The sequence below is a fragment of the Bos indicus genome, chromosome 19 (assembly GCF_029378745.1).
Source record: "Bos indicus isolate NIAB-ARS_2022 breed Sahiwal x Tharparkar chromosome 19, NIAB-ARS_B.indTharparkar_mat_pri_1.0, whole genome shotgun sequence".
In the NCBI taxonomy this organism is placed as follows: Eukaryota; Metazoa; Chordata; class Mammalia; order Artiodactyla; family Bovidae; genus Bos; species Bos indicus.
In genome coordinates this window covers 38,902,567-39,031,295 of record NC_091778.1, presented here as the reverse complement: position 1 = coordinate 39,031,295, position 128,729 = coordinate 38,902,567, and the positions used below count along the sequence as shown (strand labels likewise).

The 128,729-nt window shown below is 45.3% G+C and overlaps 4 protein-coding genes across 8 annotated transcripts; 2 read left to right on the top strand and 2 right to left on the bottom strand.

Annotated features, from left to right (window-relative positions):
- Positions 1 to 8,862: 8,862 nt before the first annotated feature.
- On the top strand, positions 8,863 to 10,224 carry PRAC2 (PRAC2 small nuclear protein). The gene is made up of 3 exons (XM_070774443.1): positions 8,863 to 8,898; positions 9,134 to 9,212; positions 9,869 to 10,224. Exons 1-3 carry the CDS (start codon positions 8,863 to 8,865, stop codon positions 10,222 to 10,224), a joined length of 471 nt encoding a protein of 156 aa, XP_070630544.1.
- Positions 10,225 to 12,634: 2,410 nt separating this feature from the next.
- Positions 12,635 to 14,369, bottom strand: HOXB13 (homeobox B13). Its single transcript, XM_019980445.2, has 2 exons — positions 13,766 to 14,369; positions 12,635 to 12,888 (listed from the first exon to the last, which is right to left on the bottom strand). Exons 1-2 carry the CDS (start codon positions 14,367 to 14,369, stop codon positions 12,635 to 12,637), a joined length of 858 nt encoding a protein of 285 aa, XP_019836004.2.
- A 26,168-nt stretch (positions 14,370 to 40,537) lies between these two features.
- On the bottom strand, positions 40,538 to 86,926 carry TTLL6 (tubulin tyrosine ligase like 6). Of its 4 annotated transcripts, XM_019982640.2 has the most exons (15): positions 78,455 to 86,926; positions 77,554 to 77,594; positions 76,513 to 76,631; positions 76,246 to 76,376; positions 74,505 to 74,661; positions 73,587 to 73,730; positions 72,880 to 72,965; positions 67,360 to 67,585; positions 65,858 to 66,033; positions 64,380 to 64,568; positions 63,406 to 63,583; positions 62,182 to 62,463; positions 49,278 to 49,647; positions 48,525 to 48,793; positions 40,538 to 41,883 (listed from the first exon to the last, which is right to left on the bottom strand). In XM_019982640.2, exons 3-14 carry the CDS (start codon positions 76,531 to 76,533, stop codon positions 48,525 to 48,527), a joined length of 2,229 nt encoding a protein of 742 aa, XP_019838199.2. In that variant the 5' UTR covers positions 76,534 to 76,631; positions 77,554 to 77,594; positions 78,455 to 86,926; the 3' UTR covers positions 40,538 to 41,883. The 4 variants fall into 4 exon arrangements, with proteins under 4 accessions (XP_019838199.2, XP_070629412.1, XP_070629413.1 ...); XM_070773311.1 differs by lacking the exon at positions 78,455 to 86,926 and having other exon boundaries at positions 77,554 to 78,415; XM_070773310.1 differs by lacking the exons at positions 40,538 to 41,883; positions 78,455 to 86,926 and having other exon boundaries at positions 41,907 to 48,793.
- Positions 86,927 to 104,203: 17,277 nt separating this feature from the next.
- CALCOCO2 (calcium binding and coiled-coil domain 2) lies at positions 104,204 to 127,925 on the top strand. Of its 2 annotated transcripts, none has more exons than XM_019981602.2 (13): positions 104,204 to 104,321; positions 111,761 to 111,950; positions 116,340 to 116,442; positions 117,001 to 117,134; positions 117,908 to 118,033; positions 119,182 to 119,270; positions 119,663 to 119,732; positions 120,380 to 120,502; positions 120,787 to 120,873; positions 123,370 to 123,465; positions 125,220 to 125,355; positions 126,381 to 126,409; positions 126,900 to 127,925. In XM_019981602.2, the coding sequence occupies exons 2-13, from the start codon at positions 111,771 to 111,773 to the stop codon at positions 127,077 to 127,079; spliced, it is 1,353 nt and encodes a 450-aa protein (XP_019837161.2). In that variant the 5' UTR covers positions 104,204 to 104,321; positions 111,761 to 111,770; the 3' UTR covers positions 127,080 to 127,925. The 2 variants fall into 2 exon arrangements, with proteins under 2 accessions (XP_019837161.2, XP_070629410.1); XM_070773309.1 differs by lacking the exon at positions 104,204 to 104,321 and adding an exon at positions 104,602 to 104,749.
- The last annotated feature ends 804 nt before the right edge of the window (positions 127,926 to 128,729 follow it).

Sequence of the window (128,729 nt, the reverse complement as noted above, 5' to 3'; positions counted from 1 at the left end):
GAGTTGTTCTCAAAGCTGCACAGGAGAGGGACTTCCCTGGGGTCCAGTAATAAGATTCTGTGCTTCCACGGCAGGGAAGCCTGAGTTTGATCTCTGGTTGGAGAACTAAGATCCCATATGTGTGGTCAGGCAAAAATTAAAAAAAAAAAAAAAAAAGCTGCACAAGAGAGAATTAGAGGAAAAAGCCAATGAGTAGAGGCTCCTCTCACCTCCAAAAACAAGTGCTGCCTCCAGGGTATTCATTTACTGCCTCTATAAAATGGGCAGATTTTTTCCCTCTCCTTGTACATCACTGAACCACATGAGATAAAAGATGTGAATGCACACAAGTACTTGGAAGAATTAAAAAGCACCTTATAAACGTAAGAGGCCTTGTTCCTCTACCACAGCTGGGACTTGAATCCAGCTCACCGACTGGAAATCCAGTGCTCACTCCACTCTACCACAGCCGCTGAGCACCAAGGTAAGCTCTGTCTCAGGGATACAACAGGGCCATCCCAAGGCAGTAGGTGAGAGCCTATGAGCTGTGTCGACCTGCTGGGATGGGGCATGTGACCCAGGAAATACAGGCAGATCCTCATGCTCTCAGGTCCTGGGCTCAGGTGTTGCTGCAGAAATACACTGGGTTTCTGTTCTCTTTAATATGAATATGTCTTATAGTGTTCTCTCCATGCCCCAGATCAGGATGTGGAGCTGGAAATTAGCTTTCCATTCCAACACACTGCGGCACGTTCACTTTGGGGGTTGAAAGGATGGTTTTTAATAAGCTGGCTCTGGGCACCTGTCACCAGTAATAGAAGTTCTGCCTGGGAAGATAGATTGCTTCTTGTTAAAAGACCACAGGGCTGTAAATTCCCCAAGTCATAACTCAGCATCCAAATCAGGACTCAAGAGAATCACTTCCATCTTCTAGCACTAAGCCCTGGGCCCTGCTGATCCTGACCATTGACCTCAGTCATAGTTTTCTTTGCCCTGACTCACTGCACTTGCATTTGGGGGGAGTTTGTTGACATCCACGTAGGCATAACTTGCAGATGTGACTGGATCAGTGGAGGGAGGCTACAGGAAGAAACAGAGCCGTGAGTTTTGATGCTCTGCTGTCAGCAAACTCAAATCTCTGCTGTCCCAAGGATCCAGGTCATCAAGACTTCAAAATAAGCTCTTTCTAGAAATTCAAGCAAAAGTAATCATATCCACTCCATTAATGTTAGATTTTCTTGCTCTTAAATCTGACCACTTATACTTGTTGTTCAGTCGCTAAGTCCTACTCTTTTGCAACCCATAGTTCACCAGGACCCTCTGTCCATGGAATTTTCCAGGCAAGAATAATGGAGTGGGTCGCCATTTCCTTCTCCAGGGGATCTTCCTGACCCAGGGATCAAATCCGGGTCTCCTGCACTGGCAGCTGGATTCTTTACCACTGAGCTACCTGGGAAGCCCCACTACTTGTATTAGTTGTGGGGAATTGGGACTGGTCCATGGAAGAAGTGACATGAAGTGAAAGTCGCTCAGTTGTGTCCGACTCTTTGCGACCCCATGGACTGTACAGTCTGTGGAATTCTCCAGGCCAGAATACTGGAGTGGGTAGCCTTTCCCTTCTTCAGGGGATCTTCCCAACCCAGGGATGGAACCCAGGTCTCCTGCATTGCAGGCGGATTCTTTACCAGCTGAGCCACAAGGGAAGTCTGGTCCATGGATAATTTAATTTTATTCATTTATTTGGCTGCACTGTGTGGCTTGTAGGATCTTAGTTCCCACACCTTCACCCTCGGCAATGAAAGCACAGAGTCCTAATTGCTGGACCACCAGGGAATTCCCAATAATTTGATTTTTTAAAATACCACATAGCTGGTAAATTTAAACGTATACTTACCCTCTAATCCAGAAATTCTATAGGAAATGAATCAATTTATCCACCAAAAGATCTGTTCAAGAATATTCATAATAGCCCAAAATAGAAACAACTCAAATGTCCATCAAGAGGTGAATGAAATGGAATAGCATAGAGCAATGTAAAAGAATAAACTGCTGATACACACTATAACACAGATTAATTGCACATTTTGTTGAGTGACATAAACCAGACACAAAAGAGGTCTGTACTCTGTACTGTATGCCTCTTTATGCAAAGTTCAAGAACAGGCAAAACTAATCCATAGCAACAAAAACCAGAATGGCAACTATCTCTGGAATATTATACTGGAAAGGGGCAGGAGAGAACCCACAGAGGTGCCAAAAATGTTCTATATCTTGTTCTAAACAGTGGTTACTTGGGTAATTACTCCTTGAGCAACACACTTAAGATTAAGGCACTTTACTGAATTATGCTATACCTCAAAAAATCAGGGAAAGCCAAAACACCCACACTATATTCCTCTAACATGAAAAAATATCTGTGATGTCTTTCTTCATCAGATATTAAAAATCCAACTTTATCCCAAGTGAAAAAACAATTTAAAAAATTAAAATCACTGCTGAACAGTATGCAGTGATTGTAGCAGTCTTCTAGCTGAAGCACATCAGGAAGCAACTGTGGTGACAAATCGTTTGAAGGGGTTTTTTCTTCTCCTCTAGCATCCCAAGGATGAAGCATATGTTCTGGCCAGCACACAGCATCACACAAGATCGTGCCAATAAAACCAGACCAGACACCACTCCACTCCCTCTCAGATCCTCCTTGGGGGAGCAGTTGTCCCTGCTGCCTCCAAGTTCAGCTTGGTATCTTTCTTTTAAAGTGAAAATGTGAGTTACAAAATAGATCCAAAATGAATCTTTCTGAAATTCTACTTTTTATTTCATTATATGTAAAGCATTCCACTTCTGTTTCACATGACCATGCTAGCCAGGTTGGTTATTTACACATTAATTTTAACTGCCTTTATAAACCTTTTCTAGCCTATTTTTATTAGTACTTTCTATTTGCAAGGAAAATTCAAAGCCACGTGAGATAAGTGTAACTGAAAAGTCTTTACCTAACATGGGGTTGGGGGAAGGGCCAAGTTCTTTGTTTGTTTTCTCCCCATCACTAGCTTTTCAATATTGACTTCATGTTTCTATGAACTAAAGAAAATATCCCAGCACAGGGTGAACAGCCCCAGTTTGGGTTGGTCCCCACTCCTTTCTCACTTCCTCCACCTACCTATTTTCTGCACTGTTCCTTTTCTATGTAAATAGATATAGACTCTCAGGAATGGGGGAAAATGTTAAAAAGTAAATTGCACAAATCTTAAATGTTCAGCCAAATGATTTTTTCACATGAATACACACCAGTGGAACCACCATCTTAATCAAAACAATATTTCCAGCACTCTAGCAGGCCCAGTTTCATTCCCTCTCACCTGATACCTAGGAGGGGGAAATTTTAACCTAAAATTTTTGAAACACTCTATTTGAGGGAGATTCAACTCTTATCTTCCTACCAAACACACGTAGGGTCGTAACAGTGTTCTCTTTCTTATGAATTATTTTAAACAGTAAATATGGAAATGATCAATAATTAGAGAAATGCTTATCTAAATGATGGTGCACTGGATACTATGCGATCATTAAAATGATGTTTTTGAAAAATGGTTAATGACACTGGGAAATGTTCTTCTAATATTAAGTTAAAAGGCAAAGTTCAAAAATGTTCACAAGGAATCTGAATTTTGAAATTATACATATTTGCAAGGAAAAAAATACAAAGAAAATACAACAAAAGATTCACTTTGGTAAATTTTGGATGGTAGGATATGAGGTGGTTTTATTTTCTTTATACTATTTTTAAATATTTTAAAGATTCTTGACAATGAAAATGTGTTACTTTTCTAACCAGGAAAAAAAAAAAAGTTTTCTTTTTAAATGTGGGGACAACCTAAATGACCAACACTAGGGAAACGCTAAATGATGACAACTCATTTCGTTTCATATTATGTATTTTAAGTGGCATTTAGAAGACTGCAATAAGTTGGGAAATTGCTTGTAACATAGTAAATGTATAGTGTGTTTTTAGACTCAAGATAGAATACATATATATATATATATATCTAAGTTGGGGAGTGGAAAGACAAAAGTAACAAATCACAGTGGTTGCAAATTATAAAACATGAGATCTGGAATGCAGAATGAGGAAACATTCAGAGGGTTTTTTATTAAAAGTTTTTAGAGTTTGTGTGTATTTAAAGCCCCATGTTCTATTTTCTGCTACCCGAATAAGGTTTATTTTCCACTTCGAGATTTTTTTCCTTTTTTTTTTTTTAAGGGCTGGAATGTTGGGGGTAATTATTTCAATGTGTTTAATCTGAAGCTTTGGGGGCACAGTGTAGATGCGGCTTCTTTTACTCTAAATCAGATTCCGAAGAAAAGGTTGTACCAAATAAACACTGCAAACCCTTAACTTTCATAAATGCCAGAACAGAACTAACGAAAAACTACCCAAGTGCCAAAGACTTAAGACCATTCTGAGAAGCACACTTGCATGAGGCCTTCGCATTTATTTTTGCAAATAAACGGCTTCCTTTCAGATGGGAGTTGTTTTTCCTCTACAGAGCTGAGGGGATGGGCGGGCAGGCATGTGAGAACCGAACAGCAGACTAAAGACCAAGCTTTCTGGAAGTTTCGCCCGCCGCAACCCCACCCCCAATCCCGACTGCTTAGGACCCTCCTGATCCGGATGACAGCGGTGGCCCCACTTGCCCTAAGAGACGCCGGCCAGATCCGTGAACTTGACCGAGGCGCCCACGCCTCTTTCTCCCAAAGATCAGACAAAGGGAGAGGGGTTGGCTGAGTTCCCTTCAGGGCCCCGGAGACCTGGGGATCGAAGGCTGGGAAGAATAAGACAAAAACCCTCCGCGGTCCGAGTCCTCCGACAGGTTAAAGCCAAGTGGGGGTGGGGAGGGAGCTGCGGTTGAACGCGGAGAGCAGTGTTCTGACAGCTCTCTCAGGCCCCTTTTCCGGTTTGCCGTTGAGGACCTGCCTCCGAGCACTTTATCTGGCCTCAGGTTCGGAGGCCCGGAGCTTGTCTCAGGCTCGCCCGGGTTTGGTGCCTTCTCAGCCGCTCGCCGAGCTGCCCTGGCTCCTCGCGGGAAGCCCAGAGCTGCCCCGCCTCTTCTGCCCGTCCAGCGCGCCCAGTACCCCTTATAAGTGGGTTTTTCTGAGCCAGGAAAAGACCCCGGGATCGCGTCTTTTATCCCCCCTCGTTTAGGGATGCTGGATTCTTTTGAAAAAGAAGAAACAAAAACACTAACACGGTTTCAGCAGGCCGCTCTGCGCAGCCTCCGCCGGCGCCAGGGAAGCACGCGCCAGGAGTCCTGGGTCCCTCGGAGCGCTCCCCAGGCCAAGGATGGGGGGTGCCCCATTTACCAAGGCTAAGCTTCCGGATCGTGGGAGGTTACAGGGCCCAGCAGGGCTCGTCGGCCGCCGGCTGGAGTTGTGCTGCCCAAGGAGGGGCGCTTTTAAAATATAGAGGGGACGGCTTAGGGATGACCTACTTCAATCTCCTCTAACAATTCCTCTGCTGTAGCTATTCGTTTGCTCTTAAGGCATTTGCCTTTCCAGGTCATTTTTTTTAAAGTGTGGGGAATTTTACTGTCAAAAATAGGGCGCATGAATTATGCATGAGTTAAAATGAAAATTACCATTACGTTGATTTTGACTAAAGTACTGGTCTAACTTGCCATAAGGCCTCAATAATTGGATTTTTATTTTTATTTTTTTTAATAATTGGATTTTTAAAATGCAGATCTGGCGAAGTTTCCGCGGAACACAAAAAGCCGAAACCCGTGGCTAAAGCAATGCAGGCTTGGGTGGGAGAAGGCCGGGTCTCCGGCGTACCGGATCCTTCCACAATCCTCTTCCGCCACCTTTCCCTCCACCCCTCCCCGTCTCGGTCCTGCTCCCAGGGGTCTGAAGGAATGTTTATGGCCTGGCTCAAGTTCAACGACAGAACTCTGCCTGGAGGGGGAAGGGCGACGAACTTAACCAGACAAAGACCGAGGTCAGGTCTCAGGCGGGGGAGACAGGCTGAACCCATTTAAGATGGGGCGCTGAGAGTCCACTCCGGGTACCTATTTCTCTCTTCAAGAGCTGGCTCGGTCTGGGGCCTGAGCTGTGCGGTCCGTAGCTCTGGCGCCAACACTCGATGCGCCGTCCGTAGCTCTGGCGCCAACACTCGATGCGTGCGCGCCTGGGTGAGAGCCGGGCGCTCACAGTCTGAATGGGCACTGCAAAGGCTTCGCCTAGCGTCCAGGACCCAATGAGGACGCCCTTGCTTTCTTCCTTCCCCGCTCTACCCTAACCAGAGCCGAGGTCCAGACCTCTCTCCCTCAGAGACCTGCCTCTTCTGCCCCCTCTCCCGAGTTTTGCTCACATCTTCCCACCCGGATTTGGTGTTCTAAGCATCTTTCAGGTCCTTCTCCAGCATAGGTTGTTCCGGAAAGCCTCTCCATATGCCGTGAAAGTGAATCGTTCTCGGTCTCCGTTCCCCCTGAGTGGGCGTTTGACCCACCTTACAATGTCAGAGATCACAGAATACAGTCCTCCGGCTTCAGGTCACATATGAAGAAACTACAGACCCAAGATCTGCCAGCGACTGAGAGAGAGGCAAAGCGCCAGAGAGCGATCGGTAGAAAGGGAGATAGTATTTCCACTGTATCTCCTCCAGTCTTCCACTTCAAGGGATGGTTTTGAGTGCAGCAGGCACTCGATAAAATGAGTGATGGATTGAACTAAATTTCCACTTGTGTTTAATTCCCTGTGGTTGCACTTATCCAAATCGGGGGGTTCCAGTGGAGCAAGGTGACCTCAAAGGATGGCTCCAGATAGAAAGTTTGTGTCTAGAGAGACCTTGTGAGAAGAGGTATGTTGAGAGTGGGGGAGAGGCTTGGCTTCCTGTTCTCTTGCGCTGATGACCACAGAGCTTAGCCCTTAGAACTCCTGCTTTGGGGGCTCTGCTTAGACTGTGATGCTGATCAAGTAACTAAGGCTTAGCCTCAACGTCCTCATTTTATAAAGTGGGTTTTGTCTTTGTGGGGGCAGTAGCTCTGAGAGGGCATGGGCAGGAACGAGCGGGGGCAGGGAGGGTTGGGTGAGTCCCGAGTGGGTCTGTAGATTACCTTGTTCCCTGCTCCCCGCCACCCCCCCCCCCAAGACCAACAAGCTAGCAGTGTCAGTGGCCCCCCGCTGCTTGTGTGCAAGTTCTGAGTCCCTGGGCAGATATGCCAGCCATGGGCAACCCCTCTAGTTGCTCCTCAGATCCCAGAACTCAAAGAGCTCAACAGGGCATAGGAATGGCAGAAGGAAAGCAGCCATGCGAGACTAAGCTGCACTGATTTAAAGGGCCAGAGCCTCTCCCTTAAGGGTGTATTAATAAATCATTATAATCAGGGTTAATTTTCACCCAGTTTTCAAAGTAAATGTTTTGTAAAGTATCACAGTTTAAATAAGAACAACATTAACAATAATATTAATTTCGTCTGTACCAAGATTCCATCCAGTCGGAGACAAACACAAGGTCCTATGGGCGGGCCTTGCTCTCCCAAGCCAGACTCTCCCTGGCTGAGGCCGCGCTCGCGTCTCGCGTGCTGCGAAGCAGTTTCTTGGTCCCTTTTTGCCCAGGCGGCTGCCAGCCTTTTTAGGAAACAACGAGGAGGCGCCCGGCTGAATGGCCTCTTCGAGAGCCTGACACCCACCCTTCCCTATCCGCTGTGACCGCGGAGTCCCCCAGAGTCCGGGGACGAACCCCCTTCCCCGACGGCTCCCTCAGCGGATCCCCAGAACAAAAGAGCTTAAGGTCCTTGGCCCACGAATCAGCGGGTTTACCTTTTTAGAGAGAAGCGCATTTTTGAAAGTAGCAAAATGAGTGGGTCTTGCTCTGAGAAACGGGAGCATAACACTCTTGCTCTCTCTGCCAAGGCCAGGGCTGGAATTCGGTGGGCTCCAAGGCTCGGAGCTGGGCCGGCGCCGGCCTCCGAGTGGCGCAGGGCTCTGCTCTCGCGCACCTCGGGCTAGAGAAGTAAGGATCGCAGCGCCGCATAAGGGTCCCCCTCCCAGCAGAGCCTGGGGCGGGGCTCAAGGAGAGGGCGCACAGCCCCCGGCTCCCCACCTCGTGGCTGGAGCGCCCGCTCTCCGCTGCAGCCTCTCGCCTCCCCAACCCGGTGTCTCGCGACAGTCTTCCGGTCGCTCTGGCTCTGCCAGCGCCGCTTGGCCTCCTCCCTCCTTCAAAGTCCAGAAATGGGACCCCTTCCCTCACTTTCCTCCATCTTCCCACGAAGAGTTGAGGAGAGACGGGGTAGGGGCGGCGGGAACGGCCATGTCCGCCGGCAGACGCGGCCTTTCCCTCCCCATCGTCCCGAGGGTGATTGAACGCTGGCCTCTCCGTCATTTTGAAGGCATTTAGGGAAGAGGGAGCCGTGGTGGAACTCCTTCTCCGTTTGCTCCGACCACCCCCACCCGCTTTCTACACAAAAGTAACTGGTAGCGGAGAAAGAAAGGCTGCCATCAGTTCCGCATTGGATGTTTTCAAATCTCTCCCCGGGCCCAGGCCAGCGCCTGGAGGGAGGGCCTGGCCGGCCCAGCCGGGTGAGGGGCCGAGGGCGGCCCCTCTGCTTTTCCCTTTCCCCGAGAGGGAGTATTCAGGTGGGTGAGAATGTACTATAAATTTCTTTCAAAAACAACGGAACCTCTCCCTTTGCCCCCTCCGCAGCAGTTGCCTCTGCGCTTTATTGCCAGTTTACGGTAACAGGTTCGTGTAAATCACGTTTGAAGCTCTGGTGTTTCTATTAGACCGGAAGGGGGGACGGGCACAGAGGGTTCTCCCGGAAGGAAACCTAATACAAGTGCAGCACTTAGGACCTTGAGTAAAACTTACTTTAATAAAGGGGAGCAATGGGGGCTGGAGGAGCGGAGGGCCGTCAGCTCCGCGTTGGCGGAGGGGGGCCGCGCCGTTCGGAGAACTGGGGTGTCTTGATTTGGGCCTTTCTTCTGCCGCAGGGCAGCTACTGGTCCTCGAACCACTCAGAGCTGGGGTGGCTAGCTGGGGAAGGAGGGGGAACTGGGGGCGGGCGGCTGGGACGGGGGTCACGGCGGTGCCAACAGTCGCCGGCTGCGGCCTCGCGAGTTCTAGGGTGGCGGCGAGCGTTTGCCCGCTTGCCAGTAGGGGACCCCGGAGCTGGGGCCCCGGGTTCGTTGTCTGCGGGGCTGCTTCGAGAACCTAGATTCGAAAAGAGCTTCCCGAGGTACTATCAACGCTCTTTTCCACCATTACCGCCCAATCCGTCCTCTCGAGGCCTAATAAAATCCGCTGCGATTCATGGGGTCGCAAAGAGTCGGACAAGACTGAGCGACTGAACTGATTTGGAATTGGAAGTGATTTCGGTCCGGAGCAGCGTAGACGCCACCTTCCAACCCTGTTTCGACGTTTGCTGAGACTGAGCCGGAGAAGTTCCGCTCAGAGAAAGGGAGTGGGCGCAGAGGGCGGCCCGGAGTAAAATCGCGCCTCGTTGGTGAAAAGACACCCGGTCTGTTTCCCGGTGTGTGTCTGTGCGCCTCTGCGTTTATTTGTCCATGAAAATGTCTGAATTTACCTATTTGAGAACATTGTATTCACGCATTTCAATCTAAATGTTAGCGAAACACTCTTGTATTAATAGCTTAAAGTGGCCCTATTTAAAAAGCTAATAGCTGCAGGCAAGTAAATGTAGATATATGGATTTTGTTGTAGTTTAGACACAAATTACTGAAAGATTTTTAAATGGTCTCGGTGGAAAGGGATATAATTCGCCTCGGTAGTAACATTGGTGTTTGGAAAGAAGTTCCATAAAAGGATTTAACACAAAGCAAAATTGGATGATTTTTTTTTTTTTTGCACAGATTCCATACAAGTAAATGACTTGGGGCGGGGGGAAGCGCAAGAGAGGTTCGCAGCGAATTGTTCTGGCGAGGAAGATAAATAAAATACTCCAGTGGAATGAAGACCTGGACCGAGGGCTTACGGCGCCGCAGCCTTGCTCCGGGTGCCTTGGCCACCCTGTTTTTTCTCTATTAGAGATCTCTTTTGCTGCCCTCCTAGCCTTCCTCCTGGGTCTCTCCGCCGCAGGGTTGATACATTTGCCAGTACCCTGGCCCAGTTTCAGGCGACTCCGGGTCCAAGCGCTCTCACACGCGGCTACGAATTCCCCAACCCCGGAGGCCCGAGTCCCCAGGCTTTCGGAAGCCAGAGGCTCAGTTGAGGGATTGTTAAAAAGCTGAGCCGACTGGCAAATTTCTCTGAAATGGCGAGATTCTGCCGGAAGGGGGCGCCCTTGACTTTTTAATAGGCCAAACTCACGTTGGTAGAGGGAGAAATCTAAAATCCCCCATCTTTTGTTTGTTCTAAAATTGTTGCGAGAGCATTAACAGAGGAGCCCGGAAACTTTAAGTCCTTGATAACGGAATGGAGGCATTAGAGCCCCGGGAATTCAGAGTCTCGAGGCCCCTGACTGCAGGCCTCCCAAAGTCACCTCGGGAAGTCCGAGTGGTAACCTAAAGCCTTTCCCCTCCCTCTGTAGGGAGCAAGCACCACGCGCGGTCTCCCCCATCTGTCCCACACGCCACCTACCCATAGGCCTATCTGTCCTGAAGTCTCTCAATTTCTGAAGCGGCAAGGGAGGGGGGGCTGCACCCACTAATCTTCGGAGTTCGCGGTATTAAAAATTACTAAAGATTGGGACTTCGCTTGAAGAACGTAGAAAGCAGAAAGTAACTTTTCTCTGGGCGAGGCGCGATACCAGGGAGCTTAAACTGGACCACGGGGCTTAAACTGGACCACGGGGCTTGGAAAGACTGTAAATCACGAAATTGACACCTTCCCCTTCCCCAAGCACACCCACTATCTAAGAAGACCCAGGGAGGGAGGGTCACTGCCAGTCGGGGCTTTTTCTCCCCCTCAGCTTTAGAATCCTCTTTGGTTGAAAAAAAAAAAAAAAAAAGGTGGGGGGCAGGGAGGGATTTGGAACACTTAGAAGAGTCTTCCGAGAAGAGCCAGGACTGGGATGCCACCCGACTCGAATTGCTCGGCTGCGGCGGCCAACTCAGGGTTTCCTGGAAAAGGAGTCCGCTCTGAGATGGAGCGGCCTTCGAGACGTGGCCGGGGACCCTTCCGGATGCTCGCCTCCCGACTGCCCGCTGCGAGGAGGCTCGGAACATGGGTCTGGCGGCCCGTCTTCTCCACTTCATTCCTGTGCGTTCGATCGCCGGAAGGCTGACAGAACCCGCCAGCACGGGCTGCGGGAAGATCCAGCTTAGCCCCGCTGATGTTCCGCGCAGACAAGGTCCCGGCCTAGGTACACGACTTCAGGTTCCCCGGCTCTGCGAACAGCCGGTCTGCCCCAGGTTTCTGGAACTCCGCACTATTCGCATATTGTCTACGTGGTTGTGGAAAACAGGGTTGTGCCAAACTGTCCTCCACTCCCCCAGAATCAGTGTATGTGGACGGAACCAGCACAAAGGAAAGGAAAAAGTCTGTGCCTGCTATTGTCCCAGCGGCCTGCGGTTCCCCATTCTGACACCGGCTTTTGGGGGCTTCTGCCACCCCTGGTTCTTTCACTCGGCAAAGAGCCTGCCTGAGACTCCAAGGCCTGAGACTCGGAAGCTCCTTGGTGTCACCGGCAGGCAAGCAGAGGAGAAATGGGTAGTGAACAGCCATATTCATTTTTTCTCCTTCTAGGCTATACAAGTGTGTTTGGGATGTGCCTGCCATGGATAGGCTACTTATTCCCCTCATTCTGCAATCATTTGTGCGTAAGGGGCTGTTTACAGGGCCACAAATGTCTATTTCATGCAGCTCCCAAATGCCCAATGAACCACGACCTACCTCCTTTGGCCAGAACCACCAGAAACATTAAGGGAAGGCTTGGAAAGTTTTGGAGAGGAACTGGTGAATTATCCAGGCACTTTCTCAAACCCCATTTCTCTGGAAGAAAGAACACACCCTAAGTCCACTGGCTTCATTTTCACACAGGGCCGAAACTGAAGAGTTAGGCACATGGACTTCTGAGACCAGTGGGTACAGTCTAGAGGATGGGCAGGGAGGGAGGGAGAGGTACCCCCCAGCATTGGCCATCCTGCCTAGCTGTCATCTTAGAAAAAATGCTAAAGGGGCAACGGTAGTTACAGGGGTAAATCTACCATTTCTTGTCTCCCCTGCCTTCACTGCAATGGGGACAGGCTTTGGAAATGGAAGAGGTTCCAGAGGAAGCTGTCCTGTCACTGGTCTCCTTCCAAGTTTATTCATGATCAGCTCAATCCATGAAAGCAGTTTCTAAAAGTGCTCTACAGAGCTCTAGATAGAAAATATGATACTAATTATCATGGCAACTGGTACTGGTTATGGTGATTATTGCAACTGCCAGAATGAATGATTATGACTGGGACAAAGTCACTTAGGTAGTGTTACCTGGCGGACTGGGCTGTAACTCTGGGCCTTGCTGGCTCTTTGGGATCCATGGCATATCCAGACTGTCTCTGAAGAACAGCCCAGGAACATTGGCCTGGGAAGAGTGTCACTTCTGGGAGCCTCTCAAGCAGAGTCTGGGGCCCCAGCTTGGCCGAGGCAGGCTCCTGGTCTCACCAGGATACCCCAACTTCCCCTCCCCCTCCCAGCCAGAGCCAGGGAGCTCCCTCACGGAGGAGCGCTGGTTTTGACCTTGGCGAGGACCTTCTTCTCCTTGACCCGGCGATTCTGAAACCAGATGGTGATCTGGCGCTCTGAGAGGCTGGTGGCAGCAGAGATCTTGCGCCTCTTGTCCTTGGTGATGAATTTGTTAGCCGAATACTCACGCTCCAGTTCCCGCAACTGTCCCTTGCTGTAGGGAATGCGCTTCTTGCGGCCTCGACGGAAGGTGCAGCCCTCAGGCGGATGCTGCGAGCTTGAGTCTATGCAGGAGAGGGAGGGAGAGAGAGACATGCTCAAACCACAGCCTGGCGCAAGCCCAGGGTCTGACCCAGGCCCCACAACCTAGGTTATCCTACAAGAGCATTCAGGTTACCCAAAGCACAAGAGGACACCTCCGCTTCCAGCTGGTTGGTTTCCTGATCCACCCAGCCTTGGAAAGAGGAGATTTCTGCAGGCCACCCTCACTCATCACTGCCTTCACGCCTGCAGTCTGCAAACACACCCAGCCCACCTAGACTGCATATGTTCACCCTCACATGCATTTTCCAACTCTTGACCACTCTTACAGATACTACAAACAAATTCTGTACAGGAGGGAACACATTTCTGCCCCTACTCCCAACACATACACACACACACACACATGCACCAATGCACACACCTAAGTCATGGCTGCAGGAAATCTACACTTCTCTTTGGAAACTGAAAAACTCATCTGAGAGAAAGTAAGGGGTTGTATTCTTTACAGAACAACTAATTCCTCTGTTCCCACCCAGCTGCACCCCCACACTCAATGAATTGAGAAGAATTAAACTGGGGTCCTACTGGGCAGGAACACCCTAAGTCCCAAACAACAGCAAAGAGAGTCAAGCACTCCGACATATTGAAAGGCTGGTCCCAAGGCCCCCGGGGGAGATCAGGGACCTGGTGGGCCTCAGGATTCAAATAGCACCCAGCTCAGGCCCCTCACAATGACCCTCTGGGGCCTTCACCCAGTCTCTCTAACTGCCTGGACCCTCCTTCAGAGCCCTAATAGCCAACCAAGGAGAACCGAGCTCCTCCTGACCAGCCCCAAGACCCATCCAGGCAGGGTCTACAATGCCACACTCAGCACCAAGGGCATCCAGAGCAGCTTACCTGCAAATGCTGCCTTCCAGAAAGGACCTGGGGGGTTCTGTTCTCCCTGGCAACACATCTGGCTGTTCCAGCCACCGGTAAGGGCCCAGGGCTGGTAACTGTCCACAGGCAGCAGGGAGTCATGACGAGGCTCACCCGGGGCGCCCAAAGTCTGCACTACGGACACATCCAGGTAACTGGCCATAGGCTGGTAGGGTCCCGGGTATCCCGGGTAGAAGGCAAACTCGGTGGGGCGGCTGGGGTACTCCTCCCCGGACGTGGGAGTCTCCGCAGGGTAGGCAGCCAGGGTGGCCGCCTGGGCACAGGGCTTCAGCGAGCTTCGGGACACTCGGCAGGAGTAGTACCCGCCTCCAAAGTAGCCGTAAGGCACCGGAGCTGGGGACGCCCCCTGGGGCACCCCGGGGCATGGGTGGCACTGCTTTGGCGGTTCCGCAGAGCCTGGCAGATCCAGGGGGGCGTAGTTGACAGCAGGCATCAGCGTAGGCGCCGACGTTGGATGGCTGGTCAGTGGGGAGTGGGTGACTAGGTTCCGACTCCCTCCGGCTCCCAGCAAGCCTTCGATCTCCTTGGCGCCGTCCAAAGTGGTATAATTGCTGGGCTCCATGGGGCCGAGGATCGGCTCATGAGGCGCTGGGGGTGGGGAATACAGGGGGGACCAGCTCGCTCTCCCCACCCAGGCCCGGGGAATCCAAAGCGTTTTAAATCGCTGGCAGCTCGCTGGGCGCCTGCATTCGCTCAGCCCGGCCGTCGTGACGCAGGAGCCGCAGGTGCCCGGGCACGCGGGCTGATTGGCTGCGGCCTGGCGGAGAGAGGCTCATAAAATCTTCACTGCAGAAATTGCGAAAATACTTTACCCCCGCTTTCTCTCTTTTCCCTCCTCACCCTCCCTCGCTCCCTTGCTCACTCCCTCCTCCCTTTCTTCTCTCCCCGCCTTCCTCCTTCTCCCTCTCCTCCCTCCTCTCTTTCTCTCTCGGCTTTTTTTTTTAATTGCATTTGAAAACGAGAGAAAAGAGACGGGGTGTCTTCCCGCCGCTTTCCAGTTTGGAACAACCCAGCTACGTCGGGGGTGGGGAGGCGGGAGAGGAGAGACGGAGCCAGCCCCACCTCGGTCGCCTCCTCTCTCTCCCTGGCTGTCTCCTGTGCTTTGGCAGGTTTAACGAGAGAATAAAAAGCTCTCCCTATAAAGTGTCCATCTCGTAGGGGGAAGGGGAGTTGAGGGTGGGGCCTGGAGGCCGCTCTGAGCCTGAAAGGAAAAACCCGGGAATGCGCCTGAGCCAGAAGGGGCTAGAAAATGGGAGTTAAGGGATATTTCTGGAAGCTCCTTGCTTTGGGGTCCCAGTCCTAACATCCCAGTTCACTCCAGGTGCCCCTCCCATTCTGGATGCGCAGTAATAAGCTACTCCTGGACCTCGGGAAGTGCCTAGGACGCCTCTTCCCCAGAGACCCTAGCTAGCGCCCTTAGCCTATAAAGATCCGGATTCGAAGAGGGGTGGAAAGGAAAGGGAGCGAGACACGGACTCCGAAGGAGACATGAGAATTGGAGACGCTAAAGGTTCAGACCTGAAGCGGAAATGGAGCTTCTGGTCCTGGCCTGTAAAAGGGTATCTGGATTTCCGTTTTAGGATGGCTAAAGAAATATGGAAAGATGTCACATACGACCTGTATATTCAGAGAGAGGCAGAGAAAGAGCAGGAAAATGAGATTCAGAGACACACAGTAAGGGGGAGAAGTTGAAGGAAGGGTTTGAGAGAGAATGTTATAAAATCCTGAAGTACCAGTCAGAAAAGATAAACCCTTTCCCCCCTTTTCTGGAATTTAAGATTATTTCCAGAAAACCAGGCCTGGCTAACTGGTAAATAACTAGTTTCAGGGGAATCTGGATCCCAAGAATACAGAAGCCTGGCCTTTATGAAGTACCCAGTCTCTCTGTCCTCTCCTACACTCCACGGGGCCCAGAAAACTCACCCTGGTCTTGGCACACTCCCACCCAAGCCTAGGACCAGAAAACCCAGGACGCCTATCTGCTTCCTCCAGGCTTTCCCTTTCCTAAGAAGGAAGAGGGCATGGGAGAGGGAATCTCAACCACTGGAGGAATTATCTGAGGCCCATCTGTCGGGAACTATTGTGCAGTGCAAGGCAGAAGCCCCAAACCATTTTTCCCCCCCATAGATCTGTCTTCAGAGATTTTGTTTCCATCACTACCCCTCCCAAATCAAATCTTCTGGGTTCACTTTTTCTAGAACTCACAGGTTTTTTTGAGAAGACAGGAACTTTTGCATTCTACACGAAGGTCATGGCAATTTTATAGAACAGACTACTCTGCACTCTAGGTGGGATTGGCCATACCCGCTCAGTAACCTGTCTGAACTTGAGCTATCTTTCAGGAAAGGGCCCATGCAACCGGATTTGCTCCAAGTTGCAGGGCTGTAGGGAAGAGTATAGCTCACTTTCAGTGACCACTGCTGATAATTGAAGACACCAAGCATGAAATCCTCACTGGATTTTGTTGTATTTGAAAACAACAGGAGAGAAAAGGGAGGCGATGTCTCTTTGATGCTTTCCAGTTTCTTGCTATAGCTTCTTGCTTGTCTGATTATGAAAGGCAGAAATACCAGGATTTTTACCTAACGACTAAGAATTTTTTACTGCTTTTTGCTTAGTAGATGACAACACAGGCATGAATAGATCCCTAAATTTTATAAATAGATAAATCAATTCCATTCCTGGGAATATACCCAACAGAAATGAATGTTTATTTCCATCAATAGACAAGTACTAAAATATCTAAAGCAGCTTTATTTATTATAGCTCAAAAATACAAACAACCCAAATGTTCATCAATAGTGCTACACAGCAATTTTAAAAAACACTGCTACACACAACATAGATAAATTGCACAGATAGGTGGGTAAAAGAAGCTACACAAAAGAGCAAATTTTGTATGCTTCTATTTCTATGCAGTTCAATCAAGAATAGCCAAAATCAAATCTATGGTGATAGAGGTCCGAATAGATTGTCCTGGGAAGGGGAGCTTCTGACTAGGAGGTGACATAAGGCTGGAAATGTTCTGGATCTCAGATCTCTATCTATGTGCTAGTTACATGGGTATGTTCACCATAAGAATTCAAGATGTACATGGGGTTATTTCTTCACATTACATCAGCTTATCTCTATTTTTTAGAAGGAACATAATTAAATACAAAAATTTCAAGATTCATAGCAATGTTGCCTGCCATTGTGCTTTTTGGATATTAATGTTCTTATCTATGTCTTATGGAAATAAGCAGCTGAATGCATGCAATTCTGCATCATTGTAGAATGCAGAGAAGACCAACTCAAACCTTGCCCTGGAGAAGCTCACCAACTGTGCTGGAGACCTCTATGGAAACAGACACAATTCAATACAAATAAATACTATGGGCGGGGGTGTTTCTGTTTTGCTCTACAATTTATTTAGCATCTAGTAGATTCTAGGGAACAGTTTCAAATATCATATTAACATATGTGCATGTGCTCCCATTTTCTGTATATGTTTATGTATTTGCAAACACGCATGACCTGTCATAGACCTCAACTGGAGTCAACTAAGGCAGAGTAAGTCTCCTTATCTGTAAAATTATGTATTCTCAAAGGCACAGTAATTTCTACCCCTCAGGAATGCTGTGAAGAGTTTTTGCACATGAAAGCATTTCACAAACTGAATAAATGGGTTCTATTTGTGTTTCTTTATGTGTCTCCGTTTCCAATGAACTACAAGCCACCTGTTTTTATTTGAAAAGAAAAGAACAGTTTCCCTAACGAGTATTGGTCCCTTCTTACTTGCCTCTTTCAGCCTTGAGTAAGCCTGCAGTTCCCACGTACAGAACCTGAGGCTCAGCACCTCAGTATCCTTCCTGAGCGCTAGAGTTGAGGGCGGAATTTAGAACAGCCAAGGCACCCCGACCTCCCCACCCGCCTGGGCTGAGCCAGCCCTTCCCCCAGCCCCACAGATTCCTTTTTGTCCTGCTGGGAGCCTCCAGACAGACCCCCAGGACCCCTGAGCCTCCCCGATCCCCAACCCCGTTTACTGACCCAGCCAAACTCGCAGAAAAGCCTCAGCGGCTCCTTTACATACCGGCCAGACACCTCCTGGAAGGTCAAGGCCAAGTTGAAAGTTAAGAGTCTGTTTACCTCCGGGAGCCCTTTCAGAGCGGCCCCACAGACCGCCTATGACCTTTACAGCCAGGCCTTTGAGCGCGGCCGCAGGGGTTCCGGCCATCGGGACTTGGCACCTCCTTGTCAGCGCCCGCGGAGCCGGGGCTCCGGGCAGCCGACTAGGGGGAGGGGGGCGAGAGAAGCCCACCCGCCCCGCTTGGGCCATTTGTTAAATTATGGTTTATTTTTGTAAAACTAAGTGAGCTCTCGGTGTCTTCGTTCTCCCACCTGGAGGAATGTACGCGGTTCCGCGGCTTTCAGGTCGGTAGTGATGAAAAATGAGAATTCGCAGCGTCTCTAGAAAGGTCCGGGCTCCGCTGGCCGGCTAGACTGCGCGGGCCTGGCCAAACTGCTTGAGGAGGTTGATTACTTGATTTCACAAAAATGGGCTAACAGGGTGCACGCCTTTCTTTGGGCTTTTCTTCCATCCTTTCTTTCTGTCTCTATGTTCTTTCATCCGTCTTTAGTCTTTCGGTATCTTTCTTTCCTTTTTATATTTGTGTTCTTCTTTCTGCCTTTCTCTCCTTCAATTTTGGTTATATTGCTTTGGGGACATTCTTATTTTCTTTCTTTACGTCTTTACTGCTTACTTTCTCCCCACCCCCACCGCCGATTACCTTTATTTTTCCCTTGGTTCCTTTCTTGCTCTCCGACTCGCATACACCTTTTTTCTTTTGTTTGCTTCTTCATCCTCTCACTTTTCTTTCTTTCATTTTCTCCTTTTTCCTTCCCTCCTCCTTTTCTGTCTTTCCCTCTCATCTATTTTATTGTTTCTATTTCTTTCCCTCTTATTTCCCTTTTCACTTTTCTCTACCCCTTTCCTGGCCCTCCCAATTTTCCATTGTTCTCGGAGGTCGGCATAGAGCCTGCCGGGGGCTCCCCACCGCCAGAGTCTGACCTTAGCGGGTACCTTGCAGAGTGGTCCTGGAGCCCAGTCGCCAGCCAGCCTGAACAACTGGGCCTGTTTGGGGCTAACAGGCCACTGGGGTCCTTCTCTGTGACATCAGTCAGGCTCCGGCCAGGCCTCACAGGAAAATGTTTTGGACAAAATGACGGCAGAGTCTGGGAGCTACAAGAACAGAGAGTGGAAGCCCAGCTGATCAGGAGGAGGCCACTCTCACTTCCATGTCCCTCTCACCCTGTTAGCCCTGCGACATCCTTGGGATTAGGACCCTCTCAGGACAAACGCAAATGCTTCAGACGCTGAGGCTGAGGATCCAGAAATTAGAGCCTATTAGGCCTTCACCACCCAGCAAGTGGATCTGAGGAGCGATCAAAGACTGTCTGCTAAGGGGAGAAGCTAGTGCCAGCCACGTTGCTGTCATGGTCCTGATGGCGCCCAGAAGCCCAGAAACCAGAGAATCGTTGAGCCAGGAACCGTGAGTGGGGCCAAGAGCCAAGGGAGGGAGGTGGAGAGCGAGAAGGGATGGGAGTAAAGCTGTGGGGAAAGTACGCTTTGCTGGGAGGCCAACCAGGTCACCTGCCCGCAACTCCAACCCGGAGAATCCCAGTGACATCTGGCCCCAACCATTAGGAATGGGGAGCACAAGGCTCAGGCAAGGGTCTAATCTAGCTTGGCGTGGTGGGCAATGTCATCTCCCCTCTCTGCACCTCCATTTTTCTATCTGCCCTGTGTAAGGAGGGAAGGGCAGGATCAGCTTCCCTATAAGTCTGAGTCACTGTTCACTTTGGACACAAGGGTGGTGCGCAGGCAGGAGCAGGGAAGGGATGATTACTGGAGGTTGAGGGCATTAGTTAGGAGGAAAGTCGTGGAGGGAGTCAGCAAGAGGCTTCTAGGCTCACCACTGATTATTCTACACGGGTCTAGGACAGGGCACAGTTATTAGGTCCTTGAGGGAGCCCCAGCCCTACGACCTGGCCTCTGTGAGGCAACCGACATGTACTGACTCAGTTGGGACACTCAGGCCCAGGGTGTAAGCTCCTCAGTAGCCCATTAAATGGGACAAAACTGGTGCTGGAGATCACCTCCTCCACCCCTCATCCTGTAGTTCCCCAGAGCCCTCCAGCCTCCCCACCCTCTACACACACTCTCAAGGGTGGGTTCCTCAAATGGGAGCCCACAGCCAATGCCTTTGGGATTTGTAGATGCTTCTAGGGCCCTCAGAGACTCAGATTCCTCTGTTTCAGCCCCTGGGATCCTGGATGGGCTCAGGAATGGGAAATATATCACGAAACCTACCTGCAAATTCAAGAAAGCAATCTGAGTCTCTTACAACTCCCCTATCTCCATCTCCACCTTGTTTTTTCCCCCCTCAAGGAATGTTGGATGTAAGTGATAATTATTAGGATAAATTCTGGCTACTCATGTATAGACTCTGCTAGAGACAAACACCAAGTTTTCACTCGTTAAATCAAGAGGAATGTCAACATGGAGACCCTGGCCCCTCCAGTCCCAAACCCGCCTATAAGGCTTGAAAATAACCCTCCTGCATCCCAGAGTGCCTGGCTACACACACACAAACACACACACACACACATCTCATCTGCCTTTCTGAATCCCAGCCTGAGATGAATATGGGGTAGTTCCTGGTTACCACCTAAGGACTCTTCCCTGGTTACTACCTAAGGACTCCCATCTCAGCCAGGCCCCCAAGGTTCTGATCTGGCCATTTAACTCAGACCCTGATACCTTATGAGGCGGGAGGAATCTGTTCAATTGTCTACAGTGTGACCCTAGATGTCCAAAGCTGATATTTGGCCACACATGAGGAACTCCATCAAAGTGAGGTTAGGGATTGGAGCAGAGCTCTGGGTTCATAATCTGCTCACTTCTTGATCCACTTGGGCTTAAACTAGGACTTCTTCCCCTTTAGCCTCTACCAGAGATTTTCTAAGAGTTCTGAAAGGCTATACGAAATGCCTTTCACTTTAAATGAGAAAATCACCCACTAGGAAAAAAAATTTTTTTTATTATTTGGTCTCCATTGAGTCCACAGATTTATCCATGATTTGAAAGGATTGTGGCTGTTATTGTCCCCAGATGTCAAAAATCTTTTCCCTAGAGACATGAAGATCTTTACTTTCCCCTCACATTGCTTATGTGGCCAGGGTAGGGCTTGGGAGGAGATTCCAATCTTTGAAGCTCTAGATATAGAAGCTAAATTGGGAGCTAAGGATCTAGAAGGTTAGAATAGGAAGCCTCAAATTCCCTACTTACCAAACTAGTAACTTGGCATTTGGAATTGGGAGGATCCTTAGAAATCATTCAGTTCCAGTCAGCTATGTGTTTGAGTGGCTGGGTGGCAGATGCTGAGGAAAAGAAGCTGTCTTGCCCAAGTCAAAATGACTTGACCTCAGGAAATCCACAGCCAATTCTGTGACTCCAGGCAGCTCTGTGCTGCCATAGTGGGAGCAGGAGAGGGATGCCTACCTTCAGTAGTCAGTTATGGTGGCTGGATGGAACGTTGGAACTTCCAGTGATACCTATCCATCTCCATGACTCTCCCAGGGAGTCCCAAAGTCAGACAGGGACTTTTGAGTGACTATGTAGAAGCTTCACAAGTTCAGAGTGGTTTTCAAGTCTCAGCTCCTTATCTACCAGGTCCTATGGGGTCAAAGCTTGATCACAAGGGCACCCCCTCCCAGGCTGAAGCACTGCTTGTCTGGCTGTTCCAGCTACTCTAGACAAGACCAGGATTCCAGTTACTTATTCCTGAGATCAGCCTGGAAACTTTCATATGAATAGAACTTGGCCCCAGAGGCCCAGATGGGGGCCTGGGGAAGTCATGGGAAGCAGACTGAATATTTCCATCCTCTCCAGTCCCTCAATATCCTCCAAGATCTACTGCAGGCCCAACCCAGCTCTGTAGTTGTGTGTGTGTGGTGTGTATTTAGGGGTGATGCAGACAGATCGGGGGTGCTCTCTGTCCTTGGATTGGAATCCCTCACATTAGCCTACCTTTGGGTTCATTTACCCCCTGCTTGCCCCCATCGACATGGTTTTTCTAGCCTCAGGAATCGTCTGACCCAGAGATGCAGGCCAAGCCTTAAACCAGGGGAGGTGCAAATGAACCGTGGACCTTGTCCTGAGGGGCCCTTCCTGGCCTGAGATCAGTGCATGTTAAGCGGGCCAGGAGGCTCCCAAGGAACCCAGTCAAGACGAGGGGGGCCTAAGGACTTCCCACTTTTGTCCAAGAGCCTTCATTCCCTTCCTTGCTCTTGTGTAAACACCTGGTAGGGCAGATTTTTCAGTAATGCAACGGCAGACACCGCCCCCAGCGAGGTCTGTGCGCCCGCTGGCGTGTGGCAAAGCGGCCCCGCCGGCGGGTGAGGTCTCTAACCTGAAAGGCACAGCTGGAAAGCATGGGAGTCCTATCTTTCTCCTACCCACGGGAGACCTCCTCTACCTCGCTAGGTGCACCTTGCCCTCCAGGGATCCCCCATCCTCAGGAGGAGATTGACCTCAGGGCGGAAGTTCCCGCTGGACCAAAACCCGCTTAGAGCATCGGAGGAGGAGCGCTGGCGTCTGCCCTCGCGGATTTGCTTCGCAGCCTCTCGGACACCGCTTTGGCCAGCTTCTCACGCCCCTACGTCCCTGCGCGCTGCTCCTCCGGCTTCCTGGGGCGGCCCTTGAGAAATGTCGACGTCGTCGTAACCCGTGTGTGGGTGTGCGGGGGCCTGTAAGCGCCCCGCATGTGCCTTTCATTTAATCCTCACAGCAACAGACCTGCGTTAAGGGCAATTGTTACTCCCGTTTTATAGATAAGAAAACTGAGGTTTAGGAGATTAATTTGCTCAACTTCTGGAGACTGATGAATAATGAGGTCCGAACTCCAACACTGGTCTTTATGGCACCAAATCCAGGCTCTGACCATTTCTCTTTCTCTTCCTATTCAAACACCAAGTCGTTTCCAACTTTTAAAATGGAAATGAATCCCATTAAAAAGTACTACCTGATACAAATAGACTTGAGATATTTGGGAAGTTACTAAAGGGAAAAGGAGGAAACAAAGGGATTTGGGAAAAATAAAATATTGACTCCAAAATAAAACGAATCCTTTAACACATAGCATTTAAAAAATCGAGGCATAGTTGATGTAAAACCAAAAAGGTATGGACTGAACTCAGCTCACTTATCCGTACCCCTGCCACCCTGTTTCATCTCCGAGCTTTGTCCATTAGAGCAAGGAGGGAGCTATGCCTGGAAATGTTCACCTGTAGCTGAATCCTCTGAGACTCAAACTCCTTACTGTCTCATGGCCCCATAGCACTGCAGAGAAAGAAAACGATGGGGTCAGTCTGGTGCTAAAATACTTTCCAATCCTGCTCTCTCCCTGGGGAAAAATGGGAGTTTGATGAGCCTAAACATTCTGAACTTGATTCCATGAGGGTTCTCAGAGGCACACTCCTTGATATTGTGTGTGTGGATTTGGGGGATGTGGACCCACAGCCTTATTGATTTGTTTTCTAGTAGCAAATTTCATATACATAGAAAACAGTAAAAATGAAATTTCACACATATAGAAGAGCATGCTGCTGCTGCTGCTGCTAAGTCACTTCAGTCGTGTCCGGCTCTGTGCGACCCCATGGACTGCAGCCTACCAGGCTCCTCCTCTGGGATTTTCCAGGCGAGAGTACTGGAATGGTTTGCCATTGCCTTCTCCACAGAAGAGTATCATAACTCCTTAAACTCATCACTCAGTGTCAACCCTTATCAACTCAAAACCAATCATATTTCAGTTTTTTTTTTTTTTCTGGAGTATTTTAAAGCAAGTCACAGGCAGCATTTCATCCAAGTATACTTTGTTTGAATTCTTAACAGATAAGGACTTCTTTTTCCTTTCTTTTTTTTAGCAGTTCCTTCATGTGATTATCACACGTAACAAAATTAACAATAATCTTTTAATACTATCTGTGTTTCAGTTTCCTCAGTTGTCTCAAAATTATCTTTTTACAATTAGTTTGCTCAAATCATAATTGAAATAAAGTCATACATTACATTTAGTTGATATGTCTGAAGTTTCTTATAGCAGTTTCCTTGTCTCCTTTTTTTCATACAATTTGTTTATTTAAAACCCTGGGTCAACCCAATTCCCAGAGATATTTCATTGTTTAGTCACTAAGTCCTGTCAGACTCTGCGACCCCATGGATTGTAGCCCACCAGTCACCTCTGCACATGGAATTTCCCAGGCAAAAATACTGGAGTGAGTTGCCATTTCCTTCTCCAGGGGATCTTAGGCACTGGCAGGCAGATTCTTTACCTTTGAGCCACCAGGGAAGCCCTATATTTGTCATCTTCAAGAAAGATTGCTGTTCTATGTTAGGCCAAAAGACTTATTTTTACAGGTTTCTGCTCCACTGTCCAGGGCAGCTGGCCATGGACAGGAAAACTGCACAATTTCCTATATCTTCTCCCAAAGAAAGTGGAGCTGGGCCAGGCAATGCCCCTCCCCCCACAGACCACATTCAGCCTTCCTTTGGTTCCCTTATTCCCTCTTTCTTCCCCTCCCAGGCAGTCAAGAATGGGACCCTCTGATGAGTCTTTGAAGTATCCAGGTTTCGAAGAGTGTCAAAGACTGATACTCAGCTTCAGATCTAGAAGCAAGATTACTGCCACTGGGGCATGACTGTCCAGTCCCTTCCTTGGAGGTGCCCCCAGAGGCCACCACGCTTCCCAAGAGAACTAAAGAGCATTGTCTATTTCCAAGGTGGAGTGGCCAGACTAGCTTTACCATCTCTTATTCCTTCCTGCCCTTTGGGCATTATTGACATGGGGAGCTGGAATTTCTCTCCCTGCTCTGACACATGTTGCTAGCTGCATGTCCTGAGAGATCTGGCCATCTCTCTCCAGCCCTCTGTGTCGCCATCTGTAAAGTGGGAGTGATTGTCTCTGCCCAGCCTTCTGTACAGTGCTGCTTGGAGACAATAAAGAGGGAAGTGAAGTTGCTGTATAAAGATTACAACATACGTATAACCAACAAGTTGTAGCTCTGAGTTGGCAGTGCCTAAGATGAATGTGGGATTTCTACTAGGGGAAGAGAAACCAACCTACAAGCTTGTTCTGGTCCTATGTCTATGGAAAAGCACCTCCACACATAGCTTCTTTGGCTGGGTACACAAAAAGCACCTCCCCCAAACTAAGAAGAGATCTGGACTTGGTGGTACCCAGCCAAAGAAGCTATGACCTCCTTGTCATGAAGAATACCACAATGCCCACTCCTCTTTCCCAGGAATTGCCAAGCAGCGTGGCACAAGTCAGGATTTTGTCTCTTCCCTCTTCCCATTGCCCCTTCTCTATTGGCTACACCACTTTCCTCTTTCCAGGGATCCCTCAAGCACCCCAAAGCCCCAACTCATCTCCAAGAGGAAGTCCAGGAAACACTGCCCCAGGCCCTGGTTACAAAAACTGAAGAGAGTCCAACTCAGCTGCAATAACTGGGTTCTACCCTTCCCAACTGAGGTCCCACACCCCCGACTGACTCTGCTTTCTGGGACCCGGAGACAGGGAGTCACCGTGAGCCAATGCAGAATGTAGCACAGACATACTGAAGAGTCCTCAACATTTTTCATTTCCAAACTACACCTAGCTCATAAAAAGCCGGCGGATGTAATAAATTTCTCCACTGCAGAACGTGGTTTTAATTAATTATTGGGTTATTCAAGGTGACTCATGTGTGAAATACAGTTTGCCCTTGTAAAATGAATCTCACATAATGCATTCTGAGTAACAAGCAGCTTGTGATCCTCTCCAGAGGTTTATACAAAACTCATATTTATCCTTTGAAGTTCTTGGGGTGAAATAAAGGTGTGACTTTGGCTTAAAAAGAGCTTCCTCAGCCAGCCAGCAGTACTAAGAGATTTAGTCTTGTTTTCCCAACTGCTTATTTGACAGGGTTTTTTCCCCTAGAAAATCTGGTGTTTCGTGCACGCATGTACATTTATGTATATTAATCACTTGTTGTGCAATGTCTGCAAAGGATATGGGAAGCCATCTCTTTGCAAACTAGAAATGCTGCTAAATTTTGCTTCAGCCAACCTGGCAGCTGCAGGTCTTCCCGCTGCTGGGGCCTCTGAAATTCGATGTTTATCTTCCAAGATTCATGTTTGCTGCACATCACAAGATCTGTGCTGTGCAAGCACGGAATTGCTCCTGTCTAGGATTTACTCTCTTTTCTGTTTAACTTAAAAGTCCTTAATGCCAAGCACCACACCTACAAAGCAGGCTCCTTCCAAGAAGGAGTGTGGGATCTCTATAGAGCCATTAGCACTGCAGGGCAGGTCCATACCATTAGGGAGTCTACATTGTTTAGACCTTTTTGAGGGATTAGGTTGAATGTGTGCATTTGAAGGGAGTCTGGAGGTACTGTGGGTCCGGGAGCAGTCTGGCTACTCTGAGCAGTGATACCCGATGGCTAGGCTCCTCCCCCTGGTGGCCCAGACGGTAAAGAATCTGCCTGTAAAGCAGGAGACCCAGGGTTAGATCCCTAGGTCAGGAAGAAGCCCCAGAGGAAGTAACGCACCCCCCCACTCCAGTATACTTGCCTGGAAAATGCCATGGACAGAGGAGCCTGGAGGGCTACAGTCCACGGGGTTGCAAAGAGTTGGCAGGCCTAAGAGACTAACACTTTAACACTTTTCCCAGATCAAGGCAGTACTAGTGGGAGGCGGGGAGAAGGGTAGAGGGGCAGGAGTCCAGGGTGACTTTAAGCATCCCCACCCACAGAGAAGAGGTGGGAAATTCTGGCATTGTGTCTGGATTCCTGCCCTAGAGAAGGGTGGGAGACTTTTAAAAGAAGAGCAGGATGAAGTGTTTTCTCTTAGTCTTGGTCTGGCCCCTGAGTTGGGTATGGAGGCTCTGCCAGGGGACCTGGACTGAGCCAGATCTGAGTCAAGAGAGGCCTCCTCCAGTTTGTTTTCTTTCTGGTTTTCTTTTCCTTTTTGCCTCCTTTAATTTTCCTCCTTGGTTTGGATGCCAGAATTTATTTTTTTAGGAAAAGAGAGGCTCGGCTTCAAACACTGCTCAGTTCCTTCTGGACCCCAGAAAGCTGTCCTGGCTGACCCCTTAAGTGGGGTCCTTTCAAATAGTGAGGAAAATCTGTTTCGGCTGGAATCTTGGCCTGGAATTTTTTTCCACACATGACCAAGAGAAGGAGACTCCGAACTGAAACAAAATTGTCTTCCCTCTCTGCCTTAGTCAAATTGTCGGTTTCAGGAGGAAAAAAAATTTGATATCATGTTGAAGTATGTGGGATTATAATAAACCTAGGTAGGGGAGTCACCCTCCCCATGAAGACAACGTGTCCAGTCCATGAAGGGTATCCTAGACGGTACCCACAAGCTCTGCCTGCGAAAAGCCAGAGTGACAGAACCACAGACAGCAGTTGTGCCATCACTCAAATGCTCTGACCCAACATTTGAGCCAGTTAACCAGTGACCTGCTAATTTTTTCACCAGGCATGAATGACTGAATTAGCAAAAGCCCCCTAGAGAAATGAATGTAGTCTATGACAGAGACGGACAGAGGGCCAGATGGGAGCACATACAAAGAAAAGAATAAGGATAGAAATTGGAGTGAAATTAGGACATTTCAGTGCATCAGAACAGAGGCGAGGTCCTAGACAGTTGGATAGGAGAGCAGCGGAGGCTGGGACCTTCCAGAACCTGTACTGACACAGATACTGATCTCGCAGTTCAGCACCTGCTGGTTGGCCTTCTAAAGACCAGTCAGCTCAGACAATTCCGGAAGAATCAGCCAGAGCCATTGTTTGGCTTTTCTCCAACCAAACAATCGTTGATTGGCTGGATTTTTCACTTTCTCTGAGCTGTTAACTCCTGAAGGGAGGTGATTCGGCTCCTTCTGCTCTAATCTAAGAGCAGACTCCCCCACTCCCCAGGGGGGAAATCTGTCACCTTTCCTGGTTCAGTATTGGAAAGGACATGCTTTGGTTGTGTATAAACAAAACAATCTCCAGTGATCCTGAAGTTGTATCAGTTCCAATTGTATTTATTTCTTGATCAGGTTACAAGTCAGAAGCAGGACCAAACAGGACCAAAGACCCACCAATGATTTTCAAGACCCCCAAAGCCAGTAAGTTTTTGCTTTTAGTTTTAGTCTTATTCGTGGTCATCTCTTGCCTGGTGTGACAGAGTCACAGCCATATTTACACAAAGAAAGCTGGAGCATTTAGGCAAATATTCAGATTCCAAGCCCCCATTCCATTTTAGCCAGGCCAGTCAAATGGGGGAGGATGTGACAGATGAACAAGATTCCAAGGGCCCTGCCTGGCGGACTCTGATGTTTCCTTCATTTAGAAGCGCCTTCGGAGAGGACTGAAAATGGGTAGCAGAATCCCCAGGAAGAGAGAAAAAGGAGGAAATAGAGGAAATTAATGGTTTGGGGCTAAATCCAATCAATTTATAATTCCCATATTTGGACCATTTCAGCCTCTGCACAGGTGCTCTTTGAGGAGATATGGCTGCGGGTGGTGGTGGGGTGGAACTGGCTTTCTGTCGCTTAAGTCAAAACCCCTGTGGGGTCTCCAGGAGGGTGGGATCTCATTCTCCTTCAGCAACCCCTCTCCTGACCCAGATGGTCCCCACCTCCCACTCCTACCTCCCTTACTGGCCCATTCCCCCTCACACAATTCATTCTCTGGGTTTGCCAAGGATCCTGCTGACCAAGAAGCCGTCCCCAGTATCTCCTCCTTGACCCAGCTCCAGCAAATGTCTTTTAATCTTTCTGGGCCTCAGTGTCCATATATTTTAGCAAGGAAGGTCAGGAAGAGAGCCGAGGCACTGGTCTAGGCAAGGTGGGATTTGGGACCCAGACGCATGTTTCTCCTGCACGGATTAGAGTCAGTCGCTGGTCGCTTCAGGGACACGGACCCACAGGCGCCCCAGAAGCCGCCGGGCTCTCGCCCCACGTCCCCCAACCCACTCCCGGCCCTCAGATCAGTGTAAGGATCGGGAGAACCTCAGGCCCATTGGCTTATCTTCGGATAACCTGCCCGAAGGGCCAGCCTGCTTTTGAACGAGGCGCGGGAGCCAGTCCAATATAGGGAGATTGCCCGAAGCGGGCGGTCAAAGATGGTTGGGAAACCAGGCGCTCCTGGGTTCGGGCACTCACGTCTGCCTGGGCCGGTGGGGGAGGCCGCGAGCGGAGCAGAGCAGGGCATTTCCCTCCCGGGGCATTTACTCGCATCAGAGGAGGGTGCCCCTGCCTCTGCCCGGTCTTCATCCCCAGATTCACCCGGGCAGCCCCAGCTTGCCTCGCCCGCCGACTCCCAGCCAAATGGCCGCCGAAACAACATCTCCTAGAGCGGCCCGGCGGGTCCCAGGCGATAAGGTCCGAAGATCTAAAACAGAGCCAAGCAGACCCGGAGGAGGCGGAAAGTCCCTCAACAGTACATGTTTCAACTTCAAATTGAACTGCTAGAGTTTGGTTTGATTTTTGCTCTGAATGGTGCAAATAATGTGTCTTTTTCACTCTTCTGTCGGAGATCTCGGAGGTATAGACCTGGTCTTAGGGCTAAAAGTTAGTTCCTACTCCCCCCATCCCCAAATAAATCTTTTTACTCAGACTACAAGCTAGGTGCCTGCTTTAGTATCGTTCTCTGCAAACTTGTTACAGAAAACAAAACCAAAAAACCTTTGCTTGTATTTTTTAAAACGAGTAAGTTAACGGTCTGGTTTTTACGAGTCCTAAGTGTCTGAGAGAAGTCTGCATTTTAGTTGTTACAAAGATTGCATTAATTAGATCTTATAAGCATACATGTAATTCATTTTTAATTTTTCTGTTTTCAATTTTTTAATAATAAAATTTATCCTGTATAAAATTTATAATGTACACTATTAAAATAACAAATACCAGATTTATAATAATAATAAATACCAGAAAAGTAGTTCTTTGATCACTTCCGACCAGAGGCACTGTTTCCAGAGTCCTTGGTATCCTTACAAGTACCTCTAACAAAAGTGGCAGCACATCATATACATAGCTTTGCATATTGTCTTTTGTTTTTTTAAAAAATGTTAATGATGCTTTTGTGTCTTTACTAATGTCTTTTTAATGGTTTCATTTTATTGTATGAATGTGCCACAATTTATTCAACCGGGTGACTATTGATAAAATGTTTCCAATTTTCTCTTCCTTTTTTCCTATTATACCAAAATACACTACTCTGTGTATTTATGCAAGTATATGTGTATCACATGTTCTTAGAAATGGGTTGTATCAAAGGTTTTGTGCATTTTTGATATTCATGGAAGCTGAACCTAGTCTCACAGTGTTAAAGCAATTTGTATGTCCTTTCTCAGAAAACTGTCTTTTCTTGTCCTCCTATTTTTCTATTGTTTTTTGTTAATCTAATTTCTAATTTGTTTTTTATATTTTATTAAAATGTGAGGTCATTTTTTTTTTTTTTTTTTGGTCAATAGAATTATACTTGTGACTGAGGATTTGAAGTTTATATGTATTAGAGTTTTCCCGACAATTTTTTTTCTTTTCTGGAAGGAATGGAGTGTAGATTTCAGACTATTACCCACTTCGATTTTCTCTTGCAGAGTTTCATTTTTATTGGATAGAGTTGGCTTTTCTTAATCATTTCCTCTCTTCTTCGACTCTCCTTAAGATTAGAAGACAGAAAAGTCCCATGTCGGACTCTGATGGAAACCGCTACAGCGCTGCCGCCGCAGAGCTCGAACCTCAGTCCCGACTCATTGTTTCCCTCCCCAAGAGCCCCGACCCCAGGCAAACCCCTCCTCAGGTCAGCAGACTCTCACTTAAGAACTCACAAAACCCTAGAAAATTGAAGTAGAGTCTAAGATACGGCTGCTCCAAACAAACACCTGGCAGATGGGCCTTAGGAGATTCGGCCCTTCGGGGTTCTGGACGGGGGAGGACAGCTGTCGACTTGGCCTCGGTTCTCGGGATACTGAGAGAAAGGCGCTCCCTCTCGGGACCTAGTGATCTCCACGCATTTATTTATTCCCAGAGGACACCTGGAACGGCGGGACTGACGTGGGCTGGGGAGAGGCGGCGGGGCTGAAGCTGGGGGACGAGGGAGGCCAGCGAGGAGTAGGAGGTATTAGGGAACGGGGGAGCCGCACAGGCCGCGAACGAAGGAGCCGCACAGGCCGCGCGTACCGCTCTCTCCAGAGGCCCCCATCAGCGGCGGGATCCTCGCAATGAGCCAACCGCCCCGCATCCTGCCTCGCAAAACTCCAGGAGGGTTCCCCTGTCTCAGGTCCCAAACACAGCCTCTTTCTAAAGCACTGGATATTCCGGGGGCTCAAAAGCAGCCTTTGCAGCGCTTTTCTGGGAAGTAATCCTCATTCCGCTCATTCCCACCACTTTCAGAAATTCTTTGGAAGGCAGAATGGTTTGCGCCTTGATCCTACCCGGGCGCTATAAAAAGAAATTGGGCCCCTCAAACATTAGGCCGATTGTTAGAGAAAAGATCGAGAGAGAATTCGGGCCCTGCAGAGTTCCAGCGTCAGGAGCCGGATATACACAAGGAGGCGAGGATGTGCCTGCCAACACTTACTGAGCACTTGCTGTGTGCCCGAAACTGACTAGGAACTGGGGGGGAATTTCAAGCCAGTCAAATGCCTCGGGGTAGCGTTTCAGATTTGAAAACAAGATATACTTTCCCCACGATTTGGTATAAAGTTTTATCCCCTCAGAATTATTGAAATTGAGGTATGGATTTGGTAAATCGAATTTTAAAGGCTTTTTAAAATTAGATTATAACATCTATTTCTTAGTCAAAAGACCTCTTTCCCAGGAGAGTTCTGAGGGGCTTTCTTTCTTTTGGGGGAGGCTTTCTTATTTGATTTCTGGTCAAAGGACTTTTAACTTCTTGGTCCCATGATTGCATTATTTCAGGTGAGAAAATTTTCCGATTTATCCAAACAATTGCTTGAGTGTAGACCACATATTTGGGTTGAAGAGCTCAGCTCCTGTCCGGAAAGGGAGGGAGTTCCTCCAGGAAGAGGAGCTCTCCATCCCCACTCCAGAGACCCTCTGTCCTCCCCTGTGGATGCCTTCTCCACACCCCCAGCTCCCTCTTTGGCCAGAGCCTGTTTTCCTGGGGTGTTTTTTTCCAGAAGACTTCTCTTTCTTAGGAGGAATGGAGAGACAAGGATTTGAGGGCAGAACCAGTGTCCCTGGTCGCAGCGGGGTGCTTGAAGCAAGTGACTGGGGTGAGAAGAACCAGCTTTCTAACAGTGGTTCCCTCCACCCTGGACAGATGGTCTGTGAACCTGGGGCTATGATCCCCCTGGGCTTTGGGGAAAACCACCGGCATCCTGTTTCCCAGCAACTGATTGTTTCTGATGTAGACAGTCTCCTATTTAGTGTGATCCCCTTTTAGTGTGTGTGTGTGTGTGAGCATCACTTCAAAAAGCAAAGGGAACTAAGAAAGCAAGAACATAATATGGTGGTTACTAGACCCAGTGGACAATCCAGTCCTTTTCACGCCCCACCCCACATATTTAGGTTTGGGCTGAGAGGGATTTTAAGCTTCAGTTTCTGAAATTGTGGTTGACATTCTCTGTGTCAATTTCTCCTTTCAGTCTCTTAATTTTTACTGTTTCCTGGAGCTCTTCTGAGACAAACTACACAGGCAAGGTGAGTTGTGGCAGGACAGAGCGTGAGAGAACACTATTTTAGACCAACCAGCTTTCACAGAAAGTTGACTCCCCATCCTGAAGCATGAGAATGGGGGAGGGGATAGGGACGAGGCAAGGTTGCTCGTCCCACCGGAGTCCAGCCCCTGGGAGAAGTGAAGACTCACACCGCGCGACCCCTCAGCTGGGGTCATGGAAAGGACAGGCAGAGAAGTCTAGAAATGCAAAGAAGTTAACGATGTTTGGCCGTCTGGGGGCTTATCAGTGTGTCGGGGTCAGGCGGGGGCCGAGGCATCAAGCTCCGGCAAACAGGGCCTGGGTCGGGGCTGCACAGTGAGGAGGCTGACTCAACATGGGACCACGTGGCACCTGGACTGCGGACGGTCCACTTAGGAGCTTCTGGGAGGAAGGAAGGGGGTAGCTGGTGAAATATTAACACCCCACTCCGCCCCGGGTTCTGAAGGGGGAACCACTCCTCAGAGGTCATGGACTAGAAGAGCCGGGAGGCTGCTACCCCTTCCTCTCTGCACCTAAGATCCAAACCCTTTCAGTTCTCAACCTGTGGCCTCTGGGAAGGTGCAAGTTCTCAACTTTCCTCTACCTCCTTGCTCCTCCTCCCCAAGGGCAAACAGTCTCTGGGCCTGGTGCGGGGGTGGGAGCAGGGAAAGGGTGAGCAGAAATCTCTAGGCATTAGACAAAGACAAGCCAGGATGGTCTTAAAGTGAACTGGAGGTCAGGCGGGATGGGATATGAAAACCCTTTCCCACAATCCCTCAATTCTGACGGCGCCTGGGGATGGAGAGTGCCCAGGGCCCCCTCAGAGTTTTCCCATGGTTGAGTGCGCTTCTGGGCCTGGCAGGTGGGCTCAGGAGGGATGCCTGGGAGGCTGGGGAGTCCCAGAGGTGATTACTGGCAAGGCAGCGTGGGGTTTCCGAGGCTGGATCGCCTCTGCATTCGAGGCCGTTGGGCAGGGGCCGGGTTCGGGTGCCTCCCAGTGGTGAATCAGGCTTCTGACCTCTGTGCCATCCCGGCCCTGCTCCAGAGGGTAAACATTCTCTGCACTTTGAAAACTGGTGGGACAAGAAAGCGAGGGGGTGGCTGGGAGAGGGAGGGAGGAAAGGAGAGAGGCTGAGAGGAGAGGAGGTTCTGAAATCCTCTCTCTCTTTTTCCTGCCAGGAATCTTTGAGGGCAGCCTGCAGAACGAAGAAGGAGCATCCCACTGTCGATGTTTCTCTCTAGCTAGATAAAAAAATCAGTTTTCTGGAGCCTCAGAAATGAGACTTGGAAAATGACCCCAGCGTTGGAGGATGGGGGAAAGGACTGTCAGGTCTCAGTTGGATTCCCATTCCCTCAGAATCAGCTAAAGGACATCCCTCTGGAGGGACACCGGACATCTATGAAGGGTTGAGGGCACAGGCAGGACAAGAGGAAATTCTCATTTCTTGGGGACGGACTTGGTTACTAAATCTTAAGAACATACTTACTATGGCTATCATTTTTAATGTTGAAGATGATGTAAAGGGATCCTGTTTTGACTCTCAATTCAAAGTCATTTTTGGGCCCTGGGTGGAGTACAAAGAAGCTGTGAGGTCAAACAGACCCAGCATAGACCTGGATCCCTCTCCTCACCAGCTTCACCAGCTTCATCTCCCTGAGCATAGCCTCCTTGCCTGTAAAAGGGGGATAATACTAACAGTCACAGCACTGATGCTAGAATCATATCAACACAGTAGCCCAGGACTTCGTGTCAGCAAAAATGTCCCACCAGCCTCAGCTTCCTCTCAGACCTTCTTAAGGCCCCAGTGACACAAGTCCCAGAAAAACCCTCAGGCACTTGCCTCCACCCAGTTACAGCCAAGTGACTAGAGTGACTGAGAAGTGAATTAAAGACAAAGTAACACCAAATTCCACTCTTCTCCACAGACCTCAGAGAAGAAGGAAGGAAGGGAAAACGTAGGCGGAAGGGAGGAAGGAAGGATAGGAGGGAGGGAAGGAAAGGGAGAGCGCTCCGTTCCCTTTCTTCAGGTGTCCAGGCTGTAGCCCACCACCACACCAAGAGAATCAATAGCTCTGGGAAGAGGCAGATGCATTTAAATCAAAGCTACCAAATGCAGAGACACCCCTAACAGCCGGTGTTTTACTCCAACGATGAAAATAATTCAAGAGAACAGCCAGGCTGAAAACTCTTCTTGGACATCAGAAGACCTTCCTTGAGACTGCTCTAAACTGTCTACGACTTGGACGGTCGTCACTGAGTTCAGTTCTGTAAGACTGGAGTTGCTGCCATTCCCACCCTGTCTTCATGGGAGTCCTTACAGAAGCAGCCAAGAAACGGAGGTGACCACGCTGAAACGCACAGCTCTGCTCCCTGACTAGCCTTACACTGATCTAAACACTAGAAACTGACTCCAAGCATGAAGTGTAAGTTCAAGCAACCGAGGTCCAGGCGTCCCAGGTCTCCCCTGGGCTTGGAGACATGGACTGTTCAGTCTTGAACCGACACCTATTGGTTTATTCCACTTCTCAGGCTCAGTCTTCGTCTGTTAATGGATATAGTAGCCCCCTCATCAGGTGGTTTGGGGGATAATAAAGCTTGTTATGCGCTTTGCCCCAGTATCTGGAACATGATGACTGCTGAATAAACAGCAGCGATGCCTACGGAGTCTCTAGTCCATATCGGAGGAAGCCAATTTCACGCCCTAATGTTACCTCAGAGGCTTTGTGGAGCGAAGCCGAGAGTGGAGCGAGGGGGAAGCGCTTGGTAACCGGCGTTCTGGCCCTGGTCTGAGCATTCTTAGCGGAATCTCAGGCGCAGCCCGGCCAACCTCTGTTCTACTTCCACCCCGGACCCATCGTCCCCCGACCCCGCTGGGGCGAAAGCCTGGCCTCTCTCTACCGGGAGCCCTTTCGCCCGCGCCCGCGGCGCCGGTCGTGGTTCTGGCGCCGGAGCCGGGATGCGCTGGGCGGGACAGCGCGTGTGAGGCGCGGTGTCTGGGAAGCAGGCAGCGAGAAACGGTCCACCAGGGACTTTTCTCCCCTGGACTCAGCGCCCCGAATCAGCCTACTCCCTGGGTCGCTTAGGAACCGCACTTCGGGCCTGGGTGGTGGGGAGCGAGGTTTTTACTGCTCGTGTCCTAATCTCCAACAACAGGCAAATTTCCCCCATGCGCTTTTGCCGGGCGGCATCTTCTCCAACAGAAGTTCCAAACCAGCTCTGCACAGGCCTCGCTCTCTCCCGAGGACCCGCAGCCCACCTTGCCTTCTAAATCCTCTCTCCAGAGACAGGGACTGGAGGACTTGCTCCAAGTGCGCCCTTCACCTCCTCTTTCCCAGGCTCCTTCTGACAGTGGCTTTTCCCTGCAAGGTTCCTAGAAGCAGAGCAAATGAAAATGTTAGAGGAAAAGTACTGGTTCTGTCCCTCCTTCTCCTCAAACTGTCATGTTGGAAAAATAATCAGAAAATTTCAAATAACCAGGAAATCTGCTGAGAAATGGGGACCCAGAAGGGAACAGCCAACCCAAGAATTGGCTTTTCTTTTATCAATAGGAGCCCAGTCCCTCCATTAGATATGAATATAGCTTCTGTGTGGCTGCCAGTGAAACATATATTTCCCAACCAGGCGGCAAGACCTGACTAAGAGGCTGCAGGTCAGAAGAGGGTCTATTCAGAGTGTCCAAACACAACGAAATTATAACATGAAAAGCAGAGCTCTTGATTCAGATCTTTCCTGTTTAAATAAGGGGTGAGGGTAAAAAGCACTGGTGAAATATCCAAATAACTGAAAATATTTGTAAACAAATTCTTCTCACTGGGCCTCTGTTTGTGTTGGTGGGTGTGGCACACAGAATCAGGGGTCTACTAGCTGTTTCTTAATAACCCCTCCCCCTCCTTTGAGCTTCCCAGATGGCACTAGTGGTAAATAACCCATCTACCAATGCTGAAGACATAAGAGACGTGGGTTCAATACCTGGGTTGGTTGGGAAGATCCCCTGAAGAAGGCATGGCAACTCACTCCAATATTCTTGCCTAGAGAATCCCATGGACAGAGAAGCCTGGCAGGCTGTAGTCCATAGGGTCTCAAAGAGTCAGACACAACTGAAGTGACTTAGCACACACGCATGCTCCTTTGAGTGGCCCCTCATTTTCTCAGAAACAGAAAGAACTCAAGTCCGCTGTAGAGTGTGAGAGCTCTGCCAGTGGAAGGACTGTGGGAACTGACAGGGGAGAGCTTGGAGTGGAGAGTGGAAAGGCAGAGGGGATAAGAAGTGCAGCAGACGCTGAGTCAGAGGCCCTGAGACAAAGTCCTGGCTCTGTGTCTTTAATGTCTCCTTGCCTCAGTTTTCTCATCTGCAAGATGGGGATAATACTGATCTATAAGCCTGCTGTGAAGAATAAACAAAGTAATACATGGGAACCTGCTTGATCATCATCTTATGTTCCCTGGCCTGTGCCTAACTCAAAGGGTATCATGGCAAGGATAGCAAGGGTCCAGGTTTTGCCCCAACCCAGGGATGGGTACGAGTGTCCCTCTGGCTATTCAATGCCCTGACCCCTGGGCTCAGCTGGCTCGGTCTCACCCTCTACCAGATCCAAGGGCAAGTGAGAGTCCATCTCAGCAGGCTGCCCCAGCCCCTGTTTACTTTGGCCACGTTGTGATGGCCCTGCTGGGTTTGCCAACAGGATTTGGGTGTTTGCTCTCCTGCCTGGCATGACTGCAGAGGCAGCTGGCACTCTGCTCCTGATTGTCATGCTGATCAGTGTTGCTCACAGCAAGGGGATGCTGTGACTCCCTGCTGCTTCCACCCCCTTCTCAGATGGGTGGAGTCTCTTTTTATTATCATTCCTAAGACTCCTAGGCTCAGGAAAGCAGGGTGGTAGAGAGATACCACAGTCTTTCCCTTTAAAATGGCTGCCCAAAGAGTATGTACTCAAGAATTAAAAGGAACCAGGAAATAGCAAAAGAAATCAGACAGGGAGCTGAAGACACCAAGCACAAAATCTAAATTAAAAAAAATTAAGTCCTAGGTTTTGCTTTTTTTCCTCACACTTTTTCGGGACAGTAGATGTTCAGGAATAAAAAGGAAGGGGGGCTTCCTGAGGCCACCCCAGACCAATCATGGCCTGTGGTTCAGGAAAGTCATGGCAGAAGCATCATCAGCAGGTGCATGGTGGGAAAAACACATGCTCATAACGATCCTTTCCCACCTCAGGGCAGCTCCAGGAGCCTCTCACCACCTCCCGAGCACATAGTGTGCTCTCAGGAGACGTGCACTATCCTCCACAGGACACATTGCCAATTGGCTTTCCTAGGCTGCTGGTTAATAACTTAGAGTCATGCCTGGAGAATGGAAAATAATTGAAAGCAATGCTTAGTAAATTGCAGTTTCAAGGTCTTCATTGCCTTTCTAACAATTTGCAAAACCCATTTTATTGCTTTTTTAGATTCCTTGAGTTGAAATGCCACTGTGTGCTGTAATTAAGCTAAGTGACATGCCAGCTGTAAAGACAAGGCTTGTGAATGATTACATTTGGCTCATGTAATCATCCAGCATGGGTGGGGGAGGATGCTTGGAACAGCTGCCAGTCTGCTCACCTCACACCCACTGCCAGGGTGAAGGGAAAACTGGACTGATTTTGCCTGTTTGAGGTGGCCACAGCTGTCCAGTGGGATGAGTCAGATGAGTGGCTCCCAAACTTCACTATGTACCAGGACCCTCTGAGGGAGATTTCTAAATCCAAGGTCAATACCGCCCTACCCCAGCCAGATTGACTAATTTTGTCTGAGGGAGTGGAGGCACCGGATAGTTTTTTTAAGCTGCTGAGATAGTTTTGAGTCTAGAGAACCTTCCTGATCCAACATGGCTGCATTTAACAGCTTTGTCTTCAGAAAATCATTTTTGTATTTGGAAACGTGTCCTTCAGTGCTGCTTTTTTAAATCCATCTGGAGACAGGAATTCATCCATCTGCTTTATGAAACAAATACTCTGATCTCCATCCCCCAAAGCTCCAAAGTTCCTATTTTCTTTGACGGGACTCAGTTCTTTTGAGGCCATCTTTCTTGTTTCCTTTCCTTTTCCCCCTCCATTCATTCAGCTGCTCTGTCCCAGCTCTACAATGTTTGTCTCCCCTGTCTCCCTTTCTTTCCCACAGTCAGCCATCCTGATAGGGGCTGCAAGGGCTTGGATCATTGTATGAGCCTCCTAACCTCTCTCCCAGCTTTGTTCTCTCCCCCTTACTAGTCATCCATTCTACCATCTACTACGAGATTCACCTTTCTAACACTAAATAAAACCTATCCCATTCAAAAACCTTTAGTGGTTTCCTGCTGCTGCTGCTGCTAAGTTGCTTCAGTAGTGTCCGACTCTGTGCGACCCCATGGACTGCAGCCTACCAGGCTTCTCCGTCCATGGGATTCTCCAGGGCAAGAACACTGGAGTGGGTTGCCATTTCCTTCTCCAGTGGTTTCCTACTGCCTATTAAATTAGGTTAACATTTCCCAGGAAAACATTTTAGACTCTCCACTACATCAATTCATTTGGCAAGTATTTACTGAATCACAGTTTGGTCCTAAGCACCAGGCTGAAAGCAGGGGATACAAAGAAGTAGACATATGGTACAGTCCAGTGGAGAGACAGCCACAAACAAGTTCACCATCATCATGAAGTTTACGATAATGAAACAAAGAACACCTGGGTCTCCAAGGCCCTCTTTTAAACTATCTTTCCATTGTCATCTCCCAGTTATCCTTTCGGATCCAGCCAAATTGGACTAGACTTTACTTCTTTTGTCCCGGGTTGTTTATATTTTCTTCCAGAACTTTATTACTCAGTCCCATACCTCATACTCACTTTTTACAACCCTGTTTATATGGAGAAGATATTTGTAAATGACATACTCAGTAAAGGGTTACCATCTAAAATATATAAAGAACTCACAAAACTCAATAGCAATTTTTTTTAAAGCCAAACAATCCAATTAAAAATGAGCAGAAGGCCTGAACATTTTTCCAAAAAAAGACATATAGCTGGTCAACACATGAAAAGATGCTCAACATGTGAAAAGATGCTCAACATAACTGATTATCAGGGTGTAACAGGCAACAAGTGTTGGTGAGGATGTGGAGAAAAGGGAATCCTCATGTACTGTTGGTGGGAATGCAAATTGGTGCAGCTACTATGTAAAACAGTATAGAGGTTCCTCAAAAAATTAAAAATAGAACTAACCATATGATCCAGAAATTCTACTTTTGGGTATTTATCCAAAGAAAATCAAAACACTAACTAGAAAAGATATATTCACCCCTATGTTCATTCCAACATCATTTACAATAGCCCAGTTATGGAAGTAACATAAGTGTCCTTTGATAGATAAATAGATGAAGAAGATGTAGTGTACATACACAATGGAATATTCCTTAGCCATAAAAAGAATGAAATCTTGCCATTTGCGACAACATGGATAGTTCTAGAGAGTGTTATGCTAAGTGAAATAAGTTAGACACGGAAAGACAAATGCCATATTATTTGACTTATATGTAGACTAAAAAACAAAACAAATGAACAAACAAAACAGAAACAGACTCAGAGATACAAAGAACAAACTGGTAACCACCAGAGGGAAGGCAGGTTGGCTAAATAGGTGAAGGGGATTTAAGAGAAACAAACTTCCAGTTATAAGATAAATAAATCACAGGGATGTAATGTACAGCATAGGGTATGTAGTCCGTAATATCGTAATACTTTGTTTGGTAACAGATGGTTACTACATTTATGGTGGTGATCAATTCACAATGTGTGTAAATGTTGAACCACTATGCTGTATACCTGAAACTGATATAATATTGTTTGTCAACTGTATTTCAATTAAAAAATTTTTTTGAAGGAAAGGCATTTTGAACCTAAATTTTCATACAAAATTTCATACAAAGGCAAATAAATCATCACTGCAATGTGAAATTTTTTACATTAAAATTTTTAATTAAAAAATCCATTTATCTTTTTCCGTCACCTCAAATATCACCTCTTCTAATGAAGCAGACTTAATCTTCGCAACTGGGTGTGAGGGCATTTCCTTCTCATCCACCGATGCTCTTCTTTAGTGGAACTTAAATCCGACTAGTTATCCGGGGACCCGTCTTACCCCACCGCACACTCCATGGGGGCAAGGACTGCCACGAGCATTTTTAGTCCCCCATAAGCATTCAGCAGACAATTGCTCTGCATAGCTCCATGGCTGAACAAGCAGGAGGAGGTGGGGCTAGGAAAGCATCCTACTCTTAATAATATTTTGCCTTTGGACAACCCAGAGCCATTACAGCCTCTAGGCAGGATCAGCTACTTAATTTGGTGGGCCCAATGCAAAAATGAAAATACAAGACTCCTTGTTCACAAATTATTCAGAATTTCAAGATGGTAACAGCATTAAACCAGATGCAAGGCCTTCCTAGCGTGGAGCCCTGTGTGACTGCATAGACTGCACGACCATGAAGGTGACCCTGTCGTTAGGTTCAAAAGTGCTGGCACCAAATTGTCCCTTAGGAAGACAAATAATTCTGACTTCACCTTAAGAGACTTCCATTTTATCAACTCAGGAACCTTGACTGGCTGGGGTTGGTGACTAGGGAGAAAAAGGGAAAGATACAGAGCTTCTAGGAAGTCCCATTTCAGCAAGTCTTACACCTTTTCTCTGGGCCAGACTATGACCTATGGCAGCCTAATAGTGATGGTGGCATCAGAAAAGGCAATTTGAGTTAGGATGGTAGGGAAGGCAGCCGGAAGATACTTGGGCACAGAGCTGCTGGTGTAGGAGGAGGTCTGGTCTTTACCTGATGAAGCTACAGCTGTCCTGATTCCCTTACTCGGGGCTCAGAGTTCTCCATCAAGCCCTAGCTCTTTGTCTTTTCTCTCTGGAGTTGAAGACCACTGACACTGACCTGGTGGTGCCCTGAGGGCTCTGGACTTCTGGAAAAGGGGGAGTCCTTCCTTGCAACACTCCTCCCTTCATGTTGCTCTATCCTTGGGAGTGTCCTGGATGGCAGTGCTGTGTGAGGGACCCATAAGAACGCCACTGGTGGGGCAGCTAGGACGTGTCCTGGGGCAGCACCCATAACTCCCGGAAGTCGTGGTTCTCCAGGACTGTAAGCTAACTGGGGGGCGGGACAAAAAGCAAGGCTGTTAGCTTCCGTAGTGCTAAAGGGAGGTAGTCATAAGACCAGGCTCTCTAGATGAGGAAATAAAACTTTCAGTTGCTTCTGCAGGCATCGTAGACACTGTAGGAAGAGACAAATCATTTCCTGGGAGTAAGAGGAAGAAATGGCAGAAATCCAGTCTGACTCTGGAAAGAAAAAAAAAAAGATTTTTTTCTTAGATTTTTCTTTAAAATGGCTTCTAGAATATTTAAGTCAATTAACTTTCATCATCACCATTCCTATCTTGTGGTGATTCATATCCACAGTAACCAGAAACTCATTTTACCTACACAACATTCATATTCCTGAATCCTTATCATAGCCCCAAACATTTGACAAGGATCATTTCAGAGCTGCTAACCTGGCTGGTCCAGAGACAACAAGTGGTACTTGTTAAGAGCACAAACTTAGCTCCCAGTATCTGTGTGCCCTTGGGCAAGTTAAGTTCTCTAAACCTTGGTTTCCTCATTTGAAAAAAGAGAATAACAGTGGTACTTACCACAAAGAGTTGCTTTGAGGATTGAGATACTGTAGGCAAAACTTTTAATACACCCCAAACAAGTGTCCAGTCTGTGTTGGGCTCAACACCATCAGCACAGTATCGTTACCACCATCATCACTGTAGCTACATTTATCGAGGAGGTTGCCAAGCACCCTGCATTAGCAAGCTTTAAATCATCCTTAAGTGCTACAAAAGGGACTATTTATCCCCTAAAGCTCAACTGTTAGCAGATCTGAAGCCCTGACCTCAGTGGCCTCACTGCGAAAGTGGATCCCAAGGAAGGATGATGAGGTTATAGAGATTTAAGCAGAAAAATGGAGGAATTTGTCAGGGCTCCCTTCCTCACATGAGTCAGGATGGGATCTAAGTTCATGGCGGACTGGTAAAGAGGAAGAAACACCGAAACCCACCACTGTGTGACATTGGGCAAATCAGTTAATGTTCCCAAACCTTGATTCTCTTCCTCTGCAAATTGAGGATAAGGGAATAATTCTGTCTTGCCAACCTCACAGCATTGACCTGAGGCTTACATGAGAGACAGTAGGTAAACGTGATGTGTGGAAGGTATTGTTATTATACCTACAGAGAAAGTTCATGATCTGTAGTCTGAACATCTGCTCTGCGCTTTCCTTCTCTAATTCAAGCATTATGCAGAAGCCCTATTCTCATACCCATCCTGCTCCATTTGTAAACCAACTCGTTGACAGGCATTCTGCTGCATATAATTAGACTTTTCCCAGTTTGCCTTGTATGTGTCAGTTCCTTGCAGTCTGATCAGCTGGGAATTTTGAGAAGCCATTACTTGACCTAAAAGCAGAGGATAAGCTCTGAGATCTGGTGACTCCACACAATACCCTGGAATGCCCTGCTTGGCCGTGGCCACCACTGCTTCCTACAGAGATACCTTCACTAAAGAGCCATTTATCATTCCCTTAGCTCTAACTGAAGACTAATATTAAAAATACCACTTGAAAGAAAGAGTGGTTGTAGAGCTTGAGGATTGGGAATCAGAAACATCTGACTCAAACCCTTCACCACTGAAAGCTGTGGAACCTCCTGAATGTTAAACCTCATGCTCTTTGAGCCTCAGTTTTTTCTTTTCTAAACTTCACAATCATGATTGAAATTAAATTATATATATACACAGAGAGAGAGTGCTAGTGCCTATAGAGTACATTACCAAAAAAAAAGAGTAAATTTTACATCATTCATATTCATCAGAAAACATGCCAGTACCTTCAGCCATCGTCTACTATGGTAGAGAAAGTCCATAATGGCAAGTGACCACATGACAAACTGCTCTTAGAAATCAGAGGCAGTGAAAAGAATCACCCCTAAAGAATCACCTGTCTACTAGATGAGTAAATTTATCTTTACTCATTTAGGAGAAAATATCAAAACCTTCTCTGCCTACAAATCCCAGAGCTTCTCATGGAGTCCAAATCCAAGCTGGACTTTGCTAAAGAATGGCCTGAAGCAGCAGCATCCCACGTCATAGCTGTTCACCAAGGTTCAACTGAGAGAGAAGCTATCTTTGTTCCCAGACTAGTTACATGAGTGCCAGGGTGTACAGAGATGTGCCAAGAGGTTGCTGTTGTTCAGTCGCTCAGTCATGTCCCACTCTTTGTGACCCAATGAACTGCAGCACGCCAGGCTCTCCTGTCCTCACCATCTCCCAGAGCTTGCTCAAACTCATGTTCATTGAGTTGGTGATGCCATCCAACCATCACATCCTATGTCATCCCCTTCTCCTCCTGCCTTCAATCTTTCCCAGCATCAGGGTCTTTTCCAATGAGTCAGTTTTTCACATCAGGTGGCCAAAGTATTGGACCTTCAGTATCAATCCTCCCAATGAATACTCAGGACTGATTTCCTTTAGGATTAACTGGTTTGATTGCCTTGCAGTCCACGGGACTTTCAAGTCTTCTTGAACACCACAGTCCAAAAGCATCAATTCTTCAGCACTCAGCCTTCTTTACGGTCCAACTCTCACATCCATACATGACTACTGGGAAAACCATAGCTTTGACTAGACCGACCTTTGTCAGCAAAGTAATGACTCTGCTTTTTAATGCACTGTCTAGGTTGGTCATAGCTTTTCTCCTAAGGAGCAAGCATCTTTTAATTTCATGGCTGCAATCACCATCTGCAGTCATTTTGGAGCCCAAGAAAATAACGTCTGTCACTGTTTCCATTGTTTCCCCATCTATTTGCCATGAAGTGATGGGACAGGATGCCATGATCTTAGTTTTCTGAATGTTAAGCCAGCTTTTTCACTCTCCTCTTTCACCTTCATCAAGAGGCTCTTTAGTTCCTCTTCACTTTCTGCCATAAGAGTGGTGTCATCTGCATATCTGAGGCTATTGATATTTCTCCTGGCAAACTTGATTCCAGCTTGTGCTTCATCCAGCCCAGCATTTCGCATCATGTACTCTGCATATAAGTTAATAAGCAGAGTGACAATATACAACCTTGACATATTCCTTTCCCAATTTTGAACCAGTCCACTGTTCCATGTCCGATTCTAACTGTTGCTTCTTGACCTGCATACAGGTTTCTGAGGAGGCAGGTAAGGTGGCCTGGCATTCCTAACTCTTTAAGAATTTTCCACAGTTTGTTGTGATCCACACAAAGACTTTAGTATAGTCAGTGAAGCAGAAGTAGATGTAGAAGTAGCCAAGAGCTTAGGGGATGAAGAAACCCACAGAACCAGCCCTAATCTTGGGGAGTGCCCTCTCCGGGGTTGGGGTAGGAGGATGAAGACCCTGCCTTCAGGGAAACCCCAGTGTGACGGTGCAGACATAGTCTGTGTCCTCGGGAGTCTCTGATTAGGGAGACAAAAAAGTCCAAAACAGGATGTGATGTTATTTTTTCTGCTAAGAGGTCCAGAGCCAAATTCAATTGTCATTTTAGGAAGCACTTAATCATACCCTTTCAATATAATTATTTCTCCCTTTCTCAGTGTGGCTTCTGATCATTATAACTTTATTTTAACACTCATATTGCATATGTTTTCATGCCCCAGGCTTCCTAGTGGTTCAGTTGGTAAAGAATCTAACTGCAATGCAAGGAGACCCAGGTTTGATCCCTGGGTCAGGAAGATCCCTTGGAGAAGTAAATGGCAACCCACTCTAGTATTCTTGCCTGGGAAATCCCATGGACAGAGGGGCCTTGCAGGCTACAGTCCATGGGGGTCATAGTGAGTCAGACACAACTCAGCGACTAACCCCCCTCCCCTCCAACCACATATCATCCACCTCACTTTAAAAAATATTTATTTACTTGGCTGCATCAGATCTTGGTTGCGGCACACAAGTGCAGTTGCTCCAAGGCATACAGGATCGTAGTCCCCCTATCAGGGGTTGAACCCGTGTCCCCTGCATCACTAGGTGGATTCTTAACCACTGGACCACCAGGGATTACCAGGGAAGTCCCCTATCCTTCCCTTTAAAAGTAGGAGCATAAATAACTTAAAATTCTAGAAACTTATGAACCAGAGACAGTGGGGGTGGGTTTGAGCCCCATCAGGACTGAGGAGTTTTGTTCCTATAACAGGTCCACAGGTCAGGGTGGCCATCACAGGTTCCTCTGCCCAGGCCTGGGTCTACATATAGGATAGTCTTCATTTCCACACTAGAGAGATGTCTTCAAAAGGCAAATTCCCAGTGGCCTGTCCCAAATCTCATGTCAGGATTTCCAGAGGTGTGGCCTTGGAAACTACAGGCTTAACAAGGGCCCCCACACAATTCATATCATCACGGAAGTTTGGGAAACACTAGGCCAATTTTTTCCTTTGAGGGTGGTGAGAGGACCATCAGAACACGTAGTGGAACTTCTTAAAATGCAGATTCCTGGACCCCTCAGTAGGACCTACTGATTCAGAACTTCTAGGAGCAGGCCTTGGAATATGCATTTTTATGAGCATCCAAAGTGATGCATATGGGCTGATATTCACTCGTCAGCCCTTCTGCAGTGTGAACTATAGGCCACAAGGGGGTCAGGTCAGACTGTCCGGTCAGTCTGTTTTAGGTGGCAGAAGTGAATGAGATGATTAAAATTTATCTCCTATAGGCAGTCAAGCAGTATAAATCCCTCCACCATCAGTTCAGTTCAGTTCAGTTACTCAGTCGTGTCTGACTCTTTGTGACCCCATGGACTGCAGCATGCCAGGCCTCTCTGTCCATCACCAACTTCCACCCAAACCCATGTCCATTGAGTTGGTGATGCCATCCAACCATCTCATTCTCTGTTGTCCCCTTCTCTTCCTGCCTTCAATCTTTCCCAGCATCAGGGTCTTTTCCAATGAGTCAGTTCTTCGCATGAGGTGGCCAAAGTATTGGAATTTCGGCTTCAGCATCAGTCCTTCCAATGAATATTCAGGACTGATTTCCTTTAGGATGGACTGGTTGGATCTCCTTGCAGTCCCAAGAACTCTCAAGAATCTTCTCCAACACCAGAGTTCAAAAGCATCAATTCTTCCGCGCTCAGCTTTCTTTATAGTCCAACTCTCACATCCACACGTGACTACTGGAAAAAAAGCTTTGACTAGATGGACCTTTGTTGGCAAATAATGTCTCTGCTTTTTAAAATGCTGTCTAGTTTGGTCATAACTTTCCTTCCAAGGAGCAAGTGTCTTTTAATTTCATGGCTGCAGTCACCATCTGCAGTGATTTTGGAGCCCAAGAAAATAAAGTCTGTCACTGTTTCCACTGTTTCCCCATCTATTTGCCATGAAGTGATGGGACCGGATGCCATGATCTTAGTTTTCTGAATGTTGAGCTTTAAGCCAACTTTTTCACTCTCCTCTTTCACTTTCATCAGGAGACTCTTTAGTTGTTCTTCTCTTTCTGCCATAAGAGTGGTGTCATCTGCATATCTGAAGTTATTAATATTTCTCCTGGCAATTTTGATTCCAGCTTGTGCTTCATCCAGCCCAGCATTTCTCAAGATGTACTCTGTATATAAGTTAAATAAGCAGAGTGACAATATACAGCCTTGACGTACTCCTTTCCCTATTTGGAACCAGTCTGTTGTTTCATGTCCAGTTCTAACCCTCCACCATAGGCAATGCTATCTTGTAGAGCTCTAAATTTTCACATATCACCTTCCTTCAGAAGCACTAATGCTCTGACAGAGGGCTCCCTTGCCATCTCTTTGGTGCTTTTACACAGTGGAATTAAAGCTTAAGGGTCTTTGAACTTTCCTGGTTGTTCAGTAGTTAAGCATCTGCCTGCCAACAGAGGGGACATAGGTTCCATCCCTGGTCCAGGACAAGATTCCACGTGTACGTGCGCCATAACACAACTACTTAGCCTGTGCTCTAGAGTCCATGTGCAGCAACTACTGGAGTCCCTGGGCCTAGAGCTGGTGCTCCACAACAGAAGCCACCACAATGAGAAGCCTTCACACTGCGAAGAAAAGTAGCCCCGGCTCAGTGCAACTAGAGAAAGCCTGTGCACAGGAATGAAAACCCAGTCTAGCCATAAATAAGTAAATAAGTAAAAGCTTAAGGATCTTTGTTTCCAGATCTCAGGCACCAGTGTCCTGTTGTTCTGTCCCCTTAGTACACGCCTTACAGGGTCAGCTCTTAGGTCAAGTGCCCTGGACCTAAGTAGGCTAGGTTGGCAGAGGACAAAAGATATGGAGATCAACCTTTTCATGGTTAACACGGTTCTACTTCCAGGGTCGGCATTAGTGACTGTCTCAATTTCAGCCAGAAGTGGAAAACAAGGCAAAGTGTACTTAAAGCAGCGGGGCCAGATCAGTCATAGTAGAAACACATCGATACACTGCAAGGGGGTCACATTTTGACTGTGGTGAGTCTTTTTTTTAAAACATATTTATTTATTTTGGACTGTGTTAGGGTTCCGTTGCTGTGTGCAGGCTTTCTTTAGTTGGGGCAAGCAGTGGCTACTCTTCATTTTGGTGTACAGGCTTCTCATCATGGTGGGTTCTTTTCTTGCAGAATACAGGCTGTAGGTGGGGCTTCAGTAGCTGTGGCTCCCAAGCTCCAGAGCATAGGCTCAGTAGCTGTGGTGGACGGGCTTCATTGCCCTGCAGCACATGGATCTTCCCGGACCAGGGACTGAACCCATGTCTCCTGCATTGGTAGGCGGATTCTTTACCACTGAGCCAGCAGGAAGCCCTGAGGTGAGTCTTAACTGTCTACTTACCTGCGTGTCTTTATGAATCTATCTGCCCACCTACCTACCCAACATTCCAGAAATATATGTAAGAGTGCCTGCCAATGCTGTAGACACATGAAGGGAATATAAGTGGGCCTACCTAGTTCCTCTCACATCCTCTTTGGCCAGAGATCAGGTAGTGACTGTATGCTTCCTGATCCTGCATACACAGGTCTTTCAAAGCACCTGTATGGCTTCTGCCAGGCCTTGGGTCCAGTCGGGCTGGAGTGGCAACCACCAGCAGGTCTTTCAGGGAAACATCATGGCTGTGAGAATTCTGTAAGAAGAGGAAGGAGGGCACATCCAGCTGCCTCTTCTCACCAGAGCTTCGGCTGCGAAAGTAGGACTCCCGGAGCAGGGAGGGGTTTTCTGGAAAGGCAAAGTCATTGGCATCATCAATCTGTGCTGCTGGACTCAGCACAAATTCCTGGCGAAGGCCACCTCCCACTAGGGTCTCCTGCTTAAAACTGGCTGAAGCTCCTTAATTAGAATCAGCCACTGCGCCTTTCTTCCAAACAGTTTCTCTTCCCTTTTTTTTTTTCCAGACTTAACACCCCAAACTTGTACAGGCTCAGCTGAAGGGGCTTCATTTGAATAAGAACCAGAAAAGATTGAAAAGGGTACTTAGACATAGCATTCTATTTTTATCACTTTTTTTTTTTTTTTTTGCTTTCCCATTAAGGCTAGAGACTCCCTAAGTACAAAGACTATGTCTCCACTATCAGACTGGGATCTCCCTGAAGGCAGGGGTTTCAGCCCCCCTCAGATGGGGCACTCCCCAAGATTAGGCTGGTCCTGTTGGTTTCTTCATCCCCTATGCTCTTGGCACATCTTCAAACACACTGACACTCACGTGACTGGTCACTCAGCACCAGCTTTGGGTTGTAGTGAGCTGGGAACAAAGACAGCTTCTCTCTCAGTTGAACCTTGGTGAACAGCTCTGACATAGGATGCTGCTTCTTCAGGCCATTCTTTAGCAAAGTCCAGCTTGGGTTCGGACTCCACGAGAAGCTCTGGGATTTTGTAGGCAGAAAACCATTTGATACTTTTTCTGGGATGAGGTACCAAGGCACCTGCTGTGGCTTGCATTTAAAGGAGGCCACCCTGTCCATCTTTGGGCTGCTACACTCAGAGCTGGCTGTCATAGTCACATTCAGCAGACATTCAGGGGTGTCTGAGACCTGGGTGGTGGATTCTGGGAAGGCTTCTACTGAAGTTAGAGGCTGGAAGAGAAAATGGCCCAAAATGAGATTATGAAAAGCAAAGGGCTCCTTCCTATGCCCTTTTTAATTAAAACAAACAGATGAAGAGCTGCATTCATGAGCAATAAGGAAGATTTTGGTTAGAACAGTTTCTAACCATGAATTGGTTAAGCGCTAAGGCGGAAGATGGTGGGGAATGTCCACAGAGCTTCCTCTGGAGGTCTTTAAATGTGAGAGACTTTAAACACTGGAGACTAGTAATCAGAGAAATAGGTATTATTTCACAACTATTAAACTGGCAAAAAATAGAAAGCTGGATATCAGTGTTGGTGGAATGCAAGGGAGCTACAGGGACGCTCATGCACTGCTGATGAGAATGTAGGTTGGTCCAGACACTCTGGTGAACCATCTAGAAAGATAAGTAAGATAAGATTACAACCCATACACTGCAATGAAGAGTAGCCCTTGCTCACCACTACAGAAAACCTGCATGCAGCAACAAAGACACAGTGCAGTCAAAAATAAATAAATAAGATTACAAATACCTTGTTGACCCAGCAATTCAGCTCCTAGCTATAGATGCTAAATAAGTTATAAGATTGCTCCTTTTAAAAAAGTATGTACACCAATGTTCCCAGCAACATTATTCACAATAGGCAACAGGTGGATACAGCCCAAATGTCCACCAACAAATGAATGGATAAACAAAATGTGGTATAGGCACAGTGGAATATTATTACCATCCTCAAAAGGAAGTACATTCTGATATATGCTACAACATAAATGAACTCTGAACAGATTATGCTAAATGAAATAAAGTTAAAGTGTTAGTCACTCAGTCATATCTGACTCTTTGCAACCCCATGGACAATAGCCCACCAGGCTCCTCTTTCCATGGGATTCTCCAGGCAAGAGTACTTGAGTGGGTTGCCATTCCCTTCTCCAGGGGATCTTCCTGACCCAGGCTTCGAACCTGGATATTCTGCATTGCGGGCAGATTTCTTTACTGTCTGAGCCACCAAAGAAGCTCCAAAGTGAAATAAACCAGACACAAAGTACAATTATTGTATGATTCTCTTTATATGAGGTATAAATAAATATTTAGAAATAAGTCCATAATTGGGGTTGAGATTTTAAAATCCATCTCTAAGCAATCGATATAAAAAGCAGAAATCAAATTAGTCTGGATATGGAAAATCTGAGTGACCCTATCAACCAGGGTGATTGAATTGATATATATAACACTATACTCAGCAACTGCAGAATACACATTCTTTTCAAGTGCCCATGGAATATTCATCAAGGTATTGCTGGGCTGTAAAATAAGATGATAAATTTTAAGACACTGAAACTTTATCAAAGCATTGTACAAACCACAAAGGAATCAAATCAGAAATTAATAGCAATAAGCCACAGGACTGGAAAAGGTTGGTTTTCATTCCAATCCCAAAGAAAGGCAATGCCAAAGAATGTTATTTGCACACATCTCACATGCTAGCAAAGTAATGTTCAAAATTCTCCAAGCCAGGCTTTAATAGTATGTGAACCGTGAACTTCCAGATGTTCAAGCTGGATTTAGAAAAGGTAGAAGAACCAGAAATCAAATTGTCAACATCTGTTGGATCATAGAAAAAGCAAGAGAATTCCAGAAAAACATCTACTTCTGCTTTATTGACTATGCCAAAGCCTTTGACTGTGTGGAGAGACAGGAATACCAGACCACTTGACCTGCCTCCTCAGAAATCTGTATGCAAGTCAAGAAGCAACAGTTAGAATCGGACATGGAACAATGGACTGGTTCCAAATTGGGAAAGGAGTACATGAAGGCTGTATATTGTCACCGTGCTTATTTAACTTACATGCAGAGTACATCATGAGAAATGCCGGACTGGATGAAGCACAAGTGGAATCAAGATTTCCAGGAGAAATATCAATAACCTCAGATATGCAGATGATACCACCCTTATGGCAGAAAGAGAAGAACTAAAGAGCCTCCTGATGAAAGTGAAAGAGGAGAATGAAAAAGTTGGCTTAAAACAACATTCATAAAGCAATTATCCTTCAATAAAAAATAAATTAAAAAAACTCAGCATTCAAAAAACTAAGATCATGGCATCCGGTCCCATCACTTCATGGCAAATAGATGGGGAAACAATGGAAAGTAACAGACTTTATTTTCTTAGGCTCCAAAATCACTGCAGATGGTGACTGCAGCCATGAAATTAAAAGATGCCTGCTCCTTGGAAGAAAAGCTATGACCAACCTAGACAGTGTATTAAAAAGCAGAGACATTACTTTGTCAACAAAGGTCCGTCTAGTTAAAGCTATGATTTTTCCAGTAGTCATGCATGGCTGTGAGAGTTGGACTATAAAGAAAGCTGAGCACTGAAGAATTGATGCTTTTGAACTGTGGTGTTGGACAAGACTCTTGAGAGTTCCTTGGACTGCAAGGAGGTCAAACCAGTCAATGAATATTCATTGGAAGGACTGATGCTGAAGCTGAAACTCCAATACTTCGGCCACTTGATGCAAAGAAGTGATGCAAAGACGCTGATGCTGGGAAAGACTGAAGGCAGGAGTGGGAGAAGGGGACGACAGAGGATAAGATGGTAAGGATGGCATCACCGACTCAATGGACATGAGTTTGAGCAAACTCAGGGAGTAGGTGATGGACAGGGAAGCCTGGCATGCTGCAGTCCATGGGGTCACAAAGAGTCAGACATGACTAAGTGACTGAACTGACTGAATAGCAATAAGATATCTGCTGCTGCTGCTGCTAAGTCGCTTCAGTCGTGTCCGACTCTGTGCGACCCCATAGACGGCAGCCCACCAGGCTCCACCGTCCCTGGGATTCTCCAGGCAACAACACTGGAGTGGGTTGCCATTTCCTTCTCCAATGCATGAAAGTGAAAAGTGAAAGTGAAGTCGCTCAGTCGTGTCCGACTCTTAGTGACCCAATGGACTAAAGCCTACCAGGCTCCTCCGTCCATGGGATTTTCCAGGCAAGAGTACTAGAAAACTCTTAAATATTAGAAAATTAAACAATATACTTCTAGATCACCCATGGAACAAAAATGAAATCACAAGGAAATCAGAAAAATATTTCAAACAATGATAAAAATGCAATATATCAAAATTTATGTTATGAAGATAATCTGGTATTTATAGGGAAATTTGTAGTGCTAAACACTTATATTAGATAGGAAGAAAGGCTTACAGTAAATAATCTAACTTTCTACTTTAAGAAACTAGAAAATGCTGATAGAATTAAACTAAAAGCTAAGAGAAAAAAGGGAAATAATAAAGAAAACACTGGTCTTCCCAGGTGGCTCAGTGGTAAAGAATCCTCCTGTCAAGCAGGAGATGCAGGTTTAATCCCTGTGTCAGAAAGATCACCAGGAGAAGGAAATGGCAACCCACTCCAATTTTTTGCCTGGGAAATCCCATGGACAGAGGTGCCTGGTGGGTTACAGTCTATGGAGTTACAAAAGAGTCAGACACGACTTAGCAATGAAACAACAAACAACAACACTAGAAAAGCAATCTGCTAAATCACGTCAGTCATGTCCAACTCTGTGCCACCCCATAGACAGCAGCCCACCAGGCTTCCACTTCCCTGGGATTCTCCAGGCAAGAACACTGGAGTGGGTTGCCATTTCCTTCTCCAGTGCATGCAAGTGAAAAGTGAAAGTGAAGTTGCTCAGTTGTGTCCGACTCTTAGCAACTCCATGGACTGAAGCCCACCAGGCTCCTCCATCCATGGGATTTTCCAGGCAAGAGTACTGGAGTAGGGTGCCATTGCCTTCTCTGGAAAAGCAATAGCAATAGAAAATAAATAGAAAGCAAACTGTAGAGAAAATTAACAAAGCCTAAAATTGGTTCTTTAATAAAATGAATAATCTCATACTAAGATCAAAATAAATAAAGAGGAAATATAAATGCTTTTATCATCCATGAAAAAGGAGATATCTGGATGCATCATGCAGAGATCAAAGAGATAAGAAAATTTAAAACAACCAGAAGGGACAGTAGTTTGGTTCTGATTCTAGCTAAGATGAATTAAGCATATTGCATCTATCTCTCCCATAGGCTATTCCTATAAAACCTGCACAGAAAGCATGCATAGAACAGTTATCTGACAATTCTGAAAAGTAAATAGTAGCAAGCAGATTGAGGAAGATTTGAGGAAGATGAGAATTCAAAGCACCAGCAAGTCAGCAGTGCTGTGCTTAGTCGCTCTGTCGTGTTCCACTCTTTGAGACCTCATGGACTGTAGCCTGCCAGGCTCCTCTGTTCATGGGGATTCTCCAGGCAAGAATACTGCAGTGGGTGGCCATGCCCATGCCCTCTTTCATGGGATCTTCCCAACCCAGAGATCAAACCCAGGTCTCCCACATTGCAGGTGGATTCTTTACCATCTGAGCCACCAGAGAAGTTTACTGTTTTTTCCTTCAGTATGCCCTGACTTGAACTCAAAGCAACTCAAAATTCAAAAGTGGGTACTGGGGAATATTCACTATTTTGTTGTATTTTTTTAGATTCTACATATAAGTGATATCATCCAGTATTTGTCTTTCTCTGACTTAGTATAATGTCCAGGTCCATCCATGTTGCTGCAAATGGCAAAATTTTGTCCTATTTATGGCTAAGGAACATTCCTTAGCCAGCTAAGTAATTCCTTAGACAGAGAAAGCCCTAACAGAACCTTTTAGTTGTGGCTCTTCTTTTTTTCTTTTCTCTACTCTCTTTGCCCCCATATCCATGATGAAAGTCCTGAGGTGGATTCCAGTACTGAATAGAATTCAGTGATTAACAGAACTAGTATACAGAAATTTAGTAAGAATATAGAAGAAATGAACAACATCAGCAACCGAATAAACCTAATTGACCCACTGCCCAATAGCAGCAAAACAGATACTCTTTTGAAGTGCACATGAAACATTCTCCAAAAGAAACCATGTTCCGGGTCATAACATAAACTCTAACAAATTTTAAAGAACTGAAATCACATAAAGTGTGTTCTCTGATGATATGGAATTAAATTAGAAATCAATAACAGGAAAACCCCCAAACAACTGAAAGTTAACACATTTCTAAATTGCCAAGATGTGAAAGCAACTTAAGTGTCCAGCAACAGAAAAATAGATAAAGATGTGGTATAACCACACACACACACACACACACAAAAGAACGTTCCTTAGCCATAAAAAGGACCAAATTTTGCCATTTGCAGTAACATGGATGGACTTGGAGGACATTATGCTAAATGAAATAAGGCAGACAGAGAAAGACAAATACTGTATGATATCACTTACATGTAGAATCTAAAAAATACAACAAACTAGCAAATATAAGAATAAAGAAGCAGACTCACATATAGAGAATAAACCAGTGGTTACTAGTGGGGACAGGGAAGTGGGGAGGGGATAGGGGAGTCAGAGGTACAAACTATTAGGTACAAAATAAACTACAAGGATATATTGTACAAACGGGGAATTGAGACAATATTTTATAATAACAATAAATGGAGTGTAACCTTTAAAAATTATGAATCATTATATTGTATATCTATAATTTATATAATATTATATAGCAAATATAGTTCAATAAAAAACACAAAAATAAATAAAATTTTAAAAATTAAAAAACAATCCACATTTCTAAATAACCCAAGGGTCATAAAGACAATCTCAAGTGAAATTAGAAAACATTTTGGACTAAATGAAAATGAAAATAGATCAAAATTCATGGTATCTAGTTAAAGTTGTTCTTAGAAAGAAATTTATAGCATGAAATGTGTATATTAGGAAAGAAGGTCTTATTCAATATTCTAAATGTCCCCCTTAAGAAATTAAAAAAGCAAAAATAATCCAAAGCAAACAGAACCTAAGTATTAGTGACAAAAATCAATGAAATTAAAAAATCAGAAAATAATAGGAAATGGGAAATAATAATAGAAAATAATTGGAAAATAATAGAAAATTAAAAAATCCATGGAAACAAAACTCAGCCCTTTGAAAAGAATACATTGATAAACTCTTAGTGATACTGACCAAGGGGGAAAAAAGTGAAAGAATAAACAAATTACCACTATCAGGAATGAAAGAATGTATCACTACAAACTCTGCAGACATTAAAAGGATAATAGGAAACTACTATAAACAACTCTTCACATATAAATCCAATAACTTAGATAAAATGGACCAATATTTTAAAAACCACAAACCACCAAACTCACTCAAAATGGAATACATAACTATTAAAGACATTTAATTATAGTTTAAAATATTACAAAAAAGAAATCACCCGCTTGAGATCATTTCACTGGAGAACTCTAACTAAATACTTAAATAAGAAATAATGACAATTCTACACAATCTCTTCCAGAAAACAGAAGAGGAGAAAACACTTCCCAATTTATTTTATGGAGCTAACAGACAAAAAGAAACAAACCATAGACCAACATCTCTGATGAACACAGACAAAAATCCTCAACAAAACGTTAGCAAATTGAATGCAGCAATCTGTAAAAAGAACAATACAACATGGCAAAAGGGTCTTATATTCCAGGAATAAAAGATTGGCTCAAGATAAAAAATTAATCAACATTATATACCATATTAACAATGTAAGTAGAAAAACTTCTATCAATTGGTACCAAAAAAGCACTTGACAAAATTCAATATCTATTCATGATTTAAAACAACTCTCAGCAAACTAGGAATAGAAGTGACCTTCTTCAAGCTAGTAAAGAACATTGTCAAAAACTACAAATAATGCCATACTTAATGATAAAAGACTGAATGTTTCTCCTTTAAGATTGGAAACAAGGCAAGGATGTCTACTCTCTCCTCTCCTATTCAACACTGTGCTAGAAATCCCAGACAGGCAATAAGGCAAGAAAAAGAAATAAAAGGTATGAAGATTGAAAATAAGTAAAACTGTCTTTATTTGAAGATGACATAACTGTTTGATAAAAATCCTATGGCATCTATAACAACAACAACAAAATAAAACTTTAATAGAACTTATAAGGCACCTAAGCAATTCAGTGAGAAAGGAAAGTCCTTCAGTAAATAGTCTTGTAACTAGATGTGCCTAAGGGGATAAAACCCTACTGCCCATCACCTAGCACACTCAAAAGTTAATTTGAGTTGGATCATGGACCTATACACAAAGCTAAAACCATAAAGCTTTCAGAAAAAAACTAGGGAAATATCTCTGACACGGGAGTGCATGAAAACTTCTTCAACAGGACACAGAAAGCAATAACCATTAAAGAAAAATTCATAAGCTTCATCGAAATTGCTTTTTCACTAATCAAAAAACACTATTAAGAAAAAGAATAGGTAGGTTTCCAGAATATATAGAGTTCCTACAACACAACAGCAAAACAAAAAATCCCATTTCTTTGTATATATTCCCAGAGAAAAACATGGCCCGAAAAGATACAGGCACCCCAGCATTCACTGTAGAACTGCAGTGTTTACAATGGCCAAGACATGGAAACAGCCGAAATGTCCATCAACAGAGGAATGGATAAAGAAGATGTGGTGTATATATATTTATACAATGGAATATTATCCAGCCATTAAAAAGCATGAAATAAGGCCGTTTGCAACAACATGCATGGACCCAGAGAGTGTCATACTGAGTGAAGTAAGTCAGACAAGGAGAGGTGAAATTATCATATGACATCCCTTATATGTGGAATCAAAAAAGAAATGATACCAATGAACTTACTTACAAAACCGAAAGAGACTCACAGACTTAGAAAAGGAACTCATGGTTGCCAGGGGGAAGGGATCGTTAAGGACTTTGGGAAGGTCATGTACAAACTTCTATATTTAAAGTGGATAGCCAACAAAAACCTGTTGTTTAGCACATGGAACTGTGCTCAACGTTATGTGCCAGCCTGGATGGGAGGGGGCTTGGGGGAGAATGGCTACCATGTATATGCATGGCTGAGTCCCTTCACTTGTTCACCTGAAAGCATTACAACATTGTTAACTGGCTGCACCCCAATACAAGATGTTTTTGGTGTTAAAATTTTTTTTTTTTTAAATCTGGGACTTCCCTGATGGTCCAGTGGTTAAGAATCCACCACGTGGGTTTGATCCCTCGTCAGGGAACTAAGATCCCACATGCTGCAATGAGGATCCCCTGTGCCACAGCTAAGACCGAATGCAACAAATAAACAAATATTTTTTTTTAAATCCCATTTCTTAAAAAGGAGAAAGGCAAAAACTTGAACAAACTCCTCATAAAGAAACATTCATGAAAGAAACATACTTGATGAAGTGCTTGACATGGTTAATCATCAAATTAAAACTGAAATAAGAAATCACAACATAGCCATTAGAGTGGCTAAAGCTTAAAAGACAGCACCAAATGGTAACAAACATGGAGCAATCAGTACCTTCATCCATTGTTGGCTGAAATGTACAAAAGCTATTATAATCACTTTAACTAAAGGCTTTGGTGTTCTTATAAAGTTATACATAGATCTACCCTTTGACCTAACAATCCTTCTCGTAAGTAGCTATCCAAGAGAAAAGAAAACTACGTCCGCAAAAAGACTTATATCATAAGACCTTTAATCACAATAGCAATAAAAGAATAAAAACTAGGGACAACCCACATGTCCATCAACAGGAGAATGAGGAACACACTGCCGTGTATTTGTACAATGGAACACAATTCAGCAACAAAGAAGAACAACGTACTGATGTCTCCAACAACATGAATCAATCTCACAGATATAATACTGAATTAAAGGAGTCACACTCAAAATAATATATACTATATTATTCCATTTGCACAAAATTCTAAAATAGGCAAAACTAAGATGAAAAAAAGAGTCAGGATAGAGGCTGCCTTGGGGAGGGATACAGGGAGCAAAGGTTAATTGCCTGGGAAAGGCCAGAGGGAACTTTGGGGAAATATCAGAAAGTTCTATATCATGACAGGGATATGGATCACACGGGTGTATTTATTTGTCAGAACTGTACAGCTAAAACTTAGCATTTTAATGCATGTAAAATTAATCTTAAAAAAGAAAAGAAAAAGTAGAGCTCAATAAGAATAAAAATAGGACATAGAATGAGATAAATAACCCAGTCACATTTAAACAAATTTTAAATGCTTGCATTTAAAAAAATCTCTTCTTTACAAGGAAACATATAAACAAAAGATGGTGGCTAGGTGAATGGAGATGAGCATAGGGACAAAGTGACAAGTAGATAAACCAAACAGGCAAAGGCTTTGAATGAACCAAGTATAGTACAACATCCTGAGCCAATGATTTTGCTCAAATCAACATGAAATCCAAAAAAAGAAAAAAAGTGAATTTTTGCTAGCTGCCTTATTTTGTAATTTCATCAGAGTTAAGCAGTACTGCTTTAAGTCTTAGGTTAAAGTACTGCTTTAATTCTTGGGTTTATGCAAAACACACACACACGCAAGGGGGTGGGTCTTAAGAAGTAGCAGTAACATTAAAATAATAGCTAATGCTTACTGACTCCTGTGTGTTGAATACCACTTGAAGCATTTTTGTGGATCCTTTCATTTAATCCTCATAGTAATCCATTGGTAGGTACTATGATGAAAATTCCATTTTTTAGGTGAGGAAACTAAAGCTTAGGGAGACTAGACTGACTAGATGGAAGTCATGTATATAATAAAATTGAGACCCCAAGAACCCAACAGAGGCAGCCGGATTCCCAAAGTATACTCCTTACTCTTTATTATTATAGTAAAAAAAAAACCCTCATATAACATAAAATTTACCATCATAACCATTTTTAAGTGTATAGTACAGTAGTTTTAACCATATGCACATTGTTGGGCAACAGATCTCTAGAATCTTTTTAATTTGCAAAACTGAAATTCTGTACCCATTAAACATCCTTTTTTCGCCCCACCCAGCAGCCACTGGCAACCACCACTCTAGTTTTTGTTTCTAAGAGTTTGACTACTCGAGATACCTCATATAGGTGGAAGCATGCAGTATTTGTTTTCTTGTTTTTGTGGCTGGCTAATTTCATTTCGGAGAAATGTCTATTTAAACCTTTCCTTCCCCACCCCACTTTTTTTCTTTCCTTTGGCTGAATCACATGGCTGGCAGGATCTTAATTCCTGGCCAGGGACTGAGCCTGTGCCCTCTGCGGTGAAAGCATAGAGTCCTGACCAGTGGGCCACCAGGGAAGTCCCCGCCTTTGCCCAGTTTTTAATCAGGTTGTTTGGTTTTGTTGTTGCTGTGTGTTGTAAGAGTTCTTTATATATTCTGGATATTAATCTCTATCAGATATACAATCTGAAAAGAGTTTCTCCCATTCCAAGGCTGTCTTTTTATTTTGTTGATTATTTAAGTCTGATGTAGTCCCACTTATCTATGTGTGGGTTTGCTGCTTGTACTTTTGGTGTCATATCCAAGAAATCATTGTGAAATCCAAGGGGATAAAGCTTTGAAGCAAACTCTCTTTAAGATGTTTATCAAACTATGGGTTGCAAGCCTACCACTAGGTCATGAAATTAATTTAGGGAGTTGTAAGTGGTATTTTTAAAAGAAAAGACTGAGTCACTCACTATATGCAGCATGGCTAAGCACTGTTTTAAACTCTTCTCCAGTTGTAGGTATATATATTTGATGGACTATGAAATAAAATGAATTTCTATTATGGGCTCTGGTTAGAAATTTGAAAAACACTGCACTGCTTTATACTGCACTTGGACCAAGTGAAGGGCCAACAGTGCTGAAGATTTTCCAGTAGAGTCACCACATAGCTCGTGGTTGGCCTAAAAGAACCTGTGTTAGGACTCTCAGTACCACATTTATGTGGCAACTTGGTTTCTACAAAAAATAGAACATCAACTGTCATGTGAAGTTAATATTTTGTGCCCATTTTATTGGTGCTGTTTGCTTTGTTTTTTAATTAATTAGTTTTTGGCCAGACTGGGTCTTTGGTGCTGAGCACAAGCTTTCTCTAGTTCCAGGGAACGGGTGCTTCTCTTCTTTGTGGTGTGTAGGCTTCTCTTGCTGCAAAGCATGGGTCCTAGAGTGCGCGGGCTTCAGCAGTTACAGCTCACAGGCTCTAGAGCATGAGCTCAACAGCTGTGCTGCACGGGCTTAGCTGCCCTGAAGCCTGTGGGATCTTCTTGGAGCAGGGATTGAACCCATGTCCCCTGCTTTGGCAGCAGGGATTGAACCCATGTCCCCTGCTTTGGCAGGCAGATCCTCAACCACTGGACCACCAGGAAGTGCTTTATTTTGTTTTGTAGCTGTGTAAGAGTTATAAGTTTCCCTGGTGGCTCAGTGGTAAAGAACCTGCCTGCCAATGCAGGAGACACAGGAGACACTGGGTCTTCCCTAGGTCAGGAAGATCCCCTGGAGGAGGAAATGGCAACCCACTCCAGTACTCTTGCCTGGGAAATCCCATGGATAGAGGAGCCTGGTGGGCTACAATCCATGGGGTCGCAAAGATTTGGAAACGACTGCAACAACTTAGCATGGAGCAAGAGCTATAGGTGGGCTTCTCTGATGGCTCAGATGATAAAGAATCCACCTGCAATTCGAGAGATGTGGGTTCGATCCCTGGGTTGGGAAGATCCCCTGAAGAAGGAAATGGCTGCCCACTCCAGTATTCTGGCCTAGAGAATTCCATGGACTGAATAGTCCATGGGGTGGCAAAGAGTAGGACATGACTGAGCAACTTTCACTTCACTTCAAGAGTTATAGGTATAAAGGCTTTCTATCTGATCTTATGCTTGTATATATTAAAAAAATAATTTGTTTACAGTTGGAATCTGAAAGAGGTTTCTTTCCATCAAAAGGTGTCCATACATCAATGGAGTTTGAAACTCCATTGTTTCAAATGGAAATGTTGTTGAGGTGGTATACTGGGTTCAACAGCTCCCTAAAATTTATGTACACCCACAACCTCAGAATGTGACCTTACTCGGAAATAGGATCTTTGCAGATCTCAAGTTAAAAATAAGCTCATTGTGGATAACAGTAAGCCCTAAATCCAATGACTGGTATCCTTATACCAGTCAACACAGAGGAGAAGCACAAGGAAGAAGTCCATGTGATGACAGAGGCAGAGATTGGACAGCAACCACCAGAATCTAGCAAGAAGCAAGCAAGGATCCTCCCTAGAGAGGGGAGCATGACCCTGTCAACACCTTGTTTTCAGATCTTTAGCTTCTGATCTGAAGAATAGATTTGTGAGAAGAGATTTGTGTTTCAAGCCACTAAGTTTACGGTAATTTGTTACAGCAGCCCTACAGAAACTAATACAACAGATGGTAACCTGCCCCAAAGAGGGCATGCATCCTTTCTAAAAGCCCTATACCATAGGTCTAGACTCCTAGCAGGAGTGTCGTTCCACAACTTGGACTTCACAAGTGGGGAAATCGAGGCCTGAGAAGGGAAGGCAGCTTACTCAAAGGGCCATAGTAAGTCAGGGGCGGAGAATGGACCAGAAGGCAAGACTCCCACCACTACCCCACCCCACCCCAGCTCAGTCCTCAGGGGAGGCAGACTGCTCTACTTACCACAGTGCTGGTGATCGTGTTCACTGCAGAGGTAGACTTGGCTTCCTTCATTTTGGAGATGGGTTTACTGAGCTCTGGCCTGGAGCAGCTGAGAAGGCTTGAATTCCTCAGGTCAGGTACAGAGCTGTAAGGCCTTGAAGATGAAGGCTTACAGAGTGCTGGATCAGCCTCCTCTTTGGGGGCCTCCTGGTCAAGGCTGCTATCTGCTTCATTTTTCTCTGTGTGTCTGACACTCGAGAGCAAGTCAGGTGTACCGGACACCAATAGCAATGGCTGGAGATACTGGGAAGAAGGAAACCAAACATAGAGCCCATGGGAACCAAGCTCTGTCCACTTCCAGATCATCTGCACCCAACGGTAGGTGCAAAGGAGATCAGGAGTAGAGGAAAGCAATCTGAATCAGTCTCTCTAATCCAGGGCTCTTAACCTAGGGTTCAAGGACACCCCTAGAGGGCTCATGGATGGCTTCATGGGGCCTTTGAACCACTTACAACTGCAGTTACTTATGGCAAGAGATTCCATAGCTTTTATCAGATTCTCAGAGGGTCTATGACCCTAAAAAAATTATTCCAAAAAAACCCCTCTAATCCTGTCACTTCAGGTAAGTCTTTAAGAAGGAGGAGAGAGACTGAAAAGTCAACTGAATCTTTCCACTGAGCAGGAAGAGAGAGCTAGGCCAAGAAGGGGGTTCCAGAGACTGAGATCACGGGACAACTGGACAGCTGGCTCCAGCCTGGAGGCCAGTCCATACTTGGAGCAGAGAGCAGGCTGGAAGGACCAGCTGTGTTCTGCCCTCCATGTAGTGTTCTGAGGCCCTGCCCCCAGAAGTTCTTCCCTGTAGCCTCCTCTCTCAGTTGTGCCCCTGGCCTGCAGGAAGGGGGCATTCCAACCTAAACTGGAGTTGGGGATCATGAGTAGGGTAGTCCTAGAGCCCACTCCCACATGGGGCTGGTCCTCAGCCTCCCAGCTGCTTTTACTCCTACTGGAGGGAGAAGTACAGAACAGCGCAAGTCCTCTCTGCCTGGATGGAGGGATCCTCTGAAGGCCGCGGGGCTCCTTGTGACTTCCAGGCCCCCTTCCTGGGGCCCAGCCCTCCATGCAGCCCCCATTCCTTCAGTGTTTCTGAGCTCTCAGTAGGGGTCTTCTCAGCATCCCCCCCTGGAAAACTGGCCCCAGCCGGGGAAGTGTGCTGGGCATGCGCGTTCCCCTCCCATCCACGTTTACTTGTTTGGAGGTCTGGCTGGTGGTAGTCTTGCATTTCTGCTGTCGTTTCTGTCGCAAGCTCTGCCAGCTCTTGCCTCTCGCTTGCTCGCCTGCCGATTCCCCCTGCATGTCTACCCTCTTCTGTTTCATTTGGAAGGATTTTTTCTCTTGTTTCAGTCTCAGCTCCTGGATCAGCTGCCTGCCCAGTGAGGAACAGTGAGTATCACGCAGGTTAGGGATGGGCTATGAATATTATGGACATACTTCTTGAGGGGCAGACAAGACTGGTCAAGGAGGGGCAGTGCTCCATCTTCCCTGCCCCAGTGTGTCCAAATGATTGAGAGTTCCAAAGCAAGAGACGGAGGAGATAGTCCTTCCTCCAACCACACCACTTCCCGTCTGGGATTAGCCCAGGGAGAGATGTGGTGGGGGCAGCACCCTACTGTACCACCCCATCTCCCTCCTCCCTTCCCAGTATGCCAGATCACACAACCGACAAGTGCTAGGGAGAGGGTCTGGGTAGGAGGATAAAATCAGGGGCTCCCACATCCAACCCCTTCATATGCTGGGCCTCTCTGGTCAAAGATGTGATGGAAATAACTCAGTCACAGGACTCAGGGGACAGGGCTTCTAGAGCTTCTGTCATTATTTGCTGGATGATCCTTTTTCCACTCCATGAAATGGATGGTGGGTAGGCATTGGACTGGATGGGATGAGTCCCTTCTGGTCCTTAAATCTGATACCTGAATGAATCTAGGAAGTAGTTCTGAGGGGTTGGGCTTTCTGGGAGTGGGGTTGGGGTGGCTGTCTTAGGGGTGAGTTTGTAGAAACAGCTTCATATCCACTTACCAACATCCCACACCAAGGAACCTTATGATTCCTGGTCCTTGTGAGACTAAAGCAACTTCATGGCTGCCCCAAGGTCACACCACAGGTCAAGCACTATCTTCTCTTCCCCCAACACCCAGCCACCCTCACCCCAGGAGCCTTCCTACCGGGCATAGACCTCCCGAGCCCTGGAGGTAACTGTATTCTGGAAGAGGGAGTTGTTGTCCTGGAAAAACTTCTCATACTTCTCCGAATTCACACTGGGATAAATCAGGCGGAACCCTCCACAGTTTTCCTTTTCATACTTCTCAGTTTTCTCTACACGCACGGCCTGAAAGCCCTTGACTTCCTCTTTCCTGTTGGGAAGCAGAACACAAGGCTGCAGTTAGGTTTTCTTGGGACCAAGCTTGGAAAGGACATGGCCTTTCCAAGGACATGGATGTCATCTAGGGTGAGACCAAGGCTTTGCACGCAAGAGCGTTCAACCAGCGTTTCCTAAGTAAATGAATACATGAACGTTTCCTGAAAGGAGATTCTAGCCCTCCTGGGACAGCTGGTGTCATAGTGCACTAACAGCTGGTTAGAACAGTCTTCCTGACAGCTCACCAAATTCTCTCCCATTACAGGTAAAGCCCATTTCCCTCTTGGCTTAGCTTCTGACGGGAGGTAGACTGTTACCTTTCCAATCACAGTCCCCGCTACTCTCCTCTGGAGAACCGGCTAAACTTGAGGGCTTCGTGGATAAGCCTGATGAGATTTTATGAGAGCTGATGATCTCATTCCCCCTTACAGCCCCCCAGGAGGTGGAGGTCAGGCCGGAGGATCAATAAGCCCTTTTGATAGTAGGGAAACCAGGAGCCCCTGAGCCATCCAGGGCCAAGTCATGACGAGGAGACTGATTCAGGGGATGCTCCTTAGATGATGCTGCCTCCTTCTCCAAGAGTTCAGTGGAAGGCATCCTGGAATGCCAGGCAGCACACACCTATCGGGCTCTGTGTCCAGACCTGACACTTGCCAGCGAGGTGACCTATACAGGCAGCTCCCCTTTCAGAGTCTTGGTCTTCTTAGCTCCAAAAGCAGGACATACAATCCCCCATGCTACCACCTACCCGCCCCCTCCTTACAGGGAAGACAGTGGACATGAACGTGCTCTGAGAAACACAGTGCCATCCAAACAGAGATGGCCTGATGCCATGGCCTGGTTCCAGAAGTTCAGTTCCGAAGGGTCAGGCTTGTGAGGAGGGCAGGGGCCACTGTGAGATCTGAAAAGCAGCAAAGCCAAGTCCTTGACAGGCTCTGAGACTTCCTTTTCACTCTGCGGACGAAGGCCTCTTTTATAGAACGAAGGCAAATGCTATGCAGCAGGAATGAGGTGTTCCCCACAACCCAGTGACAAGAGGAGAACAGACGAGTGTTCCTTTTTGTAACGACAAATGGTTTTACTTTTTGTATCGGTAATCCCTGGATCTCTTCATATGATATTAACAAACTATATTCATCACATGTACTTATGTCTATAAATTAATCTATTTTTAGGAACAAAGGAATAACCACAGGAAAAACTGTTTAACCTGCCACATCCTGCAAATGGAAACTAATGTTCCAAACAGGATTATCATTTGTTAGAACTGACCCATGACTGTACCTGGTCTCCCGAGAACGACACTGCTGTAGGAACTGTCCCCGCTGTCTTTCCTCCTCCAAGACCTTCTTTTTGTCACAGCTTCTCAGGTTGATCAGGACCAGAGTGTCATACAGCAAACTATCCTTTACCTCTTTATCCAACCAGGAGTCAGTGGAGAAGCTCGGAGAGTGGTTTACCTGTGAGGACAAGACGGCAGCTGGGGAGGCTGGGCAGCATGCAAGCAGGGGGTAAAGCTAAGTGCCCCCTCCACAGAGCCACCTGAGCCCACCTAGGGGCCCTGGCTACCACAATGAGTGGAAGAGACAGGGAAAGAGGGTCTGGACTGGAGCCCCGGTGAAAAAAGGAAGGAGCAGAACCCCCTGCAGTGTAACTAGCTTTATTTCAGTCCTGAATTCCTGAGGAGCATGGCAAGGGGCGGGGGTGAAGGGGCTGCCTTTGGTTTCCCTTCCATCTGGGGTGCATGTGCCCCTCCCGTGTACTGTGCACCCCAGGGAACAGCTGGAAGAGGGCAGTCCAGAGGGCCAGGCTGGGAGGTGGGGAGGGGAAGGGAGTGATGCATTCAGGATCCTGACAGGGGTTAAGGGTCAGGATGGTGGGAGGACTGAGATGACTCATTCCTGCTCACAGAAGAGTACATATTGTTCAGAGGCACTATGTGACATTTGAAGACTTCTAGCAGTTTCTGAAGGCTTGCTCCTGGTAGCTTATTCTGCTCTTTGGTAAGAGCTCTGAACGGCCATATTCTCCTTCCCACCTGCACTTGGGAACAAGGGCTAGGAATGGAGGAAAGGCAAGACCCCAGGAATTTGATATGTAATTCTGGGTCTTCCCCTCTGAGGGCTGCCTCTGTATCACTGGCAGCCGTCACCATCACCTCTGAGTTGCACCACAACCCTGCCCTCGCCCCTGCTTCCGGTGTGTACTCTGAACGGCCGTGGGAGAGGCCTGCTCACACAGGTCCAATCAGGAAGAGACTCAGACACCCAGAAGCTTCTCTTCCTCCTCTTCCCACCACCCCATGGGTCTGGAGGAGACAGGAAACTCACTGAGTGGCCCCCACCCTTTTCCGTGCCCACAGACACTAGGTTGTTCTCTGCTGGTGCTTGGTACTGAATCTAGGCCCCAGATAGCCAGGCCCAGTAGCTCCATCTGATCTCAAATATCCTCCACCCAGCTTTGATGAAGATCAAAGTCTCCTTTCTGTGACGGAGACAACTCTGTTAGAAAAGGTAGAGCTGTCTTTAGAGTCACTCTGTGCCTGAGATCAGAGCTTCTAAGTCTGGGTGGACCTCAAGAAAGCACAAGGAATTCTCTAATTCCCGGCCGTCTACCTCCCTCTGGTGGCCGCTTTTCAGCAAAGGGAGACGCCCCAGGCAGCGAGCACTGGGGAGGCCGTTGCTCGGCAAGTGGATTACAACATGCTAGCTGAGCCAGGAGGGCGGAGGGATGGGACTGACCCCAGTCACAGGTGCCAGCTTCACCCCTCACCCCAACCTCCCTACCTCCAGCAGCCAGGGCTTGAGTTTGTGATCTAACAAAATGTCAAAGCCCAGGATTTCAAAGCAGGCGCTGTTGAGTGTGTGGTGGGGAAAGCAGGTGTGGTAGTTATGCTTGATGATGGGGTAGGCCGAGATGATCGTCTTGATAATAACGTCCTCAATGTCTCTCCAGATCTGCGCCACGTTGTAGCCATGGCTCTCCATGTACGTGTTGAAGGTGGAGAGCTTCCTGGAAGGGAACCATGGGCCATGAGGCAGGGCGGCCCACCTCTGGTCATCTAAGGCCGCAGAATGCTGGAAACTAGAAACTTCTAGAGAGGATAAAGTCCCAAAGCCAGTGCGAGGGACACTCAGGAGCCAGGGTAATAGCTGTGTCAGCTCAGGAGGACCCGCAGGAGGAAACATCTGTGGGCTGGGGCAGGGATTGGCTATCCTGCTGAATGGATGAATTTTAAAAATTGTAAAAACCAACACCCCACATCACAATGTTGCTTTGGTAGCAATGGTTTCTTAGCCTTTGGTGTTAATTAGAAGCACTTAAGGAGTCTTTTAAGACCACTGATATCTGGGTTCCACTTCCACTATCTGAGGGGATTCTGGGGACACTAAAAACACAGAAATATTGTTAATTTTATTCAATGTTAACCCCCTAAAGGGAAGCCCAGAGGGAAAAGGCAACCCCAGGGCATTTCCACAGATAGAGTTACCCACTGTCCCAGGCAAACCAGATAGTCTTGACTTTACAGCTTAAAGTCCCACATCCCAGGAAACCCCTCAGTCACAGGCAAACCAAGATGGCTGGTCCCCCTGTCACAGATATCGGAGAATATCTGCCCCTTGCAGAGAATTTGTGAAGAAATGCTCCAGTCAGCTCTGAGCTGGGCAGTACAGAGACAGGACAAATCTGACAGGTCCAAAAGACAATGGTGGGGACAGATACCAGCCCCCTCACATACACACATGTGTGCACAGAGCCGAAGTAGGAAGTGAAAACATTGGAGGAGGAAATATGGGTGATGCAGGAGAATGAAAAGCAAAGAGAAGAATGAGAAGACAGGAAATACAGCTCAAGCAGCAGTCCATAGATCTGGACCCCAGTCGGTGGAGCCAATGCACACTTACTAAGGGCCTGCTGGTGGCTCCAGTGGTAAAGAACCCACCTGCCACTGCAGGAGACATAAGACACATGGGTTTGATCCCTGGGTGGGGAAGATTCCCTGGAGGAGGGCATGGCAACCCACTCCAGTATTCTTGCCTGGAGAATCCCATGGGCAGAGGAGCCTGGCGGGCTATAGTCCGTGGGGTCACCAAGGGTTGGACACAACTGAGCGACAAACACACTGCTGTGTGTGCAAAATTCATGCGATGAGGGGATCCTGAGAAAGCAGCACCTCTCCTGTGGGAAGCCTAAGGACCATTTGAGGAGCCAGCACACATATGAAACAACCAAAGACGCACTTATAGGACGACAGATAAACAGAGACACTCAGTACAGAGGCACGCCTTTCTACCTGCCACTGTCCAGGATGAAGTGCTGCTCGTAAATGAATTTTCCAGATCACTTGAAGCCAATCCTCTCAAGTGAAAAAAAAAAAGTGTTTAATTTGCCTAACTGGGAAATAAATATTCCCAAAATAGATTAGATACTCCTCTACCATCTTATAATAGACATTATGAATCATAACATAACCTCTTCTTGATGACTCAGGCACATCACAATGAACCCACATTACTGTGTAATTTCATAACGCCCAGTGGTTAGTCCATTCAATTTAACACACCAACTATGTGCCAGGCTCCCTGAAAGATGAAGAAGGCCCCGTGTCTGCCCTGGAGGCCTGCTAAGTTTCCAGTTTTTCTTCTTCACTGCTCCTACTGAGTTTGCAGTCTGGTGGGGATTTACTGCGGGTATGGTTGGTGTCAAGCTAGGAAGCGGGGAGTTTAGGGCAGGTGGGGCAGTCAGTAGGAGAAGCAGATGGTTTCAAAAGGTGAGGAAGAGGAGAATGAAGAGAGGTGAAAGCAAATTGGAGGGAGAGAAGGAAAACACTCTGCCTTAAAACATGGGAAACACCTAGATTCTAAAGCCAGGGCGCCATACTAACCCTCAAGGAACTTAAGTACAACTGGGTACACAGGACAAACATGTGCTCCAAGCAGAGTAGTTACAGGCTACAGTTGATGCTGACCAGGAGGATGGTGGGAGTCCAGAGATGGAGAGGTTTCTGGGGTGATTAGACTCAGATTCCACAGGCTTGTCCTTAGAGATGGAAGACAATTCTCCCATCTGACAAGTGAGGAAACAGAGGCCCACGGAGAAGATGGGTTTCCCCCACGCTGCAGTGGTTATGTGGCTGGACCAGCATCTAGGACCAGGTCAGAGAAGGCAACACTGAGCTTAGTTAGACAGAAGGGCCTTCAAGGATGTTTCCCTATGTTTCCAGGTGGAGCTGAGCAAAGGCAGAGAAGTGGGAATGAGCAAGGCTTGTGTATCAAAAAGCGAGCAAAAGAACATCCTCGGAGAACACCACAGAGTGGATGGTGCAGGCAGTGTTACTAGTAGTTAAGGGCAAGGACCAGACTCAGGAGTTAATTCCAGCTCTGCCACTTTCTAGCTGTGTAACCTTGGCCAAGTTTCTTAACATTATTATACCTGTTCCCTAATATGCAAACTTGGGAAATCATGCCAACTTAATAGTGTCATTGTGAGGATTAAATGTATTGAGGTGTGTACATTTCTCAGAGCAGTGTCTGGCAGACAGCAAGTGCCCAACAAATAAAATGGTAACTATTATTGTAGTAATAATAATAGTGGGAAATGGGGTCTGGTCAAAGCATAGAGCGACTAGAGGAGTTTGAACTGGTGCTCTAGGCACCTGGGAATCATACTGGTTGCCTGAGTGTGGAAGTAATGAGTATATGGAGTGTATAATAATAACAGGAGCCACCTGCATGGGGGTTATGGTTTTTGAGGCCTATTCATACACATCATCTCAGTAAGTTCTTATGGTAAATCTGTTTGAGGCTGGCTGGCCAGGATTCGTTTTTATTGCATCATTTTATTTATCTATTTGTATTTATTTTGTGGGCTGCACTGCACGGCTTGTGGGATCTGATCAGTGAACTGATTAGGGATCAAACCCATGTGCCCCCTGCAGTGTAAATGCGGAATCCCAACCACGGGACCACCAGGGAATTCCCTATCATGTCATTTTATTTATTCGTTTGGCTATGCTGAGCTTTTGATGTGGCATTCAAGATCTTTTAGTTGAAGCATCTAGGATCTAGTTCCTGACCAGGGATTGAACCCAGGCCCCCTGCATGGGAGTGCGGAGTTTTAGACACTGGACCACCAGGGATGTCCCAATCTCATCATTTCAGAGATGAGAAATCGGAGGTACAGAAAGGTTAAGCAGAGGTGCCTGGAGCTAAGGAGAAGAGTGATGAGGTCATGCAATAGTCAAGGAAGAGGCTGAACCAAGGTCAGGCCTGGTGGACAGGAAAGGACTGGGGGAAATTTGAAGGAAGGAACTTCAGAATTCAATGATTTGCTGAAAAAGGAAACATCTGAGATGATACCAAACTCTCCAATCCTGTGAATCAGAAGGTAGAGAGGGGGAAGCTTGGACTGCTGGGGTGGACATGAGGAGAGAGGATGCAAGACATTGGGAAATGCTGAGCAGAAGGCAACACAGACATCCAGGTGCAGCTGAGGAGAGATGGGCCTAGAGAAAGGGTGGATGGTGGACTGCAGGGGGCGGGTAGGAGAGGGGGCTCCAGCAGGGAGGGGGATGGACAAGAGCAGAGAAGTGAGGCCAGGCCTGGGTGAGAGAGGCGACGAGAAAGAAGAGGAAGGAAGGAAGGAAAATACAGGCAGCAGAACAATACTCTACACCCCCACCTTGGTCCTGGCACCACACACACACCGCCCATCACAGTCTGAGGGCCCAAAGTCCATTAGTGGGGTGTTTGTTCTCATAAGAGGAGGGGGATGGTGGTCCTTTAACTACACGCCTCTAGACTAAGGAGAAATCACAGTAACTAGGAGCGCTAGTGGTCTGGGCGCTCTCACAGGTCACGTGAGGCTTGGAGTGACCCTACGAGGTGGGCAGGGCAGGGCATCTCACTGCTCTCATCCTACAGACCAAGAAACAGAGGCTCACAGAGGTGAAGGGACTTGCTCCAGACGACTCAGCCAGCAAGAGTCAGAGCAGGGACTAGAAGCTGGGCCTCACCGAGCCCCGATGTTCAACATGGAACAATGCAGAATGCCAGTGGGTCCCCAAGGACCAGGTGGGCAAAGAGGAGGTCAGGGAGCTGTGGGCAAGATGGGTGGTCGGCACTCTCGGACAAGGGGGAGATCGCCTTCTATCCACCCGACACGTCCCCTTCCAGGAGGCTTAACCTACTGATTTTCCTTTTGCTTTGTGGAATTCTGCTACCGAGGGAGTTGTGAAATTTCCTATGCTTCTCTGATTATCTGAAGCCAAACAGACTCTATTTATCAGTCCTTTAAGCCTGATACAAGAGAAAGATCATGCGCCTTGGAATCTGACAGACTGACATTTGTGTCCAGCTCGAGCATTTATAGCCTGTAATTTTCGGCAGCTTATTTAACCTCTCAGAGGCCCAGTCTCCTCATCTATAAAATGGAGGTGGTGCCTAACTCATAGCTGTCCACCTACAAAGGGGAGGTGATGGCACCTCTGCTATGGTGTTGCAAAAATTCAATGAAAAAAACATGCACACAAAGCACCAACATGGGCCCTGACACACAGGCCTTCCTTGCCCTCTCCCTTTAGCCCGCTGCTGCTGCCAAGTCACTTCAGTCGTGTCTGACTCTGTGCGACCCCATGGACTGCAGCCTACCAGGCTTCTCCGTCCATGGGATTCTCCAGGCAAGAACACGGGAGTGGGTTGCCATTTCCTTCTCCCTTTAGCCTAGTCATCTTAAAACTCAGTGAGACAGGATTAGATGATAATAGAAATGTAAAAGCCACTGGGGAAAATGTAAAAGCCACTCATGCATTCCTCCCATTTCCCCCCATTCTTCTGGGGAAACTTCTAGCCAGCTAGCCACAGGTCATGTCACACCAGGACACCATGCCACATCATTTGAGAATCTCTGTCGGAGCAACACCCCAGGGAACCCCAGGCCTGGAAGGTCCTTCTCCAGTGGCAGACCAGCAATCGATAAATAGCTGTTGGTCTGAAAATGTCAGAAGGGCCAACTGTAATATGAGTATGTTTTGGTGTGTGTGTGTATCCTGCTAGGGAAACAGTTCATGTTTATCTCTCCTCCTCCCAACCCCCTAGGGTTTATGATGTGACCTTCTTTTAATGATTAACAGCCAGAAGGCAGAGACTAAGGCGTCTGTTCTGGGTTTAGAGGAAAAGAAATATTTTTTGAGACCACATGATCTGAGATGGAAACACTGATGGGGTCTGACGGGGTTTGAGGAGAATCACAGAGAGCCACTCTGAGCCCAGCAGGGAAAGAAAAGAGAAGGGGAACCGCTTCCTTACCTCTTGCTGCCAGAGTGAGCATCTTGAAGGAAATTGGCACTGTGCTTATTAATGGAATAATTAGTCAGGTGCATGCAGATATCATTCTGGGGAAAGAGACACAAGTCTGTGGGGTCAGAAGGAAGCGCAGCCTCCCACATCCTCAATGCACCCTCCCATGGGCCCTGGGGTTTAAAGAGAAGGAAGAAGATGTCTTAGGGCTTACATATACTGGCAAAAAGGAGGAAGAAAGAAGGGGTACCCTATAGCTGGAGCATAACACTCCCACTCCTCTGGAGGCTGAGTGGCACTCTGCTGAGGAAGACCTGAGGAACCTTGGGGCCAGGGATGTGGGGGAAGGACTAAGGGCTTGCCCATGTCGTTTTTTTGAGCACCATGGAACTGTGGTTTTGCAGTCAGGCCACGAGTCCCATCCTCGCCTCTTCCTAGTTCTGTGAACTTGGGCCTTGGCCCAAGGTCCTGGACTTTCCTAGTTCTGCTGTCCTTATAACTGGATTTTAGTTTCCTCATCTGTAAATTGGAGATGATAATCCCTATTCTGAGGGCTCTTGGGAAGGCTAAATCCAAGAACAGATACACCCTGTTACACACTAAATGAGAGTCCAGCAAGTGACAGCCACATTCACCCCGCCTTGGGAATGCAGATGTAACTAGGGGTTTTTTACCAGCTTAAAGAGGAAGTGGAGGGAGCGTGGCCCCGAGCTCACCAGGTTGTCTGTGCAGGGATGGGAGTAAGAGGTGGTGGCGAAGCGTGCCAGTCCTTCATTGTACACAAAAATCCTGAGGGGGTCACAGGATGTCATGAGCACATAAATCCGTAAATCGAACTTGAACCCGTCAATGATAAAGGGCTGGGAGGAGAGAACAGAAGCCACACAGCGTCAGAGGAGAAACCCAGACCTGAAGCTCATTAGGGCCCTGTCTTGTGTTTGGTGTCAACTCCAATGTTGCCTGTGTTTAAAAAAGGGTGGCCTGGGCCAGGACTGGAGAGGGAGATGTGGGGCCTGGGCCCTGTGATCCATCACGTGACCCTGTGGAAGTCACTAAACCACACCTGGCCTTTGTTTCCTGATCTGTCGAATGGCACAAGTAAGTAACTACCTTGAAGAGCTCTCCTGGCAATGAAACAAAATAACATGAAGAAGTCCTGTGATGAAGGACATGTTGTCACCCTCCAGGACTGCATATACTACTGTTGCCCTTCTGCCAGAATTCTCATGCAGTTGCAATGCTGATGGCAATGCCAGCCAGGCTTCCCTTCCATGTACCTTCTAGAAGGCTCCCTCTCTGTACTGGGCTTTATCTCCAGCCATGGAGTAAAGCTGGTTGCCCTGATCTCTCCAGAGCTACTTCTCTCTCCCAGAGGAGGTGGGATCTCCAGAGATTAGTGGCTGTTAGAGGCAAGGGGCCAGCCTGGCAGGGCCAGACCAACCTCCAAGGGTGCAAGGGCACGCTGGCCTAGGCACATGTCACCTCTCCAGTCAGAAGGCTTGGTCTGACCAAGTACAAGGCAGAAGATGGGATTCAGCATCACTCCCTCCCTGCCCTCCCTTCCCTAGTTTCACAGTGAAGCTACAGCCTGAGGGTGCATGGATGATAAATAAATAGTTATGATGAGGAAGTACCTTTGAGATATAGAGCTGACAGATCATATCCTCCCCTGGTTTGATTTCTTTCACTGTTCGGGTGATGAATATACCTTTCCCTTGGCAGCCCGAATCCGGCTTACAGATGTAAGTCTTATTTTTTCTTGACCTGCTGTAGTTCTGCAAATCTCCCCAGCTACCAGAGCAGGGAGGGAATGAGACACCTTTAGCTGGGGATCAGCGAAAATGAAAGCTCTTTATTTTTTTAAAAAAAGCTACAAAAACCCTGGAATTGACAGACAGATGCCCAGAGATCTGGAGAGATAGTGGAGCACACACAGTGGAGAGTGGATGGGCTCTGGAGGGAGATCAGAGCTGGATTTAAACCCAGGCAACATCACTCACCAGCAGTGTGGCCCTTTGCATGGACTTGATCTCACTAAACCTCAGTTCCCTCATCTACACAATGTGGACAATGGCAGTTATCTCATACATGACACAGTGCAGGCAAGGTGTTGGTACATGCCTCACTTCCCATAAAAGTAACTGTGATCCACGCAGTTTGGCTTTGAGTTTACAGATAAGAGATGTGGAGTTCTGAATCTGACTCAAGCCCTGACAAATGACGTGACTTTGGATCTCCTTCCCTGCTCTGGACTTCAGCTTTTCCTCTGTAACACCTCCACTCTAGCTAGAGGGACAGGGAAAGTGCTATCTTTTTATTTTAATTTTTGGCCTCACCCCATGGCATTTGGGATCTTAGTTCCCCAACCAGGATTGAACCTGCACCCCCTGCATTGGAAGGTGGAGTCTTAATCACTGGACCACTGGGGTAGTCCGGCAAATGCTATCTTTGAATGTACTCTGAAGAAAGTATACTCAGAAGCAAGCAACCAACTTAAAGCATTCTAAATCTCAGCCTTGCAATACTTCTTGTTTTCCATTTAACTCAAAGGAGCTTTGTGGCCACTGGAAAAGTCATGTAACTACAATGTCTCTCAGTGGCCAGGAAATCTGGAGGAGCCTGCTGACCTGATGACAAACACATTTCCTTCTAAGTTGCAGCTAAGCTCTGCCAATTGTTCTAGACAAGTCTGAAAAGGCTGGGCACCCTGGTGCTCTTGGTTTGGGAAAGCACTCAGTGGAGCAGGGACAGTGGGACTCCTGTGGGGCCCCTGCCCTATGAACATCATTCTGATGGCAATGCTTCTGTACCCCCACCTCCCCACCTCATCCAGACACCGGACTGTACCCAGGTCATGCTCATGTCACCTCACATTTCTCCTGCTTCTCAGCGGTGTGGTCCAGAGTACTTTATGTACCAGGAATGGATGTCCAGATGGATATAGTAAGACAGAGATGGGAAAAGGCTGACTGCCATGTCCTGCCATGGGTCAGAGGTCAGGCATCCCTCCCTGCTCCTAATGGTTAGAGGGCTCTAACTATCACCTCACTCCCTCCAGAAGTGCTCGAAGGCCTCAAAAATTCAGAAACTGCACAGTGAAAGGACTGGAACAAGTTCAAAATTAACAGCTTTCAAGGTGAGAACAAACTCTCAACCCAACTGTGGGCACAGGCTCCAAGGCACCCAGCCCCTAAATGTCATCTAATTTTACGGGCAGAGCCTTGTGTTTTCTCAACCTTTGACACACCCTTTATCCCTTCTCTTCCTGAAGTGAGAGAAATGGAAGATCCCATGGGAAGGGAAAGTAGTAACCAGGGTTAGGGGCAAGAGGAAAATGTAAACTGGGGGGTGGGGAGTGGAGAAAGGGGCACTCACTCAGCAGGAAGACACCAGGTCCTCGGGAAAAAGTGGAAATCTTTCGGGAACATCTTCAACATGCGGCTCATATTCCTGGCCAGCAAGTCCTTGCGGCAGATTTCACTCATCCCTGGGAAGTGATTGATTTTCTGCAAAGGAAGCCGAAGTGGTGAACAATGGGGCCCAGAGGAGCACCCAGGAGCTCCCCTTTGGGGTAGTCATAAGAGTGGGGCCCCACAGGGTCGATGCCACGCTTACACCGAGGACCAGCTCTGACCCAGATACCTGGTAACTTTTCATTTCCATCACCCGTTCCAGTGACACTGAGAAGTCAGTCCAGTAGAGAGTCCAGTCGTCATTTTCTCCTCCCTCTCGAAGGCCATACTGTTGGGCGGCCCTACGCACTGCCAGGAGGGAGAGGAAGAAAGACCCAAGGGGGAAAGTGGGGAAGAAGCATGAGAGGGGGAGGTTACGTTCCTAGGTGCTCCCAGACTATACACGGAAGCCAGACTAGTGGGCTCCTTGGGACCGGAAGCCATCTTGCCCCATCTGGACATGCCATTGCCGAGAAAGGAACACAGAGAGTCAAAAGCTATTGGAGAGCATGGCCTGTGCCCAGCGATCACCACAAAAGGTTTTCTGAGGTCAGTGTTTCACCCACCCTTGCCAGGAAGCAGGCCTTGGCTTTCCTCCAAACACTAGCACTGAGTATTCAGGGAATATAAACTAATCCTTAACATCAGCCAAAACCAAGCTTAATTAGTAAGGTAAATTGACAGAAGAAAACTACACAGTGTATTTCAAAACCACACACATCCTTCTTTCCTGGTCCCTATTAATAACTGGGAGCTGACTCCAACACAAATTCAAATACCTTCAAGGACCTGGAAAGGAAGAAGTGCCTGTAGTGACCCAAAGAGTCAGGACCAGCCTAAAGCACCCAAATTCAAAGTGAAAATAATGACACTCTGCTCTGCAGTCAAAGTAGGTCTGCAGGTCATCTTTCGCCCATGGACTGCCAGTTTGTAACTTGTGCTCCAAAAAAGAGCCATTGATTGCAGCCATCGCTGCCAGCTCTTCAACAGATCCCCCAATAACCATCAACAGGAACTATAGATAGTGGAAGTACACACCACTGAGATCAAAACTCGTATTTTCTTGGAATGAGATACCCAACCTTCTCAAATAGTTCATTGGACTGGGAGATGCAAAGAACACAATTAGAACCCCTTTCCTGTCCTCAGGAATATGTGAGTGACCCTTCCCAACTCTTTGGGGGAATCTGGTGGGGTCCCCATGGTGGATGCGTTGAGGGCAGATGCTCACCACTCTCATATCGGCAGCTGGATAGATTGATCACCAATCATCTGGAAAAGAGAAAGGGGAAAGCACCAAGACAGAGACAGACACACTTGCCAGAACAAGTGACTGCATGCAAAAACATCCAGCCCCATGGGAGCTGAGTGAACTCTCAGTGGCCACACTGAGCCTGCTTTGACCATCCCTGTTACCAGGGACACACACCCCTGTAGCTGCAGAGTGACGGGAAACATGGGTGCAGAGTACTGTTGCTCTGCCTATGAGCTAGAAACTCTGTATTGTGATTATCGCTGATTTTGAAGCTTCACATTAACATCATCACTCCTCAATCCTCTAATTCCAGTGGCCCATCAGGAATAGGAAGCGAACATCTTTTTGGCCAAAATATTTAATGGTCTCCCTCCTATTGCCCCCGATTAAGGGAAGCTATGAGTTAGAAAGCAGATAAGATGTCAGATATCAATCAGTCTGAGGAGTGATTCATTCCCCCCTCACCAAGAATGGAGTAGGGTATGGCAAAATATTAAATAAGAACTGGAATACAGAAGCCACAGTCAGATCCTAAGAAATCAATGTGGTTCTGTTACATTTAAAGTATACTGAATCCCCAAGACAATAAGTGCTCTCTTAAAATGAGGAAATCGTCTCTCCCCACACAGTTTTTCAAAAGGCATTCTAACAACAGAATAAAGATGAGGACAGGTGTGGTTTTAGATTACACACACCATTATTTGATTCTATAAAACAGATAATCAAAAGTAGGTTCTTTTTTATATGAACCAAAAATGGTGTGACTTACTCCACAGTTTCTCCTTTACCTACTCCTTCGCAGCTGAGGCCCCCTCCCCTCCAGGTCCCTCCTGCTTTTCCCAACATGGATCCCCATTCCCCATCTTGCAATCCTAACCTCTTTTTCTTCCTCTTCTTCTTGCCTTGCTGATGGGCACTCTGAAGCCCCCTTTGCGCCCCAATGTTCTCTCTCACAAAAGCCATGGTGATGATTTCTTTAGAATCTTCTATAGAACCATCCTCTTTCTCTTCTGAGTCTGTCCCTTCCTCTTCTTCCAAAGGTAGGCACTGGAGCATCTCCCCTGCCTGCGAGGAGGCTCGGGGGAAATACTGCCCCCGCCTCTACCCTGGAGAGAGGGCAAACAGAATGGCAGTTACTCAGATCCACCTGCAGGGGGACCCCCTCCCTTGCTCATGTGGGCGGTGGGCCAGCACTCAGAACCAGACAACAGGTTGCAGTGCATGAAATGCTACCTCACCTCCACGGTTCGTGCAAGCTCCAGCAAGGAGCTGATTCCACCTTTTGCCATGACTATGACCTTGGGGACTCACTCAGCCAACTCTGGCCTTGGTTTTTTCCCTCCTGGGGTTTTCAGCATCATAGCAAGCTGAGATGCTATGCCCGGCACCAGGTAAACAGTCTTATTAAACTGAGTGTCTGGAGACAGCCTCAGAACTGAGCCCTGAGCCTCCCTAGCTGAGGGAGTTGGTCCCCATGGTTGTAGACGGGGTGCTTTGAGGAGGTCTGTTAACTATTCAGGCACTGCACCAAACATCCCGCATGCAACTGACATTCACAAATGCAGGACTGACTTGTAGCTGACTGAGCAAGACTCCAGCCCAGGGTCAGATGCAACCCTTCAGAGACTTCAACCACAGAAGAGGCTACAGTGTCTCCCTCACCATCCAATTCAAAATAAAAGCAAGACAAAATAATAAAATACCTACAAGGAAGTCCAGCAAAGTTTTCATCCCCTAACCCCACCTCCATGATGACTTCCTTGATGCTTGCTTGAAATTTCAAAATCAAGTTTTTCGACGTGGATTTTAATGCCCTTGCTTCACTAATCCTTAGGAATGTGTTTAGTCTGCCTTTGGGTAGCTAGAACTGCCCAGGCCCAATGAACTGATTCATATCCCCTTCACATCTGAGGCTTCTATGACCATAAAACCAGATTTCTGGTACATTCTCCTCACCTCCCCAAACCCCACCAACCTCTTCATTATTTTAATCCCTCTGATTTGATGCCAATAGTCCTCTTGCTAATTACCCTATTCTTTCCTCAAAACTCCTTGGCTTTTAAAAAATGGTTAATATCTTTACTACAATTTATTCTAATTTATTATTATCATTGAAATACTGTTAATGTTATAACATTAAAGGAAGCTCAGAAAAGGGCAAGGTGGGAAGCCACCTGTAACTAACAGAGCAACTTTGGCCTTTTCGTGCATTCTCTTTTTTTTAATGTGGACAATTTAAAAAGTCTTTATTGAGTTTGTTACAAAACCGCTTCTGTTTTATGTTTTGGTTTTTGGCCACAAGGCACGTGAAATCTTAGTTCCTGGCCCAGGGATCAAACCTGTGTCTTCTGCATTGGAAGGCAAAGTCTTAGCGACTGGACCAGAGGGAAGTCCCTTGTATATTCCTTTTTATTCTAAAATTCTAATTATCGTTAGTCTTATATAATTATATAAGTCTTACATATGTCTTATATAATTAAGTCTTATATAATTATAATTATATAATAAACAACATTTGATCTGCTTTTTGTCCCTTACTATCATATCATAACCATTCTTTTGGTTGTGGCAAAGTTTACATAGTTCTAGCTTTTCATCATTGTGTAATAATATCCCACTGAAGGAATGTGTCTGAATTTAACCAGCCGTTGCAATTAAATGCAGTTATTGGCAATGAAAGTTGCTTTCAATTCTGCTATTATATAAATAGCTCTAAAATGCACACTTTCATGTATAGAAGAGCCTTTATTTCTTTAGGATTATAGTCTTAAGATATTTATCCAGAACCAGAATTACTAAATTAATGGATATGGAAATTATGTAGCCTCTGATATTTTATTTATTTATTTATATCGCCATGTTATTTCCCAGAGGGGTTCCAACAATTTCAGCTACCACCAGCAGCATGCAATTACAGCAGGCTCAGCAGAGTCACACAGCCTCTTGGGAATCACCTCCCCTCTATACCCAACCTTGCTAATTCTAGACAACTTCGATACCTTACAGCCGTGTTTTATTTAACATTATGATACCCTGCCACCACTCTCCATTTCTTTTTCAAACCAAGATGGGGGAGGGTGCTCTAATTCAGAGGCTACCTATGAATAATTTAATAATAAAACCCTACATGGACATAATTCCTTAGGTTTTCCAAAGAATTTTCACATACACCATCTCACTGAATGCTCGTAGCCACCACTGAGAGGAACAGCAGAGCTCTTAAGTGGCCAAGAACTGCCCCTGGTTTCTCTCTCTTGCTAAAGAGGGCTGTTCCTCACAGCCAAGACATCTGTGGTGACGCCTGCCCTGAGCAAGGGGAGAAAGGCTGCACTCAGTGCAATTAACGGATGAAACCTGGGCGTTGTGCGTCAGTTTTTCTCAGTGAACAGGCATATTCTTGGAAAAGTTCAAGAGGACTGCAGTACATGAAATCTTGACCTTGGACTGCTCGCTTCCTGCCAGGTAAACGGCCGGCTCCCCTCCCCTGGCCTCCACAATGGCTCCTGTTTACCAAGCCCTCTAGGAGGAGTGGCTCCGTTTACCTAAAGGTTAATGTTAACTTGAGGAGGGAAAACTGACCCTGAATCTGGCCTCTGGAGTTGCAAGTTGTCTTTGCCCTTTTTCAAATCCTTGCCCAAGTGGTAAAAACAAGTCATGGTTGCTTGTATTTGTCTGCCTCAAAGAGAACAACAACAACCCCCCCTAAAAAAAAAAAGCCAGTCAAATTCTGTTTACTCTTGCACAAGACAGCCTCGGGCACAGAAGGCAAGGAAGGGACAGAGCTTGTGTAGTTCTGTGGGTTCATCATGGCAGACTTGCCCACCTTCCTCTGTAAACTAGGCTACATGAGACACACTTGGAAGGCACCCGAGACAGATGCAAGACAGCAGACAACAGCCATTGCCACATGTGACTATTTTCGCTTTGTCTTTGGGAGCTTTCTCTTCCTCAGCCCTCTTCTTCCTGTTTCATACCCAAGGCTAAATCCTGTTGGCTTCTCTCCAGCCCCTAAAAGAGAACAGCTCACTCAACATTTGTCACCAGGGTTTGCCTCCTGAATCTAGCCTACAGAAATGTTTACTTGCCCCACAGTGGTGGTCATCACTGTTAGAGATGTAAAAAAGAAGTAGCTGCCAATAACTGGGAAATGTAGATCTGTCATAAAAATCTAGATGTCCATTCCTTTCAGAAAAGGAGGTCCCCATAGCTTCAGACCAGCAATCAACCAGAACAGAGCAATGGCTCCCTCTCTAGACATTTTCCAGTCTGCCTCAGTCCCTATCATTCCCTGTTGTCTCCCTGATTCAGGGGCCAAGTGACAGTTACCCTCATGTTATTGTTTTCCATTTAGCAGCATTAAGAGAGAGAGGAAACACTTTTGTATGCCCCAGATCACTGCTCTTTCATTTAGGCTCCACGTCTGACCCCACAGACATCTGAATTTACTCAGACTCTGCTAGCGGATCTCAACTTTTTTTTCCCAGTCTCAGCAACTACTCCCTGTTAACCTGGGGGTTCCTACCTACTCTTCTGTCTTAAAATTTGGTCAAAAGCAATCTTGTAGCCTTGAGAAATCAAAAGAGGTGAGGCCACAGATTCAAAGAACAAGGTTAAGGAGAATGCAAAGAAGGGAGGGGGGCTGCTGCTGGCATCCTGAAATACGGTACTTATATCCTAGTGGAAGGGCCTGTGCCTGATGCTGAAGCTCCAATACTTCAGCCACATGAGAAGAACTGACTCATTAGAAAAGACCCTGATGCTGGGAAAGACTGAAGGCAGGAGGAAAAGGGGATGACAGAGGATGGGATGGTTGGATGGCATCACCGATTCAGTGGACATGAGTTTGAGCAAGGTCCGGGAGATGGTGAAAGACAGGGAAGCCTGGCATGCTGCAGTCCACGGGGTCACACTGAGTAACTGGCAACAACAACAAAGGGCCTGTGCAGTCAGGGATGTGGCTTTAAACCACTTACTAAGAGGCAGCTGTACGCAAGTGGCTAAGAACTCAAGATTCTGGAGTCTATCTGCCTAGATTTAAGTCCATGCTTTGCCACTTCCTAGGCGTGTGGTCTCAGGCAATTTACTTATCATAACAGCTCTCTGCCTTAGCTTCCTCAGCTGTAAAATGGTGTACCCCAGCCATGAGAATTAAATGTAGTAATTCGTTTGAGTTAATACAGTCTGCTTAGGAGAGTGCCTGGCACATAAGCAGGTGCTCACTATTTGCTATCATTCTCAGCTGTGTGGCCCTGGACTGTGACTTCTCTGATGGAAGAGGCTATTGTGAATTCTCAACTCTTGCCACAGTGTCTGACACATAACAGAGATCCCTATGCTTCTTGAATGAATGGACTGGAAGGATGAATAAACGCAGGAACTAGTCTCACTTTTCTAAGATTCCTTTTCCTCATCTATATAATAGAAATGTTGTGTGAGCATAAAAAATAACTTTTTTTAAGCATTGACTTTGCATCCTTTCATACGGAAGGCATTTAAAACAGTTTCATTCACTATAATAGTAAATACTATTTACAACCTACTTACCTAGACTACTTAGCACGCATGCGTGCTAAGTCGCTTCAGTCCTGTGAGACTCTGTGTGACCCTATGGACTGTATAGCCCACCAGGCTCCTCTGTTTGTGGGATTCTCTAGGAGTGGGTTGCCATGCCCCCCTCCAGGGGGTCTTCCCAACCCAGAGATCAAACCCATGTCTCTTACGTCTCCTGCGTTGGCAGGCAGATTCTTTACCACTGGCACCACCTGGGAAGCCCACTTACCAAGTATAACAGGTATTAATTATACTTACCAAGTATAACAGGTATTAATTATACTAAAGCACTTTACATACATACTGTCTCATCTCATCCTCATAATATCATACCATAGATACTCTTACTTCTACTACAGATGAGAAGGCTGAAACACAGAGAGGGTAAGAGGCAGACCTGGGATTAGAAGCTATATTCATATTCATCTGACCCCACATCCTGTCTCTCCTCTACACTCCATCCACTGCCTTTTCCTCTCTGCCAATCACCCGTAAACGACCATAACCATAAAGTGAAGCGACTGATTTCCTAGCTCCCAGAAGCAGTCTAGTGATGTTAGCCTCTTAAGAATCAGCTGGTCCCACACCATTTTCCTTTAAGCCAAATACTTCTAAATCCCCACTTCCAACAAGGGGCCTGGATCTCCCCAGATCTGACATAATCTGAGACCAGCCCTATTGTTCCTACTGTGTATGTATTTTTACTCTGTTTCTTTCCCTTCTTTTCGCCAGTGTCCACACTGTACCAGGGCTCTTATTTGAGTGTAATTAGAGCATGTTCCAGTGGGATTCCTGAATATTACAGTGGGGAGGAACCTTGGAAATTGTCCAGTTCAGCCTGTTTGCTTCTTAGAGGTTTTGAAATCCCCCTCCCAGCTAGCGGACAGGGACAACTTGTAGAAAGCCAGAGAGAAGTCAGCAGAGCCAGGATCAAAGCCCCAGCTTCCTGCCCTTCTACATAGCTTTCCATTATGCCAGTTAGTGGGCAGGCAATATAGACCAAGGGACTTAGGGAGTTAAAGCAAAAACAACATACATACTATGCTGCACAAATATATGTAGCAAACATAGCAAATATCATCTTCAGTTCTTCTTGATGACACAAGACACAGTCAATTCCCCTTCCTAAGTAAAATAGTTAAGACAGTGGGAAAAAACCCTGTTTGCATTTTGGTATGGGATTTGATCTTGGGATCTTCCAAGCAGAGGTTGCCAACCAAAGCCTAGTGACAGCATGAAAATGACTTCCATTGGCCACCAGGGGGAGGGGATGAGCACCGGGAGAGCTCCACGCAAGCAAACACAACGCAGGTTACTTGGAGAGACCCATTTCCACTTCTCAAAGACTACACATGTTGACTACTCTTGGCCCGAGAGGTGCTACAGAAGGGTGGGAAATGTTTAGTGCTTTCCTTTGCTAGGCTGAATTAATATGTTTAGTTGCTCAGTCATGTCCGACTCTGCAACATAGACTGCAACCTGCAAGGCTCCTCTGTCCATGGGGATTCTCCAGGCAAGAATACTAGACTGGGTTGCCATGCCCTCCTCCAGGGGATCTTCCCAACCCAGAGATTGAACTCAGGTTTCCCGCATTGCAGGCAGATTCTTTACTGTCTGAGCCACCAGGGAAGCCTGAGAATACAGGAATGGGTAGCCTATCCCTTCTGCAGAGAATCTTCCCAACCTAGGAATCGAACTGGGGTCTCCTGCATTTCAGGCAGATTCTTTACCAGCTGAGCTACCAGGGATTAATATGGGGGTCTGTAAAAGGGAGGAAAGAATCATTTGGTTGTTAAGTGTTTCAAATGTTAGCCTAGTTTTTTTAACCCTGACCTTCACAACCTAGGCTTTTCTTTTGGTCTGTAGGAATTCATTCAGCACTGAAGAGTTTTCCTACTGTGTCTGCCTGTGATTTCCTTCTCTTCTTCCAAATAATAGGTTTTCCTGCACTCCACTCACCTTTTCATCTTTTAGTCCTCATTCCCCTACCAGAAGCATAGAACGCCTCTGTTAGCTATTAGAAAAGATAGAAGTAGATAGGGCAAAAAAGATATGGAGTAAGATCTCTGGATCTTGCTTTTAGCTTTGCCTCTTTGACATAGGATATCATATTTAGAAGCCAGTGCTTATATTCTCCCTCATTTCCTATCTTTTCTGTCATTACAGAATCACCACTAAGATTAATATCCAGGAAAGTGCTTTGAACTTTGAAGCGGGCAGGATAAAATAAAATGCCTACTATGGTCCTCCACTCCTTCCCCTACTCTAGCAAGGTTATTTTTTCTGCCTCTTGTTACCAGAGTCAATTTGAGCACTATTTGGTCTATATTTTAGCATAAAACTATGACTTCAGAAAGGAAGGGCTTCCCTGGTGCCTCAACTGGTAAAGACTCTGCCTGCAATGTAGGAGACCTGGGTTCAATCCGGGGTTGGGAAGACCCCTTGGAGAAGGGAACGGCTATCCACTTCAGTATTCTGGCCTGAAGAATTCCATGGACTGTATAGTCCATGGGGTCACAAAGAGTTGGACACGACTGAGACTTTCACTTTCACTATGGTCTTTTGGCTTTTCATTCTATCCACCCTTTGAATTTCAGCACAGGGCCTGAAGGGACCCTTAGCAAAACCCAGACTAACAAGGGAGGCACTCAACTATTCAAGGGTTTTGCCAATAAGTGCTGAGAATAACTGGCCACGTTCCCTGCGAACAAGAAACTTGCTGACTCAGATGCCATCTTTTATTCTGCTAGAAATCAAGGCATTCTGCAAGACTGGAAGATGCAATTTTCAGGCAGGCTCATACCCAGTCATTTTCTCCACATTACGCAGTCGGACATGACTGAAGCGACTTAGCAGCAGCAACTAGCAAAGACAGATTGGTTCTGGATCCAAACCCCACCTCTACCACTTACTATAACAGAAGCGTGACTGTGGATGAGTGAGTCTCTCTGTACCTCAGTTCCCTCGTAGGTAAAATGAAAATAATATTCACCTCATGAGGTTGCTTTAAAGATTACGTGAGTTAATATATCTAAAGCTCTTAAAGTAATGTTTGGTTCAAAATAAGGGCTATTGTAAAATGAAAATGTAATTGTGGCACTGGTATACACAATAAATAACTTAAGTGCCTAGCACATACTAGGGTTTAGTAAACTGTTAACTCCCTTCCCACGTTCATTCCTATTAATAAATGTTACGTTTTTCCCTAGGGTTCAAGTCCCAAAGAATTTTCCTCAAGCCTAGAAGGGTTTTCCTTCAGGAAGGTGAAAAATAACGCCTAGAAGTGAAAGAAAAAGGAGATAGGTTATTTGCTGCTGCTGCTGCTAAGTCGCTTCAGTCATGTCCGACTCTGTGTGACCCCACAGACGGCAGCCCACCAGGCTCCCCTGTCCCTGGGATTCTCCAGGCAAGAACACTGGAGTGGGTTGCCATTTCCTTCTCCAATGCATGAAAGTGAAAGTGAAGTACCTCAGTCGTTTCCGACTCTTAGCGACCCCATGGACTGCAGCCTACCAGGCTCCTCTGCCCATGGGATTTTCCAGGCAAGAGTACTGGAGTGGGTTGCCATTGCCTTCTCCGAGGTTATTTGCAGAGGGCTGGAAAGGAGGTAGGTTATTTGCAGAGGGCTGGAAAGGAGGTAGGTTGTTTGCAGGGGGCTGCGCTGCCACGAGAAACAGAGTGTCTTTCTGTAAGGATTCTTCAGACAAAGGAAGAAAGGTGGTCAGGAGAAGGATCCGAGGATGAGGAATGAGGAAAGGGACAGAGCTGTGCGATTCCCAGGGATCTCTGGTATCTCAGGGACAGCTCCCTGGGGTCAACGATTTGGGGAAATCGAGGGAGGGCAGGAAGTGAGGGTGCGCACAGAGGGCGACCCAGGTTTGGGAGGAAAGGTAGGTTAGGAAAGAGTGAGGAGCTGGGAAAAGAATGGCTGGTGTGTGAGAAAGGTACTGGCATGGGGTCCTGAGGATGAGAAAAGGGAGTGAGAATATTTCAGCAATGAACTGAGTATGGGGCGTGGAAGAGGGCAAGCGATACCTAGACCTGCTGAGAAGAGGTGGGCTACAGGAGAACCGAGAGAAAGCAGGGGCGTGCGGGAGGCTTTTGCCACAGAATGCCACCAGGGAAGGGCAGAGGGGTGGCCTTGGGAAACTGGGCACCGTGGGGGACGAGGGGGACATGTAGAACCCGGTTTTCACTGGCGAGGCACTAGGAGGCCGCAGTCTGGGGGCAGCAGCGGGCTTTGGGGCGCTCTTACCCGCAATTCCTATTCCCCCGTCTCGCCCCCGCTTGCCGCCCGTATAGTTCGCAACCACACTCGTGGGTCCCCTCCTCGGAGACACGCTCCCTCTGGCTGCCAGACAACCCCTAACCCCAACCCTAGCCGCTCCTAATTTGGGGTCCACCCGGCCCCCCTATTTGCATATAGGGCTTTCCAGGGCTTCGATTGGCCCCTTCGGTAGTTGGCATGCCCCCAGCCTCCCGAATCCAGTTAACCGCTCGGAGAGAAGCGCCCGAGGTCGTCCCGGGAGACGCCGAGGACGCTGGGACGCGGGGCCGCGCTCCAGCCGCGCGAGGCGCAACTACCGCTTGCCCTCCGCGGGTCCCCGCCTTACCGGATCCGCCCAGCCCTCCCCGGTCCGCCCCGCCCCCGGGTCCTTGGGGGACCCGGCCCGCGCCGTCCGGGCGTCGTGCGCAGGCGCGGCTTGAACGTCGGGGACCGGAGCGAATCAGAACGTCTGATTCTGGAGCTCCAGGGGCGTTAGTCGGTCCGAGCGAAGGGAGCCTTGGGCCTTAGGCACTCTGTAGAGGGTAAACATCCACTACCCGGAGCAGGAAACACCGAGCGGAGAGGGCTAGATTGAAACCCAAGTCGAGATCTCAGGTTTCCTGTGTAACCTCGGACAGCCGACGTGACCTGAGACTTAGCTTCTTTAGCAGTAAAATGGGTATCACAAGCCTGTGACGAACCGCTCAGGCTTATTGAATCATGATACCTCAGAGGGTGGGAGGGGGGGCCGTAGGGGGGGCCCTGACCCCGCCACTGAACTGGCCAATAAGAAAGAGCCGCCCAGGGCTCAGGGGTTTTGACTTCTCAAAACAACACCTTGACTGTTCTCAGGTGGAGAATCAGAGTAGTGACTGGATTCAGGTAATTGTGGTTTCCTAAAGTTTCCACCTGTCTGAGCTTAGAGTCCTGCCTGGAAAGGATTGGCAGCCAGTAAAGAATCGGACACGACTGAGAGACTAAGCACAGCACAGAGCTGTTTTTGCCTGGGTTAATTCAGATTGGTGAAAGATTGAACAAAGGATTGATTTTAAGTCTTGAATCATAGCGATTTTGAGAAACTCCCTTAACAGATTGAACCGAGGAGGGATATACATCCCTCTTCCTTCTTGAAAATTTTCCAGATGCTTGACTTGATGCCACTGAAATGTAGCTGCTCCTGTGAAAAAAAAGATCGTTTAGTCCCAAGGAGTATGATTTATGTAAGACTTGGATCATTACTTTCTTTTCCAGCAATTGAGGGGAGACATGTAAGAAGGAGAAGGCCTCCTAAGAAAACCTGTGGTCAAAACAACTAAGGGAAAAGACAAAATCCACATCTGTGATGTGAAGCATGCTGAAGTTAGTCCAGGAGCTAAATTTTAGCAGGTTCACTGGGAACTTTGTACCCAGGACTTCGTGCCATGCTGTGATAGAATACTAGAGAAACAGCAGGTGAATGGACTTTAAAAAAAAAAATCTTCAGGAGAGTTTTTACTTTTAAGTTGGAAGTATTTGGGCTACAGCCGATGCAGAAAGAAATCCAATTTGAACTTCCCTGATATAAATAAACCAGAGTTTTCCAAACACCAGTGGTCACAATCTGGCAACCCCCTCCACCCATCCAGGAAGATCTCCAGTCAGGCAGGCACCACCCAGCCATTTGGAATGTCCATTTTCTTGGACATTCCAAAAAATTGTGTAAACAAGTCTCATTAGAGACTTCCATCCTTTGAATCCCTAATCACCCCCACTCTTATTAAACTGATGTCTAAACCTTAATCCCTAGCTATTTGGGGTAGTTACTCACTCCTGAATGCTCTGGTGTACATAAAAACTTTGTTACCTTTCAGACCTAAATGGGTAGAGGAAAAGTTTTCCTGCCAACCCAGGACACCACCCCTTTACCTGCTGATCTGCTCAAGCAGGAGGCTAGAGGCAAAGGCATAGCATAACCTGAAGCAGACACTAAAATCCTGCTACTTGGTGCTTAAATTCACACTGGAGGGCCCAAGGTGCACCCTTCCACAAGCCTCTCTGCCATCCTGTTCTCTCCCCTCTTCCCACCAGGTGGCCCTAGGCCATCTTGCCCTTCCCCCTCTCCAGGGCCTTGGGGATCCAGGTGACCATCATCAACTGGCCACCCAACAGATGCTTCCCTAAGACCAACTGTCCCAGCTCTGTTCCCCTCCCCCATCCCGCCTCTTTCTTTCCCCAGTGTCCTACCAATCTGCTCTGGCAAGCTCACGCTTTGGTCTCTGGTCCCTCTGGAGTAATATTGTGATGGAAATGAGAGAGAGGATGCAGGAGGGAGCTACAAAGATTTACAGCTTCCAGAGGGCTTCCATTAAAATCCCTGACAACGGGTTATTTATGAGAGGGTTGGCCGCAGTGGGAGCTAATAGGCCAGAGCCTGGCACTGCTGTCCTTTCAGGGGTAATGACAGGAACAAACACAGGGTGAACAGTAGAGCTGCCCCCACTGGAGAGCAAAGCAGGGTTCAACCCCCTCAGGCATCCCCTCCAGGGCCAGAGAGTGACAGCCAAGAAATCTGAGCATCAGCGATTTGTAGCAGACAAACCAGAAGCAGGAAAACCCACATGACAAACACTGGGGTTTCCTGAGCCTAGGTGTGAAGGTTAAAGCAGTGTGTTAGAGGGTCCTTGCAGTCCTCCAAAAATGTAAACTATGTCCCCTCCTCTGAACTCCAACTAAGAAGCAAGAGTGTGTGAAAAAATATAGGTCTGAAGCTGTTTGTTTGCACTGTCTTTTTGTTCCTAAGGCACCCACCTGACTAAATAAATAAAAGACAATAACAGAACCCTCAGAAGTTTATTTACAGTTGACACACACTCTGTTTCCCAGTTTGAGACACTTCCTTTAAGTAATTAATGTAAAAAGATAGAGTGTCCTGCTTTTGGTCCCCTGACCCAAGATCCAGCCTAGAAGCCCCTTCTGCTTGTGCCAATCAAAAGAAAGTACTGGTATATGTACCATGTACATCCCTATGTACCAGGGATGAAGTAGGAAATAGAAATGATGTAATGTATTAGGAAATATTATAGAGGTATGTCCAATCACAGAAGTCTTATTAAATCAGAAGAGATCTCTTGTTTGCAGATGTGGAAAAGAGGGGCCCAGAAGAATATGATGCCTTGGCCAAGGCCTTACAGGGTTTCATAGAGAACTGCTCCTTCCTTCACACACTTCTTAGTACTGTTATTGGTGAAATAGTAACCGAAATTGCTGTCCAGCACCTCTTCTGATGTCTTCTGTTTTGGTATGTATCTGATGGGGCTCAGAGAGGCCCAGGGAATAGGGCTGCTTGCCCAGGAGCAATGGAGCTTCCAGCTTCTGTTTTTATTTTGTCTTTTCTCATCTTCCCTCTGCCTTCTGGGGGAAACAGCTTTCCCTGAAAGGAGCTATTATTCATGATTGTTTTTACGGCACCCTTTTTTTTTTTTTTTTTTTTTGGTGCAGATGCTTTTAGAAACAAATTCCATAGAAAGTGGCCCTGACTGCAGAGGAAATAACAGGCACATTACTTGAACACTTTATGTGTGCAGGGCAGCTTGCTGGGTGCCTTGGAGACACCAGATGCACGCACTTGTAAGTGCACTAAAGTGAGGTGAAGTTGCTCAGTCGTGTCCAACTTCATGGACTGTAGCCTGCCAGGCTCCTCCGTCCATGGAATTTTCCAGGCAAGGATACTGGAGTGGGTTGCCATTTCCTTCAGGGGATGTTCCCAACCCAGGGATCAAACCTGGGTCTCCCACACTGAAGGCACTACATGTAGCGAAAGGATCCTGTATAGTCAGAGTTACCTTTTTATTTTCCTTCAAATTGTTTGGAATACTCATTTCCCACTAATTCTTCTTTTATAGACTCCATACTATGTACCCATGTATGTGTGTGAAATGAGTATATAGTATGGAGTCCTCTCACCTACACATTGATATCATTTTATATGGTAAAAATAGTAATGAGGGACTTCCCTGGTGGTCCAGTGGTTAAGAATCCACCTTGCAATGCAGGGGACGGACACAAGTTCCATCCCTGGTCAAGGAAGTAAGATCTACATACCACAGAGCAACTAAGCCTCTGTGCCACAACTAGAGAACCCACGTGCTGCAGCTCCTGAAGCTCACGTGCTCTGGAGCCCTTGTGACACAGTTACTGAGCCTGCTCACCACAGCTAGAGTCCATACACCACAACGAAAGAGTCCGCATGAGGCCACGAAGATCCAGGATGCAGCAGCTAAGATCTGACAAAGCCAAATAAACAAATAAAAAAACACTTATTTATTTATTTTAAAAAATAGTAATGATAGTCAAATTCAAGAATTTCAGAAGGAGTTAAGCAAATGCAGAATCTTTGCTTTTCAAAAGTTGTTTTGGGAATTCCCTGGTAGTCCAGTGGTTAGGACGCCATGCTTCCACTGCAGGGGTGCTGGGTTCAATCCTTAATTGAGGAACTAAGATCCTGTATGCTACACAGCATGGTCGAATAATAACAATAATAAATAAAGGTTGAATAACTTAAATATTCAATGGTTAGAGAATAGGGAAGAAAGCTGTAGTAGAATCACTTATGTAACAACAACCAAAAAAAACTCCCAATCGTTATGAAGTTTTACAGCAGTATACAAAAGTTTTTTTCCTGATAATAGTAAGTGAAAAAAAATGTATAAAGACTATGACTACAATTATGTCAAATATGTATTTGTATGCATTAAAAGTTTAAAATATTAAGAAAATGTTCACCAGAAAAGGTAAAACCATGATTCACACAGGTATAAAAGTGCATTTGAAAAAATAAAATAAAAGTGCATTTGAACTCATGTTAAAGGTTTTATTTAGCTCATTCAGTGAAGATAGATGGTTCAGCTAGTTCAGAAAAAGCAGCACAATTTGTCTGATTAAAAAGAACTGCCAGTGCAAATAATCAATAGCCAAACTATGATAGGAATAAAAAAGAGTTATATTTGAGCCAACCAAGACACAGATAACTCTGAGAAAATTCTCAGATAACTTTGACGAACTTCTCTGGAAAAACACAGTTTTATATCTTTTCAGATCAAAAGAACATCAAACAAATCATGGATACATTCCTTCAAGGTTAAAAAAAAAAAAACAAAAACGAATATCAGCATGCACACAGCAAATCAGTATGACCTTGGTACCTGGGAAGGGAATCTTCTCATCAAAGGAGTACCAGCATTGGTGTTCCAGGGACTTTACTTTTAACACGTGCTGTGCTTAGTCGCTCAGTCGTATCCGACTCTTTGCGACCTCATGGACTGTAGCCCACCAGGCTCCTCTAGGAAAAGAATAATAATACATACTATGACAATAAATCAGATAATTGTCTATGAAGCAAAGTGGAAAAATTGACTATTCCTGGGGGGAGCCAACTAGATAGATCATTTAAAAAGTCAGTTTTTCTTGCATCTTATAACCATTTAGCCTTTGTGGGAAAGACTGCTGAGAACCTAGGAGTTTCTAAATTCTAGAGGGATCAGATGAAAAGTGCTTTAATTCTGCTTCAATTCAGTTCAGTTCAGTTCAGTCGCTCAGTCATGTCAGTCACTCAGTCATATCCAACTCTCTGTGACCCTGTGGACTGCAGCACACCAGGCTTCCCTGTCCATCACCAACTCCCGGAGCTTGCTCAAACTCATGTCCATCAAGTCGGTGATGCCATCCAACCATCTCATCCTCTGTTGTCCCCTTCTCCTCCTGCCTTCAACCTTTCCCAGAATCAGGGTCTTTACCAATGAGTTCTTTGCATCAGGTGGCCAAAGTATTGGAGTTTCAGCTTCAGCATCAGTTCTTCCAATGAATATTCAGGACTGATTTCCTTTAGGATTGACTGGTTTGATCTTGCAATCCAAGGGACTCTCAAGAGTCTTCTCCAACATCACAGTTAAAAAGCACCAATTCTTCAGTGCTAAGCCTGCTTTATGGTTCAGCTCTCACATCCATACATGAATTCTGCTTATAAAGGTATAATTTACCAAATTGCTATAAGCCATAATTAGTTTAAGGAGAAAAGTTCCCTTATATCTGGAAAACAAAGATTAGAAGTCAGCAGTATTTCAGACAAAAAGTCACAAAAATCATAATCATATTTACCAGTTAGTCAAATCCCATGTAGCTGATTTTTTTCCTTCTTGAGTTTAGTTTTTCCTTTAGTTTTGTTGAACTTGTCTGGTGATTGAGGATGATAGTGACAGTAATGACTTTAAGAAGTTTGTGAGGTCTTTTTTAAGACTCCTATGTTGGAAATTCTCTGGCAGTCCAGTGGTTAGGGCTCTCTGCTTCCACTACAAGGGGCACAGATTAGATCCCTGGTCAGGGAACTGAGATCTTGCAAGCTGTGCAACACAGTCAAAAATAAATAAATAGAATAAAAAAGAAGACAAGTATGATTTTCCCAGTGAAGTAGGTGCCTTGATCACCGGAAAAAGCATACTCCACATGGAAAATACATTTTCTAACAGTTTCTTTGTCACTATGAGAACGTCAGGCTTGCAGCAAGGGAAGAGTTTAACCCATCAAGCAAAAATGTGGCTTGCCAGGGAACCGGGAAAATCCGAGCAGCTGTATTGGGTTTCCCATAGCCTCAATTGTTTAATTCATAGCTATTGTTTACCCATCTTAATTTCTCTGATTTGGGAGCAGACCGTAGTCATGTTCCAAGGACATCAGGACGGCAAAAGTTCAACAATGAAGGGTTCATTTTTACGAAGGTAGAATGGACTTTATCTATAGTGCCATAACCATTACAGATTCTGTTGTCTTCGCCTTTGTGTGAAAGTCATTTCCCTAATACTTGGGTTCAGTCCCTTTAGTGCAAGCCTTAGTTTTGATGACAAATGGCATTTGCAAAAGCCTTTAACTGTCAAATCTGAATGAGCTCCTTGCTGGGTAGAGTATTCTTGGTTGTAGTTTCTTCCCTTTCATCACTTTAAATGTATCATGCCATTCCCTTCTGGTTTATAGAATTTCTGCTGAGAAATTTCTGCTGATAAACTCATGGGAGTTCCCTTGTATGTTATTTGTAATTTTTCCCTTGTTGCTTTTAATATTTTATCTTTGTCTTTGATTTTTGTCAGTTTGATTACTATGTGCCTCAGTGTGGTCCTCCTTGGGTTTATCCTGCAGGAGACTCTCTGTACTTCCTGAACTTGGTTGACTACTTCCTTTCCTATGTTAGAGAAGTCTTCAGCTATTATCTCTTCAAATATTTTCTCAGGTCTTGTCTCTCTCTCTTCTTCTAGGATCCCTGTAAGGCAAATGTTGGCGTGTCCCAGAGGTCTCTTAGGTTGCTTCATTTTTTTTCGTTCTTTTTTCTATATTCTGTCTGGCAGCAGTGATTTCCACCATTCTCTCTTCCGGGTTACCTTTCCAATCTTCTGCCTTATTCTGCCATTGATTCCTTCTAGTGTATTGTTCATCTCCATATGTTTGTTTTTCAGTTCTTCTGCCGCTGCTGCTGCTGCTGAGTCACTTCAGTCATGTCCGACTCTGTGCGACCCCATAGACAGCAGCCCACCAGGCTTCTCCAGGTAAGAACACTGGAGTGGGTTGCCATTTCCTTCTCCAATGCATGAAAGTGAAAAGTGAAAGTGAAGGTCTTTGGCAAACATTTCTTGCATCTTCTCCAGTGGAAGTGAGAAATAGATTTAAGGGCCTAGATCTGATAGATAGAGTGCCTGATGAACTATGGAATGAGGTTCGTGACATTGTACAGGAGACAGGGATCAAGACCATCCCCATGGAAAAGAAATGCAAAAAAGCAAAATGGCTGTCTGGGGAGGCCTTACAAATAGCTGTGAAAAGAAGAGAAGCGAAAAGCAAAGGAGAAAAGGAAAGATATAAACATCTGAATGCAGAGTTCTGAAGAACAGCAAGAAGAGATAAGAAAGCCTTCTTCAGCGATCAATGCAAAGAAATAGAGGAAAACAACAGAATGGGAAAGACTAGGGATCTCTTCAAGAAAATCAGAGATACCAAAGGAACATTTCATGCGAAGATGGGCTCAATAAAGGACAGAAATGGTATGGACCTAACAGAAGCAGAAGATATTAAGAAGAGATGGCAAGAATACACAGAAGAACTGTACAAAAAAGATCTTCACGATCCAGATAATCACGATGGTGTGATCACTGACCTAGAAACAGATATCCTGGAATGTGAAGTCAAGTGGGCCTTAGAAAGCATCACTACGAACAAAGCCAGTGGAGGTGATAGAATTCCAGTTGAGCTATTCCAAATCCTGAAAGATGATGCTGTGAAAGTGCTGCACTCAATATGCCAGCAAATTTGGAAAACTCAGCAGTGGCCACAGGACTGGAAAAGGTCAGTTTTCATTCCAATGCCAAAGAAAGGCAATGCCAAAGAATGCTCAAACTACCGCACAATTTCACTCATCTCACACGCTAGTAAAGTAATGCTCAAAATTCTCCAAGCCAGGCTTCAGCAACATGTGAACTGTGAACTTCCTGATGTTCAAGCTGGTTTTAGAAAAGGCAGAGGAACCAGAGATCAAATTGCCAACATCCGCTGGATCATGGAAAAAGCAAGAGTTCCAGAAAAACATCTATTTCTGCTTTATTGACTATGCCAAAGCCTTTGACTGTGTGGATCACAATAAACTGTGGAAAATTCTTCAAGAGATGGGAATACCAGACCACCTGATCTGCCTCTTGAGAAATTTGTATGCAGGTCAGGAAGCAACAGTTAGAACTGGACATGGAACAACAGACTGGTTCCAAATAGGAAAAGGAGTACGTCAAGGCTGTATACTGTCACCCTGCTTATTTAACTTCTATGCAGAGTACATCATGAGAAACGCTGGACTGGAAGAAACACAAGCTGGAATCAAGATTGCCGGGAGAAATATCAATAACCTCAGATATGCAGATGACACCACCCTTATGGCAGAAAGTGAAGAGGAACTCAAAAGCCTCTTGATGAAAGTGAAAGTGGAGAGTGAAAACGTTGGCTTAAAGCTCAACATTCAGAAAACGAAGATCATGGCATCCGGTCCCATCACTTCATGGGAAATAGATGGGGAAACAGTGGAGACAGTGTCAGACTTTATTTTTTGGGGGCTCCAAAATCACTGCAGATGGTGACTGCAGCCATGAAATTAAAAGACACTTACTCCTTGGAAGGAAAGTTATGACCAACCTAGATAGCATATTCAAAAGCAGAGACATTACTTTGCCAACAAAGGTTCGTCTAGTCAAGGCTATGGTTTTTCCTGTGGTCATGTATGGATGTGAGAGTTGGACTGTGAAGAAGGCTGAGCACTGAAGAATTGATGCTTTTGAACTGTGGTGTTGGAGAAGACTCTTGAGAGTCCCTTGGACTGCAAGGAGATCCAACCAGTCCATTCTGAAGGAGATCAGCCCTGGGATTTCTTTGGAAAGAATGATGCTAAAGCTGAAACTCCAGTACTTTGGCCACCTCATGTGAAGAGTTGACTCCTTGGAAAAGACTCTGATGCTGGGAGGGATTGGGGGCAGGAGGAGAAGGGGATGACAGAGGATGAGATGGCTGGATGGCATCACTGACTTGATGGACGTGAGTCTGAGTGAACTCCGGGAGTTGGTGATGGACAGGGAGGCCTGGCGTGCTGCGATTCATGGGGTCGCAAAGAGTCGAACACGACTGAGCGACTGATCTGATCATTATTCTGAATTCTTTTTCTGGAAGGTTGCCTGTTTCCACTTCATTTAGTTGTTTTTCGGATTTTATCTTGTCCCTTCATCTGGGACCTAACCTTCTGCTTTTTCATTCTGATTAACTTTCTGTGTTGTGGTTTTTGTTCTAGTTGCTGCGGGATTGTGGTTCGTCTTGCTTCTTTTGTCTGCCCTCTGATGGAGAAGGCTAAGAGGCTTGTGTAAGCTTCCTGATGGGAGGGACTGGTGGAGGGAAAAACTGGGTCTTGCTCTTATCTGCTGATGGGTGGGGTTGTGCTCCCTCACTGTTAATTGTTTTGCCTTAGGTGACCCAGCCCTGGGGTCTAACAGGCTCTGTGGTAGAGTTAATGGAGACCTCTAAGAGGACTTAGACCAAGGGGCACCTTCCAGGACTACTGCTGCAGTGCCCCCATCCCCATGGAGAGTCACTGCCGACCCACACCTCACAGAAGACCCTCCAACACCAGCAATGTCTAGTTCAGTCTCCTGTGGGGTCACTGTGAATTTCCCCTGGGTCTTGGTGAGCTCAAGATTTTGTCTGTGCCTTCCAAAAGTGAAGTATGCTTCCCTTAGTCCTGTGGAAGTCCTGTAGTTAAATTCTGCTGTCCTTCAAAGTCAGATTCCCTGGGGATTCCCAGTCCCTTTGCTGGATTCCCAGGCTGGAAAGCCTGATGTAGGGGTCAGAACCTTCATAACAGCGGGAGAACTTCTTTGGTATTATTGTTATCCAGTTTGTGGGTCACCCACCTGGCAGGTATATGGGATTTGATTTTATCATGATTTTGCCCCTCCTACCATCCTGTTGAGGCTTCTGCTTTGTCTTTGGATTGGGGGTATATTTTTTGGTAGGTCCCAGCATCTTCCTGACAATGGTTGTTCAACAGCTAATTGTGATTTTGGTGCTCTGGCACCAAAATAGAAGGCACATATCCTTCTACTCTGTCACCTTGGAGATTAGTTTTTTGTTACATTTAGAAACATTTGATTTGTAGGTGCTTATGCTGAAATCAAGTAAATACAGCTCTTTTATAAATTATATAATATCATCTGGAGATAGAAACATATCATATTTATAATACACACAGATATACACATACATCCAGATAGACACACAGAAAGATCTCATAGTGTTCTTCCTTGAGTTTAAAAGGCTTCCCTCTCCCACCTTCTTTTTTCAATTTTTAGTCAGTTCAGTTCAGTTCAGTCGCTCAGTTGTCCGACTCTTTGCGACCCCATGAATTGCAGCACACCAGGCCTCCCTGTCCATCACCAACTCCTGGAGTTCACTCAGACTCACATCCATCAAGTCAGTGATGCCATCCAGCCATCTCATCCTCTGTCATCCCCTTCTCCTCCTGCCCCCAATCCCTCCCAGCATCAGAGTCTTTTCCAATGAGTCAGCTCTTCGCATAAGGTGGCCAAAGTATTGGAGTTTCAGCTTTAGCATCATTCTTTCCAAAGAAATCCCAGGGCTGATCTCCTTCAGAATGGACTGGTTGGATCTCCTTGCAGTCCAAGGGACTCTCAAGAGTCTTCTCCAACACCACACTTCAAAAGCATCAATTCTTCGGCACTCAGCCTTCTTCACAGTCCAACTCTCACATCCATACATGACCACAGGAAAAACCATAGCCTTGACTAGACGAATCTTTGTTGGCAAAGTAATGTCTCTGCTTTTGAATATGCTATCTAGGTTGGTCATAACTTTCCTTCCAAGGAGTAAGTGTCTTTTAATTTCATGGCTGCAATCACCATCTGCAGTGATTTTGGAGCCCCAAAAAAACAAAAAAATAAAGTCTGACACTATTTCCCCATCTATTTCCCATGAAGTGATGGGACCAGATGCCATGATCTTTGTTTTCTGAATGTTGAGCTTTAAGCCAACTTTTTCACTCTCCACTTTCACTTTCATCAAGAGGCTTTTGAGTTCCTCTTCACTTTCTGCCATAAGGGTGGTGTCATCTGCATATCTGAGGTTATTGATATTTCTCCCGGCAATCTTGATTCCAGCTTGTGTTTCTTCCAGTCCAGCGTTTCCCATGATGTACTCTGCATAGAAGTTAAATAAGCAGGGTGACAATATACAGCCTTGACGTACTCCTTTTCCTATTTGGAACCAGTCTGTTGTTCCATGTCCAGTTCTAACTGTTGCTTCCTGACCTGCATACAGATTTCTCAAGAGGCAGGTCAGGTGGTCTGGTATTCCCATCTCTTTCAGAATTTTCCACAGTTTATTGTGATCCACACAGTCAAAGGCTTTGGCATAGTCAATAAAGCAGAAATAGATGTTTTTCTGGAACTCTCTTGCTTTTTCCATGATCCAGCAGATGTTGGCAATTTATCTCTGGTTCCTCTGCCTTTTCTAAAACCAGCTTGAACATCACGAAGTTCACGGTTCATGTATTGCTGAAGCTTGGCTTGGAGAATTTCAATTTTAAAATTTTCAATTTTAGGTTCTATTAATTGAGCCAATGGGGCTCTCCTGGTGGCTCAGATGTTAAAGAATCTGCCTTCAATACAGGAGACCCAGGTTTGATCTCTGGGTTGGGAAGATGCCCTGGAGAAGGGAATGTCTACCCACTCCAGTATTCTTGCCTGGAGAATTCTGTGGACAGAGGAGCCTGACAGGCTACAGTCTATAACAGCCCATGGGGTCGCAAAGAGTCGGACACGACTGAACGACTCACACACATATTTAAGTACTTGCAAGTACTGGCTCCACATCAATTGTACATGAAGCCAACAGTTCAGTAGGTGGCTGTCTGTCCATGAGTTGATAAGCTTTAGAAGCATAGTTTTTCATTTTTAAAAAAAGTTTAATTTTACTATAACATATACATCTTTCCGATTTTAAGCCACACTTTAAAAAAAAAAAAAATCAGCCAACCTAGTTCATTCCAAAGTTTCTTCTAGGTCTTTCCTGCCTAGAAATTTCCCCTTAGTCCCTGCCTAGGAATTTCCCCCTATGTCTTCTGTCTAGGAATTCTCCCTAGGTTCCTTTCACGTAGGAAATGAACTGTTACCTGCTTAAGACTACAGATTTTAAGATAACAGCTCAAATGAAAGTTATGGACTATCATTTAATAAAAGGATATCCAGATATCAGGGAAAACTCACCAAAACATCTAAAGAGTGCTGTGAGGCAGAGGTGGGGGGGGGGGATGGGGGTCCTCAAGGGGCTTGGTACTAAGCACCAGCCCAAAGTAGGATACAGGTGACCTCAGGCCAGCTTTTCTGATATCCTGCCAACTACCCCAAGAATCGTCAGTGTAAATAATTAATAACCAAACTGTAATAGGAATAGAGAAGAGTTATAGTTTAGCCAAATTGAAGACTATAACCCAGGACACAGCCACTCAGATAACTCTGAAGAACTGCTCTAGAGAAGCATGGTTTTCCATACAGTTTTATATCTTGTCAGAACAAAGAATATCAAACAAATCATCAGGGATACATTCCTTCAACTTAAAAAAAAAAAAAAAAAAGCAGATCAGCACATACACAGCAAGTTGGTATGGTCTTGACACCTGGGAAGGGAGTCTTATCATCAAAGGAGTTCAAGCATTGGTGTCCTAGGAAGGGAGGCATTTAATTCTTATGGACACTTTAAACTTCTGGTCACTATACCATTTTCTTTGATGGCAAAACAGATATATAATATATGTTTGATAGGCCACAGAGCATAAAATCCAAGTTAAATCACCTAGAAGCCAGAATGACCTCCCCATACTTCAATATGTGAAAATGTCTTCCATTAGAATATTGAAAGGAGTTGCAAGCAGAGGCAAAACTGATTTTTTTTTCCACAAGAAAAGGAGGGAAAACAATCAAACCTCTATCAGACAAGTCAAACTTACCTGTTCCCAAATTACTTACAATTTACAGAATTGTGAAATAATTCCTATTGAATCAATTTGAGTTAGCTAGTTAAAGGAAGAGTGTGCAACAGACACATTTTTCTCTACAGATGGCAGTCTTGAAAACATGAGTGGAATTAAAGAAATTTTTTTTTTACTTAATGTACTTTATAAACACAAATATATGCCTCCCAAATTTTTAACAGGACATTCCAAAGCACCCTTAAATATTAACATCCCCTGAAGTTCTAAGTAGGTGATTGGTTTGCCAGCACATTTTAGAAACACCTGATTAATGTAAGGCATGCCTGGTTCTGGTTTCTCTTGAAGTTTATGAAACACTGTACTTGACATACTTTTTAGTTGCCTTCTTGCCATTGATTACTCCTTCTCTTTCTCAAACCTGGACATACAAGCTATTTCCACATTGTAAGTCACTATCTGTAGAGTCTCTAGATGGTTACAGAGATAGCAAGCTTCAGGGATAAAATTCCTCTCACCTTTCCTTTCCATGGAGTTGACAGTCCAAAGGCCAGAGGAGTCACTGGTTTCTGGGTAGGACTGGGCAGGACTAGAGCTGAGGGTGAAGGTGAAAGCAGCAGGAGCTAGTTGGGCACCTTCTCTGAGGTTGCCCCTGCTTCTACTTTCCAAAGTCCACAGCCCTGTCACCCAGCTCCAGCAGATCTGCACTAGCTGGGACAGTGGTCACATAAACCTAGTTAAATTTACATTAAATAAAAACCCAGTTCCCAGTTGTAATAGCCATATTTCAAGTGTTCTATGTGGTGTACATGTGGTGAGTGGCTCCTGGACCCAATAGTGCAGATAGAGGACATTTCCATCATTACAGAGAATTCTGGTAATGGCACCACCGCCGTTGGCCAATGGCCACTCCCTCCCTCCATCTCAAATTCCCCTCCCATCCCTTTTTCTGCCTGCCACATTTGTTATTCACATAAATCAAGCATCTGACAAACACTCTCTCTTTGACCAAACTCTGCTTAGGCTCCTCTGAGCCCTTTTCTCAACTCGACCTCATATTTGGGCTTCTGTGTCTATTCTTGCCAAGTCCAGTTTCAGCAAAAACCCTAAGTTGATTCAGAAAGAATCCTCCACCCTGATATCTAATCAGTTCCTAGCCTGACCTCGGCAAAAATCCTATTAAGTCAGTTGAGCAAGAAGCCTCATTACCCTTGGTATCAAGTCCTTTCAGTAGTGTTGCATCTACTCACCCCCTCACTGTTTAATGGCTATGAATTCCTATGTATCCTTATTGTATTTGGAGTTGAGCGCAATCTCTCTCCCCTGTTTAATGTTTCTATTGTAATAGCTCTGAATAAAGTCTTGTTAGCATTTTAACAGGCTATGGACATGAGTCTCAGTGAACTCTGGGAGTTGGTGATGGACAGGGAGGCCTGGCGTGCTGCGATTCATGGGGCCGCAAAGAGTCGGACATGACTGAGCGACTGATCTGATCTGAGAATAACTTTTTCTTTAATACTTCTTTGAAAGCTTCCTTCTTGGCCCTAGGAAAAAACAATTTTGTTTTAGCACCATAACAATTCTCCTAAAGCCAATATCATGGTATTAAACTCATTTATGTGTTTGTTTGTCTTCCCTTACAGATCACTGAACTCTCATGAAAAATACAGTAAGTATAGTGATTGAGTACACTGGAGTCAGAATGCTGGGTTCAAAGCCTTCTAATGGCACTAACTAGCTGTGTGACCTTGGGGCAAGTAACTTGATTCCTCTAAGCTTCAATTTTATCAACTATAAAATGGGGATAGTAAAAGTGCTTCTCTTATAAGGATTAAATGAGATAACCCACTGTGTCAGGCACAGAGTAACCTAATCTCCAGTCTTAGTTAGCCCCCATATCTAGCAGTTGAAAACAGAAGTGGAAGATTTTCTTTGTAGGTCTAAATATAAATTCTCATTTCTTTAATATTCAGTTATAAAGGATTGTACTTGCAGCCTTCCCTTGACACTTATATTGGAAACATCAGACTGATCTTTTTCTTCTATGCTGTCAAATTTAGCTCCCCAAACTATCAACAAAACAACCAGTTGACAAGATATAACTGAGTTTATTCTTACCGCAGTAAGGAAGACTACCACCTCAACGGTAAGCTGTGTGTGTGTAGGAGGTGTCAACTCTTAGTGCTTTCCAAAAGACTAGTAACATTAATGGAAATACATCCAGGATTCTGAGATCAGAAGACAGTAGACAGTTTTAGATAGAAGAGTATTATTTTGGTAACTCAGAAGGTAATTAGAACTTTCAACAGAAACCCCACTCCCGGGTTTACTCATTATTTCCCACCATTCTTTCATCTCAGTTGAGTGCCAGGAATCTTGTGAGAACGCAGAATTGGAAACACTCATTCTCCTGCCTGAAGCCTCAAGTGGCTACAGGGGCATAAGTTCCCTCGTTAAATGACATAGAAAAGTTACCTTTCAGATTTAGACAGATGCTGCACCTTGGAGAAGGGGCATTTCTGAATTTAATCTTCCATAGTCAGCATGTTTCGTGTTAAGAAATAATTATCCTGACATGATAAAAGAGGGACTTTATCCAGGACTATTGCAATGGGTACATTACACCAAAGGAGAGAGATTGAACTAGACTCCAAATACAGTAAGGATAAGTGAATGGAAAATTACTAAGAAAAGACATCAAGGTGAGGGGATTGTTGCTAAACCTACTTACAGGATTCTTGCTGAAGACAGGCCAGGGTTTCATCAGATATCAAAAAGTGGGGGAATTTTCTCTAAACTGACTTAGCAGGAACTCTTGCTGAGTTTATTCTTAACCCAATTAGGAAGAGCACTACTTTGACAGAGTTAACATTAAAGAATAATTTCTTCCTAGAAGGGAAATGATGAACCACAAACTAGGGCACCCAGGGAGATTGCTGGGTCTCCCTGGGCAGGTGGGAGGCATCATTAAATGCCAAAGGCATTCTCATCTGTAAGACTCTTAGTGAAGTATTTTGTGGAGGCAGGAGAAAAATGAAGATGATCTTTCATTGGCCCTTCAAATGTATGGAGCTTTCTCATTGAAAACTGAAAGAATTTTTTTTTTTTTTTTAAAGTAAATGTCTCGTCCTAGGGGAAGAAATAAGCTCCTTCGGATGTGATTGCTGTTCCGGAACACACAAGGTGACGGAAAACTCTGGAACCCATGCACCTGAGCACTACAAGTCCCGTAAAGCACCGCGGTGAGGGCGGGACTTGCTGACCGTTATGACGTGATGGGCGGGGTCAGACAGGACAGCTCGTCCCTGGGTTTTTAGCCCCGCCTCTGTTCCCCTCTGTGCCCTGTTGCTGTAGCGCTGCCGCTGACTGCAACCCTTGGTGAGTCTCTGGCGCGAAGGCGGGCAGTTAGGGACAGTTGGGCCCTCAGGTTCAACGACTTCACACTTTCAGTACTGAGAAAGGGCCATGGGCGGGCGGGTGTGCTATTGGTTTCGGTTTTCACCTCCTTTCATCTTTCTAGGGTGACCGTAAGTGGGAGTGACGTCATGGGCCCCCTGGAGCCTCTCCGCGGTCTTTGGAGGGTTGAGGGCAGTTTTCTGCCGCGGAGGGCAGGGCTTCAGTGCCCGGGGCCGCGTGGGCGGTCCCTGGGACAGAAGGAATTCCTCTGACCCGAGTGAGGGTCTTGTCACGGCGTCATGCCCCCCTCGCCGGCCGAGGTCGTGCTGGCTCCTTAACTCCCGTGCTTGACGTCATCGTCATCGCGGTCGGCTTGGTGGCAGAAGCGGGACCCTGCCCAGTGACCCTAGGCAAGTTACTTTCTCAGTTTCCCCGTCCTGATCACTGAACCCCCCCTTCGTTCAGTTGCCTTTTGTAATTGGAGGAGATGTTCTAGACAGCTGAGAAGAGAGAGCAGCTGGAGTGCGGTGACCTGCTTCTTTACCATCGATCTCCTGTAGTCCTTCTCCCCCAACACTCCCCCCAATTTAGTTCGGGGGCTAATGTTTCCACTTTTATTTATTGAGTTCAACCCTCCTGGACATTTAAACTTTTTTCTCTCCCTCGGATTCTTTGCTTCTGATGTAAGCCAACAAGTAGCCATGGTTGGAGTGGAGTAGAATAATATAAAAGCTATATAACAACTACACTACTGCAAAAGGAGAAGGCAATGGCACCCCACTCCAGTACTCTTGCCTGGAAAATCCCATGGACGGAGGAGCCTGGTGGGCTGCAATCCATGGGGTTGCTAAGAGTCAGACACAATTTCACTTTCACTTTCCACTTTCATACATTGGAGAAGGAAATGGCAACCCACTCCAGTGTTCTTGCTTGGAGAATCCAAGGAATGGGGGAGCCTGGTGGGCTGCCATCTATGGGGTCGCACAGGGTCGGACACGACTGAAGCGACTTAGCAGCAGCAGCAGCAACTGCAAAAACCTTTAAAAGCAAAAGACTTTAATACAGTAGGCCTTTGTAGATTATGTAGATGATTAAGGACTATCCTTAATGATTAAGGAATATCTAGGTGACTCACTTTCACAGATGCTTTCAGAGGGCCTCTATCTGAAAGTCTACCCTTTTGCAGAAATGACATCTGTGGAGTGGAAAGGACTCTGAGAAGGGTAGTAAGAGTTACACAACACTAACACATCCTGCAGACTTTGGAGTCAGAGTACAAATAGGGCTCTTCAAAATTTTTGACTGTGCTTATTAATATAATACCATGCTTCCTCATTTTCTTATATGAAGACAGTTAAACTCTGTCTTCGCTTCCTTTTTCATTCACTTGGGATCATCATTAGAGCCGGAAAGTTTCTTAGAGATTTTCTTGCCTGATCCATGCATTTTTACAGATGAGGAAACTGAGGTTTAAAAAGTAGTGTGACTTGGCCAAGATCTCAGAGCTAGTTAGTGGCAGAACTAATGGACCCAGGTCCCTTGGCTCCTAGCTTAGTTCCCTTTCTGCTGCACATCACTGTCACTACCCTTGTCACTTCAAGGGTTAGCATAATCACCCTCTTCACAGAAGAAGTATAAAATCTCAGTAAAGTAAAATGAAAGAAAATGGAGATTGAGTACACAGCTTTGAGCTTTTTGCAGTTTCTTCTGGTTGCTCAGAACTGTTTCTCTGTTTTTCCGTAGTACTTTTGGCACAGTGATGTGGTATATGGGATAAAGGCTGCTTAGAATAAGCTGGGTAACGAATCCAAACAATTATTAGTGAATTAGGTATTAAAAGTCTCCTGGGGGTATAAAATTTACTTAAGTCACTCAAAGATTTTAGGTAAGGAACTAGAATGAACTTGGACAATTTGGATTAGAGCAAGTGGCTGTAATAATCTGAGGACCGGTGGCTATGTGTCTTTGCTTTTGCTCCCCATCTCAGGGCCATCTACACATCCGTAATAGCTATTGTCAGTGTTCTCTAAAGGGTAGTTTTGTGGAAGCATCTCTTCCAGGGCCAGGGGGAATGGGATTCAAATCAGTTCATCCATTTTGCTAATTGCTAATAGTTTAGAAAGTTAAGTAAGCAGAAGGAAGAAGGAATTGGGTTGAATGTGTGTTTTGTTTTTAACGGTTCCCAAATGAAGAATTGATTAGCATTTCTCTCTGGGCTTCGGATGCATTTGCTTTCTGTGAACTAATCCAGGGAAACGTATCTAAAGTCTTCATTTCTCATGAAACATGTGCCCACTGGTATAAAAGGCTAACATAAAAATGTTGAACATTTGTGTGGTAGAATTTTAGGTTTTTTTTTTTTAAATAAAGTTATTCTTCCTGATTTAGCATAATGAGGAAAATTCTTTGGGAAAATTGGTAAGATGATTTGGTTGACTATTTGCATTGTTAGAACCTAATCAGAAAGTTTAAAACATTTTTTAATTTTTCTGCAAAAAGGTGTTATCAGTGTAGTTTACAGATTCATTCAGAAAGAGCAGGAGTAGAACTGGCTTTTTTGTTCCTTTTCTTCAGGAGAATATAAGAGAATCTGTGCCCTCATGGAACAGTCCTAGAAGACATGTATTAATCTTGAGATGCTCATTAGATGAAAATGTGTCAGGTTTTCTTAGAAGCCAGGAGCCAGTTCAGGAGACTCATTTTAAAATACATTGCCTTCCTCCTCTGAGGACCTTAATCATTTCGGAAACTGAGATTAAAAAAAAAAGTAACTATGTCAGAGTTCCATCTATTGGCCTTGAAATCAAAAGGCTTGCTCCTTGGAATAAAAGCTATAGTAAACCTAGACAACATATTAAAAAGCAGAGACATCATTTTATTGACGAAGGTTCGTATAGTCAAAGCTATGATTTTTCCAATAGTCATGTATGGATGTGAGAGTTGGACCATAAAGAAGGGTTAGCGCCAAAAAATTGATACTTTCAAATTGTGGTGCTGGAGAAGACCCTTGAGAGTTGAGTCCCTTGGACTTCAAGGAGATCAAACCAGTCAATCCTAAAGGAAAGCAATGCTGAATATTCATTGGAAAGACTGATACTGAAGCTGAAGCTCCAATACTTTGGCCACCTGATGCAAACAGCCGACTAACTGGAAAAGATGACGCTGGGAAAGACTGAGGGCAGGAGGAGAAGGGGGCGACAGAGGATGAGTTGGTTGGATGGCATCACTGACTCAGTGGACATGATTTTGAGCAAACTCTGGGAGATAGTGAAGGACAGGGAAGCCTGGTGTGCTGCAGTCCATGGGGTCACAAAGAGTCAGACACGACTTAGTGATTGAACAACAACAAAGATTCCATTGGCTGTACACTCAAGCCTCAGAGCTTGAGCTCTGTCATGCCATTTTGTGTACATATGCTGTCATTTCTTCAGTGTTCTGAGCTCACTTACAGATTGATTGTTTTCTAGTAAAGAAAGAGAGGCAGTACCAAACTCCCCTACCCTTGACTGGTCCTGCCTTTCAGAGTAGCATGCATTTGCAAAACAGCATGCCAGAGTTTGAGTGTGTGGAAGGTAATGGAGTGTGAATTTTATGGGTCCTTAAGGAAATCGAATCTGTGCCTTTTATTTTTTTGGCACTACGCCACTTGAACCGGCTCTGCCCGCTGAACCAGCTATACCGAGAACTGACATAACACTTGGAGATTTTCATCTCTTTACCCTACTTATTTTTTATTTTTTTGGCCACATCGTGTGGCTTGTAGGATCTCTGTTCCCCAACCGGAGGCTGAATCCCGGCCATAGCAGTGAAAGCCCAGAATCCTAACCACTTAGCCACCAGCAACTTGCTCCTCACCCTAATTTAGAAAAGAGAAAACTGAGAAACAGCAGCTTCTCCAAAGACACCAAACAAATTAGGAGCGGGGCTAAAGACAAGAATTAGCGCCACCATCATACACACCATTGTTTACCTACAAAGTTCCTTCCTTTCACTTTTTGATGAATTACATGCATATCTTATTCATTCATTTATTCTGTGAGTACTTAGTAATTACTATGGGCTAGCATTAGTGTTGTATTTACAGTTATGATAGTGTTATGAAGGAAAAGAACAGACAATATGATGGTACTTAGGTTAATTGAGAGACGGGGCCCGAAGTCACTCTTACCTGAGGGATTGATCATTATCCATGGTAAAGCACAGATCAAGTCACATGCTCAGATAAATGGTGCTCCAAGCTTAGGACCCAGGGGCTATGCTGGCCTCAGTGGACTGAAGACCACTAGGAAAGACTGGGGTCTGCAAGCTGAAAAATCTCCCTATACATTCTCCTGCAGCATTCATCAGATCAGCAGGCCACAGCTTATCAGGAGGAACAAGTACTGGCCTAGACTAGAATGTGTCCTCTCCTTTCCTTAGAAAAACTGATCTGAGTTTTGACACTGAGGATGTGGCCAAACTGTCACAAACCCCAGAAAGCCAATACATTTCTGAGCAGTTCAGTCCCAAGAACAGACAGTTGGGTACCTCAAAGTCCTCTTGCCTTCTCTGTGAAAAAATTTATTTCTGGGGGAGCTGGAAGAGAAGGCCTGTTTGTTTAGAGTTCAAAATAAAACCAGGAAATAAGTGGGTGGGGCAGAGCCAGAAGAGCTACTGTGTTTTTGGTTATTGTACTTACTATTTTTTTAAGTTGTGTTTGCATGTGTGTGTATACAATCTTCCAGCATGTTCTAGAAGCTGAATCTGTAAGGTATTATGCCATTTTTGCATATGTACAGCTCTTTCTTCATCTGCTGTTTAGAGCTGCAGTATTGTTCTCATTTCCCAGTACAGCTGAGGGTTGAGTAACATGGACTCACTAAATGTTAGACCAAGGAGGCATTTAGAACACAGGACGTGTGACTTTTGAAGGGCAGGAAGTGTCAGGTCCTGACAGTTCTAAAGACTTTGTTTCTTTTACCTATTGTTTCTTTCTCTTCAGTAGTTCCCCACCCTTGATCACTACTCTTGCCTGGAAAATCCCATGGAAGGAGGAGCCTGGAAGGCTGCAGTCCATGGGGTCGCTGAGGGTCAGACAGGACTGAGCGACTTCACTTTCACTTTTCACTTTCATGCATTGGAGAAGGAAATGGCAACCAACTCCAGTGTTCTTTTTTTTTTTTTAATTATTTTAAATAGTTTTGTTTATTTTGGGTTGTGCTGGGTCTTCTTTGCTGCAGGGGCTTTTCTCTAGTTGCGGTGGCTCCTCCTGTTGCAGAGCACAGGCTCTAGGGGCACTGGTTTCAGTAGTTGCGTCTCCCAGGCTTTAGAGCACAGGCTCAGTAGTACTCAGAGGCGCATGGGCTTAGTTGCTCTGCTGCATGTGGGATCTTCCCGGACTAGGGATCGAACCCATGTCTCCAGCATTAGCCAGCAGATTCTTTACCACTGAGCCACCAGGGAAGCCCTCCAGTGTTCTTGCCTTGAAAATCCCAGGGACGGGAGCCTGGTGGGCTGCTGTCTTTGGGGTCCCACAGAGTCGGACACGACTGAAGCGACTTAGCAGCAGCAGCAGCAGCATGACCTCGAAAGGTGAAATCAGCTTACTGTCTCCATTTTGTAGAGATCCAAACTTGCTTGCTGTCCTCCAAACATGGACTGCATTTTTCTGTCTCTTTGCTTTTTGCATGCTGTTACATTCATCTGAAGTTTCCTCACCCCCAAACACACTTGTCAAAACCCTAATCTTCTTTGAGGACTTACCCAGGATTCCACTCACTGCTCAAAGCTTTTCTTTATTTTCCTAACCAGTTTCATCTCTCTCCCTCTTTTGAACCCAGGAGCATTTTGCATGTATTTATCCATTTGGCAGTCACTTAAATTCTCATCTAACCTCCATATCGGATTGTGACCCTTTGGAGGGCAAAGACTGTATGCCAGAAAAGAGAAAAAAAAAACCCGCAAAAGTAATAATCACATCTGTTAAGCCCTCTCTTTATGCAGACTTTGTCCAAGTACTTTATTCTGTCACTCAGCATGACTTTAGCAGCTTCCCAGTTGCCTCAGTGATAAAGAATCTGCCTGCCAAGCAGGAGACACAGGTTCAATTCCCTGGAGAGGGAAGTGGCAACCCACTCCAGTATGCTTGCCTGGGAAATCCCACGGACAGAGAAGCTTGACAGGCTACAGTTGATGGCATTGCAAAGAGTTAGACATAACTTAGCAATTAAACATGCCTTTACTTTGTGTGAATTGCCTACTCTTATGACAGGTACTAATTTAAGGACTAGTCACTGTCTACCTAGTTTTATTGTGTTTCACAGATACTTTTGACATTTTTTACCAAATTGAAAGTTTGTGGCAACCATATCTTAAGGAAGTCTGTTGGTGCCATTTTTCTATCTGCATTTGCTTACTCATGTCTCATTTTGATAATTCTTGCAATATTTCAGACTTATTCATTATTTTTATATTTATCACGGTGATCTGTGATCAGTCATTTTTGATGTTGCTTTTGGCACTTTTTAACAAAATATTTTTAATTAAGGTATGTACATTGTTTTTTTAGACATAATGTTACTGAGCACTTAATAGATTATAATGTAAACAATTTTTATATGTACCAGGAAACCAAAAAAATTGTGTGACTTACTTTTATTCAGTATGTGCTTTATTGAGATGGTCTGGAACTGAACGTGCAATATCTTCAAGGTATACCTATATTTCAGTTACTGCTCATACATACACACAAAGAATGAGGTAGATGTTATCAGCCCCATTTTACAGATGAGGAACCATGCGCAGAGTCCAGTTAAATAAATTACCCAAGGGCATGCATTTTATAGGTGGTGAAGCTGGAATTTGAACTCCAGCATTTTGGTTTCTGAACCTGTGCTTGTCACCACTGCATGTCAGATAATCTCCTTCTCTTATGCCTGTCTGCACTCATTCCGAGCCCCTAGCAGAGTGCTTTAATATTAAGAAGGATCTGATAATTACAGGATGAATGGAATTGAATAGAGAAGCTGAAATCTAGAGAAAATGACATTCCAAAAGTCACAGGGCTTGTTGGGATAAAAAATCTAGAATCTAAGTCTTACAGTTCCCAGCTCAGGGCATTTACCTCTAGGCTGCCTTACTTAAGGCATTTAGAAGAAAGGGAGAAAATTAGCTATGAGCAGAGGATAAGGATATAATGAGGATGGTGGTGCCTGTGGTGAAGAGGTCAAAGATAGTCTCAGAAAATTCTTAGAGCATAGGAAGTTGTGAATGCAGAGTGGCTCATAGTGAAACAGAAAGCAAGTTGTGTGATCTCAATACTTGTCATGCTTTTGCTTTTCCTGACTTGCTCTGAACAGAATGTTCCCTGGGTGAGAGCCCAGAAATTTCTGGCATTTCAGACAACCCTTTTGAGCCTTATTCTATCCCATATCTCTTAACAGGACCCCTACCATGGAAGATACAGTAGACGATCCCCCCACCTCAGCTGTCCTGCTGGACCACTGTCATTTCTCTCAGGTCATCTTTAACAGTGTGGAGAAGTTCTACATCCCTGGGGGGGACATCACGTGCTACTACACCCTCACCCAGCATTTCATTCCCCGTCGAAAGGATTGGATTGGCATCTTTAGAGTAAGTGTTAATTTAGTACCAAATGATTAGGAACCAGAGGTGAATCTTAGTGTGTGTGTCTGTCTCTGTATTATAAGCATTTTGCATATATGTGTGACCAATGTTAAAATCCTGAACTAAGCTCCCTAGCACTTCCCCCTTCACACATCAACAGTGCTATAGGACTCAAATTTTAATTTCAGTCTTAAGCTAAAATAAGATAGCAAATCATATAGTCCCCAAGTTTTATTACACTTTAAAAGACCGAATGTAAATGTTTTAAATTAATATTCATCTATGACCTGACTAGGGTGGATGGCCTCTTATATAGTTTCTGTGAAGTAATGTCACTTGCTTACTTAGTACAGTGTTTAATTTTTTTTAATATGAGTATTACCAATCTGGAAAGGATATTGAAAAGTTAATACCCTGTATTCAAGAAGTGTGTTCCTCAATAAGTGTGTCTTGCTTCTTTGTGAAGATTTCTAAGAACAGAAAGTTTATGAGCTCCTTTGGTTTCCTCTTCCAGTGTCTAATCACCATGTCAGTTCAAGTACAGAAATGGTACTTTTTTATTATAGTCAATTTATTCTCTACTTTCCCACCACATCTCTCTCTAACATTCCCCCTGCCACAGACACATATATTCACTCATTTATTCACATACCATAATGACAAATTGTCCTATTTCCAGAGACAGGAGATAAAGGTCAAACATACATTATTTACACTGCAGAGTTCCAGCATCAGTGACCTTTGTTTTGACACCTCAGTATGTCATGTGCTTGTTTGCCAACACTGTTCATCCTGAAATCAGACATCATTCTTGACTGCAGTATGTAGGAGTTGGTGCTAATTCACACCCCTCACCAAATTCCTTCTCTTGATTGTTTGGAATTTCAAGCTAAGTGAAAGAGTGATGGAAGCTGGAGGTAACAAGGCTGGTGTTTAGAGGTGGGGATAGTGGACAAGCAGAGGGACACTGGCGAATATCATGACAGCTCCTAAGACTGCAGGACATTGACTCATTAGACTAAAGGTGTCCTAACAGAAACCTGACACAGAGGATGTTTTCTGTCTTGGAAAGAAGATGGCAACTGTCTTTTTTCTTCCCCATATGTATCTCAGCTGTCCAGTAGAACTTTCTATGACTAACACTGACAAGTAGAATTTCTAGGAAGGAGCTATACTGGCTGCTTTGGTGTCCAGTATAGTAAGCTCTCGCCACATGTGGCTAATGGCACTTAAAATGTAGTTAGTGTGACTGAGTAACTAAATTTTAAGTTTTATTTAATTTTAATTTAAGTAGCTTCATATGCTTTAAATTAAGTAGCTTCAATATGCTAACTAGTGGCTAGCATATTGAATAGTACAGGTATATATAATTGAAAAAAAGAATGATTAAAAATTACTTACAGCTTCTCAGAGGTAATCTAACTTTTTTTTTTTTCCATTTTGCTCAGGCTGATTGTTTATAATTCCCAAGCCTTAGCAACTGGCAGCGAGGATGTCACTCTAAACCAAATGAAAGGATTATACTTTTTAAAAACAAATATTTAAAAGCATTGTTTGTATTTTTTTTTAGATCCTGTTTTTTTGGCTGTGCCACTCAGTTTGCAGGGATCCTAATTCCTTGACCAGGGCTTGAACTCAGGCCCTGACAATGAAAGTGCTGAGTCCTGACCACCAGGCCACCCGGGAATTCCCTAAAAGCTATTGATTTGCCACCTACGCTAAAGCCTGAAGGGCTTCCTTCATAGCTCAGTCAGTAAATCATCTACCTGCAATGCAGGAAACCTGGGTTCAGTTCCTGGGTCGGGAAGATCCCCTGGAGAAGGAAATGGCAACCCACTCCAGTATTCTTGCCTGGAGAATCCCATGGACAGAGGAGCCTGACAAGCTACAATCTACAGGATCACAAGAGTTGGACACGACTTAGCATCTAAACCGCCGATCACCACCACTAAAGCCTGAAAGAAAATTTTAAGAGTAATAAAGAGAGAACACAAACTTTTTGAGAATATATGATGTGCTAGGTCTTTGATGGGGTTTTCTTTCCTTCTTTCTTTTTTTTTTTTAGTGTGTGTGTGTGTGTGTGTGTGGGTATGTGTTTTCTAATTTAATCCTCACAGCACAGCAGCCCCCTGAGGTAAGCAGTTTTATTACTTGTGCACCGATGAATAAAATGAATATACTCAAGATGGTGATTTTCCCAAGGTCTCCCCGTTTGGAGACCTTTGTTTGACTCCCAAGCCTCTGCTTTTCTTCCTCTATTCTGCTGAATTCCTTTGAACAACAGATAGTAAATTAGAGAATTAAGGGCTGAATGTAAAGTTTTGTTCTTCCTTTGTTGTTGTTCACTCATCCAGTTGTGTCCGACTCTGCGACCCCATGGACTAAAGCACAGCAGGGCTCCCTGTCCCTCATCATCTCCCAGATTTTGCCCAAGTTCATTTTCATTGCATCAGTGATGCCATCCAACCATCTCATCCTCTGATGCACTCTTCTCCTTCTGCCCTCAATCTTTCCCAGCATCATTGACTTTTCCCATGAGTCGTATGTTCGAATCAGATGACCAAAATACTGGAGCTTCAGCTTCAGCATCAGTCCTGCCAGTGAATATTCAGGGTTGATCTCCCTTAAGATTGACTGATTTGATCTCCTTGCTGCCCAAGGGACTCTCAGCAATCTTCTCAGGTACCACAGTTCGAAGGCATCAATTCTTTGGTGTTCTGCCTTCTTTATGATCCAGCTCTCACAACCATACATGACCACTGGGAATACCATAGCCTTGACTATATGAACGTTTGTCAGCAGAGTAATATCTCTGCTTTTCAATGCTTGTCCTTCCTAGCTCACTTCTAAAATGTTCCTGGTGTTCTTGCAGTGTAGTCTTAATCCTACTCCTCAGCTCCTCATCTGCCCTAACACCACTGGTTCCTGGCACCCAAAGGGCCCTCAACAAAACATTTCTGCATGTGCAGCATGCTCCATCTTCTCCATAGAGTGAAGGCTACCACCAGTGATAAAAGCTAAAGTGGTTGGGAGTCAGGTTTTCTTCCTTCAACATAGAGCCCTGTGCTCCATACTCTCCTTTACCTGGGCTCCTATGCCATGTTCCATGGTCATACCACAAAAGGCAGGCTGGGACGAGGACTCCTGAGATGGAGGAGCCAAGGACAGAAAGCTCAGGTGACTGGAAGTTGCATCCTTATTCCAAGGCAGTAGTAATTCTTAGGCCTTCCCAAATGATATTTTAGTCACAGTGCATTAAGAAGCTCCAGGATGTGAATGAAGACTCCATAAAATTCCTGCTTCCTGTTCCTCCGCAGGCTGCAGTGGCTCAGAGGTGCTCACAGCAATGGGGTGTGTATTAATGAGACACTAAAACATGCCCCAGTATGTTCTGATGAGCTTATAGCCTTTTCAACCATGCTCTGATTCCTTACTATATAAAAATAGAATTTATTTTTAGTTTCTTCTCTTCCCCCTGGGCTCAGGCAGAGTCAAAATATGGCAATAAATGTCATTTTTGCTTCTTATTTGCTGAGTGTTCACCCCTTGAAGACACAATGACTCTCTGTCTGTTCTCCGGTATGCTCTTATCTTCCAGATATAATTTGAGCATCTTTTACCCCTTTTCACACTTAGTGAGAATATTTCCCACTTAGCCAGCTTTCTGCTCTGAGGCAAATTTTACAGTATCCTTATATCTTACGACTTACTACATTTCATACCTGGAAGAGGCCTTTATGACTACCAGATTATTTTTTTTATCACCAAAAAATCTTCAATAAACATATATTAAGAAAAACTCTGGAGCAAGAAAATCATACAAACTGGACTTCGTTATCTGGTGCCTCCTAATCTAAGAACTCTCTTACCCATCCAGCCCCAACACACACATTATTTTAAAAAGCCATTTTTAAAGGCAGTGATGTAACCAGGTTGGTATAGGTGACAAGACTTAATTGGACACAGGAGAGGACAAACCAATAGAAGGGGCAGATCAGAAGTGCTTTTTGATTAAGAAGTTCCAAGTATACCATTGTAAGAAGATAGCACAATCAAAGCTCACAGTCCTACAGCTTTTTTCCCCAGTCATTCTCAGTACTGTACCTGACTTGGAGATACAATATTTGGCACTCTTATCCTGGATATTGAGTGGCCAGTTTTTGTTTCCTTCTAAGATGAGTAATTTATGAGTAACTGGTATATGTGCATGCATACCAATTTTTAATTGTATATGTAGTTATCATAAGTCAAAAAGATTTGATCCATTGTGGGTAGATCTTATGATAAAGAACTTATTCTACTATAATTTTAAAATAACGAAAGGTGCATTTTCAGAAGACAGAGCCTAAATCTGAGCACTTTCAGATGCTGAACAAGAGCCTTTTGTCATTGCAGGTTGGATGGAAGACAACCCGCGAGTACTACACCTTCATGTGGGTTACTTTGCCCGTTGACCTAAACAGTGAATCAGCCAAACAGCAGGAAGTCCAGTTCAAAGGTGAGAAAAATACTAGATCAAAGGTATTAAAAACAGCAACCAAAACTCATTAATTCTCTTGAGCTAGAGCCTTCTGGGGTAGATAAAAGACTTCTAGATTTTTAGTTTTCTGAATAGACCTTGAGTGAGTAAAAGTCGCTCAGTTGTGTCAGACTCTTTGCCACCCCGTAGACTATACAGTCCATGGAATTCTCCAGGCCAGAATACTGGAGTGGGTAGCCTTTCCCTTCTCCAGGGGATCTTCCCAATTCAGGGATTGAACCCAGGTCTCCTGCATTGCAGGTGGATTCTTTACCAGCTGAGCTATCAGGGAAGCCCAAAGTGAAGTCACTCAGTCGTATCTGACTCTTTGCGACCCCGTGGACTATAGCCCACCAGGCTCCTCCCTCCATGGAATTCTCCAGGCGAGAATACTGGAGTGGGTTGCCGTTTCCTTCTCCAGGGGATCTTCCCAATCCAGGGATCAAACCTGGGTCTCCCGCATTGCAGACAGATGCTTTAACCTCTAAGCCACCAGGGAAGCAATATTTTGGGTTAAAAATCATGTTCTGTTTCCAGCTTACTACCTGCCCAAGGATGATGAGTATTACCAGTTCTGCTATGTGGATCAGGATGGGGTGGTCCGGGGAGCAAGTATCCCTTTCCAGTTCCGTCCAGAAAATGAAGAGGACATCCTGGTTGTTACCACTCAGGTCTGTCATTAAGAGTAGCAATTCCAGGGTAGGGTAGAATTTTAGTCAGTAAGCCTTTATTGAATGTCTAACAGATACTGTTGTGAAATTTTTACACAGTCCTATTCAAACCCATCAGAAGGGAATGACTTCAGAATGTTAATAAGAATCATAACAATAAGTGATTCCTCCTTTCTCTAAAGCTTCTGTAACTCACTTGGCATTCAGTTATTCCCTTAACTTTCCCAGGTACTTAATTTTTGTCATGTGTACATCTTGTCACTACAGTAAATTTTATAAGCTCCTTTGAGGAGAGACACAGTAGATATTCTTGTTTGTATAATATCTTTCAGTTAGATTCATTTACTTACTTAGTTATTTAACAGACATCTAGTTCATCCAGCACTCTGGTGGACTAGGGATGTAATGAAGAATCTGTTAAAACCCTATTCCGGTCTCACAGAACTGAGTCTGATAGGAGAAATAAAGTATATGCATGAAAAAAAATTACAGTCTTCTGTCATTCCCCCTTTTAAGTTTTTGTGGCTTAATTTTCTTTGTCTTTTCTTTCTTGGTAATGGCAGGCTCAGTGCTTATGGTAGACACATTTCTCTTCCCCCTTCCCTACCTACTGAGGGGTTGCTTCCACTTGGGGTACACAGATGTCACTACAGTGAGTGGGGATCAACTAGACCCTCACCATCCCAGCATATGTGAATTTCATGTCAGCAGGACTTGAATATCCATTGAGCTATAAAAAGCCAAATACGTGTTTATGGAACGTTCTTTTGTAGAGTGAGGTGGAAGAAATTGAGCAGCACAACAAGGAGCTTTGCAAGGAAAACCAGGAGCTGAAGGACAGCTGTGTCAGCCTCCAGAAGCAAAACTCAGACATGCAGGCCACGCTCCAAAAGAAGCAGGTATGTGTGCTTGTTAAATGTGAGTGGGGGTGATGGCTCCTGTCCAGCACCCACTTTTTCATATGATCTGACTCTGTTATACTAGTATCTGGCACAGATTTTAGTATATTAGATGTTTCTTTTTTATTGTTTATGTATTGAAATGATATTTTAGATACACTGGATTAAATACATATACTATTAGTAAAATAATTTCATGTCTCTTTTTGCTTTTTTAATTGACTGCTAAATTTTTAAAATTATATATATAATGACTTTCCTGAATTTATTGGACAGCACTTTTCTAGGAAAAAAGAAATTTTATTTTGTCCACTGCTGTGTCTGCAGTACCAGAACAGGGTCTGGTGTGTAGAGGCACTCATTAAATATTTGTGTAATGAGTTAATGGACAAATATAAGCTCCACTAGAAGAGAAATTAAGGTAGATGTATTTTTTCCTTTCTTTTTTTTTAATTTGAAGTATAGTTGATTTACAATGTTGTATTAGTTTCAAATGTATAGCAAAGTAATTTAATTATGCATATATGTATCTGTTTTTAAGATTCTTTTCCCTTATAGTTTATTATAAATATTGAATATAGCTCCCTGTGCTATATACGAGAGAAGGCAATGGCACCCCACTCCAGTACTCTTGCCTGGAAAATCCCACGGACGGAGGAGCCTGGTAGGCTGCAGTCCATGGGGTCACTAAGGGTCGAGCACGACTGAGCAACTTCACTTTCACTTTTCACTTTCATGCATTGGAGAAGGAAATGGCAACCCACTCCAGTATTCTTGCCTGGAGAATCCCAGGGACAGAGGAGCCTGGTGGGCTGCCGTCTGTGGGATCGCACAGAGTCAGACATGACTGAAGTGACTTAGCAGCAGCAGCAGTACTATATACATAGGCCCTTATTGGTTATCTGTTTTACATATAGTAGTCTATATATGTTAATCCCAGACTCTTAAGATAAATGTATTTTTCCATTTTTATGGAAAGAACATATTAAGAACATTTTAATATGAAAATCCCTTTACTTGGATATTTCATTCACTGCTGTGTGTATATGTTTGACATGTTATAAGTGCTCAGTAAATATTTGTTGGCTGCCTGAGATACTAAACACTGCCTTAGCAATGGTCAGTCCCTTTGGCATTTCAATCTACAGGAGGAGCTGGAAACCCTGAAGAGCATCAATAAGAAGTTGGAACAGACAATGAAAGAACAGAAGGACTGTTGGGAGATAGAGCTGCTTCAGTGAGTCTGACTCTTGAATGGGAGGAACTGCTGTATTATAAACACCCTTAGGCAAGGTCAAATTAGATTTCTAGAATTTGTTAGTGCAGTCTTCCTATTAAGGACAATGATAGGTATGATTCTCCGTCTTTGACTCATGAGCTCTTTGAGTCTGGGTTAGAGAATTAGAATCAAAATGGTAAAAACACATGGCCTAAATTCAGGTATTAGTTTTAAGTAGTGAACACTTGCAGTTTGAGGTCAGGAAGCCAGAACGGGACTGAAGAAGAGACTAGTGGATTTTAAAATAACTCTGCAGGCTTAGGGCCAAGGCAGCCTTAAATCATTTATGGTCTGGGGTAGCTCAACTAGAATCAGCATATTTTTCATTTAGTCATCTCTTACCTCCACAGACTGAAAGAACAAAACCAGAAGATGTCCTCAGAAAATGAGAAGATGGGAGTCAGAGTGGATCAGCTTCAGGTAGGTTATGCCAAACCTTTGCCAAAGTAGATTTTCTTAGCCTCACCACCTCTCCACTCTGGTGATCCAGAAAGTTGCGGTGCATTATAGTGGGTGCCTTATGGTGGACTTCTCAGAGCGTCAGATTGAAATTTCAGAGTGTGTATTTTCCACTCTTGACCGCCACCCTCCCCCAATATCCTTTCTAATTTTTTTCTTTTAGCTACAAAATCTTTTCCAGCAAAATCTTACTAAAAAGACTGGATAAGCGGGTAGAAGCAGAACTGCTCTCATTTTTAGGAGGCTGTGCCTTAGAGAGGGGCTTTAAAGGGTAGTTTGTCAAGTTTTACTCAACTGAGTCTTAGATTCTTAGGTGTAAGGTGCTGTGCTTAGTTGCTCAGTCATGTCTGACTCTTTGCGACCCGATGGACTGAAGTCCACTAAGCTCCTCTGTCCATGGGGATTCTCCAGGCGAGAATACTGGAGTGGGTAGCCTTTTCCTTCTCTAGTAGGTATAAGGTGGAGCTGAAGAACACAGAAGTTGATAGGGATAGTTGGAATTGCTAGGGAAAGCGCATCTTTTTATGTTACTGTATGTTTAAAAAGCATTGTTCCTGTTTAGGTTTCCTTCTTTTATATCTTGATTGTATTCACTACTTTTGCTTTAGGCTCAGCTGTCAAATCAAGGGAGAGAAATGGAGAAGCTTGTTCAGGGAGTTCAAGATAAGACAGAGCAGCTGGAGCACCTGAAAGAGGAAAATGGCCAGCTCTTTCTCAGTTTAACTGAACAGGTAGAGTCATGAAAGAAAATAATATTTTTTGACCTTTGTGAAAAAATATATGCATTGTTCTTTATTGTATATGTGGGTATCACAGGCTCTGGGAAAGGTCTCAGGGGAAGCCATCTAAAATGAGGCATCTCACAGCTTTTCTCAGAAGCTAATAAGAGAAGATTTGCTTTTCCCTCTCTCGCTCATTAGCTTAGCAGGCCCTTCCCCAGTGCATGCACACTTGTGCTTATGCATGTGTGTGTGTGTTTTCCCAGCAGTGGTACTCATAACCTGTTTTTCTGCAGAGGGAGCACCAGAAGAAGCTTGAGCAGACAGTGGAAGAGATGAAGCAGAAAGAAACTACTGCAGCGAAGAAACAACAGGAGTTAACGGCATGTCTGTCTTTGAACGGCTGTGTGGGAGGGCGCCTAAGGAAAGGAAAGGATAGGAGCTATTTGCAGGTGATAGGGTAAATGACAGATTAGAATAGCATTTACTGCTGGACTTCTTTCTCTGTACCCAAAAGGACAGAGAATCTGACCTTTACAAACTATTTAGGAGAGCTGGGCATTTCTAATGTGTGATGAGTGACAGAGGAATATTCTAAGTTAAACTTCATGGCAGGTTGTAGTAAACAGAGCCTTGGATAAGGAATCACACAGAATAACCCCTGCCCTCTTTTTAAAGAGTTACTGTGGGGGCAGACATATTAATGATTATAAAATGAGCTCTAAATTAGAAAATATTATAGTAGTCAAATTTTGTTATAATTAATATTAATATAATGTTAGCCATTGTCATACATTATTCTAAGCTATGGAACACAGTGATGAAAGCCTAATTGACTAATAATTTCCTGTAATATATTGTTATAGAAGAGGCCTTGTGGTGATAACAAGTGCTAGAAATTCCATTTTCTGAACTGTTGTAAGAACCTGAGAAATCCTGATGTGTGGAGAATATCTAGTTATTGGGAATGTAACTCATATCATGCATGCATCATTCATTCAGTCAGTCATTATCCAATCAATGATTGAGTACCTACTAAACATGTTACTGTGTATTTTAGCTTGATGTACTAAAGAATAGATTCAACAAAATTTGAAAATCAGCAACTCACAGATTAAGTATATTCCACAGAAATGTTTTATTTGTTCTAAATAGTGTTCTAAGTAAAAATTGATTTGCTTATCAACACTTAAAAATGGGAATATTTCCCATTTTAAAAAAATGGTATTTCCAGCTTCTTTAAAAATCAGAGGCTCTGGCAACATTTGAGCTGACATACCTGTCCAGCAGTGGTGTCTGGAGCTGAGTAACTGCTGATCCTTCTGATGGGTCCTGCGTGCCCCACGTGGCTGAAGTCTCACTGTTTCATGGCATCCTGCTCCTTCATTCAATTATATTACTTGTCAGGCTCCTATTGGCACTTTTGAGTTTGTGACCTCTGATGTTGCACAGAAATTACTGTTGTTTGTAAATAATCTATAGCCATTCAAAGGTTTGGACCTCCTTGTGGCCAATATGGGTTTCCTTGGTTTTCATGGAATACTTTTCAAGACCCAGGGGCTCCCGAGCTGTCTGATAGCATTCTTTATTCCTCATGCATCCAGAAGGCCCCTAACTCTGAGGACTCCGTGTCTTATGCTTCAGGAGCCTAGGAACAAGAAAACAGCCGTGGAGGAGCAGTTAGTACAGGAGGTGGAACGCCTAAAGGCAAAAGTAGAGGCCGGGAAAGCCTGCTTCTTAGAGAAGTACAAAGAGTGTCAGCGTCTCCACAAACAGATCAGGCAACTCAGGGCTGCCACACGGGTAGGTGACAGAGATGTGGGGCCCAGGAAGCAAGGGGATGAAGGTTTGTGGTTCCGGGACTAGGATTTTACACCCTTGTTAGGGAGAGAGAGTTATCCTTCTGTTAAAAAGAGGAGGGATGGAGTATGCGGCCAGAAACCCTGGAAATAGAAGCCGTAGCTTAGCCATGGGTCTCAGGGAAGGTTTTTGTAACCATAGAGTGGGTTGCTGTGCGGACTCAGATAGACCTTTCTTATTTCTGCCTTTTGAGGAAGTGAAGCAGGACCAGAAGAGCCAGCAGGAGCCAATGGGGATGGGGAGCCAGGAGCCTCCAGTCAGCACTGTCATCGGGTAGCCCCCTCTGGCATTACTTCCTCAGGGTCGGCTAGAAGCGCACAGCATTTTGGGCACCAGCATTCAAATAAAAAATCTTGAAAAAAACCCCCACAACTAGTAAGATTAGCTTAAGTGTTTCTGTGAGGTACGCGCATGTGTACATATGTAGGTAGGAGACGGGAAGCGCTGAAGCATGCCTATGACTTTTGGGTCCATGAAACTAGTCAGGTGAACCCATCGTACTGGAAAGCCCAAGACCCCAGTCTGGGTTCCTTGTAGCCTTGGATAAATGCCATCCAGGGTTCCTTCTTCCTCGTAACTTGAATCCACATGCCTGTCCTCACACTGGCAGTCACACCAGCCTAAACTCAGTGCTTCACTGTGCATTCAGTGAGGTGTTCATTCAAGACAAAGATGATTGTTTCCATGGTTGGGTGGGGTTTCCTATCCCTCATTCTGATAAGTCAGTCTTGAGGTTCCCCCCAAGCTAACTCTCTCTTTGGTCACTTAACTCCCAGCTAAACCAAAAGAAACCGGCATCTTGATGCCAGCCCAAGCCTTCAGGCATTTTGTTAAGTCACTTTTCTGTAAGTCTGCATCCCCTCCATGGCACCACGCATCTCCATCCCTGATCCCTTCCCCCCTACCTCAGTCCCACCATTTTGGAAACCAGATCCTCTACTATCTCCTCGTTGTATCCCATCTCAGATACAGACTACAATATGTGATCCTAATGCTATTTTTTTTTTTTTTTTTGATAGGACCAGAACATGGACCTGTCAAAAAGACTGAGTGAGAACATGATAATACATGATGTTCTACAGAGAGAGAAAGAGAAAATGGAAAAAGAAAATGATGTAAGTGTGTAAAAGAATTTTAAAGGGAAGGAGCAGGATGACCCGGAGATGTGGTGATAACATAAAAAGTTAAAAGAGCTCTTTCTGGGACATTGGATGAAACAGTTTCCCTAAACAAAGAGTACATTTCATCTGGTTTCCTAATCTACCGCAAAACCTACTCTTTGTTCTGTAACTGAAACGTGTTTGGCATGGCAGTAGTCAACTTGAAAGGAACAGCCTTGATGAAGATCTAAGTTACTATTTTTGCTTTTAACTCCACAGCTATTGCAAGTATTGTATTTGGGGAATGATATCCTACGTCATTTTTATGCTATTTAGCCAAGGGACCCCTTTCTTTCCACACAAAATTTTTCTTTTTCTCTGCTGCCAAACTAGGAACAGAAGTGGTGATCTGTACCAGTGCTGGACCCATGGTAGGCCCCCCCGAAATACTGTGCATTCATTCATTCATCAGTTCATTCATTCATCCAACCAGTATTTATTTTCTGCTCTATGCTAAACACATTATTAATTGATTGACGATGATGGCAACAATTAAAAAGATTGAACTTGAAGTCATTCTCACACACTTGCTAGCATCAAAGAGCAGGTGTCCATGCATTCTGGCTGCTCCTCTGATCTGTACCTCCAGCCGTTCTTCATCTCGCGTTCCCTCCCTCTCCATGACGCTTCTGGGCCGCGCCTTCAGTCAGCCTCCTGCCTTTGATTATATCATTTATGCCAGTGCTTCAGTTTTGCAGAGGACTTTGGGGTCTATTTCTGGTCCTGTCATTCTCATCCTCTTAATTTACTCAAATACCTTGACTTTGACGTAGTCGGTAACATGGGTGGGCCTTTGGGGAGGGGTGTGCAGAAGATGGGAAAGGAAGAATGCACACAACTTACAACAAGAAAAACATCTAATACTTGGAAGCTTTGTTAAGAACTATAGTAAAGGCCCCTTAAGATGTTAAGAAGTTTACTAATGTTCTTTCTTCTGAGAACTTTAAATGCCACCTGTCTCCCTTGCAGCTTGATTTCTTACATTCTTCCTTGCATTCCCTCCCTCTCTTCTTCCTCCCTCTCACTCTGTTAGCATATCCATTTGATGGGATAAAACATGAAGAGGGGAAAATTACATCAGAAAAACATTCACAGTGTGTAAGAAAGTTGTTCTAGGAAGGAGACTAAAAGAAGCATTTTGCTCTCAATAATGTACAACAGTTTTAGTCTTAATATAGCTCCTGCCGCCCTCACGTATCCACACAGCTTCTATACCCACTTCAGTTGGTATGTGTTTAAAGATTGTAAATTCCTTTTTGCATTGATTCTAAACAAAATCCAGTATATATTTAAATTCAGATATTAATACTTAGATTTTGGGACTTCCCTGGTGGTCCAGTGGTTAAGACCTTGCTTTCCAATGCAAGGGTTTCGGGTTCAATCCCTGGTTGGGGAGCTAAGATCCTACATGCCTCGTGGCCAAAAAAAACAAAACAGAAGCAGTGTTGTAACAAATTCAATAAAGACTTTGGAAAAATTGTCCACATCAAAAAATCTTAAAAAAAAAAAAAAAAAAAAAAGACCTCAGATCTTTGGAATATTGAGGCTGCGCTTCCCCTTTTGAAGAATAACGGTTTATCACTTCTTGGACTTCTCTGGTGCCACACTGTTAATTGACAGCTACCTGTAATGAGCATCCGTGGCCAGTTCCTTGTGGCCATTCTTTGTTGTTGTCTTTGAACATATCTCTGTAAATACTCTATCCTTAGTATTTGAAGAGAGAGAACAACAGACTGCTGAGTTACATGGGTCTGGACTGCGACTCTTTATCATATCAAGTGCCCACTTCGAATCAAGGAGGTACAAGACAAGACCCAGGACTTGTCTTTGGAAACCCATATTCTGGTAAGAACTTTGCCATTCGAGCTGGGAAGCCCCTGCCTGCATCCCATTCCCCCACTAAATTTTTTTTTATCTGAGATGCTAATTAAGACCAGCCTCATTGTTAAGACTTGCTGGGCAGAAGCTGAGTACCCAACAGAAAGATTGCCAGGCAAGAAGTGTTAATTGAGAAATAAATCTGAATCTAGAAGTCGCAAATCAGATCATTCGCCTAGAGGCAGCAGACACAAATTGAGTCCCGTGGCTATATTCCAAATATATAAATCAGAGAAATGTCTCTGTGCAGAAGATATACACAGAGCCAAGGAAGCTAATTAAGATTTGGAAATGGAAGCACGAGAGGCGGGCTCTGCTGCCCAGGATGGGCGGTGAGGCAACCAGCCCCATGGCCTGACCAGGGGTCGCAGGGGTGTGCTCCACAGAGACCCCCTGGGTGGTTTGGAGGACAGGAAATGGGGGGGGAGGTGACAGCCAGTCTTGTCATTTATGGACCTGGGGTCAGATGTCCTTGCCACACAGAGAACTTTCCTGCTTTTTTTTGTCTCCAAAAGCAACATGAGACCTCATTTGCTTTTTAGGGACAGTTGAAAGCAGTCATATTTTTTAACAGTTAAAATCACATCTTTGCAATAGACAGTGGTATGAGTTTATTTTTCCTTAAAACTATTTTTAAGCATTTCATTAAAAAAATGACTTCATGTGCATTTGGTCTTAAAATCTATTCTCAGACTATTTTCTTGTTAAATTGTTACTGTTTTCATTAAAATCTCATTTTCTCCACACTGAAAATAGGTTTATTGTTTTTTCTGATTATATAATGGCTACTGAAAATGCCACTTCATTATTTTTTCCTCTTTTCCCTCATTGACTTAGATCCCCTCTATCGAAATAGATGATATATATGAAAGCTAAAGAATCAAAGAGGAATGATGAGGGTTAAAGAAAACAGCTGCTAGCACACAGCTGGAGAATGCATTCTAGTGCATAGATACTTTTTCATTGAATGAAATCTTTTTTATTACCCTCAGGTATCCAAGAAAGTTCTGCCCCGAGCCTGGTAAGTATTTGATTCATGAGATTGCCCACATCAAAGCTTTGAGAAAATTTCCCTTCCTGCTCCATCCAGTTTAGGGGAGAACTATAGGGAGACTGTTTCATTGTGATAATTCCTAAGTCAGCAAGATCAATTTGGTCAGTGCCAAGAGCGCCTGTTCGGATGGAGAGAGAAAAGCACAGTTTATCCATCATTGTTCTGTTCAAGATCTCTACCTGCAAGTTGAGTCTGGTAGCAGGACTAGGGAGGAAAGGTGAACCAGGCAGGTAGCCAAACAAGGTATATCCAGTGCTTCCTTTCAATCCTAGAGAAATCCTAGAGAAAGCCCTAGTGAGTATCTCCAAATGTGAATTTGCTCATTCATCTTCTGTTTCTTGATCACCTACCATCTACTGAGCAGTATGCTAGGTGCTGAGGATACAGTAGAAAGCCAGACATGGTCTCTGCCATGTATACGTGGCATTCAGACTGACCTCTTTGTTCTTCCTCCCAGCTCTCCATCAAGAAATGCCCCACCTGCAAATCAGACTTTGCTGCTGATGTTTTTGATCACAACTTGGCCTTGGAGCAGCACCTGCAGACCCTTAGTTTGAATTGTCCAATATGTGACAAGACCTTCCCAGCAAAAGAGAAGCAGATCTTTGAAGACCATGTGTTCTGCCACACTCTCTAAGTGTCCAGGCCTCTTGGATCTATACTGTACCTGGATTTTATACAGTAGAACCTATCGCTTCTTCTATGAGTTATGACATAAGATCCTGCCTAACCTCAGTTATTAGGAATTTGCTTAGTCCTGCTGCCCTATAGGTGGAGTCATGTCGATTACCTGAAGCATAGTGTTAAGGGCTGTTACTCCCATCCTTGTGGGTTACAACCTTTTAGGTCACATAACTCCAGCTATGTCAGCCTCTCACTTAAAACGCCTATTCTTGTGAGGGTCTCTAGCATAAAGGCCCTGCCTGCGATAGGGCTGACCTGGCTCTTCACAGCCGGCCTGACTCAAGTGAGGAGTTTCCCAGGTGGTCCCGCTGCCGTTCAAGGTCAGACCTTGAGTATGTTTGTACTTAGTCTTCACTCCTAACCTGGGACTGGCAACTGATCTGGAATTGAGAATTTCTTCCTCCTTCTCAGGCCTAGCCCCAAATGGCATGGCAGAGAACCCAAACATCCAATTTGGATACCAAAGTTTTCTCACCTTGATTTCGCAGCTCCCAACAGAAGCATTCCTGAATCATGGACATAAAATGTTATTTAAGTCACAGAAAGTCTTCTTTCTCTTTGTGTTATACCTCTGAATGGCATTTTTCTACTCTGGTTTTTCATGTGCACGTAACTTTTATTGTTATAAGTCCTTTCTTAATGGTTAGTGGGACTTGTTAGAAACTGTATGGGTTTGCAACTTTCTGAGCAAGTGAGTTTGAAAAAGGATAAGTCGAAATAATGCGAATTATTGTTCATCACTTTAATACTAAAAATAAACTAGTCCTCTACTTCAGGGACTTTGGTAATTTAAAATAAACCTTGAGTTCATTTTTTTTTTTTTTAAGCTTATGGGGAAAGTGTAATCAAAAGGATTGTGGGAATTATAGACCCCATCAAGGATTTCTCTTCACCTGTCTTAACTAGTTAACGAGCGTATCCTGGCCATTACCTTGAGGTGGAGACGGAGTTGAGGAAGCATGAGCTTGAGAAACCTGGAGCCTTGACTCATTATTCTATATCTATTTTTTAAAGAGTGTGGATTCTGGCACCTTTTGTGAACTAAGTTCAATTCCCTCCATCCAGACCTGCCTACTTGAACCAAAAGAAAGCAATTCCATTTTCTCTACCTGAGGGACTAAACAAATGGAAATAACCCCCAGGCAATCAACCAGCTGGTCACTAGAAAGACTTTTACAGGAACTTTTAAATGATATGGAATACCGTTGTGAATCAGATTGAGCCAACTATAGCTCTGCTGTCCTGAGGTTTTCCCTGGCATGACTGGAGTTGCACCTTAGACTAGCTATATTATCTTGGTCACAGCTCCTGGCCTTTATTTCTCCTTTGATAAAATGAAGATGAAACTATACTCCCCCCTCCTTCTCCTGTATCACCATATCAATAGGATGTTTCTTGGACTCATAAGTCTTTGCCCCTTCAGAATCAGATGTGACATTAAGACGAAGTCTAGAAGAGAAATATAATAGAGAATAAAGCGGTTTTCCTGGCATATACCCCTCCTCCCTGCAACATTTCTGTTACTCCCCAGATAGTTCCAATGAAGAATTGCAGTTTCATCTATTTTGTACTGGTCGGCTCTTAATGAAGCACATGAATGGAG

What these genes read in the sequence shown, in the direction of transcription:
- PRAC2 (XM_070774443.1), top strand. Translation starts at nt 8,863, where the DNA reads ATGGGGGCTGGAGGAGCGGAGGGCCGTCAGCTCCGC. An exon ending in CGGAGGGCCGTCAGCTCCGC is followed by an intron (nt 8,899 to 9,133) that starts GTTGGCGGAGGG and finishes GCTTGCCAGTAG; the next exon opens with GGGACCCCGGAGCTGGGGCC. An exon ending in TTCGAAAAGAGCTTCCCGAG is followed by an intron (nt 9,213 to 9,868) that starts GTACTATCAACG and finishes AGTAAATGACTT; the next exon opens with GGGGCGGGGGGAAGCGCAAG.
- HOXB13 (XM_019980445.2), bottom strand. Translation starts at nt 14,369, where the DNA reads ATGGAGCCCAGCAATTATACCACTTTGGACGGCGCCAAGGAGATCGAA. An exon ending in CTGGAAGGCAGCATTTGCAG is followed by an intron (nt 12,889 to 13,765) that starts GTAAGCTGCTCT and finishes TCTCCTGCATAG; the next exon opens with ACTCAAGCTCGCAGCATCCG.
- TTLL6 (XM_019982640.2), bottom strand. Translation starts at nt 76,533, where the DNA reads ATGGAAATGAAAAGTTACCAG. An exon ending in ACCTGGTGTCTTCCTGCTGA is followed by an intron (nt 74,662 to 76,245) that starts GTGAGTGCCCCT and finishes CTGCTCTGGTAG; the next exon opens with CTGGGGAGATTTGCAGAACT. An exon ending in TGTCGTTCTCGGGAGACCAG is followed by an intron (nt 64,569 to 65,857) that starts GTACAGTCATGG and finishes GCTTCCCAACAG; the next exon opens with GAAAGAGGAAGTCAAGGGCT.
- CALCOCO2 (XM_019981602.2), top strand. Translation starts at nt 111,771, where the DNA reads ATGGAAGATACAGTAGACGATCCCCCCACCTCAGCTGTCCTGCTGGAC. An exon ending in ATTGGATTGGCATCTTTAGA is followed by an intron (nt 111,951 to 116,339) that starts GTAAGTGTTAAT and finishes TTGTCATTGCAG; the next exon opens with GTTGGATGGAAGACAACCCG. An exon ending in TGGGAGATAGAGCTGCTTCA is followed by an intron (nt 119,271 to 119,662) that starts GTGAGTCTGACT and finishes TTACCTCCACAG; the next exon opens with ACTGAAAGAACAAAACCAGA.